The sequence below is a fragment of the Gasterosteus aculeatus genome, chromosome X (assembly GCF_964276395.1).
Source record: "Gasterosteus aculeatus chromosome X, fGasAcu3.hap1.1, whole genome shotgun sequence".
Classification (NCBI taxonomy): Eukaryota; Metazoa; Chordata; class Actinopteri; order Perciformes; family Gasterosteidae; genus Gasterosteus; species Gasterosteus aculeatus.
Window position 1 is genome coordinate 13,539,926 of NC_135698.1, and position 141,922 is coordinate 13,681,847.

General features: G+C 43.9%; 8 protein-coding genes across 24 annotated transcripts in view; 5 read left to right on the plus strand and 3 right to left on the minus strand.

The window, feature by feature from the left end:
* Positions 1-24,585: 24,585 nt before the first annotated feature.
* Positions 24,586-26,440, minus strand: c2cd4a (C2 calcium dependent domain containing 4A). The gene is made up of 2 exons (XM_040164059.2): positions 26,309-26,440; positions 24,586-26,196 (listed from the first exon to the last, which is right to left on the minus strand). Exon 2 carries the CDS (start codon positions 26,166-26,168, stop codon positions 24,816-24,818), a length of 1,353 nt encoding a protein of 450 aa, XP_040019993.2. The 5' UTR covers positions 26,169-26,196; positions 26,309-26,440; the 3' UTR covers positions 24,586-24,815.
* Positions 26,441-28,483: 2,043 nt separating this feature from the next.
* On the plus strand, positions 28,484-90,664 carry LOC120809149 (talin-2-like). 4 transcript variants are annotated; one of them, XM_078082819.1, is made up of 57 exons: positions 28,484-28,615; positions 50,669-50,842; positions 50,932-51,029; positions 51,218-51,347; positions 52,002-52,157; positions 52,531-52,673; positions 56,531-56,658; positions 56,961-57,024; positions 57,190-57,294; positions 59,268-59,423; positions 60,026-60,127; positions 60,214-60,290; positions 61,249-61,432; positions 61,929-62,042; positions 62,437-62,545; positions 63,102-63,310; positions 63,482-63,580; positions 64,078-64,245; positions 64,516-64,810; positions 65,627-65,793; positions 66,365-66,493; positions 67,528-67,641; positions 67,775-67,888; positions 68,010-68,144; positions 68,355-68,483; positions 68,601-68,703; positions 69,608-69,816; positions 70,190-70,309; positions 70,479-70,676; positions 71,416-71,555; positions 72,022-72,115; positions 72,517-72,606; positions 72,712-72,834; positions 73,011-73,154; positions 73,250-73,435; positions 73,559-73,699; positions 74,388-74,569; positions 75,168-75,300; positions 75,415-75,516; positions 75,603-75,773; positions 76,189-76,335; positions 77,254-77,355; positions 77,465-77,584; positions 78,235-78,381; positions 79,343-79,509; positions 79,839-80,022; positions 80,459-80,584; positions 80,913-81,029; positions 82,010-82,195; positions 82,550-82,657; positions 83,515-83,620; positions 84,965-85,089; positions 86,869-86,994; positions 87,086-87,148; positions 87,231-87,413; positions 87,487-87,612; positions 88,455-90,664. In XM_078082819.1, exons 2-57 carry the CDS (start codon positions 50,707-50,709, stop codon positions 88,581-88,583), a joined length of 7,659 nt encoding a protein of 2,552 aa, XP_077938945.1. In that variant the 5' UTR covers positions 28,484-28,615; positions 50,669-50,706; the 3' UTR covers positions 88,584-90,664. The 4 variants fall into 4 exon arrangements, with proteins under 4 accessions (XP_077938945.1, XP_077938946.1, XP_077938943.1 ...); XM_078082820.1 differs by lacking the exon at positions 28,484-28,615 and adding an exon at positions 45,517-45,630; XM_078082817.1 differs by lacking the exon at positions 28,484-28,615 and adding an exon at positions 45,522-45,630 and having other exon boundaries at positions 86,872-86,994.
* A 9,236-nt stretch (positions 90,665-99,900) lies between these two features.
* On the plus strand, positions 99,901-109,910 carry LOC120809031 (tropomyosin alpha-1 chain). 11 transcript variants are annotated; one of them, XM_078082829.1, is made up of 10 exons: positions 99,912-100,285; positions 100,934-101,059; positions 103,784-103,917; positions 104,141-104,258; positions 104,700-104,770; positions 104,994-105,069; positions 105,888-105,950; positions 106,072-106,141; positions 106,711-106,789; positions 107,364-108,146. In XM_078082829.1, exons 1-10 carry the CDS (start codon positions 100,172-100,174, stop codon positions 107,365-107,367), a joined length of 855 nt encoding a protein of 284 aa, XP_077938955.1. In that variant the 5' UTR covers positions 99,912-100,171; the 3' UTR covers positions 107,368-108,146. The 11 variants fall into 11 exon arrangements, with proteins under 11 accessions (XP_077938956.1, XP_077938955.1, XP_077938951.1 ...); XM_078082825.1 differs by lacking the exon at positions 104,994-105,069 and adding an exon at positions 105,633-105,708 and having other exon boundaries at positions 99,974-100,285; positions 107,364-109,910; XM_078082827.1 differs by lacking the exons at positions 100,934-101,059; positions 104,994-105,069 and adding exons at positions 100,625-100,750; positions 105,633-105,708 and having other exon boundaries at positions 100,015-100,285.
* Positions 109,911-110,732: 822 nt separating this feature from the next.
* Positions 110,733-113,273, plus strand: lactb (lactamase, beta). Its single transcript, XM_040162527.2, has 6 exons — positions 110,733-111,185; positions 111,285-111,351; positions 111,547-111,737; positions 111,821-112,112; positions 112,197-112,362; positions 112,504-113,273. Exons 1-6 carry the CDS (start codon positions 110,871-110,873, stop codon positions 113,024-113,026), a joined length of 1,554 nt encoding a protein of 517 aa, XP_040018461.2. The 5' UTR covers positions 110,733-110,870; the 3' UTR covers positions 113,027-113,273.
* A 515-nt stretch (positions 113,274-113,788) lies between these two features.
* Positions 113,789-115,597, minus strand: nrg4 (neuregulin 4). Its single transcript, XM_040162533.2, has 5 exons — positions 115,455-115,597; positions 115,220-115,306; positions 115,038-115,131; positions 114,731-114,883; positions 113,789-114,581 (listed from the first exon to the last, which is right to left on the minus strand). The coding sequence occupies exons 2-5, from the start codon at positions 115,227-115,229 to the stop codon at positions 114,509-114,511; spliced, it is 330 nt and encodes a 109-aa protein (XP_040018467.1). The 5' UTR covers positions 115,230-115,306; positions 115,455-115,597; the 3' UTR covers positions 113,789-114,508.
* Positions 115,598-116,634: 1,037 nt separating this feature from the next.
* Positions 116,635-134,112, plus strand: LOC120809026 (transmembrane protein 266). The gene is made up of 11 exons (XM_040162525.2): positions 116,635-117,375; positions 118,640-118,749; positions 122,051-122,239; positions 128,027-128,181; positions 129,251-129,324; positions 130,198-130,254; positions 130,494-130,632; positions 131,189-131,304; positions 132,062-132,251; positions 132,803-132,865; positions 132,944-134,112. The coding sequence occupies exons 2-11, from the start codon at positions 118,736-118,738 to the stop codon at positions 133,582-133,584; spliced, it is 1,638 nt and encodes a 545-aa protein (XP_040018459.2). The 5' UTR covers positions 116,635-117,375; positions 118,640-118,735; the 3' UTR covers positions 133,585-134,112.
* On the minus strand, positions 134,113-139,751 carry LOC120809029 (electron transfer flavoprotein subunit alpha, mitochondrial). Its single transcript, XM_040162531.2, has 12 exons — positions 139,611-139,751; positions 138,510-138,659; positions 138,269-138,350; positions 137,967-138,049; positions 137,416-137,515; positions 137,092-137,202; positions 136,794-136,895; positions 136,578-136,646; positions 136,402-136,484; positions 135,549-135,614; positions 135,299-135,379; positions 134,113-134,463 (listed from the first exon to the last, which is right to left on the minus strand). Exons 1-12 carry the CDS (start codon positions 139,647-139,649, stop codon positions 134,428-134,430), a joined length of 1,002 nt encoding a protein of 333 aa, XP_040018465.1. The 5' UTR covers positions 139,650-139,751; the 3' UTR covers positions 134,113-134,427.
* Positions 139,752-141,009: 1,258 nt separating this feature from the next.
* Positions 141,010-141,922, plus strand: part of LOC120809028 (insulin gene enhancer protein ISL-2A) — a 4,542-nt gene continuing 3,629 nt past the window's right edge. Inside the window, exons 1-2 of one of the 4 annotated variants that reach the window (XM_040162530.2) lie at positions 141,010-141,405; positions 141,838-141,922. The exon at positions 141,838-141,922 is cut by the window's right edge and continues 105 nt beyond it. In XM_040162530.2, the coding sequence (XP_040018464.1) occupies positions 141,348-141,405; positions 141,838-141,922 (143 nt within the window). In that variant the 5' untranslated portion in view covers positions 141,010-141,347. The remainder of the gene's footprint in view (positions 141,406-141,837) is intronic. The other 3 variants (XM_040162529.2, XM_040162528.2, XM_078082823.1) reach the window with 3 other exon arrangements.

Below are 141,922 nucleotides of genomic sequence, written 5' to 3' on the forward strand. Positions count from 1 at the left end.
AGAACAAACTCATGAGCTCAGAACTTTGCCAAGGAGCAGAAGAAACAATTAATAGTCTACTTATGAATCTACCACTCCGGAAAACTGCTTACCTAATTAAAAAAAATGAGAAGACGGGGTGCTTCCTCTCGCATGGCCCCGCCATTAAACTGTAATGACTGGCACGGGAAAGCGGTTCTCTCAATTTCATCATTCGCTTATTCAGCCTTCATACAGGACGATCATCTACAGTTTGGACTGTCCGGAGCTTTGGTAGTTCCTGTTCTCCAGCTGTTCCATACAAACGCAGATCTCCCACTCATCTACGAAGTGGGCGACGTCGACAGCGAGCTACAGCGCGTGGCTGTGTATGGAACATACTTTTGGCTCAATAATTCATAATCTTGGAGGGATGCTGAATAATTGAAGTGAACTTGGAGGTCTTTCAGCTCAGCGGAGCTTTGCATGTAGCTGATGGATCTGTGGGATTCAATGCACATTACAGGGGGAGAGGGGAAATATAGTGCTAAGCTGTGTTTCTGTTTTCACTGCACACTCATTGATCAATTATTCAGCCGGGCCCTTTGACTGTGACCTACAGTTCCAAGAAGAGGCCCGAGTCTTCTCCCCCAAAGACGGTTCCCTCTCTCATTGTGCAGCATTTCATGCTCCAGCCAGCGTGTTCTCATACAGGGTTTCACATTAAGCACACCCAAAGTCCTCTCTGAAACGCTCATGTTGTTCACTTCAAATATTACAGTAACGGCCTTTCATCTTTTTAAATGAGTCAAAGTGCCGAGGCTGCTTATGAAATGAGCAGCCTCGGCCACTTCAGGCAACGTCGTTCTTTCCTTGTTCTCTAGTCTTGGGAAAGAGGTGAAAAGCGAGGGGGGGGGAGGAAGGGGGCTTTCAGAGAGCTGGGGGGTCCCCCGACCGAGCGTGGCTTTATCTCATAGGCCTTCTCATGAGTGCTGGATCTCTTAATCAAAGACATTATTTCACAGCAAAACCAGCCTCGCAGCCAACATGACAAGGAGGGTCTAATTAACACAGAGGAAAAAAAGTGCTGCGCTCGGGCTAAGTCCCTCAAAACGCCGACCTCCACCACTGCATCCCCACGTCGCCCCAGAACGCTGTTTTTCACAGTCTGGTGGATTCATTCGCGGTTGAGCGTAAGTCATAGCTTCCTGTGCGGACAAAAGAAGTCGTAACCGAGGCTTGTTTTATTGTCATGAACTCCTCTTTTATTTCTTATCGCAAGTGTCCAAAACATTACTATTACGTCCACTTCTGAACTTTCAAATGATGGAGCGGATTCAAACTTCCCAGGTGCGGGTGAAAAGTAGAGAAAGAGCCCTCGGACAAAACTGGGCATTGTTCGCAAGGCAGAATCAGCCCTCTGGGATAAGTCTGCATTGTTCGAAACTCAAATGAAGTAAGTAGACCTATTGAGGCCAAAAGACATGCACACTGAATCAGAATAGCCTGATACGTAGAACCACTTAGAGGTCAAGCTGAGCTTTGTCTGCCGTGATTTATGATCCACTTGCTCGCCTACAGCTGTAGGGGAGAATACATGTCACATAACATTGCTTTGTTGGAAAAACACAGTTTGATACCGTTTTGATAGATGGATTTGAAGTTACCCGGGCTTTCTGACATGAGCCGAGTGTGTTTTGGACAGAGGTGTTTAATCTTCATCCCGACTGGTCGGCTCTTTGCGTCCCCTGAGCTCCTTGTTTTCCTGTATTGATTCAAATCTGCCCTCTCCGCCTTCCTGGCGTAAGAACTCCTTCAAAGGAGGCTCAGTGGGATTATTCACTGAGAAAAACTTACTCCAGTCTTTGTTCTACTGGTTGCTCTACCTTGTTCAAGTCCGTGGGCCAATATTGGTACAGAAAACAACTTGGGTCAGGAACCTCTGTGGCTGCACACCAGGTCATTTATCATAATGCCACGTCAGAAAACTTAACCGAAAAGAGAGAGAGCTAAAAGGTGACCTTCGTGCAGCACGGACTTCCCCCATTATTTTAGTTTGACCCTTGAAGCAGCAAATGAAGCACGGATTGAGGCGAGGGATTAGTTTGGAAACGAGCCCTGCCCCATCTTTAAACCCGGGCGGGCTGAGGACCCGATAGCTTACCTCTTTTCTTCTCTTTTCATCGTTGCCCGAGCTGAGGAAATAATTTGAATGCACACATTCACAGGTCCGTGGGTATGTTCTACAGAGGTACGATGGCAACAACCACTTAATTCGTGATTAGGGCTTTATTCAAAGGCGTGTTTATTCTCCCAGGAATTCATTAGATTCCAGAAGCTGCTTTTTTGGGTTTTTTTTTCCTTTCCTGCGACTCATTCCCCCAGTGAGGTGATTTAATGCTGGTCTCTAGATGATTAAAACTGAAGAGCATGACCACAAATACACTGAATACATTAGCTTTTTTCCCCCTCACAAACACAAGGAAGGGTTAGTCTATCATGCAAATTACCCAGAACACCAGCACATTTCTCCAGCGTCTCGTTCCACAGACATCAAATTATTTTAGGTTTAGTGTCAGGTGACTTACCTGCATTGTTTTGATATTGCCGCTGAAAAAAGGGCTGTTGTTGTGGCAGCTAAAAGTACTTAAAAACAATTCTGCGCCACTAACTTTTCATTTAGGATTAATGTGATATGCTGGGGAGAAATAAATCCATTTCATTTGACGGATGTGGATTAAAATGTTGATATGAGATGTATCTATATTCTTTTTTACTCAAAGAAAAATGTGAGATTCGCACATATGACAGGCAGCTTTGTCAAGAAAATTAACCAGAGCCAATACAAACTTATAAAACTGTGAGGATCTGTATAAAGGACTGAGCCCATCTTTAAATTGGCAATTTGGAAGTTCATTTTAAGCTCAGCAGAATGTCAAAAAAAAAGTAACATCATGCTAATATGCAACTTTCAAAGTCAGTAAGAGTTAACCACAATAACATTAGAACTTAGCATTTTTCTGTTTTATGCCATCATTGCCTTTTTGTTATCATGTTATATCATGATCATCATTGTGTGAATTTACAATTTAGCGGAGTCCAAAAAAACTATTTATGGAGCTTAAATACAATTTGAATCCCAGGGCCCTTCGACCAAGTTTGAATTGCAAAAATAAAAAGCTTTGTGCACTCTGAACCCACAGCTCCACGCCACGCATATCTAGGTATGATTAGTAAACATCCTGTATGTAGTCTATTTCTGTATGAACGTACACACGCATCCAAGCAGAGCATACGGGAAAGCAATTATGTGTCACGCAATGCAATGTCGTACATTTCTACGGTTTAATTACAACGAGGAAGACTGAAGTCAAGGGCAGAATGTTCGGAGCCGTCTTTCCTCCTTTCAGGCCGCATCATTACAGTCTCAAATCATAAGCTGTTATGGGTAAAAGGAATTTGAATCCACCAAACTTAATTTCTCATTTCAAGATCAAAAAGTCAAGTTTAAGAAATAATACACTTACAATAAGACATATACATTTATTATTTATGTCAAAGGGTCCGATCCATTTAAGCATCACATCGGGTGTATTCTTCCACATGTGTTAGAAAAAAGTTACAGACTATACTCTGCAATATTAACATACAGAAAACTTTAGACAGGGGAAAATGAAAAGGTTTATATTGATAAAACCGATAATCCAATCAGAATTTTATAGAGTGCTTTTTTTCTTGCTTTTGGTTTTTAAAAACAAAAGAGATAATTCTAGAATTATTGATACACGTTCTTTGCACCTGTACAGTACGAGAGCCTGTACTTTGGGGGTCGATAAGTGCGCTCTGTTTCCAGACAGCTTTGATTTGAGCTGCAGCGCACCATCTGTAGCGGCCAAAGGGACAACTGTTGCTCATTAAATTAGCCAGTTCCATCATCCTGATGCGTGAGAGGAAGACTTGCAAACTCTGTGACCTTTCTCTCCCCTCCAACCCAGCTCCTTACTTCACTAATATAGATGCAAACTCAAGTAGGTCAAACACCAGGTATAAATCTTCCTTGGCAAGCCGCTGCGACGTTTTTCCAGGTACGCACTGCAGGCTGGCGTGACAGACTGTGAGTGGAGGTGTGGCTCAAGCATGAAGTGGGCCCCGGCGTCGCTGCTGCCAGCAGGCTGGGACCAGCTTGCCGCTGGCCGAAGGGTTTGCCTCCTACACGGGGACCAGTTGGCTGCTACAATGTGTTTCTTAAAAGAGATATTTGTTATCGGAATCAAGCTGACGGTGCATTTGTATAAACAGTCGGGAATCCAGTGGCCAGGTTTTAAGCTTTCAGGAAACTGGAACTCCTAAAACAACAATATGTGTTTGTTGTTTTCCTCCAATGCAGCATTAGAGGGAGTAGGGTCAGGTTCTGATTCAGTATATTTATTCATTTATTGGTCTGGTTTTACAGAATATCAGTGTAACTGGCTGACGTTTTACTGCAGACAGAGAGGTCCCGGCCTAACTGGGTTATAATGTAACATATAATGATAACTTGATTACATAAGCTTATTAAAAATGTAAAGAGAAATGTGAGGTGACTGCTATGTGGGAGGGTCAGGGAGTGATTTTTCTTTGAAAAGTGTCTCTAAAAAATGTGTCTTCATGTCGATTTCCTGTTGTCTCATGTAATTCTCGCTGAAAAACTTGCATTAGTGACGCCTCGATGTGGTCTGTGAGAACTGCCCTCTCCTGCACACACACCATAGGCACTTGTACATTTCCAAACCTCTCTGGGAAAACTCGAGCCTGTGGCTAATTCGTTCTCCCTTCTCCTCTGTTACACTTATGCTAAGGCGCACAACGGGGCCCTTGGTGCTGCTGTATATGGTAATGGCGGCTAAAAAGAAGTGAGCTGTCTTCGACTCAAGCTTACAGACTTTCCTCACTAAGGGAGGGAGTTAAAAACTAAAATTGGTCTTTGCTTCTTATGTGGAAATGCATTGATTTGTATTTTACTTACAGTATTACAAAAAGGTAATAGTGTATGATATTGTGAATAACATTTAAAAATCGTCTGTCATATTTTCATGCATAATTGTCGTGCTGCTGTATAGGAGGCTGTGTCTTAACTACATGAAGCAAGATGGTGACTCGCAAATATAAGGTCATGTAAGAAATACGTTGTTTTCTCGCCTTTGTGTAAACGGTCCTCATTAAGAATATGTTCAAGTCTCATGACAGCCTGTGGATACTGACCAGCTTTTGTAAAAAAAAAAAAAGAAGAAGAAAAAGGCCTTTATAGCGATGTCGAATGGTCCATGTTATCTTTGGCCGGGGGCATTTTGTTTATGGATAACGTTGAGAGTAGAGAACCAAGTCGCTCATCATCCGAGTTTCTCCAGGCTTTGTTGCTGGGCCGGCTTTGAGTGCATGTGAGTGCATGTGAGTGCATGTGCGGGTGACCCCCTTGGCCCGCTCATGGCCACTTATCACACATAGCATATCACATAGCTGATAACACCATCAGGACCGACAGCGCAGCGTTAACCCTCCACTTCCCCCTCTTGTAAACACTGTTAGCTCCATCAGCACTTGTTATTAATAATTAGCTCTGTTCAATTGGAAGATACAAAAATGCCTGCAAAGAGAAATATGAAGTGCTTCTTTAAACAAAATTTAGTATTTCTTAAATGCCTAAAATTTGTCACATATATCAACAGTGCAAACACGCGCAGTAATACACTAACATACATATAAATAAGCCTAATAAATAAATATATCTTCAGAACAATTTCCAAACGAAGCACTGGCGCAGATGAAACGCGTGTGGAGAAGTGCTCCCTGGGCTTCAGAGGTTGAGGAGAGTTGGCAGAGGTTGCTGCGCTCAGCCAGTTTAAAAAAACGACGGCCTGCGTTTGTCGGTTTGTCGGCCCGCAGCTGCAGGCGTCGGTGATAAATCCACCTGTGAGAGAGCTTGTATCAGACGGGCCCAGGCCACTGGCAGATAAATCGACTGCCCCGCGCCCCGACTGGAAGACGGACCCCTGTGGGCTTCCCTGCCGCTGAGAGTTCTATATTTCCAGCTCCGTCCCTCATAGGTCGGAGGAGCGCTTCAGGGTACGAGCGGGCTAAATGAAACACTAATGCACCAAGTTTCCCCATCAGAAATTTCCATAATTCATTTCCACACATTTCCTTGAGAGCACACTGTGGGATTCGAGGGAGGGGCCGGGAATCTAAATGTGCCAGCTGTGTGAAAAGAGGCGTCTGATCAACAGCTCGGTGGCCGGGGCCTTACGGCGAGGGCCGGTCACCTGACTTTACAGGTGTATTTCCTATCTTTCCCACAGGAAGAGGTTTCTGCAGACGGAGTAAGTATATATTCAGAATGTGCTGCGTCTCCTCCCTCCTCTTCTTTGGATTTGGAGTTTATACATTTGAGAGAATTTATTATTTCACGTTGCGCATTTCAAAGAAATCCCCTTTCTCAGCCATTTCATTTTCATCAATAAATAAGCCAGATCCTGCTTGTTCATTCAGCGCTTCAATCCATGTTGAATGATTTGAGGGGCTTAAAACTGCTTCAGTAGTTTTCTTTGTGTTCCAGGTTAAATATTTCCCTCCAGTTTGTTTTTGTTGCTCTTAAACTACTTACTAAACCTATTTGTTCTCTAGAATAATAACTCTCTTTTAGACTGCAGAGCAATAATGATGCTACTTTTGATGTTGTTCTTTCAGACCAACGGCTGTTGTTGTCTATTGGTGTATTGAACCACTAGCCTAAGATAAATAAAACATTCTGCTCAAAAAGTTTAGAATTTATTCAATAGTGCCATTTTCAAACCTTTCAGAACTGTAGCTGCTGCTCACTCTTTGTTCATGGATTATTTCATTTGTATTCAGTCAGAAATACATTTGGATAATGGTGAAACCAAATTACTCTATTTAGAACATATGATTTAATGTACATTTCAAATAACTAATAATATGTTCTTTAACAGTAATATAAAAGATGGGTACAAAATCCTACCAAGAATAATGGAGCCGTAATGAGGCTTTGCAAGCTTTGTTGGATGGAGAACAAATGGTTTGTACCAACAGTGTTTAGAACACAGAAATAGTCTGAACACCAGGTGCTGTAGAACAATATTCCCTGCAGTGTGATGAATTGGTTGACTAAAGAGGGTATTCATCCAAAAGCACCATAGTCTGCAATATGCGATCGCTAAACCTGACACAGTTCAAGAGAAATGGCATGTTCTAACAACTCGCAATACATCAACCGTGTTTCCGAAAGATTATAATGCTTCACGTCTTTGTTTCAAGAGCAAACAAAGTCATGTTTTCATCTCAACCGTACCGTACCAAAAACCAAAGTTGTAGAAATCGTGTAAAGAATGACGGGATGTCATTAAAATGACACGTTTCTTGTGCCTGAGTTGCAAACCTTGAGCTTTGGTGGTAAAATTAAGTGTTCCATTGTCTAGAAAAAAAAAATCCTAATAGTCTTGCGTGGGTACAAAATAAAAAAATAGTAAAAAGAAAAAACAATCCTCCAGGGGAGCTTTTACCCGAGGTAAGACACAGGTGGATGGAGCCCAGAGCGGGGTCACAGTAAAGATTTATACCATGTACAAAGTAAAGAACAGAAGAAAAATGGCTGTTCATGCGGCGTCTCGGTGAAGCGAGTGAAGCAGCTGTTCACGGCGTGAGGAAGTGGTCAGGTAAGACAGGCCTGGAAATAATAATCACAGGCCCATCTGCTGACCTGGGACCGCGTGGCCCCCGGGCTTCCCGGCACAGGCCCTCCGTATGGAGCGCGGCGCAGCCCTCGCCCCAGGAAACCTGGCCACGCCGCACTAGGCTGCTGACACTGCCACATGCTCCCTTTCTGTGGCCTGCGAGCCGGCGCGCTCTGTCACCATGATACACTCAAGTTGAGGTGCCACTGCAGAGACCATCTATAACCAACCGGCTGCCGGTAAATGTACTCGAGGATCCTATTTATACTGTACGTGCACCTCAGGGAGGGTTGTTTAAGCTTAAAGGAACAAAGGATCCCAAACAAACCTCTGTTACGGGTGATGATGATGATGAATGGCTGTTTCATCAGAAGTTCCATTGAAAGAAATGGGGTGCATTAGATATGAGGGAAAAGTTTTAGAGCAAAAGGACCAACAACAGGGGATCAAGGGCCAGTTTTCGTTCCGACTGCCAAACTAGTTCATTCTGATCATTAATTTAGTGACTAATGGCAGTGTGAGATGGCATTTTAATGTAGCGATGGATTAAAACGCATTTATCAAATTAGTGGGTATATCAGTGATTTCCTGGCTGTGCATCCTTGATGGTTTCTCCAGGAACAAATCAATATTGTGCAGTAATTGAGCGATGAGGAGGGTGAGAAGTGTGAACAGACTAATCATAATTAAAGAGCAGGCTGCTCAACACGAGGGTGAGTCGAGGCTCCGGAAAAATGTAACAGTGTCAGCAAGAGACGCTGCAGCAAAATGCAACAACTTTCCTGTGTTGTCTGAACTTACATCACAGACTAAATTATACAGATCCGGGCGGCAATCACCTACTTTGGTAATGCTGAAAACAGAGCTCTGAAGTAGGGAACAAGTTCAGGCTGCAACAAGGACAAACCCGCCATTGAAGGAGCACGTTTAATGGATGAAGACATGGAATCAAAGGGAATTGGTATTTGTGTTATTCACACACTATCACAACCAATCATAATTAGTTCCCATATTCACATAACAGTCTGGAATGTGAGTCAGATCAACTTCAAAACCACTAAAAGAGGCTTCCTCAAATCCTCCTGCTCACACTTAAAGCAAACGCATGCAAACAAGCTGGCACTTAATCACTCTCTCTCTTCCTCTCCGGCTCTCTCACACACACACACACACACATGCATTCTTTGCTCTGTGACACATTGTCAAAGCACGCAGCACAAAAGCACCTTTAATGTATTGGAAGAAAAGTGGTAAACAGATTTGCATCAGTATCCCACATTATCTGCTGACACCCAGAAATGATTTGTTTTATGCACACTTGGCCTTGAAGTTTGCAAGCAGGTTGTCAGTGATGATAGAATTGAGGTAAATGGTGTACGCTGAGAAAACAACAACTTTGCTGAGGTCCTCACTTTGAGCTGGAAGGCAGACTGCTTAACGCAAAAGGCAATTTTAATTGTATCGATTCAGCCATACAAATGTAGAATTCTCTCCTCAAAAGTGTGCAAGTCAGCACAGTTTCCGTCTCCTAATGCAGCCAAAGGGAGCTGGTGTGTTTTGTAAAGCCTTTCAACACAAGTAGACGACACAGAATCAAGCGATTGGGGTTCTAATTTCGCATGATCCAACACAATGCTCAAAAGTTACTTGACAGAATAAAAAGTGCAGATTGTTCAAAGCCCTGTTTAAATATGATCAGCATTGGGAAATGCACTCGGTAAGGTAAATGTGTTTACTGCAAATTTGATGTCATTTGTTAGTTGAAGAATGGAAAAGTGGCCTTTTTTATCAGCAAAAGCGTTATTTTGTTGTGGGACGAATTTATATATTTCAAAGATGTGCTATCAGAAAATAAACTATGCCAGAAAAATGAATGACAAAAGCTGGACATATAACCTATAATAATGACTTCCATCTGAATAATTCCTTGTGCATTACGGAAAATTGTATTTCAAGTTTTCAGCCGTAAAATATGTTAATATATGTTTGAGACTGATTGAAATGCCAATAATGTATTACTTTTATTCCCCATTTTTTTGTCAGATGGTTGGTTGACCTGGAAATAGTTAAACGTTCAGATACAATCATGACCAATGGATTGACCTGGTCCATGTGGCTGCCTGGTAGTTATAAACAATCAACTAACACTCCCAGAATAATCAAATATTATTAACTGCTCCTGCATTTAGATTTTATACTGTACATTGAAAGCAGTAAAAGACATTGTGAATTTTACATTTTTTAATGAGTGAGTTTGTCTTTTAAGAATTTCGGTTCTGATTAAAACATACAGAAATATCTGATTAACAGATTTACTGCCATCAGGCTTTTGAGATCACTTCATTATATTAGATTAAAAATTAACGATTAAATTGAAGGAAAAGTTTTAAGTTGATTGCTTGTACAAATGTAAATGAACACAGTCAAAGTTTATTTATTTGGTAATAATGAAATAATAAACACTGTTATAGCTAACTGTGTTTCATAATATTTCACTAAGAAAAGAAGGTAACACAAGCATTATGCATGATTATTTAATAAAATCCATTTATTTAACAGCTACAAGAAAAAGCCGTAGTAAGGGCATTTCCGAGGTAAACGTGACAGGGACGTACATTCATACTGTAGTGTACAACTTCCAATACATTACATACCATCCAACCGTGTTTATATTTAGTCCGTTGTTTCAAGACCAATGGATATTTACAGAAATATAGTTCATTCTTAAAAGTGTACATTTATAAAATAAAGAAAAACCTGACTGAGACTGTTTTGAATTCATTTTTTCATGTGCACTTGTTCATGAGGGCAAACCAGGTCTGCACCCACACAGCCCCACTGACCATGTGAGGCTGCCTTACAGTGACATGCAGATGACAGACTTGGTCTGATGGGGATGGTCATTTCCCAGGTAGATCTGGGCGTACTATGAGGGATGGGTTCTGTGTGGCTGTCACAAGACATTACCAGACAGCCCGTACGGCACCGTGATGCTGCACACACACCGCAACCCCATGAAGATGATCACATTTGATACACAGATGACATTCTTTCCCTGCTGCGACAACACGGTCTCATTTTTCTGCTCTGACATCCGTTGCTGTGTGGGAGTTATTCAAGTCAAATCAATCATTTTAATGGAGAAGTAGTCAGACCTGAGGATTATTTGAGGGATAAATATATCATCGTCTGTTCGTTTGCTATCGACTGGATGTCATTGGGCGCAGACTAACTCTTTCAAGACGGATGCCTTAAGATGCAGTAAGGCACACAGGTGCAATGGGCTGCACACCATGAAAACATCGAGTGAACACGAGTAGCAAGCTGGGGAAACATTTGCATAGGCTCTGATAACAGGTGCTTTAACATAAGCGAAGAGGGACACTGACCAGGTTAATTATGGTACCCTTAGTGGGTACAAAGCAACAGTATCACCCATCAATTACAAATCCTCAGGACTGCTCTACAGTTTGGAGCCATGAGTGCAACGCACCGCACTGTCCACAGTCATTTTTGTTTTTTTGTAAATGTCTTTAGCACAACAGATCTGAACCCCAGTATACTGGTAACCAGTGCACAGTGGCACAACGCACCATCCCAGCGTACTGCTTAAACCGTGGCCTCTGAAAGCACCACTAATTGCATCTGGGATTTGGTTATCCAATCCCACAGTGCATTGCAGCCGGGCGAGGAGCAGGGGGTTGAATTACAGGCTGGCAGGGTGAAGCTCCTGCTTGCTGAAGCCTTGACAGTGCTTTGTACTGAATGATTGTTCTCCAGACAGCTGACGGAGGTAGCGGCGCGCGCAGAGTTGTTTGAAAGCCCAAAAGGATATGCGGCTGCATCATCAAAGTCCAGCAAGTCTTCCATGTGTCAGGGAGAGATTAAGCTCTTCCAGAGAGGGCAACGCCTCTGATCACTCTATTCAATCGATGGGATTTGAATAAAGGAATAAAAGATCAGGCATTGTGTATCTGGCTGCTGTGCAACCGCTGGATGGGATTATGGCATGTTGCAGCCGTAGTGACAGACGCCATCAATCACAAGTTCCTAACACTAGTTAGCTAAAGTTGATATTAGCCCTAAATAGGACACATCTGTTTGTTGCTGCACACTCTCTGACTTTAATTAATTCTCAAGTCATTTTATTTTTAGACACGGGTTTTTATTTGTTGCTGCTCCTGTACATGTGCACAAAAATGTAAATTGCATCCTTCCTTTGCTCACAGTGTGGGGCGCACGTACACTGTGGTGCTCCAAATGAGCACGCACACACACGTTCACATGCACAGCAGAGCACACAAATAAAACAATATGAAAGTCACTGTGCAAACAAACTTTGGTCTGGTGGTCTGCTTCAGCCTCATTTTCCTGCCTGAGTTCTCTATCATCGCCCAGCGTCTCCTCCACAGGCTGTGTCAGATAATAGCTTCCTTTTTCCACTTTTCAAGAGAGAATGAGTCTATTCCCTGGGAACTAAGTTCAAGGGCAGGTCTGTGTTACCCAGAGAGACAGACTCTTGCCAAGACCTTGGCTTCAGATCCTGGAAATGGCCTAATGCTTTTTATGCCGGATTTCAACGTGTGTGTCGCGCTGCCCGGGAGCCCCGACTCTCCCACATCCAGCCGAGGTGTGTTGATCCAGATCAGGTACTTGGACTGTCCTTGCCATCTTAACCTCCGAGTCTAACCTTCCACTAATTGATCCGACTGTCATCCGCTTGCATCAGAAAAGCCTTGGTTTCTGGAGTTGTGGTGTGTAATACAAACTTTACAAACTTAACTTTCTCGGCCTATCACGGATTCTTTCCTCACCATTGTCTTGTCTCTCGTCGCCCGATCCGCTCCTCTTTCTTTATCCATTATGTCACACAGTGGGACATAATTACTAGAATCCTTTGCCTGGCTATGTTCTCCTATTATTAGCATAGCGTTTAAGCCCTCTCCCTGGTCAGATGGTCAACGCTTGAGGGCAATATGTCACACTACATGGGCACAAAAGGTAGCCAAACAATGCCTATTGAGGACCAGGTGGCATTGCATTAATACCATTTGGCTTCCATTTACTATTGTGTTGCACAGTGCCTGTTGACACAGTGCATCAATTGTTGGTGGATTCAAGCAACCATCTTAATTAATACACCCGTGGACAAGGTGTGTGCACTCAACTGTCCACAGAAGCCATTATGACTGTTCTCTGTATTAGCTAGTTGGCATCCCTGAATGACTCATACAGAGACGCAATGATAGAGAGGAGAATGTGACTCCACCCGTAAAAAGGAACGTGCAGCACCATAGTTGGAGGATCATTACGATGGCTTTTCATCATTATACAGCATGAGAGAAATGGCCATTTTTCCAGAGATTCTTGGCGATTAAGGCAACCTCTTTAATGATGTTTTGTGGCGTAGTGTTCACTGACAATAATACATTTGATTGGAATTTTTGATTCTCAGTCTCCCTTTCTTTTTTAAATGGGTCCGTGAGTATGACTAGCAGCATATAATTATAACGAATCAAAATGTTCTGCGCTTTATTCTGAAACAACAGAATAATTGTTTCTGATGGTACGGAGTTCAAATTGATCCATACAGCAGATATATGAAACAAGTCTATTGGTTTGTTTGTTTGTGAATAATGGGTCAAATATTGTTCGAAATGTTGATTAATCATTAAAAAAACTAATACCACCAGTTTGTGGATTTCTTTCTTGATGGATAGTATTTAACATGAACTGCTACTCACTCCAAACCTTATACCCATATCTGGTTACCGGTGGCGCTTGTGTTAGATTTGTAGACGCACTTCCACTTCATTCATTTAGCGGTCCGTTTCTTGATGCTGTGTATTTGGTTGTGGCCGTGGATTTTGTGATTCCTCCGCGGGCTCTAAAGGTGGAGGTGGAGGTGGGAAAAGGCCTCTCTCGGGTCGGGTCGGGCAGCAAACGCCAGTCTCTTTACTTACAGCCCGCTGGAGCAAGAGGTCGACACACACCTGAACACCCACCCCCCCCTCCTCCTGCCCAATGCCGCGGGGCCCAGCAACACACAGGACAGCTGACCTGCTTTGACCTCTCCTTTGCTCTGGGCCCCTGGGACCCCGGCCAATAAGCTCAGTGAGCCCTCACAACCTTTCTGTTAGCACAGTGTGGCCCCTCGGCACCTCAGCCGGAGAACGCTGCACTAAAACACCCACACGCGCTCAGTAGACAATAGACATAAATAAAGGGACGCAAACATTAAACAGGCATCACGTACGGCCTCGTGCAAACACAATCTGTCACACGCAGCCATGAGCATCTCTCCCTCTCGCCTCTCTGTCTGTTTCATGTAAGGCCAGGTAGGAGATCGCCATTAAACTGGTGAATATCTCCATCTTGTGGACGATATTAGTTGTATTATGAGGGCTGCATGGTGCCGATATTCATCGTGTGTTTAAGTAGCGGTCAGACACGCTGATTCTCTTCATGTTGCTGCCTAACTCAGGTATCACTCCTTGCAGCAAACAACAAAACGGTGGCGGTACATCACTGCACCTGCATGGTTACCCGCCATTCTTTTCTGGACATTAGCAGGACAGCCAATTGTGTCCGTTGTAAACAAGGTACGTTGATGTGTGTGAAATAATTTGTACACTTCCTCAGCCTGTCGGGGTCAGAGAGGCGGCAGGGTGACTTTAACTTGAATGTCACTTTGTTTTTGGTTGGTTAGACAGTACCCTCACTTGGATTGGCTTCTCGGATGAAGGCACAGGTGAGGCCCACAGAGGAGCCGCCCCTCCTCTTCACAGCGTTTCCTCGGCTAAAACAGCCCTACATTTTAATATGCAACATCTGTGCCGGGAGAGCCTTCCAAAATGGCTGCTCCTTGGAGGATGACGGTAGAGTCTGCTCAAACTTGGGGTTGGGGCATTTGGTACGGCAAGGTTCTGCACAGATGTTAGCATTCACAATGTCACTCTGTCCTTTGCTTCGGTGCCCAGGGAGGTCTATTTTAAGGGAGGGTGGTGTGTTTTCTTCCTTAGTTCCCTGAGACCACTTTATCCGCGGCTGTCATTGTAGCCATTCTGCATGGACTGGTTCAACCAAACTGGGGCCGCGGCCTCTGATCACCAAGGTATGAAGGAGCTTTCTGCTTATTAATTCATCATTTGGTGGGGTTCTTCTATGCGGCTGTACTGCAACGAAGGCAGAATGGTGTAAAAGTACAACACAAGACATCGGGCAAAAAAATAAATAAAATAAATAAATAAAATAAAAATGAAAGCCCTCCAAGAGATGAAGGGAATGGTAAAGAATGTCAGAACAAAGCCACTGTGGTCACCCCTGTCTCTCAGCTGGATTTATAGAGGAACATTAGCTCAGTCTCACAGAGCCGGCTTTTGCGCCGTGCTTTCACAAAGAATTGAGAATATTTTCTGAACGGAGATGCTGTGACCTAAAGGCTGCTTGTCGGTCGGATTATTCAAGCGACTCTCAAACGAGACTCCAGACGAGGCTGCGTAGAATCGGGGCGGGAAAAGGGAGAAAACGCGGATCCAAGGAGAGGAACGTGTAGGGTGCCTAATGCACAGCTTGCACAAAGAAGATGTTCATATTTAATGCTCATCATTAAGACAGGGTTTGAGCACGGAAGACGCTTCTGCTATTTTCCCACACCCCTTGAGCCAAGTCCTTGTGACAGCCCTCCGCTGCATCCCGGCAAATTATCCGCATGAGCTGCGGCGAACAAAAACAGCCCAGTGCGGGGGAAGTGAGTGCCGGGCCTCAGCTCCACTCCTGTGATGGGGAGACACGTCACTTCGCATCAGCTCCAGCCGCCCCCCCACCTCCCCCACCAAACGATCATCTGCAAGTGAGGAGAACAAGACCCCCCCCCTCTCTGTGGGGAGAGGACAGTTGAAGAGAACAAGGCAGATAAGAATAAAAGAGATAAGAAGTAATGCTTGGGAGGAGAGAGGAGGGTGGGGAAGAGAGGGGCGCTGAGGCTCTTCCTCTCGGTGAAGTCATGGCGGCTAACTAGCAGCGCCGGGATGCTGGTTTCTTTCGAGTGTTTGGCAAAATGGATTACAATAGCCTTCGGCTGTGAAGCGCATCATGAACATATAATTAAGATTGGCTAGGGGAATACTGAGCTCATCTAAGCATACGCATGTTGTGAGTATGAAAATAAATCAATTGACACACAACTAAAGGCTTGCAGCATTTCAACTGACACATTCATAATACAAATGACATTAAGAATTGCGCTACAGACGTTTGATCCGAACTTGTGAAATCTTTCAGCCAGTGGTTGGTGCTAAACAACCCAGTGCCTGCTGGACATTGCTAAGCTTGTGATATCAAGGTATACAGAGTTGTTTTTTTTTAACTTGCTAAACCGCTTGTTAAATGTTTAGAAAAGCACCTATGAGTATGGCCTCTTTCTCAAGGATATGTCCTGATGGCCAAGGAGACAAGAGAAAAATGGAGTTCCACCAAAATAAACCTGTCTTCCAAGATGCATGTGCTCCAAGTCTAAATTGGCCTATTTAAAGGCATAACCATAGACAGCCTTTGAATAATATTGACTTGCAAACTATGCGGAGGTCAAGGACAGGAGGCTGGAGCACATTAGTTTGCACGAGAGTGATGGAAAGTAAACCAGATCCATTTAGGATCGTTGCAAAGTAAAAGGTCAAGCAGTCCGCTACTTCTACAAACAATGAACGATTGGGTTTCTCGCAAGAAGAAAATAATCTCACAAGAAAAAGCTTATCTTGGTATTTTGTAGCAAAATTCAATTGGTGTTTTGATATGTATTTGCCACATGGAATAATTAATTACATTTCAGATTTAAAGAGAATGCAAGCCTTTTAAACATCTCCATCATTAACCTTTCACTTTCAAGTTGTGGCGATGCTCTCTTTGTGCGCTCTAATGATGGAAGAGGACGATAGAAAATATTGCAGCAAGTTGAAAACCATATTAAAAAAACTGAGGAACCTGCTGTTGTCCTGTGATACTAAATGTAATTTTCATATCTTTAAAAATATAATGACTAAGTAAGTCTATGATTGTTGACACAAGAAAACTAGTAGCTATAATTGCCAGTAAAACTAAAACGATTTCTATTTCTAAAGCAATAGCACATAACATAGTTTGATTAATATGCTTTAAAAGTATGAAATAACATTTTTATTATCCTGTTTTATATTTTTATGAAACAGCACTTTAAAAGACATGATAAGGTTAAAACAATCGTTCGTATTCTATTGTAATAACCTTTATTTCTGAATCCTAGAAAGCCTGAGACTCAAACCCTGGTCCAGTATTTGTTGAACAAACACAGCGTACGTGCAGCCTGTCCGTCTGAATCATTGCTCTGTGGCTGCGGACGACTCCGTACAGCAGAGCACACTATCCATATTCATGTGATTTTTGCCGGAAGGCACTGGTGTCTACTAAAAATAGCGTGGTGAGAGAAAGGGTCTCGCACTGTGTATCCTAACATTCGTAAGCCCGGTCCCCGCCGTTCGGTGTAAACAAATGTCTTTTTGCAGAGATCATACTTCATGTTGTTGAGTAAACCGTTGTAAATAATTGCTGTCTGCCAAAATAAAGAGATATTCGAGGTGCATAGCGTAAATCAACGGAGTCATGTATTCCTCGTGTTCTTTTACTTGTTTTGCACACCTCAATAAATCTCTTGTGGTCGGTGTATTCATATGAAGGGTTGTTGCTGGTACAGATCCATTACCGTCTTTAAGCCTCAGTGCTCTTTGTCTGCGTTGTAAATGTATTGTGCACAGCGTGAAAAATTAGTCCAAGTCTCAGTTAGGATGATTGGTAATAGTCCATTACCTTATTGTATTTGAGGGAAAGAGAAAGTACCTTTGAATCCTCATTGCATGGGCCTGGTCTTCTTGTTTCCCATACATTCGAATGGGCTTCGGTCCAGACTGAGTTGAGTTGGAACCACCAGCAGATGGCGGCACGCATCAATCTGCTGCTGCTGACATCATCACACTGCTACTTCACAGCAGTGAACCGTTTCCTCACATCAAGCCTCAAATACTCAATAACATCGATTTGACTTTTTGAGCTATACATGGCTTTAGGTTTTTGGACAATATTGATCACCTCTCCGTTACCAGAGTTTAGGTGATAAGCTGTTTGCCTCCTCGTGTGAAAGTTATTTTTCTTCCACGTTAAAGGCTAAATAAGGCTTGACTTCAGAACCCCTTTCTTAACTAAACTGTAAACACAAATGCAACAAACAGAGACAGATACGTTAGTGGGCTGAACTGCCGTTTTCGTGGAAATAATAATTCCGAAAGCAGCAAAAAAAAAAAGAAAATGTGAAGAACCAGCTAACATTTTTAATTGGAAATCAAATTGAACTGTGACGGTAATATGATATCAAGTCATATTAAATTTTGGATTTGAAACCCTTAAAAAAGTTCTATAATTAGCTCGGTTCTCATCAAATGTAGTCAGATGTAACAACATTAGCAATTAGCGCTAACAATCTGTAAAGGAAACCATTCCTGCTGGTATTTTGCTATTCTGAGCCAAATCATTTACATGCAGATTGTGTTTGTCTAAAAGGAAAAGGAAATGTGTTCACACCAATGTGGCAAAGAAGCCGGTCATTTCCTCTTCGGAGAAGAGAAAGTTTCCGGAGGCCGTACTCACTAAAACCAGACATGGAAACTGTGACGGTGTTCACGTCGGCCTGGGACAGTAAAGAGGTGGCGGTGTAGATTTGGCTTTTCCCCACAGCTTGTCGCTGAGGGCGGGCACAGTGCTCTGACATCATTCGCAATGCTTGTGGATGTAGTGTGGATTGCAGACACTGTAGCACGGACATGTGTACAGACACATGCGGCCCCACGTGGTGAGAAACAGGTGCCCTGCTGAGATCTGAGCTTCATGGCCTTTGAAATGCTAGCTTTCAACTCGCTGCATGAAGCAAAGGACGTCCAGCTGTGGAAAGCATGCAGCATTGTAGCTCTCTGGACCAACCAGGAGCAATAATTCACCGATTTAATCAATTAAGGTTTTGATCACAGGCAAATTAGGGGTTTATTTATCTTTCAGCACTCCTGCGTTGCTAATCATAACACCGTGTTCAGCAGGGCAGCAGATGCAGCAAATCATCAAACAGCACGTGATAGATATTCGGAGTGGTAGGAAGTGATTCGGCATGGAGGCTTTGTTGTGCTAAACCCGTCCCCAGTCACAGCTGAGTCCTTTGGTTCACTTCTCATGCCAAATCACTGTAATACTCGCTATGAAGACATAACAATTGCAAACAACTACAGGTAAACTTTTCAAATATTCAGGTAACCTCAATGCACGTTCATTTTCAACCGTCTCAAAACATTAGTCTACACGCATTAGTGTAAAATTAGGACCACGAAGATAAGACAAAATGTATGAACTGATGCCTTAATATAAGAACTTCAAATCAGACAACAAGAAAAACTGCTCGGCCAGTAAGCGAACTCATGTGGCACAGATTTCTGATGAAGTGTCCAGAGTTCACGCGTGGCGTCGAGGCTCTGACCTCAAGACAACCAGACTCTGATAACTCACAGAATACTGAGCTCATGTTTATCAGACAGACTGCTCACTGTTTGTGTGCATCCAGGACTGTGAAGATGAGACTGGCACACTTTTGACAGCACTTACTCAATGAGTCCACTCAACGTTGAAAACTTTACAAGATATTTTACTGTAGCATCACCCCTTTGACAAAAAGATCTTAGATAGTTTTATATAGTGTGAAAATGTATTGTAAAGAACATTTTGATGCAATTACAATATTAAGACCTACACACTTTACGGGAGCAAAAGTTTCTTTTACAAAATGGTGGGTCTAGAAAACCCATTGTTATAGTTTCATGATACAGTATAAAGGAAGAAGATGTTATAATTGTATTGGTCCCTTGGCACAATACATAATGCTGAAGCTCTGTGACAAGAGTTCATATTCAAAGATACCTAATTGGAACATAACCTTGATTCAGCTCAACTCAGCTGTCATTTGTATAACTCGCCCCAAGACACCTCTGTGCAGTCAAAACACCAACGACTGAAGGAACACCTTGCACTTAGGGCCCATGTTGGAATTGGGAAGATTATTTACATTTTTATGGAGTATTTTTTAAGGCACTACGGTGCTTTGGATTCAAATTCTATTATATTTTGTTGAACAGCAAGTGCGTCATCTAAATCAGACGTTTATCCCTCTGCCAGGTTCATTGTAACCAAAATGTCCTTCAAGGAATTTGCTGTCGGTGGAACTACCGTGACATTGGATTTCTCCCCTAAAACATGATAATTAAGTTGACAAAGGATAAAGGATGGGATCATGATTTGACTCTCCTCAAATAAACCATTTGCTCTCCAGTCCGCAACTTATAATATCTAAAAAAACAAGGACAAACAAAGTCGAGGCAATCGGGACTGTGGGGGCTCCTCTGTGGTTTGGATGCTGGTCGTATAAGTGGATCACAGAAAGTAGAACAGTTAAAATGACACAGACAGACCCGGAAGGGTCTCACGCCTCATCCTCTGGGAAACCGATAAAGCAACAGACTGTTGTTACACCGCAAAACTATACTGGCCGATAATCATTACACAATGCGAAGAGCTTTGGTGTTAAATAAGATTCCATTGAATGAAAAGAATCATTTCAAATATCAGATTTGAGGACAACAGATGAGTCAAGTCCCTAGTAAACTAAATATTAACAACTCTTGACATTTGGCTATTGGATTTTATTGAATAGAGCTCTTTATATGTATTAAATGAGTAACTTAACTGTAAACATGCTGCATCTACCGAAAAAGTAATTATAACCCTACCCCTTCTAAATATGTTCCTGTTTGTCTCAGAACAGCACAGAACATTCACAAAGAATCATTTTGACTTTTCCTTATTTCCGGACGGATGTGTTGACGTCGGGCTTAGGATGCAAGCAGCAGCATGACTGAAGCTGAGACGCATCTGAATCAAACGGACAGGGAGAGCCTCTATCAACGTATGTTAGAAATAAAAGCATCTCACACATGAAAGGCCGGATCTCCATGGTTTCCCTTGGAGCCGGGCCGCGTTGCCATGGGAGTGCAAGGCGCTATTGCTGGAGGTAATGACACAGAAAGGCAGGCAGGAAGACCTTTCTTTCCATGAACCGTTTATTTAGCCTCGAGTTTAAGTACCCTTGTCATTGTTATCACAGTTGAGCTTTTCAAATAGCAGTAAAAGAAACTAGTTTCTTCATGATACTTGTTTCTGTATTTAATCAACATAAACATATGTTACATGGTCTAAAGTTGGCATTAATAAAACAAATCCAGCTCTTGCCGTGTCCTGCCTATTCCCTCATGACAGACTGTTTGCTTCACTGTTTCATGGCTATTCAGAAAATATTGTGCAAGCCCCATCTTGATTGTACTAATGCATTTAAACATCCCGTCATCACGCGCCTGTTCACGTGACAAAGGGATCAAGTGGGATCAGACAAATCACTGGGGGCAACCGATAAATGAACACACGACTTGTTGTTATTGAGTTATTATTAGCCTCCACCTTTTCAATGCTCAAACAGCTTAGACTGGCGAGCGATTGCTTAACCATCACGCGGAGTTGAGCAAGTTCAAACACCTCTGTTCTGTTTATATAAGTCTGGTCCGATGCGAGGAAGTCAAACCGACAGTATGTTTGGTTGTTATGTACTGAGCAGGTCACGCTTGGACGCGGCTCCATTCAGTGCCTGAGGTGATTGAGTGGGTGGTGCAGCACCGGGCAGGTGCACAGGCTAAGTGATGAGTCTGCTACGTGCAGATACGCCATGGTTTGCTCTCGACCTTATCGGAACTGGGAATTTCTATACAGATGACAATAAGTTGGGCGGTTACATCAGGTTGATGTTGTGTTATTATAACCTGGTGGTCCTCTGATATGTCAATAAGGTGGGATATTTATAGTAATGAAGCCGTAAAACCACTTCATTCGCTACCAAAAGTCTCAGCACATGAGTACTATCTCATTCAATTGTTATCGGCAAAGAATGTCGTTACAAATAACCTTTAACTTCCCTTAATTAAATACTGCAAACTCCAGTGAGTTTAGAGCATCATCCAGCATTGGCAGTATGCGTGTGTGTGTGTGTGTGTGTGTGTGTGTGTGTGTGTGTCTGTTTCGGTGAGGTCTGGTATCATCTTACGTGATGTGTCCTCGACACAGCCTAATGACGCAGCTCAAATACAATGCATAGCGAGCTTGTGACTTCCAGTACTCTGGTGTGAAGCTGAAGATTTAAAGCGGTGTTTACCAATTTAAAGGGTAGGAGCATAAACAGCGATGTCATGACCCTTAAACAAATCACTGCATCACTGCTGACGTCACGGAATATTTAAGACCTCTTTTAATCAGATCATTTGACAAAGTTGTTTAATATTGCAGCCAAAAATTACATTTAGCTTTTGAATCGATATATCTTTATTATATTAGGTAAACATGTCTATTTGTGCAATATTACTAACCATTGGAAGACAAAGACTGCCTCTTTCAAAGGTTAATGCTGCACGCATGCGGTCCATGAGCTCAACCCTTTTCCTCATCAACTTACAAAAGAAGCTTCTTACTGCCAATGTTTGACATGAACTTTATCCTTAAAATGTTACGTCCATGCAACACGCCATTGGAATCTTCACAGGAAACTTGGTTGAGCTGGACAACACATGACAAAAAAGAGCCAACGTCATTCCAGTCTTGAAACCCTGGAAGAACATTGGAAGGTGGGGGTAAAAGACCAAGTGGTGACTAAACATGTTTATAGTAACATTATGTGTGTTGGCACAATATAGAGGCCTGGTAAAACAGAGAATGAGATAAGGAAACTGGTTTGGACACTGGAAGATGGAGCGGGCAAGTGGGATATGGCAGGGGAAGAGGACAGCTCGCATTTCTTGGTATCAAAACATTTTCTTTCCAATCAAAAAAGCAGGGAACCAAATGATAAAACAAAGTTGATGTACATGCAGTTAAACACAACACTGCTAAATGGCTGTTTTGTCAATTCCAGCTCATTACTTTGAAATTGTAAAAGGCATCCAGGTGAATGAAGGTAACCAGGCAACTGTTTTCAGACACTTGAGATCAAGCCGGTGCACTTCCTGTGTTGTGCATTTGCATTTATGACTCACCGCCCCGAGGGACACAAATGTTTCCTGCGGATAATAGGAAATAGATTCTACAAATCAGTAGTAAGTACAAAACACTGCACTCTGCCACAATATTATGTTCCCATTTCTTGGTGTGATGTTATATTTAAATGTCAAACGTGCTCGTTCTATTCAAACTCTGAGTATAAATGACATGAAACCGATGGAATACTTTAATTAAGACTCAATTACCATATTAGTTATGAAGAGAAAGGCATTTTAGAAAAGGAAATGTACAATGTTGCAGCATGAGGTCAAAACCGAAGAGGCACTGCATTTTAGGAAGTAGAAGTCGAGCAGGAATCGAAATTGCTGACAGGTGGTTCTTCGATGCTTTCACTGGATAACTCTGTCGTGTGTGTGTGGCACTAGCTTGGATCCAGGCCCGAGTGCGGCTGTAACAAATGTGCTCCATAAAACCAACACTTCTGCTCGTCTGCAAGGAGATAGATCAGTGGAAATCCCTCCACAATCCTATCAGGGGTTGAGCAGCAAGGGCAATCACGAGTAAATTCTCATTTATTGCAAGGTATTTCACAGCTGAGTCAACACTCAATACAAAAGTGTCCAACAGTTCTCGTCTCCGCACAGCGAGAGGTATTGTTGAAAATTATAGCTTGTCCGTGTGGGACGTTTATGTGTTTCTTTGTCAGAGATGAGATGCTTCTATGTATCACACAAACACAAAACCCTTATTTCCATCAAAACAACTGAGAAGTGATTGCAGGTCTTTGTGGCTGCACTGAATCTGCAGTTCAAAAAGGGCTTTTTTTAGTGGCGCCAATTCCAAAGAGTCAGATTTAGTCATATGTGGGCATCATAAAGCATGCATCATTGCAGACATTATGCTTTTCAAACCAATCTCTCTTGCAGAAATGGGTATTTTTATGTATTTCCTCACACGTATGTTGTTTTGTCGCAGACTGTGTAACCAGCACAACCCTATCAGAGCTCTTCTGCGCCCTGAGAAACCGATTAATCTTTAACTAGCATCGGCAGTGAAAGCCGGTGCTTTTAAGCCTGATCTTTATGGCTGAAAACAGCAGGAAATACGCGCCTGGAGTCTACATTAAGGGCTTCCGCTCTGTTCCGTTGAGTAAACACGCGTGTACTATATTACAGACAGAGTTGCTGTTTTTATCTCTTCAACGTTGAATATGTTTATTTTTGTGCCGTCTGAATCAAAAAGGGCTGTTTGACTTCAGACACAGTTCAATTCTTCATGGTTTATTAAGGCATTTTGTTTGCTAAATTGTTTTTATTTTCATTGAGAGGTGGGGGTAGAATTTTGTAATGCCTACTAATGAATAGAAAACAGTAACGCACCAATGGGGGAAAAAAGTCAATTTCAATAAAAAAGGAAAATGGTTCTGATTAATATCTATCAACAACCTATATATATATATATATACAGGTATATGTATTTTTAACAGCAGACAACTATGTCCTTGTGAAGTAGAACTTCTGTATCATAGCTGGACAAATTGAAATCATGCATACTCAACGGGGAACTTAGGTTTCTGGTTTCTAGTGATATTTTCAATCATTTGAAAGGTCACAAAGGAAACAACGGGTGAAACACGAGACGCTGTTGTCTCTGATGCTGCATTAACACACAACAGGTTTGTAAACGATAGTGTTGTGTATGTGTGCGTTTGTTTGTAGGCAATCACATGGTGCAGATTCACTTGGTGTTCCAGACGTTTTTACTAAATGAACTTCCTAATTGAATTCTGACAAGATGTGATATGAAGAAAACTGAGTTGGCTGATGAAAACAAAAGCTTGTTTGCATTGTCTAGTTTTCAAATGTATTAAAGACAAACACTGTCCATGCTTTCCATAATTTAATCATATACAAAATAATACAAAAACGAAAATAAATAATTCAACACATAAATAAGACTTTAAGGAAGTACTTAGGTCTGTGATGTCACAATGCTAGAAAGAGGCAAATCGCAGTCACCCAGGAGATAATCTCTCTTCAGGGTGGACATTTTATTCACCACTTTAAAGCGAAGTGACAGGTGGCCGATGTCTTCCTCTGATATGCCGTCGAAGAAGAAGTCCTCGTTGAAGATCGGATTACGGCTCTTTCTGATGACTGTGCTGCGCTGCTTTTGGACTTTCCCGGGGACCAGAGAGAGGCTGACGCTGCAGTTGATGATCTTGGGGTCGACGGAGAGCGGATAGAGCCCCTCCGCGCTGATCAGCCGGACCCGTAACCTCTGGTTATCCGTGCAGTACTCGGCTGAGAGTCTCAGGCTGCCATCTTTTCCTATGGGTGCCATTCTCTCCTTCATTACGCTCTCTCTGTGCAGAGTCATGTCCGTGGGGAAAATGTTGGGTGGCGCGAGGCTGCAGCTGCTCGGCGGGCCTTCGGCTAACCCGTCCGACGCCCTCCTCATGACATTGGGGCTATTGTCTGTGGAGCTGCCTTCATCTGTGGACAGGGAATTGTTCCTGGACACCATTGCCTTCCTCATGTTCCTTGACAACAGCAGTTCATGGCTCAGTGCTTTGAAGAGGGAGGACTTGGCAGGGCACCTGGTCAGCAGGGGCGAGCTGAAGGGAGAGGATTCAGCAGAGGAAGTCGTGTCGCTGTCCAGCGCGGCTTGCCAGTTCAGGGTGTATCCTCTTGGGGAAAGCCTGGAGGTCACACTGTTAAGGCTGAATGAGGACGAAGAGGTGGAGGGCGAGTTGGAGTGGGAGACCTTTGAGCACACGCTGGATCGGCTCCTTGGCAGCAGCAGGGGAGAGCAGCCAGGATCCGAGTGGAAGAGCGACTCCTTCCTCCTGGTGTGGGGGCTCTCCAGCAAGGTGCAAAAGCCGTAGCAGGTCTGAGCTTTGGCCATGTGTGGAAGGGACAAGGCGGCCTGGCTTTGGGGATCCGCATTGGTGGTCTCCTCGTCACTGCAGCCGTCGCAGGGGCCGTCATCCACGCTCTCCACCTGGATGATGTGTGGGTTCATGGCCTCGTAATGTGTCACCTCTATTTCTGGGCCAGGCCTCTCGCTGGGAGACCCCTTGATAAGGCGAGCTGCTCGGCTCGGCTCCGGGCTCTTCATCTCCTGCAGGGACGGGAAAGTGGGGGGGATGCAGAACTCTGGGATGTTGTCGGGGGTGATGACATTAGGACAGAGAGAAATCTTTTTGTTTTTTTCCGTTTTTTCTCCAAACATGATGTCACTAATTTTGAAGCTGAGCTCTGCTGACGGGATAGGCAGGTTGGATCTCTCGACCGACACTCGGATCTTCTCCACCACCCACATGGATCCTCCGGTAGAGTTATAGGAAAGTCTGTAAAATGAACAAAATGTCATTTTCTTTTGAATTACACAGAAAATTATACAAAAGAAAACGTCATAATATCTTAAATGGTACATTGTGCAAGACGGTTGTCTTGTCTTACCTTACAGTCTGAAGATATGTAAAATCCACGAGGTTGTCTTGAACGAGATGGACTCACAGCTCCAGTCAAAAGGCTGATCTGCACAAAGAGCTTCTCTCTTGTGACAACCAGCACATGTGTGGCTGTTTGAGGGATGAAGACAGTTTAAACGAAGCAGGAAACAAGTGGCTGTAACACCCGCCCCCCTGTGCTGCATGAACAGTATCCTCCCTCCCGCCTCGGCCACTGGTTCCCATGGAAATATCTAACCACAACATAGCTTACTGAGATAAGCTCACTTCTTTGAAAGTGAACTACTGTATTTAAGCAAATTAAAGGCTTTCCATTCATGTGTATGTATTCCATTTATGCCAATGTGATGCTGTGTATGAACTTCTTCTACAAACATAAATAAGGTGATCTGATAAGATAATAATTCAAAGCAATTTTACAACAGCTTAAGTGCCATTTCCTTAAAGGCAAAAGTTCACAGCATAAAGCTGGACGGGCTTGACTGTCAAACTCAAATTGATAGTGATATTTAAATAAATGTGTCATTGGTTGAACAATCTGGTATTGGAACAATGTATATTTGCTTATTCTAGTACTTCATTCAAGTTTTTATTGCACTCTTTTTGAAAAGAAATGTTAAGATGCTGACAAAATTTTCATTGCCACGTCATTACGTCACATAGAACATTCTACAGAGAATTTCCACGCAAAGGTCCCAGTAGAACAGCCCCATGTGTCTTAAACCTTTATTAAAACATGACCATGTCAGTGCTACCCTCTTGTGGTGGCTCTCAAAGCAGCTGAAATGTTAATTAGCACCAACATGTATGAAAGAAAGCCTTTACTGGAACAGCTGTGACTCGGCAGCTACACAACTGCTCGAAAAAGTTTTTGACACAGACTTAAACATCAATCCATAATTTGTACCGCTTAACCTCAATAAGGTGGCGACTGGAGCCAATCACACTTCAACAGTTCAACTAAAATAATCAAACAACTCTGAATCAGTGAGGATGGTTTTTTGGGGGATATTTTTTTTGTCCCTCGTCTTTGTCCCTCGAAAGTGACAGGAGAAAGTGGAGGGATCCTGTCAAAGAGCGCAACTGTGGCCTGGGCAAGGTTCAAGTGGTGCACCTTGGTTACCTTGCGTTCCCAGGCAATACACTGTGAGCGTGTTCTAACTTGGCGACTTCTCAGAAATGTTTTTCTAAAATGTTCAAGCGACATTAGTTGCGTTAGCTTCTATTCAGCCATATTGTACCTTGCAATGACCTGACAATTATGTGTTGTTAATATCAGGTGAATTTATATATGCAATACATATTGACTCTATTATTGTAGTTATGATTATCAACATTCTTATCTTTACCTATATTATCACACTAACAGGCCTAAGGAAAGGGTTTACTTGTCAAAGGTTTACAATCAAGGTTTTAGAAATAAGAATACCAACGCGGCCCAGGCACGTAGATGACCAATCGTCTTCTGAAAAAGTGAAATAGCTTTTGGTATGAAATATCAACAATGTATATTGATGTAACGTCCATTAACAAACCCTGATTCATTTTCTGAGCATCTGATCTTATTTTTTAACGAGTGCTTAAAGGTGTCCACTAGGGGGCAGTATGTGCCCAGGTATTATATTTAAAACAACTACGGATGGGGGAGGGTGTGTTAGACTGATGGATTATTAGATACTCTTAACAACTATCACAAAGATTAGCAAAAAGACTGCCAACGCTGCTAAGATTTGCCCATCAAATTGCAGTAATCTGCATGGTTGCAGTTTGCTCGAAATACTGTAAAAGAGCCCTATCATCTGATGATGATACCGTATCATCTTATTTCCCGAGTGCAACTATTTCCCCACATTTAATGAACGTTACTTCAAAGTGGGACGCGGACTGTCCGACAGCGGCCCGCTGGAGAGACACAACATTCCCCCCCAAAAAATCATTTCAAATCAAATCCGTGCGGTCATCGCAAAGCGCCGATGCGTGAATAAGCGTGATTCGCGGGGGCGCGAGCGCGCGCCGTCTCAACCAGCTCATAAGCCACCTTGATGCGACTCGCAGGTGCTGATCAGAGCGCCCGCGGCCACACGCAGGAGACCACGGGGGCCTGTGACGCCGCTTCTCTCCTTCCTTTCGGCGCATAGATATCACCCACCCCCCCCCCCCATCTCTCTCACCACTGTACGAGGAGGGGCTTGATGCCGAGGAGGAGGAGGAGGGGGAGGCAGGCAGGCAGGCTCATCTGACCCGCGAGCCCGCATCCGAAGCAGGTCGCATGCGTTAACGAGTGACCGGCGGACAGGTGAGGGTTTGACTTTTTTAATTCCGCTCCTCTCGGTATTTCTTCTGTGCGTTTCTTTTGAACCTCGGCGCTGTTGTTCGCGGTGCCGTTCGTCCCGATATAAAAAAAAGGGGGCTTTAACGCCACGGGGGGAGGCGGACCGCTCGGTGTTGGCTCAGCAGAAAGCGCTGGAAACATTTGATATAAAAAATAAAAACAATTAAAAATAAACAGGCGACCCTTTCCCCACATGATTAAGTGCGGTGTGTTCCGCCTCCTATTGGATTTAAACATCAGCCGACGTGCTGTTTCCCTTCGCCTGACGTGTGACCGCCTGCCTTTGACGTTGCCGGACGAGGTAATAAGACGACAGACGCAACGTTGACCTTATTTGCTTATTCGGGACGCCTTTGGCCGTCGTGCTCGCGGATGCCGGACTACCGACGCTGCCCTCCTCCAGCATCCTCTGCGCTGCGCTGTGCACCGTGACTTGGACTTGACCCGAATGTTATCTGGATCGGCTCGACATCAAAGCCGTGTGAGACCTCGGTGTGCGCGATGTGGGCAGCAGAGGCAGAGGGGGGGGGGATGGGGGTGGGGGGGGGGGGGGTCTGTAATGGTCAGCTTGGTCCAGCTTAAGAGCCTGCCAGCCTTCTAATTCTTTCCCTCGGCGATGACAATCTGCTATTTCGTGGATCCCTGTGGGAGAATGTCTTCTTTTGTTTTGTTGACCTAATTCCTGACCCGGTTACTTGGCCGAGGTCAGAGTGCACGCTCATCTGGCCGTACTCCCTCCAAGAGGGGAGGATGTGCCTCCCCCCAGCCAAGGGCACGACTCCTTAACCGCTAGGCCGCCCAGCTGCCTCTGCAGGTGTGTGTGTGCGTGTGTGTGTGTGTGTGTGGGCTGCTCTCATATCTTTTTCTGAGCAGTGACAGCATTAAACGTTTATGCAGCATGTTTGGCGGCTGCACCGTGCGCAGCACACGTCGGTTGGTTCGTACTGTACATTCGTTCGTGCCGGCGTTGGGGCGGACTCGAAAGGCCGAACCGCCTTTTTCATCTCAGCCTCTTTCAACATTGTAATTACTGAGAAAAGCTTTTGGCGGCTTAGACCGCAACTGTTCACCCCGACCCTCTGTAGTAGAGCAGCGAGGCATCTTGTAATAATAAGGGTCAATTCAAGGATACTCATGCTCTGCGACGGGGGGTCAAACTGATATTGAGGAGTGACATGTCTAGTCGGAGTGATTTAACTAGAAGAGTCAAGCCTTATGATTACTTTATACCGTAAGGCACCACAGAGGCTGCGAGGGGCTAAAAGTGTGCTCACTAGTGGTGGAACGTGTAAGTGCCGGATAGAATCACCCAACAAACTATTTATGGTGAATAATAAATGGACAGCAGCATTGTTGCATTTTGCAAAGTGGATTCGTATGATTTCCTCATACGACAGGAAGTATCAAACAAATGCTTGACAGCTGTATTCTGGTTTGAAATGTTCTGAAAAGATGCAGCGACCAAAAGCATCCGTAGGTTGGACGTTGACAGCTGAATTTTGCTTAGTCACTGAAATCCATTTAATGCCTCGTACAATCGTGGTCTCAGTAAATACAAGTACTAAAATGAAGTAATTGTATTATTACAAATACAGAGAATTGTGCTTAATGATGCCTTATATTTCAGTTCAGTATGTCATATTTTGAAAGGCGGTACATGACGGGATCACGTACGCATCCCCTGTAGCTTGTAGAAAACAAGGTTCGGTAAAATGTGCCAATTGGGAATAATCTCCAGATTACAGTGCTGTGGAGGTTTTATGTGTCCTAAATACCCTCCCTCATAACAGAATGGGGCTGGATTGTCTATAGGATTAATGTATTTATGTTTTTGTATGTCGTGTGTGTGTGTGCGTAGCGTTGCGCATTCAGATGCAACATTTTGTGGGAATACTGAAGCTCCATAAATCTCAGCAGTGGAGCACTGCACCTGTTGGTTCATAGCATCCTAGTTTCGTACAGAGGGCGGACCGTCCCAATCGGAGAAGATCTGCAATGATTACTGCACACTTTCCATCAACAGAGTACACCGATATAATTAGATCACAGCACCGGCAATGTCACAAGTTCACATGCAGCATGCATCCGACAAAAGCTTGCTGTTTCATCAAACGCAACGATAGATACTATTCTCCCAGACCCAGGGTTATAAAAGCCGAGTTTGGATGCATGTGCCAACAGAAAAAAAAACTTGTGAAACTGAAAGTATAGCAAATTCATTCTAAATCTCCTCCTGTCTAATCTTTTGAAATATTACAGACTGCACTTTGTAGTGGTAATTAAACCAAGAACCATTTAAACGCGACCCCTTTCTCACTCATTGCCAGCTATGGAGAAGGCCATTACCATGGTGATTCCGCATTATGGGAAGCTATTAAGGGTATCTCTGCTACAACAACTTTAGTTCCCTCCTTGACTCGGTGCCTAATTCACTGGGAGTCTCAAACATGGTCTTTAAATGCACCGCATGCTCGCTCTCATTAAGTGCTTTTACTCGGCGTTCTTTGAAATTGTGCAACCCAGCGAGAAACATGCAATCTTTTAAGCGTTCCGTAAATAACAAAAGTCATACATTCCCCCGTACGTATTTCGAGAGCAAAGCAATTGTTAAAGACAAAGCCTCGCCTGTACTTCCGTGTTCACTAGAAAGTTTTCCTCTCAGCTGTTGCGGTTTCTCCGTCATCGAGAATACATTCCCCTCCGGAATTCCCCAAGAAATGTTCAGCGGGGGGGAGGAGGGGATTTAAGACTCATTGGAGAACGTGATTGTTGGACCATATTTCATGCATGAGTGTGCAGGAGGTGGAAACTAAAAACACACACCATGCCGTGACCCGGCCTTTGTGTTTGTGGTTCGGGGGGTGAAATGGATCTCTCCTATGTGTTTCCTCTCTGCTGTATCTGAGCGATCACAGCCTCTTTAGGCCCTGGCTCGCCTCCACATCTGTTCCTATGGAGCAGGAGGCCCATGTATGAGCTGGCAGCCATGCTCACTCCTCCACCACAACATACATCTAATGTATTTTCACTCACGCAGGCAATATGTGTTCGTTAACATATGACCACATTTCACGATTTAAAGTCAGGTTGATTTTTACATCAGATTAAATCCCTTGATTGATGATCCCTCGATCACCCTTGATTAATAACGGTTGGTCATTAAATCAATGCACATATGCCAAGTCATTCAATTCTTTATTCTGTCACCGAGGGTTTTGTTATACTGCTTCCAACTTGAAGAATTGTTCCAATCGAAAGCGGGATCAAGTTTGCAGGAATTGAGCATAATGCAAAGATCAAACAATACTCACAGAGATGACGTACTTACTGTACGGGTGGTCTGAACTGCCTCGGCTGTACTCGAGATACTTAAGCAGCAGGAATCAAGAGGCAGGTCATTAAATGCCTGGGTGGCGCGCTTCAGGTCAGGGGCAGCGGGGCAGCCACCGGCACTTCTCACCTGCAGGTCAAATGAGACGCCACTTTGAAGTCATACACGCAGTTCATGGCCGGGAACTGGGTTAAAAGGAAAGCAGCGAGATCCGAGGGTTCCCTGAGCGCCGGCTGTTGGCTTAAATGAAAATCTGCCTACTTACCTTTGGCTGCCTGTCTGCTGCAATGAATCCATTTGACTAAATGTTTCTACATCTTTTTTTTTGTGTGTGGTTAATTAAATAAAAATGCACCTAAGCTCTTGTGTGTTTTGGGGTCGGGCTTTTTTGGTTGAATTTGATTTAGCCGCGAGGTAGCTCTCGGCATAACATTTATCCTTTTTGTTGAAATTCTAAACAGTTATTTGCGGCTGTGCGGTTGGTGTTAATGAACGTATTAGCGCGTTGAGTTGTTCTTGTGACGTGTCAGGCGCTAAGTGTGCAACCGACACTACTTCATTTGGTCGCGTCTGTGTTCTGGTGAACACTCGGATGATTAGGAACATGAGCCGCTCCGCCTGAGGCCAACACGTTTTCCCTGCTAAAGATCATGGGATTTCCCGCCTCCTCTGAGCGGCTGGACTATTGTTGGAGCGAATACAATCCATTTGGCCTTGTAGCGCCTTTCAGTACGAGGAGCGGATGTCCGTTATTCTGTTACGTCGATATGTTTTACCTTCTGTTCTTGAATAGCGATATGCTGCTTTGTGCTTTGACAATCACAGAATCCATAGTGCTTGTTTGGTTATATGGTTGCGTGTGTAACATCAGTGTGCAAAGCCCATCCCGTTTGCTTAGAGCATCTATCTGCCTTTCAATTTACACTCAACAGAGGTTACGCAGCTGTTTTTGTTAATTCACAGGCTCTATCTGTTGGTTATGATGCATAAATGATGAACTTCTCTCCACCGTTCTGAATTCATTGTTGTTGTTTTTTCTCATCATTACTTGTGACCTGCTTCTGGAAGTGTTTGTTGTGGCCAGCATCACAAAGAAAGCACATTGCCGGCCCACTCTGATGGATCCACCACCTTCATCAGCATGCTGGGAGCTAGAGGTCAGTGGCAGTGGGGCAAAGATCCTGGGGAGCCAGGCACTTGCCATCGATCTGCGTTAATGATGCATCACAGCCGAATAAAGCGGACTGGTCCTGCACCACAGCACAGCACGCTTAAGGCAATAATCACTCAATCAGACATCTTTCTTTTTTTTAACACCTATGACACCATTGTTTTCACTTATTGCTAAAAACTCAAAGAGCAGATTTTTGAAGACAGTCATTTTTTCCGCCACGGGAGATTGAAAGGTTGAGAGGCTTACACGGCGCTCAGACAGAGGGAGCAGAGGCTCGCCGCCCCGGGACAGAGGGTGGATGAAGTAAAACCACAATGATGCCGCCCGTTAACACGGCACCGTCGGTCTTGTTTTCGGGAGAATTGAGAGCTCGGTAGCAACACATTGGAGGTGAACTGAGGGCTGTCGGGGCGCGTGTGAACTCACAAGCTGTCAGGCGTTTTCTCAGGACAGCGGGAAAGACTCTCCTGTCAGAACAGCAGCACTGCAATTACCACTTTCCTCTTTCCCCGATCCTCTGCAAGCTGCACGCGTTGCTGACTGAGCAAGAGCTCCATCTCTCTCTCCCTCTCTCTCTCTCTCTCTCTCTCTCTCTCTCTTCACATGTCGTGTCAGCACCATGAGTCTCAAAGCGTAACCGTGGACTTCTCCGTCATCCTGTTGTCAGAATCATTTTACTTTGGCCTGGCGGAAGTGCTTTTAGCGGCTGGATGGAAGTGATTGTGCTACTTTAGCCTTTTCCATCCAGCTCTTCAGCAGGGCAGTGACCTTGTGTTAAGGGCCCAGGGACTCTCTGGTTACCCTCAGTGGAGGTCAATAGCTGGGATTACAATCTTTGCTCCAATTTTGCAGATGGAACGATGAGGTTGAGCCAGGAGACCATGGAACGATTTATGGTCTTCATAAATCTTTCTCTCACAATCACCATTTCGCCTAAACCTGGAGCTAGAAAAGGCCAGATACCGTAGGCCTCTACTAGGTTAGCAAAGAAATATCTGCTCATCCGGAATTGATTGATTCAACCGAAAAATGTATTATGTTGTTTCTGCAGTGCAGATTTTTATTTTTCAAAGTCTAGAACTTCTAAGAGCTGAAATATGTGCATTTCTCTTCTGTGATGACCAATGATAATGAAGTAATTATCCTTAATGTGGACTAATGGTTGTGTTTTACATTAACAGTAGAATAAATGAGCATGGCCAATGTGAAAGAGGTCGCTGTCAATGACAGAGCTGAGAAAAGTGTGTGGGATTAGTTTAAATGCTGAGAATAGTTTCTTCCTTCTTCTTCTCCTTAAAACACCGTGCTGTTATGTAATGTAAACTATCGAGTGTGTTGTTGGTTGTTGTTACTAAACAACATTTCACATGTGGGAACTTTGTCTTCTTTTGAAATGGAAAAAATGAGATTTATGGGAAAGCAGCTCTCAAATGATTGGTTTTAAATTATTTGAAATTATACTAGTGACCAATTACTCACATTTGTTAATCCTATAACTGTCGCATTCATCTGCCCTCATGAATGCGTTGACTCAACCTTTTTGCTCATCCTCTGGGTCGAGTGGGGCACATATTCTAAATTGTCACTTTGGGAATAAGGTCGCCTGACCGGATGCCACAAAATGACTGGAAAAAGAGGACGTTTTAATTCGTTCAATTAAGTATTAATTATACAAAATCCTGATCTTTTCATACTGTATTTGTCGGTACGTTGTTGTTCTGAGAGATTAACAAGAGCTGAATATAGTGTTGTGTTCAATTTCTTATAACCGTGTCAGAAGCCACTGAAGTGAGAGAGATGTCAACATTCTCCTGAATCAAATTTGAATATATATATTTTTTCATCATTGCATTAATTCTGCATCTTTGCCTTTTGGTGATATTGTCTAACGCTGGGTTGGTCTGACATGCTGAGAAGCTGGAATGAACCTTTCTTCATCCTGAATGTCGTGTGATTTTGTGCATAATTACACTGAAAAGAAATCAGTGTACCATTTACAGAAGAAAAATGAGCAGAAGCAGCCATTCATTCACTTCATAATAAGTGTAATATAGGCCTTACTGCATCATGTGACCTCTACAACGGAGGCCAGAAAGAGACTCCAGGACATATGAGCTGAGGATGACGTCACTAATAGCCTATCATATCATGTGTACCTTTCCCATTTGATTGTTTTCCCTCCTAATGTACACTAACTTCCCTGTGGCAATTCTGCTGTTTCACTGGTTCAACCTGCTTGTCAACCTGTGCACTACCAACACAAAATATCAATATTAACGAGAGGAAGCGGTCATTGTGTCGATGATGCCGTGCCATATATATATATATATATATATATATATATGAGCCTATATGACGGCACGGCGTTTTGTTTAAGATGAGACATCTTGACATGCCTGCTCTGTGCATGTGCTCGCATGTTTTTACAGACAGCTTCCCCATCATCTAAGCTGGAAGAATAGCTCCTTTTCCATTTGTGAAAGCAAAATGATCTCGGCTGCTAATAACTGTTTGCAGGATTAGAAACAGTGGCTTTGTGAACTAAGTAATGGCTCAGTAGTTTGGATTTCAAACCCTTAATTCTAAGTTCTGTAGCAGAAAACACCCTGTGTGATAAAAATACAGCTGATGTCAAATCTCTTAAGAATATTCTGTTCATGGTGGTTATATTTTCAGGTTTCGGATTCAGTCAGATTTCTAAACCGCACCATAAAAAATATTGAGGCATTTGTCATGTTTTTTTCAATACAATTGGCATAGGTGAAGGGGGCCGAGGGCACTGTGCGTCACCTGGTTCCTCTACACTCGAGGATGACTTGCAGGCCCAGCACACAGATCCATTATATCTCCATTATATCTCTCCTTCTACCCAAACAGCGTACGTAAAGCTGTGTGTCCGTCTTCTGTTCAGTCTGTGAATGCAACACGAGGGATATAATATGAGGGATATACTGTATTAAAGCATGAAAGATGTTATGCGCAATGTTAATGACAAACCTGAATCACTGAATAAGAATGATCTTGTCTGAGCAATTGTCATTGCTAAGTGGCTCTCGAACTATAAACAGTATTCATTTTCATCAAGCAAACTTGTTCTCTTGATAGATGCGAACACATTTCAAGGGCCTAAAAGAATAAGAAGTGCATCTAATGTCAGAAAAGTTGTGAAGTTGCAAACATGGACCGCTTCCTTGCCCAAATGGAGATGCCATGAATAATTGTAGAGCATGACGGTGTTGATTTCGGGACACCGTCACCATCTGTTCAGTCCACTAGTGACAGCTGTTGGCGTCTCTCTATGTCGAGTCTTTGCTTTCCTCAGACAGGAGATTGATGGAGCCGCAGCCAATAGAGGGTATAGCTGCCCACCCGCAGCGGACATGCTATACTCCCCCGAGATGACATCCTCTCACTCCGCTCTGGCTGTGATGGAGTCATATAACATAGCCAGGTGTGTGCGCCAGCCTCAGTGCAAAGGTCATGCTCGGGCTAATGATCTTCCCTTCATGAGCAGTATGAACTGGCTGATGTACAGAACGGGGCCTCTAATTCTTAAATTCCTCTCATTATCCGCCGTGTCTTATTTGATATCCAGGCATTCTGCCCTTTTTCATCATCTAAAAGCAAAGTTAGTGCTGCCAAAAAATGGGATTATTGATGGCGTTATTTAGTGACTGTCAGAAGCAGGAGGCGAAGAGCTCGCACTGGGAAACACTACTACTGTTTACGGTTTGATTTTTATTTCTCCCTGCTTGGTAAAAGGCTGACGGGAATCTCACGGAGCGAGACGCTGTGAAGCTTTACGAATTCCCCACTGGGAGGAGGGACAACGCCGGCACGGGAGGTCTGTGCTCTGAAAGGCCAGTCTGCATGCATCTTCAGGGGGTTCACAGCCTCCTCGACACACGGCACAGGCTCAGAAGCCTTTGCTAGTGAGGCGGCTCACTCTGCACCGGGATGGCTCCAGCCTGCCCGCCCTCCTCTTCCTCCTCTTGCTGGAGTTAAGGATTGCAAAAGACATTTTAGGAGGAAATGATTGGTGTTGCTAGTGCAGAAGTCTTTTAGTGAGTGAGACCGTCGTTAATTCAAACCAGCAGCACTAATGATGTGCTGCCGATATCTTCTGCGCATGAACCAGACCTGCACATCCTGGATGTCTCAATGAGATGGATCGGTCTGCCTCTCTTTGGTGCAGGACTGGGGGACTAATTGAATTTTCACATCCCCCTCCTTAGCTTCTCGGGCCCCATGGGAGTGCACAACTAACCATTTGGATTCTCTGTTTTTCTGAAATGGGGACTTTTATTTACTTTTACATAACAATGTCCATAGATACCACAAGATTAGATGTCGTCACTCCATAAGTTCCTGACCTTTTGACCTCTAAAGGCTGTGTTCCCACAACAGCTGGTGCCCAGATGTACCACACAGAGTTGCATTACTGGATAATGAAACATAAGAAGCTGGCAGATGACTTTTCCTCAGAAGCTGAAATACTTCAATTGGATGAATGTTAACAATATATGTGGACTCACTTCACCAATGTATTCAACAGATTGGTTAAATATATATTCTTTGGGATGGGCCTGGATAGATTTTACTACTATAACTGAAATATTGTTTGTTTTATAGAGCTCCCCTTGTTGTGAAAGAGAGGTGTGAGTTTAAAGCCTAAAATTAAAAAAATGTCAAATAACATTAGTGTGAAAGAAAGAATACTTAACCCAATTAAACCCGGTTTAATGCATGAGCGATGAAAGCACTGAAAGTCTTAATAGATTTTTAGGTAATGTGTGTTTCATGAATATCACTGAAGGTCGTGCCTACCTGCCTTCGCTGCGAACACTGAATTAATTTGATAAATGCACCACATTGACTCTCGCTATTCAGCTAATAAAAATCAGTTACAAGCTCATATAATCAGACTCTAACGCTTAAACTGTGGCATCGAGGAAAGTAAGCTAAACATTCGCCCTCCGTCAGACATTGGTAAAGCTGCGGTGAAACATCGGGTGTCCCAATCGACTGCTATGATGAATCCCTGCATCAGTCTGTGGTGCTTCCGTGGTCCCATTCATAAATCACATTTACTGCTACATCTGTAGTGCCCATGCTAATGAAGTAACACACAGCGCAGGGACTCAGCATTGATTTCATTTCCTGCCTCTCTGGCTGCTCCCTCGGTAGCTAGATGGAGATTACACGCCGCTGTCATAAAAAAAAGGAGAAGAGATTAAAGAATCGGTATCCAACTGGAGTGTCACAGCTGTGTGCTCTGCCTCACAATTAGATGCAGAAGTTGAAGAGAGCGAGAGGCAGAGATGGCACCCACTAGCACCACGGGCCTCCTCTCTTTTCCTACAGATCTTCGGAGCGTAGCGTTTTGTCTCGTTAACCCTGAGCTGGATGTGGATGTTGGCAGGTTCTTTTCTCTCCCACACATCTCTGCCAATGAGGCCTCTGCCTGTCACAGATCTGCAGAGAGGCAGCTATGAAACGGATGGTTGTCCAGTTATTACAGAACAGAGGAGGGCACAATTCGTTGCCCGCCTGCACGCTCCCTTGCCTTCAAACACATGTGTGCAGCCTGGAGTCGGCCTGCCTGTCTTATGCAGAAACAATTGTTTTTTTGCTTTTTCTAACAATTTGAATTCACCTTATTTTGAACTGTTGAAAAGGCAGTTGGTTAATTGCTTATGTGCAAAGAGCTGGAACATACTTTTTAAGTTTGCTGTGAAATGACTTAAAACTGCAGTTCAGCTTAACATTAAAGACCATAAAAGGTCAATTTCATGGCACGAGTGTGATGTTAATTGACTGCAGTGTGTTGCGGTCCAGTGCTGAAACAAATGTATTGTATCGATGATGGTTGACGGATAATTCATCACAGAACTTACAGGTATTAATTACTTGTTTCAGTAATTTGAGAATAAATAATTCTATGCCTTGCAGCTTCCCAAATGCCCCAAAAAATGTCATACACTAAATGATACGTTTACTAAGTGAAAAATTACTCATTTATTAATCGTTAGGAAATGATTAAGTCTAGGGATTTTCAAATGAAGAAAATCAAATATCACAATATTTTTGATCAAATATGTCGATACTACATGTTAAACTGCATTTTGTTGCCTCAGTACTTGTACCCTGTGCAATGACAATAAAGTTGAATCTAATCTAATCTAAAAATCAATATTGGGACAACATTGTAGTGTTCAATATTGGTGCTTTTACAAAATATCTGCACATTTCATGTGATGATAGATAATCATTTGTAATGTAAAAAGATTAAAAGAAAACTAAATGATAAAAGCAAACAATAGAACAGTCTTTAAACACCATATTGCTCAGATGCTTCATGCAGGCATGTGTGCCACAGGCAGAAAGGTTACACAGTCCTGTGCCCCCCCCCCCCCCCCCCCCCCACTGTTCAAACCGCTGGTTTAAAGCCATAAAAATGCTTTAAGGTTTTTCGTCAGAGATCCCTTTCTGTCTTGAAATCATGTGCTGCTCTATTTTAGAATTGTGGTGTTTTTACTTATGCAGTTTCAACTTCTCACCCGGTAAAGCGCTTCAGTGAGCCTCCGGTCTCACCACGCAGCAGGAATGTCCTCATGATGTCCACCAGGGCTGTCACCATTAGAATAAAACCAGTCAGAAGGAATGAACTGACACACATTTCGATCCGGATCCACGCTGTAGCTGAGGCTTTTCCATTCATCCGCTGTGTCGCCGCTGCCTCACTTGGGTAACAAACCTCAAACCGACTCCTCATATGTGTACGTTATTGTGTTTAACCAATTTGGATAACAGCCTTACCGTTATTCTAATGTAAAAGGATGAAGAATGCAAAATGTTTAGTTATGTCCTCCATTTTGTGCCGATGAAGAGAACGTCAACAGCATAATTTACTGCATGTATTGGATCACAGTGACATGGCGCCATGCAAACCTGTCCCAGTTAAACATTTAAGGAATTGGCTTGTTGCATTTATGAATTTTGATTTCAGACGTATCAGATGCTGAGCGTTGCCCTAGTTCATATCAACTAATAACGTTTTTGACACAAAAGATACACGTAACGATAAATTGATCATGCATAGATTTTCTTCAGAATAGATGAAGAGAAATGCAGATGTTGTGCTTTTCAATGAGGACACTCATTGATACTGATATGAGGATGAATAGCATAACTATATCCACGCTCTCTGTGGCAGATGATTGCCATGTTCTCATCCGTGCTATTGCTGCATTCCTCAATTAACGATAAGTCGCTAAAAGCTGCCGGGGAAAACAACATTTTCTCCTAACAAGCTGTTGATGTAGTTGGTTGATACTGTTGGTGTGTGTTTAGGGCAGATAATGAAATGTTATTGCGGTTAATCAAAAGCAGAAATAATAAGAATTCATATTATCGGCTGAATCAGTGGCCCCCACTTAACTAATTAGAAGTCTGTGTCAGCATTAATGAGCTGTGTGGTATTGCTGCAGAATTCATTGAGGTAATTACTGAATCGCAGCAAGCATGACGCTCCATGAAAAACAGTGACACAGGAGCTGGGGCCTCATAAGTGACGGCAATCAGCCATCTCGCTGCCCCGAGAAGGACCTCTGGAGTTCAGACTGGGACGATCGGACAAATTACAATGTGTAATTTAGCGCAATGCTGAGATATTTGTGTTGTTATGCTGTACAAAGTCACATTGTGAAGTGCGAAGTATGTTTTTCTGCATGTGAAGTGGGAAAATCTGTTCAGACGAGCGAGCAATTAACTTACCGTGGCCAGAAATCACGAGCAGATGAAGAGAATGTGCCATGAAAGAGACTTTTGTAGACTTCTACATCAAAGTCCCGTTCCGCTGTGTGAAGTAGGTGGAACGAGCTGCTCAAGACATTCTGTGCAACCACCAAAGTTCACTATCTGAGAGGATCGCTGTGAAGGAAAAGTATTTTTCTCAAGGAGTTGGTTTTATGCTCTATTGAGTCAAATATGTATATCTGAAGCCAGACTAGTGGAGGATGTAGCCCTTCAGATTGGTTATCTGGGTATAACGTGGGCCGTGTTGATTCGAAACGCTCTTAATAAAACTTGTTTTGGTAGTTTTAGAAGTAGTAGTTTTTGATAATAAACCAAATTATTGGACACATTTTGCTCCAATTAAAGTGTGGTGCTCCATTAAATGAAAAGCCTGGGGGGTCACCAGATTTATTAGGATTCATCATCTGGGGACCATGAATAATAGCCCAATATTTCATGCCGTAACGAAGCGGAGGACCAATCGACCAACCAACACCGCTGTCCCCAGATACTGGTGGTATGTCTAAAAATAGACTACCATAGATTATTTCCAAGTACACGCACACATTGTAAACGTCATCTGGAAAATTCTATAATACAGTATTTCCTTTGTACACCACATATCTACTATACTTGTGTGTGATAAGACCGTTGCTCCTACAGTTTAATCACTTTGCCTCAGTTGCTTTAGTCGGAAAAGGTTCTAACTGACGTGTCGAAACAAGACTTCAAGTGAAGCTGCATGACAATTGTGGCAGGTATCTGTTGCTATTGTTCTATGACAGTAGGATACATATATCTCCAACAGAGAGGATGGTAACTACAGATGTTAGCTCTGTGCTTATTATAGATGCTGGTTTGAAAGTGTATGAAACCGTTTGAGTGGATATTGTGATGAAAAGTGTAATTCGACGGCAAGTCGCGGCTCTTTGTTACCTTCTGCAGTCGAGATGTCAGTGTTAGAATGTTTCTTTGTGCCAACATCATTGCTGGTGCTCCAGAGATCATTTTCACTCCCTCAGGATATATATCGATCACTGAGTGGATTTCGGGTGAATAAACGCACACTCTTGGGCTTGAGTTTCGTTAATATCAGGATGCAAAGCTAAATTCTGAATACAGGCCGAGTTTTTTGTTACATCATGTGTATCTTCATCTGGCGACACCATGGCTGTGTGAATTGTTGTAGTTGAATATATTTTTCTGTCAGCATAGTGTAGCCATACAATTATTTTTTCAAAGAGAGGATTATTTGACAGCTTCTGTCAATTTGAGAAGTGTTCTTACATTCGCCTTGTCCTCAGCAAACGATTTTAACTACGCAGGGAGGAAAATAACTGCCATTATGAAGTATATTTTAGTCACTGAAGCATCTTACTTGAACCATCCAGGTTTCCAGAGGATATCTGTTCATTTTTTAAACTAGTTCTGTACAAGAGTTACTCAGTACTTATTGAGAAAAATCGTTATGCGGTAAAACGTGAGTAAGAATATTATGAAAGTTAAAAACAATGATTAAAGTGGAGCTTTAATCATTGTTTTTTTGCCGATGCAACTAAGGAGTAGGCTTGCAGGCTTGGACTGTGCGATTTTAAAATTTTGACATGAATTATATAAATGCAATAATAAACTCAAAATATAAAGTATGAATTCTAGTTTTCCGGCAAAAGTAAATTTCTCAGTGACAGCTGTTTTCCTTCAAATTCACGAGAGACGCATTTCCACAGCTTTGTCTTCAAATGCACCGTTGAAAAGATGCGTCCTTATTGTTTGTGCAGTTTCATTCATCTTCATTTAAAGCTCTACATATGTTCACTTATGCCATAAAACATTATTGGGTACATCCCAGTTTAGTCCATAAATGTTAAATAAAAAAGGTTTTAATGTCAAAAGTAAAGTCACATATATTCATGTACTTCTTTATGCACACATTTCACCTATTCTTTCACCTTTTGCCTTATGTCCTTAGCATTTGGACCACTTCTGTCTGGGTTTGAGTCTGCCAGGCAAAGTGCACGTAGTGAGTGAGTGCAGCGTGTTTGTCTGCCTCCGCATAAGATGCTGTGCATCCAACGGTCTCTAAGCTCATTACAGTAATCATGTTAAAGAGAGGAGAACTGGGGAGCGTTTGACCCGCGGCATGTTTGCTCTGGACTTCCCCAGCGAGACGGAGAACCTCTCACAGAGGCTCGGGCTGAGCTGCACACTCCTAATGACGGGCTGCTGCTGCTGCTGCCTCTGTTTGTGTGAAACCCACACTGGGCTATTCGACCGGACCCTTGATGTCATAATGACCGGCTTGGAACTGTAAAGCCCTTCTGTCATACTACGAGTCAAACTTGTGTGACTTCTGATCCATTTGTTGTGGTTCACGCTCATTTAGTAAATAGCAGATCCGGCTCTCAGCAAATTGACTCTGTTTCCTCACGGATGAAGTATAAAAAACACATTATACATTACTACAGTTGTCTTCATAAAACTGCAGAGACAGCTGAGTGAAATCGCTGAATAGTGACGGCATTTACAAATGTTGCAAGAGTGTGTACAGGAGAGGTCTTTGTTTGCTTTTGCTGCTTTTGTTTTTATTCTGCTGAGTCACAAACGCAGGAAGCATAGCGTCTCTTTTGCCTCTTGCCACTCCTGTTTGTGGCCTGGTTTTATTTAGTACTTTCAGTTGTAGGACATCTTCTAAAATCAGAATCTATTACTCTACTACTTGTTATAGCCCTCCATCAGTCTCTTTAAACACTGAGTGTGTGTAACCATTAAAGGCATTTAAGTAACCACTAATGGAAGCCATGGACTCGTATCATTCAAGTTGCTTTTCTTTGACGCTGACAGAAGTCACCCACTCGGGAACCAAGACCAGGGTTGCTATGGTAACCGGCAGATGTGGGGCAGGAAATAGTGAGACTGAGTCCTTAAACAGGCACAGCAGCAGCCTCTACAATGTAGAGGGTCACGGGGGAGTGGAGCATGTAGAGTCTATATTACAGTACAGGTCATTTAGCTGACGCTTTTCTCCAAAGCGACTTACATCGCATTTTTAACCCGTGGCTTAGGGGTCAGGGGTCTTGCTCAGGGACACTTCCACATGGGACATGGAGCAGCCGGGGCTCAAACCGCCAACCATGCGCCACCATCGACCCTAGATGCTCCACTCTGCGTCGTGAGGCTCCTCTTCCTCGGTGTGGGTCCAGCTGTAGGACCCGTCCACATCTGTCGCCTCAACTCCGAGCTGGAAACATTCACCAAAAGAATTTAAAGCTGTCAGCGGGATGCTTCTCATCCCTTGACCCTGTTGCACAATATGCTAAGTACGTCCATGTTGACTGTGGTTGACCAGATGTTTATGTAGCGGATTTAGGCCGGAGATGTTATTTTCTTTTCCATCGATCAGAAACACTTAGACGTAGTTTAACGGCGTAAAGAGGGACGTTTTTTGTTTCCCTGGCTTTACTTTATGTTTATGCTATTTTACATTTCCTAAGCAGATACAAGGGGTTCAAAATAAACCTGTTCTGGGATTTTTATGATCATTCAAAATGATCATTTATCATCTTTGAATGGAATCATATCATGATGAAGTCATCAGATATCGTGATGCACATCTTCATCATCTTAACAAGCACATATTAAAAAACAAAAGAAATCTCAAATGGATATCGCTGTAGCAAAGCACTGGTGGGTAAAATGCATTTATCTTATATAGCACTCTTCTCTTCTCTCTTCTCACTTTCCTGCAGTAGAATTTACCCGAAAAACATGTATGTCTTTGAAACATTGTCCATTGGGAGGCCTCAGGCGCACATCCCACTTTTGACAGAAAGCTGTTGTACTTTCCTTCTCCAGCCAATTCAAACATTTGACTCTGCACTGCTTTTAGTCCTCGCTGAGAGAAAAACAAAGCTGCAAAGAGGCGCAAGATGACACTGAGCTTGGAATGTACTCCCAAGTTAACTGAATAATTGTGGGAGGGGGTGTTTGTTTTTGCCTCTCCACTTTTATTGTTCGTTCTAGATGTTGACTAAAAGTTGAGGGAAGAAGTTTGGTTCGTTGCGTGAGGGGAAGATTCATAAGTGCTTCCTCTGCACATTCTCTCTGCCTTTCCTTGTACATATAACTCTTCCTCACTACTCAGTGGGGATCAATGCGGTGCACGATATCACAGACAGCTTCTCCTCCTCACAGCACAATATGTTACAAAATGTTTCTCTGCACAACCGTCAACAAAGCAGTTCAACGGAACCAAAGTCAACACCCTTAATCTCATTTCTGCAGAACATTTCCATGTAATTGTGACAGGATAGAGGCTTTCCGTGTAAAACCCGTGATTCTACAATATAGCAATGTCCTGTATATAAATAAAGCAGCCTTTAACATCTTCGACCTTGTGGGCTCGACATTTAAAAAGCCGACTTTAGTTGAGATCCTGAAGTCAGTGCAGAGTGCCGCCTACATCCAGAGGACCCTGGAAGCCGTTGCAGCCCTTCAGGGCAGAGCAGACATGGCTGCTGCTGCTGCTGTCAAGCCTTATATGTCCAGGAAAAGGTGGGCACAGCAGCAGCCATGGCAACTGTGGGCAGGAGCTGCTGATCTGGAAGCAACGGGCCAATAACATGGCCTCTCCCCGAACCTCCTCTAATGCAACAACATGGTTCCTTTCAGCATCAACAGGTGAGCGGTGCGGTTTTACTTCAACGCGATGGTAAGCGGTAAATCGGATGCCACTCACCAAGCTTCCTGTTTAAGGTTTCTTTGTTCACGGCGTGCCACAGGATACAAAGCGCCGGCGAGCCCATGTGCCTCACGCTTTGGAGAGAAGCCGGGGGACGTTCCGTCCCACCGCTCTTGATACTGTAATCAGCATGCGAGTGGTAGTAAGCAGTTGGCGAGTGAAGTACGAGAGAGGGGCTCAGTGATTTGGAGCCTGCGCCGACCGTAGAATGGGTCGTCGCCTGATAGACAGGACGTGGCTCATCGGGGAGATGAACTGATTGTGGAAACCAGACGTGCGTTCACTACTACTCATGCGTTTTGAATATAAAAAGGAAATTAAACCAGTTTGGTTTGTGTATTTGTGTATGTTTTTAATGAAGTCATTTGCAAAGATTTCAGTCATTAACTCGGACTGCGCTAAATAAGAAAGGATTGTGAATATTAGGACTACTTTTCATGAGGAGAGGCTAGATCAGATTTTGATTTTGAATGCTCTGTGCAGGTTTGGCCTGTGACCTGAGACCTTTTGCAATTGTGATGCAAGGATTTCATGAGGCTCTTTCGTGGTCTCCCTTTTACATATATATTCTTGCTCTAATTAGTGTCAAATCTGCTACGTCTTTGATCCTCTTTCATCTGTCTGTCTGCATTTGTCCGCGGCTGCGTTTAGTACGTCATACTTTCAGGTTGTGTTGTAGAGAAGAGAAGCGGCAGTCTTACTACTTATATTCTCCCTGTAGGTTTAAGCAACACAAATCTGTAGGACACTCTTTTTGATTTAGGGGGTAAGTAAGATTAGACACAGAATCACTGTTCAGAAATGGATATTTGAAGATGAATATAGTGATGCTGGATTAAAAAAAGTCTTTAAATGGAAATTACAGTTACTTGAAGGTCAAATTAATTTTGTTTAATTTTATGTTTTATGCAGATCAGAAGTCACATAATGCTCTGCTGGATTTATGGTTAAATGAAGAGTAAATAATAAATAAATGATTATGGACTGAGGCCTTCGTAGTTTAAAGCAAAATCTGCATTCATCGGTGCGCGTGATAAAATAAAGGTTTGGGCAGCACCTGTCTGAGCCAACAGTAACAATTCCCAATGAGTAGCCCCCCCCCCCCGCATGGACAGACTGACTGAGAGAGACTAGTTCATTGGTGCAGTGACTGCAGCTGCTGGGTGGAGCTCTCCTCCTCTAGTAGCGGTTTCTCCCTCCATCTGCGATGAAGCTTGTTTCTCCCCGTCTCTAAATGAGGGGTGAGGAAGGTACGTAATAAATATCTCTGCGTGCCGTCAGACTTTGTAAAACAGTTTGACAATCTAAACCATTAATACCCCTGATTTAACTGAGACAAGTTCATGTAATGCCCAGTCTTATATTTTCACAACTAATCAAGGGCTTGCCATCTAATCTGCAAGAATTACAATTTAGGAATTGATATAACTTCTTTAATCTTCTGCCGTCGTATGTTTAGTGAGACCAGTTTCTTCATCGAGCAGGAAGAAACTGTTACATCCATTTCACTGCTTCTGCTCTGCACCCGTTTGAAGGATTGGACGCTTTACTTCCCTGGATATTTTTAGCGTTAGAGGAGCTGCTCTCTCCCTCGCCGCGACAAGGCCGAGATTCATAGATTCTGTACCGTTAAAATTGCATTACAGCAGCAGAGTGTGTCGCCCAAAAAAAACAAAACCAGTGTCATTTTTAAATGGGGCTGCAAACTGTGAGTGGCTCTACAATTAGTGAGCATGAGTCCGATGCCTCTCTTATCTGGATTAATAACCACTGCTTGACTAACACTCTATTAAGTGAAATAATACCATGCAAGCCACAGGTGAACACTTGCTTATTGTAATCCTAGTCAGCTATAAAAAGGGCTCCTGTGATAGTTGTGTTGAGCTGGAACGAGGATTTGTGAATGTATGAAACGTGTGGAGGAAGTGATGTCGGCGGAGGCAAAAACCTTTCACTTACGCATTATTTCATTTATGAATTCAGGTTGACTCCAGATTCAGTGGATGTTCTTTGTGAGGAAATGAGCTCAAGGACATTTGATAAAGAGAAGAATAAAGTCTCTGCAAGGCATGAGAAATTGACATTTAGAATTCTAATGCTTAGATTATATATATATATTTATTGTTTTTTTAAATAAAATGTTATAAGAGAGCAGTGCTTTTTTATTTTTACACCTCCCACACCTCGTAAAATAACAATCTAGCTCCATCAATCATGAAAGCGCGGCTTACGAATAGTTGACTTTTCACATCGTTGACCCTTAATCATATCATCCTCCATGTTATTAATGTGGTGAAGGCAGAATCTGACAGAGTAATGTCTCTGTGGCCCCATGTCGCTACTTATATTACAGCCCCTGGCTATAAATATATGTATAATAATTTGCTATATGGTAGTTGTAAATCATGTATCCCTCACAATCGTAATAAAGATGTATTTATGCTGATTTATGATTGATTAAGGCCTACCTCTTGTGCGCATTGATAGTGCTCCGGTTCACCCCCTTCCAATTTAGAAGAGAAACCGTCAAAATTATAATTAGATTTTTCGATTTAGAAACGGCTTTCACATCCGGTGCAAAGGACCCACCTGACCTTGACACATCCGTCTATTGTGCAGATTTACTGACATACGGGCTGCAGTGATATCGGATTTAAATACGCCGATGATCACAACCACAACTCTTGTTTGCTGGGATGTGTCCCTCCCTCGTCTGTGTTCCAGAAAAAACGTGATGGTCTCCAGAGACATTCTACCGTCAGTCGGACGGAGATAATAGAAATAGCTGATGTTAAGCTCAGAGTGTCAGAGCGTTGTGGAGCAGTTTAGCCAGTTGGCCTCTTCTCAACGTACACATGACTTAATCCTGATGTCCTCAACAGTCCTGAGAAACTGCTGAGGTTTGAATTACTCTCAGCCCTCCTTTCGATGCCATCGACACACCACGTGCATCGTTTAAATAGCATAAATAGCCCACCGTTGTGGAGATATTCGGCGTAGTGGCCATTCAGTGAAGGCAGCCGTCGCTGTGAGCTATGTGTTTGCACTGTTTTCATGGATCCTGGTTTGTTAAGAGAGCATGTGTTGTTTTCCACAAAACACATATACATATATTAATCGATTAAAGAGACAATCTCTGACAACATCTGATATTCTGCAGACGGTCTCGCATTGAATGAATGGATGACATTTTGTTCCATAAATAGCGTATTTTTCTTTGAACATATTCTAAGCAGATTTAAAGAGCCTGCCTGTCTCACCGTTTGAAATCATTTCTGAGGATCCAAGCAGCGTATTCACTTCAGAAGAACAATTGATCTTGGCTTTCGTCGTGCTCTGCATGTCTTTGTCTCGTCATCCGCACTGCATGTGAAACACACAATTAATTACTCTGCTTTAATTCTGCAAAAAAATGCAGAATTGAAGCACCCCTGTGCAGCATTGTTTGCATACATTCTCATTCTCAGACACTGTTCTGTTGTTGTATTGGAAGCCTTTGGATGACCGGGGTCGACGCTGAGGAGCCTCCTCGCTTGTTGTGTTGTGGACTCGTTCAGCGGCTGCAGCAGCAAGTGTTATTCTCTCCGGCTCTTCGTCCCTGTTGATATTACAGTCAAATCATTAGAGCTGGATCCTCTCCAGATGGCTCCTGCCTTTCCTGGTCTCTATTGAATTGTCCACATTTGGCTGCTCTTTGGCCATTTTCAAGTCTCAACACTTTTTGGATACTAGAGTTTTGGAGACTGATTCAAAGCAGGACTCTTTCGTGATGGACTTGATGGATTGTCATGGGGAGATGCATGTTTTCAAATGATATTTTCATGACTACCTGGTAATGTAGAAAAGGTAATACAATAGATCAGACAGAGCAGATTCCATGCCGTGAAGCAGAGCTAATGAGGCGCTGGCTGCACTGGAGTGTTTGCACGAGGACCGTAGTGAAAAATGTGCTCTCACACTAGCGTAAGCTCAGGGATTATCATTATCCTCTTGGGTTTCATCATGTGGTTTCTGCAGCGCTTACGCTCTGAAGTGACTGATGCTACTCACAACAGATATTAAAGTGACTGTTGCTTTAGCAGAGTAGACGGACAGTAATGTGTAGCAAGTAGGTAGCCTTGGCCTTTTGGCCCTGATGAAACATACATTACAAACTCGGAGGGGGGGAGAGCTCGTGCAGCGCTGTTAACCATAACTATTTGAATATACCTATTTGGGTGCTGAACTGTTTCTATTTTCTATTTTTTCAATTACTCTATACAGATTAAATAAGAATAATCATTAGTGGCACTGCTATAATCTAGTACTACAATACAGTAAAGTAATTGAGAGGTTGAATCCATACTGATATACCCATCTTCTCCAATATAGCTTGGTTAGCTTTGAATCATTTCTGTTCACAAAGAAAATGTAATAACTAGATTTTTGGTCTATAATTTGGTTAAGAATGAGGCAGAGAGCCCTTTTGAGTATTGATGGCCCTATTCATCAGGTTCATCCCTCCTCCTGTTGGAGCCAAGGTCAAAAAAAGAGGAGAAAAGCTCCACAGTATCGGTTGCTTTCCCTTTTTGCTCAGGGTATCTGAATTGATTCACCGTAATTGCGGTATGTGACAAAACACCCACTGATTTTCTCAGAAGTCAGCTTCTGGGGGCTTCTGGGGGAGAGTGCGATCCGGGAGAAGAGAAAATAATGATGCGGCGGCGGCAATGTCATTTTCTGTGTTTTCACTTGGCTCCTGCTGACGATTAGGGAGATTTGCACAAATGTCCTTTCTTCTGCTGGAAGGTTGGGTTGCTCGCCTTAGTTTAGAAATCCCTAAAACACACACATACACCGCAATCAGGCAGAGGCTGCACTTAACCCTTTGATACGGGCGGGTCAATCGGGAAGAACGAGTACAAGCGTAATGCTGCTGTATTTGGGGTTTTAGCCAGCAGCACGACTTGACGCACACTCTAATTGTGTATTTCCCAGGCGTGTTGGTCGGTGAGGCCGTTGTACTACCTGCCAAGATGGTGGCCCTGTCGCTGAAGATCTGTGTACGTCAGTGCAACGTGGTGAAGACAATGCAGTTTGAACCGTCCACGCCCGTGTACGACGCCTGCAGGATCATCAGAGAGAGAGTCCCTGAAGCGCAGACGGGACAAGGTCAGTGGACGACTCCAGAGAATTCACGTAATACAAACCTAATGCATTCACATCCGCACGCTGTGTTTGACTTTGACCCCTTGTTTCAGCGTCAGATTACGGCCTCTTCCTGTCGGACGACGACCCGAGTAAAGGAATCTGGCTGGAGTCCGGTAGAACCCTGGATTATTACATGCTGCGAAATGGAGTAAGATTAGTCATATAGTTTGGGGTGGAGAACTGTCATTGTCACTTAGCATCTCTTTTAAGTAATGCACATGTTTCATAGGGAACTGAGGCATCTATGCCTGACTGCTTGCTGGGCGGGGCCAATAACAGCCAATGACAGTCCGCAGGGTTTTGGATGTCATCGTGCTTCCTCTCCTGTATCCTCAGGACGTTTTGGAGTACAAGAAGAAACAAAGGCCGCAGAAGATCAAAATGCTGGACGGTGCGGTTAAAACCATCATGGTGGACGACTCGAAAACTGTCGGCGAGCTGCTTGTCACCATCTGCAGTAGAATAGGTCAGTTATAAGTACTGCTACTATATGAATCTTGCCAAGCCAAGCTTGAATTATTCATTTTAATTTTATTTTTAGTCCGAGTGATACAACTCAACTGCATGCTGAGCTGCATTATGTTGCCGCGTTATTGCGTGTTATTGAACTCAAATGCAAGCGGTACTTTGGAGCAGTCATACACGCTTGATAAAGTCCTAATTACTTTTTGTTTAGAGCACGATGGGCATGATTTACCAAGCCATAAAACAAGCTTGTTTCTAATAAAAGTGTTCTTCCTAAGGCCCAGAACGTGCCATCCTTTCCTGTCACAGAGGTGTTCCCTAAGCTGTTTATTTCAATTATAATGGGCCTGCCATCGAGCTCAATTGTGTGAAGAGGAGAGGGATGTGTGCCTGGCAGATAGCTTTATTGCAAAATGTTTGCTTGGAGTGGGTCTTTCTGCTTGGCTTCTCCTCCTCCTCAGCTCCCATTTTAGTTTGTTGGATCAGTGCCAGCATCCCTTCACTTCTGTTTCGAAAGCCGAGAGAAAGAGATACAAAATAAGCGAGCGAAAAAAGAATTGCAGCGGCGCTTCCTCCATCACGGCACTTGTTACCGCGCCAGTTTGAAGCATCTCCTCCTCTGAGAATTTCCCTGGCTCGTTTGCCCCCTTTTCAGGAATCACCAACTACGAGGAGTACTCCCTCATTCAAGAGGTGACGGAGGAGAAGAAGGAGGACGGGATGGGGACCCTGAGGAAAGACAGGACGCTGCTGCTCCGAGACGAGAGGAAGATGGAAAAGCTCAAAGCCAAACTCCACACGGACGATGAGTGTGAGTGTTTGAGCTCGCCAAAGCCTCCAGGACTGAAGCTCGATTGCCTTCATGGCCGATTCTTCTTTTTGCCAACGAGAATCTGACTCAACACCATCGTCTGGACATCTGCTTTATCTCTCGAGTTTAATGTAACGCATGGACATATCAAAGTGTTATCTTTAGCCCAGAGGGCGCATGGAAATACATAAGTCACATTTGAACTTTAGCTGAGAATTAACTTATCTGGGAACAAAAAGCAACTCACCTCCCTGTGATTCACTGGTTGATTGTCCGTACATAAGTCTCACGTTTCCCCCGCGCAGATAGTGAAATCTTTATGAAGTGAATGTTGAGCCCGTGTCGTAACAGAGTGTGTGTATTGATTGGGCAGTGAACTGGCTGGACCACAGCAGGACCTTCAGAGAGCAGGGCCTGGAGGAAAGTGAGACTCTGCTGCTCAGGCGCAAGTTCTTCTACTCGGACCAGAATGTGGACTCCAGGGATCCCGTACAGCTGAACCTCCTCTATGTTCAGGTAAAACAATTACGGACACGTTCACGCTGCTGTAGCAAGAGAAATTGAAATGAGCAAAGAGAAGGCATGAGCTACTTTACGCCCGCAATTATTTTGCTTTCACAGCTCAACTTGGTTTACAGCTTTGAAATATATCACATCTTCTGTCCAGAAGTCTTTTCAGTCATCGCTCGAGGCCAGCCTGACTTATTTGGTGCCCTTAGAAACTTCACAAACCCCACGGCTACTTTAAAGACTCAGGGTTTTAAAATTGAATATGTTTTATAGTATTATAGTTAAGCAATACGGTCCAGGGGGTTTTCAGAGGCAGTGAGTCAGTATCCAAACAGCATGCAGCACAAACCTGTTTGGAGATGTATTCTACATTTGGAGTTAGGTGCGGTTAAGGGGGTGTGGATTCAATGTCTCTCTCTCTCTCTCTCTCTCTCTCTCTCTCTCTCTCTCTCTCTCTCTCTCTCTCTCTCTCTCTCTCTCTCTGTCTCTATCTGTGACCATGTTTTTAAAGGGGGAGCCCCGCTGGCACCAGCCCTCCCACACAAAATCTCTGCACAGACAGCCCGTACTTATATATGCCAGGTCTGTGTAGTCGTATGGATGTGACTCTCTTCATCCTTTCTATCCCTGCTGCGTTTCTGAATATGTTCATAAAAGGGATCCAGCAACCTCCCCCTTCTCCCCTCCCTGCTCTCGTAGCTTCTATCTCTCTCTCCGTTCCTTTTTTTGCCTTTACTTTTCACACCCTGCCTTCCCTTCCCGGTTGTCTGTCTCCCCTCACTCTTCATCTCCCACACATTTTGACATAAGCGCACTCGTCCCCACCTCGTTACCCAGGCAAACATAACAGCGCGGCACATATCATGCTCTCTGCTCAGCACAGACTCATATCTCCTTTCAGATTAACAGCCCCGCCCCTCGCCCCCCACCGCCTCCCTTTTGCCCCTCTGTTACCCTTCCCCATCTATACTCCCTCTCAATCGCTCTCCGATACACACTGGGATGGTTACACGGGCACATCAGAGAGACTGTTCTCACGGCAGCAGCTCTAATTTGTCACTGTGTTAAACGGGGCAAGCAGAGCCGGAGGAGGGATCGTTAGCAGAGTGGAACATTCCACGGATTGTCTCCCACGTCTTCTATTTTTCTTCTTTTCCGTCTTCATTCACAATTCCTGTATTTCTCAGAAGCAGGATGGAGTGATCTAATTCATATTGTGTGGATGATGACATTACTGCTGGCTTTCCCTTTGACAGAACCTCCCTGTGAATCAGCCATGATGTCAAACGTTTATTTGTGATTTGTGGATTTTATCATTTAAAACCAACAGCAACACAGACTGCACATTTACACATTATGGAAAGTCTGAGGGCAATGGACTAATCTCCTTCACTACTCGGCCACTCCCTTTCTCTCATGTATTTGTGCTAAGACCGGGATAAACTCCTACAGCAATAGGCTCCCCCTACATATCCTCCTTTGCTTTTGCTCTGCATCACTTTAGTTGATTCTTAAAGCACACTATATAGTCCAAAGAAGGGAGGGATGAATAATTTGTCTTCAATATAATATTTATCCTGTTGCCTCCTGACATTTCATCATGTTGTCCTCCGTGAATAGTTCTGTAAGCCTGACCCTAACCCTCTTGTGAGGCATTGTGAAAATAAAGGAACCAACGATTAGATTTGATTCAGGCAGGTTCAGGTACGGAGCTGGAGCTTAATGAGTCCCCAGGATGCTCCCGAATAGTCTTTTATTTTTGGATTGGTCTCTGATTAGTCTTCAGTGTATACGTCAGCATTCAGTGTAAGGGCTGCTTTATGCGTGCCGGCCCGTGGTGGACTAGTTGACCTCAGCGTTAGAGCCTGCATCACTTGCATGCAGCCCTGAAATGTAGTAAAACCCCCGTTTTGTTTGCCATATCCGCTTTGAGAAAAAATCAAGGTCTATCCTCACTTTCTTGTCTGTTGATAATAAATCATGATTTTGAAATAACCCAGCAAATGGTTAATTCAATGCTGATCTAAAACTTTATGGATGTGTCAAAGCGAATTTGGATAGCCAGCATCACAATGCTTTGCTCTATATGTGTTCAGTTTTCCTTCGGCTTATTGACCTCAGCTGTTTCCTTCATGCTGTAACCAGCTCATTCCTATCTGTGTGATGATCACCTGACCGGCAACGTCCAATCACATTCAGCAAGTGTCCAAGGCTGCCACCCTGAACTGACTCTTCTCCCCAATACACTTCTACTCCACCTATTATAGAGTTCTTCCCCGTAAAACCACTTGGTGGGATTCCTTCACCTGTGTGGAATAAGACACAAGGAACATAGACGGACTATTTTTGTGCCTCCCCGTCCGTACTTCTAAACATGCTAGAATGCATGCTGATGATCTTCTGTGTGTCGTACCGTTGTTTACCGACCGACGGACGCAGTTTTTATGGTGAGCCCACTCGGTTTCTGAATGCCTAGCCACGGTTGCATTTACCACTCTGCAGGATAAAGCCTCCTGATGCTTTTGCCAGTCATGGAAAAGGAGAGCAACAACTGATTAGATGTATCCTTTGCATTTACGTCACAGGTCATCGTATATTATTATTACGTTTTATTGGCATATGGAAACTGGAGTCGAGGACGCATCTGCGGAAGTGTTTGCATCCAATAGAACAGTAATTTAAACCAGATTTCATGCAAGATACGTCTGCGTTTCTTAAAGCCAGGAAACCATGACCTGGTTTCTGAAACCATATTTATTATGCAAACGCATAGCTACAAAACTCCAAAACCATGATGATTACTAGTTTGCACATTAGTATCTCCAGCAGCTGTGCCGTATCAACGATCAGTTCTTGCTACCATCTCACTTCACGGTCACGCCGTCTACCGACCCGTGTGCAGCAGCGTGAATGGGTGAATGTGTGCGGGCTAATTTTAGAGTCTTGTCTTGTGTTCAATAAGACTGTATTACTGTGTGTACTCCACTGTGAATTGCACTGGGGAAAAGGACTTGATTGTGAGTGGAGGAGATTGTTGTCCTCATTACTGCACTAAGCTTCCGCTTAGTTTTTTGTTGATGTAATAGGACGTAACAATGAGCCAAGTCCACGTTGTGCAGTGATATGCTAATGCTAAAAATCACGGATGGTCTCTCTCTCTCACTGGCGACGAGGCCTTTCAGCTTTTGGAGCCATTAATTTTGCAGCAGAGTACTAGAAAGGGTGAGTGAGAGACGAGCAGACGGCCCCCTGGAGAACACACTGGCAACCATTTGAAAGATGCCTTGAAAGGTTTCTTCCTTTCCATTCACCTAAACGGGGACGTAACACTGACAGCATTGCTGAAGAAGCATTGAAATAGAAGTGATGTCCTAACAGCACCAAAAAAGGCACAAGCCTTCTTCTTTCTTTTCTTTTTTGCTTGGTGGAAAATAGATCGAGTCATTTTATAACACCACATTGAGGGCCATTCCGTAATGCAGATGGAATATCATGGAAGACTGATGTATTTCTATATTGTGTTTTCGTTTTTAATGACACCCAATAAGGCTGCGATGACAAATTGTCAGAGCTGTTACATTTGAAAGCCAACAGAATAGCTTTTATTGACGTGAACAAATCTTATTTGGCTCCACTGTGTGGTTGATTCTCAGTGATGATGTCCCTGCCCTTGAAATACACTTAGTCATTCCCTCCAAAGACATCCTCGCTGAAGCAGCAGCACATTGAAGGCACTCAATATGTGCTCATTACGGGGTGAATTCTGGATAAGTCCCAGGCCTTTGTAGTACTATCCTTTCCTGGATGTGTGTTTTTGCCTCTCACTCACTACCCCTCTCCCTCTCTCATCATGTCTCCTTCAGGCTAGGGATGATATATTGAATGGATCCCACCCTGTCTCCTTTGATAAAGCCTGTGAGTTCGCAGGCATCCAGGCTCAGATCCAGTTTGGACCCCATGTGGAGCTCAAACACAAGCCCGGATTCCTTGAGTAAGCTTTCCTTATCAAAAAGATACGCCAACACCTACGTTCATAACTGCTCTGTTCAGCATGTTGTCCTACTTTCATCCGGTCACTTCGCAGCTGTGCATACACAGCAATTATCTCCTGCTTCAGTACAGGCTTTTGCTTCAGGGATTTCCTCCAGTGGAAAGCTTAGAGGTGATGTCAACTGTTTAGATATGTAGGCTGTGGGGCAAGAATGAGCTCATATGTGGAGGTATGTTAAACGTTAAAAGAAAAGTAAATGTTCGTAGCTCAAAACAGTGTCATGTCATTTATCTCGTCATTAGCCTGAAAGAGTTCCTGCCCAAAGAGTACACCAAGCACAGAGGGTCTGAGAAAAAAATATTCCAGGTATGTACACTACAGGAATGTTGTATTTAAAAAGGAAAATAAAGTGTTTAAAACTGTGTGAGGCCCCTGGGAATTACACTATTTTTCTACGTTTGGATAAATTGACATTACTTAACGTAACATTTATACGTTATATTTGTATATATTTTTTTGTTGTTTGCCCAGGACCATAAAAACTGTGGAGAGATGACAGAGATTGAGGCAAAAGTAAAGTATGTGAAGCTCGCCAGGTCCCTGCTGACATATGGAGTGTCCTTCTTCCTTGTGAAGGTGAGAGCTAAAACCATGCAACTTGCTTACATTACCACAAAATACATAAGCTTTGGAAACTAGTCACCTCTTGCGTTCTGCTCTCCTATCATTGTAAGATACAATGACACGTTTATTGCACGGGATATTGAAGTGCAACAGCATTGGTAGAAAGACGTTAGTCAAGGAATCCACAGGCAGAACTTGTGAGGAAATGAAAACGAAGGGCAATCGTAACACCCACGATCCATAGTGTGCGTCACAGCTTTGATGCTTCTTTTACCACCATAAAAAAGGGATGAGCTTTGTGCTGCTGCTTTGTTTAACTTTGTTGCAGTAAAGTGCCACATTTGCAGGTAAAGTACAATGATATTATAACTGATAACAAGGGCTAAAGATTGAAAAATAAAACCAGGGTTTCCTTTTAGTGATTACTGAGCATTACCAATTGAATGACGCACCTGTTTACAGAAAACAGGTGCGTCGTCCCGCTGTACTAATAAGAGGCAGCTGTGACTAGAAGGCTGCTCTAATATGCACCGCGCTGTCAAACAGGTGCGAAGGCTTATTGAACGACACAAAACCCCATTATCGCAACCAACCACGAGCCTCGGTGTGGGAGCTTGTGCGCTTGCTGTTCAGCGGCACACTCTGTGCCTTCCAACACTTCTGTGACAAAGGCAATTCTGTTCCGTTCTGGTTCGGTACGCGCGAAAGTGGAGTGGAAGTGCAGCATGCGGACGGGATGAAGTCGCGCCAGCAGCCTTTATTAAACGCTTTCTGACAGCAGCCGATTTGATTATGAACCAGGAAAAGAGGGTAGAGATGAAGCGCGCGGCCGTACGCTGGGATCTTAATGGACGATAAACGAAGTGTTTGACCCTGAAGTTGAAGCGGGCTGCTGGGTTCACATTATCTTTACGTGAGAGAGTGTGCGGATGGAAGAGTGCGTGTGCATCACCGCGTACGAGCCGCCGTCCGCATTCGATGAGCGGTGATGAAGATTTCGAGACTGTTAAATAATTCACCCCAGCTGCACTCAGCTTTTGATGTTAGCAGAGGCAAAAGCACGGACCTGGCTTTGTTGAGGCACATCTGAGAGATTAATGTAACCTTCCATTTCTCATCTGTCAGTATTTAATCACTGCAGGTTTTAGACAGACATTCCCTCTGTAGCTGTAATATTACCACATGCGGAAATACTGTAGAGTGCAGTAAATTAGCCTGTACATTTCTGTGTTTGCAGGCATGTACAATATAAAGCCTCCCACTTGTGATTTCTTGCAGATTTCCACCAACAATAAGCAAGGTCAATCTATTTAAAGTAATGTCATACCTCATACCCACTTCAGATAAGAAAATGTAACTTCCTGTTTGAAATCAGCCTTGATAATTATGACGTCCAAGTATCATGTCCTAAAACAATGGAAGTTTTTAATAAACCTTTGTATCAAGATATCATGAATCCCTGGATAATGTTATCTGTCCTTGTGTTTAAGAGCCCTGAAACTAGAAGCCGCTCTATTATTGGCCTTTTGCAAGGTTCTCAGGGCTCTCTGTGATGAAAAGTCTTTCGAAAACCCCCTGTTTCTACAAACTGATCATTTTTGTGCCGTCCTCTGCCCCTCTGGAGGAGAGCCGAGTGTGGGCTCAGTCTCTGAAGTGAGCTGTAATAGATTTCCAGTGGGCAGAGAGTGGAGGACATCGCAGCTTCTGAGGCAGCAAGCTTGTGGAAGCACCACGCTGTTGTGCTGACGGTGACTAAACCCTGTGGAGACTCTGCTCAATAAAGCAGCAGTTAAACAAGGCTGATCTCCGCTGGGTCAGTTCCCAGCTGCCCTCCTCCCCTTCCAATCGGGGCTGTGAGCGTGTATTACAACAGCACAAACGCACAGTGGCACAAGGCTTTTTCGCATCCGCGCCTTGAATGAATCATCATGTGTAGGTGTGAGGCACCGACGTAAATGTGGTCTCATGTTTCTCCTATCTGACAGGAAAAGATGAAGGGTAAAAATAAGCTGGTCCCGCGGCTGCTGGGGATAACCAAAGAGTCAGTGATGCGAGTGGATGAGAAGACGAAGGATGTGGTGCAGGATTGGCCTCTGACAACGGTCAAGAGATGGGCTGCCTCCCCCAAGAGCTTCACCCTGGTACTGTGCGACTCTTTACACGAAGATCTCAGCATTACTCACTGATGTCACATGTTATATAACCTGCGCACATATTCACTTATTCTGTGTGCAGCGTGATTTACAAGGCTCTGCATCCCTTTTCTATCTTCCCTCTTTCCTTTAGCACTTGTCTTTTCCAAATACAAACAGCATTCTAAAAATTGTGGAGACCTTAGACTCCAATATTGATTGTTTTCAGCCAGTAATTTCATCCGAGGTAACAATAGAAGCCAGGGGAAGAATGGGCCGAATATGGATGTATTATTTAATTGGATGTTTTTTTCCAGCTACCGGCAATAGTACTCTCTGCTTTTCTCCCATATTGGAACACTCCATTTAAAGATTAATTGATTATGCAAATTAAAGAAAGAAACACCCAACATTGATTTAAACTGAAAATATTCACCTTAACGTTTCTGTAGAATGCTTAGAAGTTAAAAGTTCAATCAACCACACGCCATTCCGAATCAGTTCTGTGGATAAATTATTATTATTATTATTAGGTTAAGAGTATTTTAGAAATGCCAGATAGGTGGTAAAATATTTACCTGAATCTCTGCTTTCTTTAACACATTACAAAGGATTTTGGAGAGTACCAGGAGAGTTACTACTCCGTCCAGACTACAGAGGGAGAACAGATATCCCAACTTATTGCTGGATACATTGACATCATTCTTAAGAAGGCAAGTAAAAGATTTCATCACTCTTTTCGTTACACATATTCAGCCCATATGGTTAACTGTAATGTATGTTTCCCTTCTTTCTATAGAAGCAGAGTAAGGATCGCTTTGGCCTTGAGGGGGATGAGGAATCCACCATGCTGGAGGAATCGGTGTCCCCTAAGAAGTGAGTGGCGCTCATGTATTATCAAGGAGATCGTTGACCATTCTGATTTAGCAAACACAAGTCTAGTTATTCAAACATCTGTTTTTCATCTGCATTTGATTGCATCTCTGCCAGCGATACCCCCGAGGAGGTTATGTTATTAAACATAAAAAATGTTGTTTGAATAGAAATTAAAAAAGGATTTTTGTTCATGCAGATCTACACCAACACAAAACCTTCCTCAGCCCAAGCCCTAAAATAATCATTCCCCCTTCACCATTGAGAAATTAAAATATTACACTGGTGAAGAAATCACTTCGTTCAAAGCAATTGTATTTATCCATTTATATCTCCCAATTGGATGCCGTCTGATTTCCTGTGCAGCTTCTTAACTGATGGAAATTAATGTAATGCGGACGGACCGGAGCTCTATCACACAGAGCTTGGAAATTTGTTGTCACTGGAAATCCACATGGCTCTTAGCGGAGCCACTTTCTGGCAGAATGGGGCATCATATTCCTGCTGCTTATGTGCCAATTGACTCATGTTGTGGTTCTCAGCACAAAAACATAATTGCTCTCTCAAAACAAGCCATAATTTACCAATGGAGTCACGAGCATCTGTTGAACTGGGAAGGGAAACAGATTTGTTTTTTACAATGCCTACTTACCGTGTTAACAGTTTTTAGCGTAATAATTGTTTTAATTAAAATGTTGTAACAGTTGCGTTGTCGCCTGGGGCAATTATCTACATTTAAAGATACACTCACAAGTAACACAAAGCATCATCTTTAATTCCCATCATAATACATCTACTGCATAGTGTTTAAATGCAGCGTTTCACCTTACTGTATATTACATACACATCCTTTCGGACCCTCGGGTCCTTAGCTTAGCGTCTCTGAAATGATGTCATGATTGAAATGTTTATTTGTAAAAATTCAAAATGCACTCCCAAAACTCTTTTCTTTCTGTTCAAGGTCCACAATTTTGCAGCAGCAGTTCAATCGAGTGGGCCGCGTGGAGCACGGCTCAGTAGCACTTCCAGGAATTATCCGGTCCGGGTCTATTGGCGGTCCTGACACCTTCAATATGGGCACTATGCCCTCTGCCCAGCAGCAGATCACAACAGGGCAGATGCACAGAGGACACATGCCCCCCCTGGTGAGGAAGAGCCTTTACACTTGCAAGCAAAAAGGGCGGAAAAAAGTCGTATTCCTCTGTTTTCCCCATATTTGGAAATTAAATGGAAGCATCCAGCTCGGCCAGTCTCCGAAATTAAAATACTGAGTGAACTACCAAAGACTGGGCCAAAGGAATGAGAAAATAATCTAGCACTGTATCTGTTCTTATTTACTTGATTTTATTATGACACAGTGTCAGGGTATGTCATGTAAAATCATGTAAATATGATATGCAGTTTTTTAAATACCTATTGTGGTCCCTGCTCTCAACAATAGAAGGAGGGCGTTGAGCGAGGCAGGGAATGAAAATCTCTCATATCTCATATTCACACTGAGAGCACATCCGTGTTGATAAACAATATATTTCAGGACCGGGAGTTTCACAGATTTCTCGAAACAAAGTACAACAGACATTGTGTATTTACATTGCTTTTGTCATTTACTCTTTGTGTGTCTCTGTTGCTTCGTGTTGCCAGAGTCTGGCCCAACAGGCCTTAATGGGCACCATAAACAGCAGCATGCAGGCTGTGCAGCAGGCTCAGGCGGACCTGGGATATGTAGATAATCTGCCTCCACTGGGCCGTGATTTGGTGAGTCTCCCGCCCACTTACTACAACGTTTGGAGAAATGCTTACGAGTAGGTGCGGCATGGATAGATATACCGTACTATACTCCTCCGTTTCATCATCATTTACAGAAACCCCTCGAGGTACACACTCACGCCGCAGACTCTGGTTTTCAAAGCAACGGCAGATTAGAACGAATTAAGCATTTGCATCACATCAAAGTCCGTCATATTTGTCCGATATAATTAGGATACCACACCGACTGTAAATATAGAGGCTGTATTTAATGCTTGAGTGTTTCCAGAGCCGTAGGTGTTGAACAACCCTAGTCCTTTAATCCTGCATGAGAAAGTTTATTTGAGCAGAAAATCACCCACTGTGATGAAAGCCAATAGCTCTTCTTCTCCTCCTCCCAAAGGCATCCAGGGTTTGGGTTCAAAACAAAGTGGATGAATCCAAACATGAAATCCACTCTCAGGTGGATGCCATCACTGCTGGAACAGCATCTGTGGTCAATCTCACTGCAGGTGAGTGCGCAGGAGAATACTGAACAGCCTTAGTAATCATCATCAGCTGCCGAATCATGTTTTAGGATGTCTGCACTGGACAATATTGTAAAAATAAAAAAATAATCTTTGAATTATTATCAATGGGTTTGATGACAGCCTTTTAATTTAAAGTGCATTTCCAATGATAGATATTTTGTGAAATAAATCTAAACTTGAATTCTTGAACTGAAGCTCAATTTGCCAGCAGTGTCTCTTTCTGCTCCCCTTGCCGCCGGATACAATGCCAGTGGAGTTGCTGCCTATTGTTGGGTTTTAATCTCACCTCGCCATCTGTTTGCTTGCACTTAAACACCCTCCACTTGCTAATGCAGATTTTTCTCCTCTTCACGGCCACTTGCTTCATCAACGCGCTCATCGCCGCGGAACCATCTCAAATAGGCACTAATTAAGACGCCGACACTAATGCGTGCGTTATAGTATACGACACGCACGCCGCCCCCATGCATTAGTGTGTCGGCAGCACCACAAATTGAGACGCGAAGCAAAAGTGCCCTTTTTTTGTAATGATTCCCAGGTGAGCCCACAGAAACCGACTACACAGCGGTGGGATGCGCCATCACCACCATCTCCTCCAACCTCACGGAAATGTCCAAGGGTGTCAAGCTGCTTGCGGCGTTAATGGGCGACGAGGTGGGCAGCGGACACAAGCTCATGGGCGCTGCCCGTATGCTGGCCGGAGCCGTGTCGGATCTGCTCACCTCTGTCGAGCCCGCGGCAGCCGAGGTGAGACGCTCGCTGATGATCAAAAATAGTGTTCGGTTATGACTTGTATGAAGATGAAGGTAATCTGCGATTGTGTTTGATCCAGCAGTCTGTTTTCGATTATTCATCTAGGCCTGTTTGAGAAACCGGCCAACCCAGAGTAATGGATGTGCTGATGTCATTCTCTCACAGCCCAGACAGACGGTGCTGACTGCAGCAGGAAGCATCGGACAGGCCACCGGGGACTTGCTCCGTCACATGGGGGAGGGCGAGACCGACGAGAAGTTCCAGGTTGGACGCCACCCACTCGCTGTTCCTATGACACTGCCGGCCAAACAGGAAGACACACACATAACCTCAGGCCCCCGTTAGAAATGTTGATACACATTCAAGTAATCACCTCAGACTTTATTATTAGACTGTTACTTTATGTGAATTTTATGACAAAGTGTCACAGAGAGAGTTTTTAGGAGTAAAACAACAGTACAGCATCTCAAACATACTGTAACACAATTATCCTAAAATTCATTCCCCTGCCACATACACATCTTTTGCCTTCTCATGGCCTTGCATAACAGATTATATTTATTATTTACCCTACCTATTATTACCTCTTGTTCAAGATATGTTTACTGCTGCAATTACTTTTGCATTAAATGTTGTATACATTAAATGTACACAGTTTTCAACAAACGAGTTAAAAGCATTTGCTCTCTCCTGGTCCCTCCACTAACATACATGGCAGCTGTAGCCGATTTCAATGAAGGACATTGATTAATATGTTGCAGGACACCCTGATGAATCTGGCCAAAGCAGTGGCCAATGCAGCTGCCATGTTAGTCCTGAAGGCCAAGAACGTGGCCCAGGTGGCCGAGGACACCATATTGCAGAACCGGGTGATCGCAGCTGCCACTCAGTGTGCCTTGTCCACCTCACAGCTGGTTGCTTGCACCAAGGTACTGGTCTAAATCTGGTTCATCTCTGTAGCCAAGTAGGTAAAGGACACACTAAAAGGCAGGAAATCATGAAATGAGGGTGTGTGACACTGGTCATTGAAGTTACAGATGTGCACCAACAAAATAAGTGAATTATTAATTAGATAAATAACAATTTACTTTTTCATTTTCTAAAGGGCTGATTTATTGTAGTTTACGGTGACTCGGTCCGTCTCATATCACAATAAACTCTTGTAATCATCCTCCTGCTAATGACTGTGTGTGGTGCAGGTGGTGAGTCCAACCATCAGCTCCCCGGTGTGCCAAGAGCAGCTTGTCGAGGCGGGAAAGCTGGTAGACCGCTCGGTGGAAACCTGCGTCCAGGCCTGCCGCTCGGCCAGCGGCGACGGCGAGCTGCTGAAGCAAGTCGGGGCGGCAGCCGGCGTGGTGAGCCAGGCGCTCAGCGACCTGCTGCAGCACGTCCGCCACTATGCCAGCTGCGGAGAGCCCATCGGGCGTTACGACCAGGCCACAGACACAATCATGAATGTGACGGAAAATATTTTCACCTCCATGGGGGATGCTGGTGAGTACCAAAATAAGTAGTCAGAGAATGGTGTGGGTAACCTCCAGCTAAAAAGGCTTTTTAGTAAAGTTGTTGTCTAATTAGTTTACTTTTAACAAAATTCAGGTGACAAATTCAGTTCCGCTGACTTACCAGCTTGAACTCGATGCATCACTCAATGTGTTTTGGACAGTTGCTTTGCATTTGTGTGCATGTTAAGTGATCTAAGTATCCTGTGAAATGTTGACAACGCTCAGGCTGTTTGTTATGGTGTGAGGCACAAGGCTGAAAAATGTCCAAACCCAGCCAACTCTCAAGGGGTTGTAAGAAACATGTCAACCAAAACCACTACAGAGCTCTCAATCTGGTCTTAATCAGCAACAGGGAGGCTTTGGAACTTAAAAAGAAACACACGAGGAGGGGCCTTTTTGGAGGGACAAACCTTTGAAAAAAGAGAATATAATGAGGGAAAAAGATTAGTATTCAGTGATGATTTCTACAGAAATTATATTGGATGATAACCAAAGACATTAAAAGCAGGTTGTAAGACACCTAAATATCTTGTCTTTCGCAGTCTTCTCTCGAAGATTTATTTTGAGATATGTTTAAAGCAGATGTGTGGGGAGATGTTACAAATATTACAAAGACTCTGATTTCTGTGAGAGAGGACAAATCACCTTCAGTCACTTATTAAAGTTAAATAAATTGTGAATAAGCAAGAATAGGACACAGAAATGTCTTTATTGGTGCCCAACCTTGTATGAGGCTCAGTGTGCAGGATGTTCCACGTACGGTGCATCTACTACTACATCTACTCACTTACTGTATGTGTGGCAGGTGAGATGGTGCGTCAGGCTAGGGTGTTAGCCCAGGCAACCTCCGACTTGGTCAATGCCATGAGATCTGATGCCGAGGCGGAGATTGATGTTGACAACTCCAAGAAACTGCTGGCGGCAGCCAAACTTTTGGCTGATGCCACAGCCCGGATGGTGGAGGCAGCTAAGGTATCCGTGTTTAACTAGTATTGTAATGTGTAAACTCTTATTACTGTAACTATTCGCTTTCTTCCACTAAAACTTTTCCTTTTCTCTGATCTATATCTAATACAGAATAATTGATAGTTAAGTTAACCCTATAATATCGGTTTGATTCATAAATGTCTGATATATTATTCATTTTATTCAGTTTTTCTCTGTTTGTAGCAGCACTGCCACGGTGTCTTTAATGTCATATCCTGAAGACATGCAAAGATGAACTCAGCTGACTTACTTTCATTTGATGCTGTGTGCAATACTTTTTGCTATCAATGCCGAAAGACCCAGACAATAAAAATGCTGCCTATGGCACAATGGGTGTTTTGGATCAGCTGTGGAACATTAATAACTACATCACTATTATCAAAGAGGAAGTGTGAATCTTGCGCTGATGGTTTCCTTGGTAACAGCCAAAAGCACACAGATCTAAATGCCCATCTGCATCTATTGCACGATGATTAACTGCCATTGCTGAGGTCTGAATAGCTATTGTTATGTGCTGTATTGTATGTGTCACTGTCATGTGTTCATGTGCTCCCAGGGGGCAGCTGCTTACCCAGAGAATGAGGACCAGCAGCAGAGGCTTCGAGAGGCAGCAGAAGGGCTCCGTGTGGCCACGAATGCTGCAGCTCAGAACGCAATAAAGAAAAAACTAGTCAACAGGCTGGAGGTGAGTCATTGTGTTCTGATCTACAGTGTGTTGTTTGCCCTTCAAACACAACACCATTCCTGGTTTGTCAATACCAACAAAGACTTCACATCTTTCTTTCCCACATTTGTTTATATCTTTATTATAAAGATAATATATATATATATATATATATATATATATATATATATATATATATATATATATATATATATATATATATTTTTTTTTTTTTTTTAAATGTCAGTAACAATAATGAAATCAATGGGTTATTTCCCTTTTCCGTCGCAAAGAGCTATGAATCCCATTCGTGCTGTAGCCCCCGGCACCCAGGGTTCAATTTCCTAGGCACACAGACTACATTTAGGTTTGTTCTGTTTGTCTTTTGTTGCTTTTTTATATGGAATCGTGTTGAATAAATGCATTACACAGAACTGGGATTAGCCTGCTATCAGACATATAACTCAGTCCATGCGTCAGATAGTAATGTTGCTAATGGTCGCCTCCATCAAGCAAATGTGTGAGTTTTTGAAGACTAAGGTTACTGTAATCTGCAAGCGTGCATGTAACAATTATCACAGTTACCCCCTAGGACCCGTAGGGGGGAGCCCCTTTAAACTTACCTGTTGTCTCTTGACTGACTTTTATCCAGCTGCTGCGCAGATGTGCATATGCTTTGTATAGAAATTGCTATTCATACCTAGCATGTCACTTCTACATGCAGCTCAGTCTTTTTTTCACCCTTCCTCCTCCTCGCCTCAGCAAGGAATGTCTTCTCCCCCATGTTTTCAATCTTCTCATCACTTCAAGGCTGGTCCCCTGTCTATGAATTAAAGTGAGCTCAGCAATGTGTTTTTTAGTGCTTCAGTTGTGGAAGCATTACACCGGGAAAAGAATGCCGCACATCCCATGAGATAAATATTTAGCGCCGCCCGCCCACCCGTTTCCCTCTCCTCAGCGTAATAGTGCACAGAGCAAAAGGAAATGTTACTCTCGGGCCAGGCACCAATCTCTTGCTTTAGCTGAAATGATTTCCATTTGTATCACCTCAACAGATAGCCGCTAAGCAAGCAGCGGCTGCGGCTACGCAAACCATTGCAGCTGCCCAAAATGCTGCTGCTTCCAATAAAAACACCATCTCACACCAACAGCTAGTTCACAGCTGCAAGGTACGACCACTACAGTTATGTATTCAAAAAATTGAAAATCCTTTCATAGAAGAAGAAGGTAGAATGTATTATATGCAGCTCTTTTAATCATGCCGGGGATATGAAGCATACACTGTTGGTATTTCCGATGCAGGCAGTAGCAGATAGCATTCCACAGTTGGTGCAGGGGATGAGGAGCAGCCAGGCTCAGCCCGAGGAGCTTGGTGCCCAGCTAACCCTCATCATGGCCAGCCAGACGTTCTTACAGGTGAGACCTTTCACCGTGACATAGTCGGCTGCTATCAAACTCTCTGTCGTCAGATTCACACGCAAAAACTGCTTCTCGGGTGCTCATGAAGTTGTGTTGTTGGTTTGTCACCCTGACGCAGCCCGGCAGTAAGATGGTGATATCTGCAAAGTCAACAGTCCCGACTGTGGCGGATCAGGCTGCTGCTATGCAACTGGGACAGTGTGCCAAAAACTTGGCTACCTGCCTTGCCGAGCTCAGGACGGCGACCCTGAAGGTATCTAACTGTTAGAGAAAGCAAGAGGAATCTCGCTGATGTAGGAAATGTGTTGGTGTCCATGGTTGGTTGGTAGGCTCAGATCTTATTTAGAGACACCAAGCACAGCATATAGGCTGACATCCTGTCTGCACTGCACTGCATAATGGATTGCTGCTTGTGAGTAACATTTGCTGTATTTGTGTGTGTTTGTGTACGCATCATTTGAAGGCCCATGAAGCCTGTGGTCCGCTGGAGATCGATTCGGCCCTCAAAACCGTACAGACGCTGAAGAGTGAGCTTCAGGATGCGAAGATGTCCGTCATTGATGGCCAACTCAAACCTCTTCCTGGGGAGTCGGTCGGTAGATAACAGTAGAAACATCTGCTTTGAAGTTCGATAGACATACTTTCCCTATGAGGAGATCACAACTAGGAATCAAATGGTTCACTTGTCTGCATGTTTTTGCCCCAACAGTTGGAGAAATGTGCTCAGGATTTAGGAAGTACGTCTAAGGCTGTGGGTTCCTCCATGGCCCAGTTGCTGACATGTGCTGCTCAGGGAAATGAACATTATACAGGTAAGAAAAGTGCATTCGAGCAGGTCTCAGCAGCTGCCTAATGTGTTTACATCGCCAGAATGGATAGACAGAGTACATATATGTGGATTGCTCACTGTACACAGACGGTATGAATGTGAGGGTAAAGCAGGCAGTGAAATTGTGATTCCTTTATTCGTACAATCACTATTGCCTTTGAATCCATGGTTTGGATGTTTTGTCGTAAATTCTGGCCCAATTGAGGATCTCAGAGGAGGAGAGATTAAGATAGAGAAAATAACTTCTTACAATGAACGCTCCCCCTAGCACTTCATGCTGTGTCCTGTGGTGCTGCTTTCTACTCATTAATCTTTATTTTCACTAGATTTAACATTCCATCAGCAAATGGCTCCACTCGGCTGGTTAATTTGAATGCAATTTTCTGCCTTTCTTCTTGGTTCTGTTCATAATAAATTAATGGCATTTCCGTGTGGAGCCATATTTATTATATTATCTCATTCATTTAAACAGTGAAGGCACATCAGGATCACAGTTTGTTGTCAGTGTGGTACAGATAGGCAGTGACAGCTGATTTGCACAGTGCACAGTACAATTAGAGTTAAGACAGAAAATACAGATAACTCTCAGTGAATATTGCTTAAACAGGACTCCTGCAAAGTAAAACTAATGAGATTTAAGTTCATGTTTAGTAAAACGTCACATTTATACATAAATATTGTGACTTACTCTCACTCAATAACATTATATTTCCTTTATATCTGTTGAGTATTAAACCTTTTTTTTACATGTCATGCACTCAGGCTGTATCATTCATTTCTAGAATTTACTGATACTGTTATATACTGATTTGGGTTTCCCCCTGATATTCCATATTGGGTCCTATGATTAAAACAGCATATAGCATATAATTTAAATATGTTCGCAGGTGTGGCTTCCAGAGAAACAGCACAGGCTTTAAGGACATTGGCTCAAGCTGCCAGAGGTGTGGCAGCCAGCACCAAAGAGCCTCAGGCATCAGCCGCCATGCTCGACTCCGCTCAGTGTGTCATGGAGGGCTCGGCCATGCTGATCCACGAAGCCCATCAGGCCCTGGTTCATCCAGGTGACGCTGAGAGCCAGCAGAGACTGGCACAGGTATTATAGCTCCTAGCCACATGTATGATATTCATGTACCGATCATATTGTTGCTTTCTTTCCCTCTCTCTTCTTTCCATAACAATCAGGCCCCTCTAAGCGTTGCTATTTTCTTCCCTGCCTGTTATTCCTCCTTCAGGAGTGCCAAAGTAAGGCCGATCATTCTGCTGCGGCCCTCTGCGGAACAAACATATTGTTTGGCTTATATCTGTGACAGCAGCATAAATTAGTGACAAGGATTACTGTGCAGTGCAGTGAGCCCAATTTACATTTGAGATGTTTTTCCCCTTATAGCTTTGCTCCGGGAATTTGTGTGTCACATTGTTAGAATGACTGACGGCAGTCCATGACAGAGCGCTGTGCTGTGTTTCAGGTGGCCAAAGCAGTGTCTCACTCCCTGAATAATTGTGTGAATTGCCTGCCCGGCCAGAAGGATGTTGACATGGCCCTCAGGAGCATTGGTGAGGCCAGTAAGAAACTGCTGGTGGACATTGTAAGTCCCATTTCAATTTATCGTTTTTCTTTTAAAGTATTAGCACAAAAACGCATTACAATATCTGCCCCCAACAAAATAAAGTAATTAATATACCACCCTATAACAGAGCAGATTACCTCCATCTGACTTTGACTATGACAATTAATGCGTTCCTATGTCTTTGAAGCTACCGCCCTGCAGTAAGACATTCCAGGAGGCCCAGAGTGATCTGAACCACACAGCAGCTGAACTCAACCACTCTGCAGGCGAGGTCGTCCACTCCTCCCGCGGAACGAGCGGCCAGCTGGCTGCGGCCTCGGGGAAGTTCAGCCAAGACTTTGATGAGTTCCTGGATGCCGGCATTGACATGGCGGGACACACCCAAGTAGGTTTCCTGATCACACTACTGACCCCCTACACACTCAGTTGAAACAGTTGTTTCACCACCAGTGGTGGTCCACTGTCAGCAGGATTTTCCAAACGAAGAAGAGTTTATAAACCCTGAAGGACCAACAGAAGGAAGACTGAAATGCAGTGATCAAAATCATCGCTTTGTGTATTTTCTCAGCTGTTTAAGTCATTTTGTTAATTAGACCTTTTCCACAATCAGATATAATGAGATCTTATGACGTTCTTCTTATTTTGTTCATTAATTTGAAATGATCGTTTGGGATTGGGGTTGATGTAGCATGACACCCAGTTTTAATACATTTTATACAATACTTTATCCTCTGATAGCTGTTGCCGATACCATAAATACTGTAACATCTCGTTGTGTGAAGTGTGTGTTTCCTGTTTTATTTTTGTCCCTAACCTCTCCTGTCAGTTCCTGTCCTTGGTTCCTCCTGAATTCTCATTCACTACACCTGCGTTCAATCCCCTGCTGCTAGTTTCTCCCCCTGCCAAACCAACACAAATATACTCCCCTGCTTCCCCTGTTCTGGTGCCAGATTGTCTGTGTTCTACTCTGTATTTTCATCGTCTTGCAGAATTTTCTCACATGATAGTTCCTTGTGTTTATGAATTTGCTTTGTTGACGTTCTGGGACTCCCTGCCGACTTTGTTTGCCTTTTACTTATTGCCTACGCGTGTATGACTTCCTGGCTTGTTTCTTGCTTTTGCAGAGCAAGGACGACCAGATCCAAGTAATTGGTAATCTGAAGAACATCTCCATGGCGTCCAGTAAGCTGCTGCTGGCTGCCAAGTCTCTGTCCGTTGATCCAGGTGCAGCCAACGCTAAGAATCTTCTAGCTGTGGCAGCAAGGTGGGATCTGATGCAGATAGCACCTGATACATATCCAACATTGTCTTTTCTCAGTGTTTGCTGGCGAACTGAGCCAGATTGAATCTATTATCAAGTTGTGAGCAATTCTGTATACTTGCATTTCACATAAATCCTACCTGCTGTATCTGTACGTCTCTCCCAAGCTGTCTCCGTTTGGCAACGCTAGTTAAAGTATGCAGTGAGAAGCCAACAGCTGGTCCCGCAGGACTCCGGGCCTGACTGACTTCTCTCGGTCTAATTAGGAAGATGGAAGCGTCGGCTAGGGCCTGTCTGTGCTCGACAAAGCTGAACACAAACTCCACTCAATCTCGGCACTCCCGCGTTGGCCTGTTTCATTCGAGAGGCCGGCAGTTCCGTGCTTGAATAGAAGAGCTTGCATCATGTGTGAGAGAAGCCAGGCTGTGGCTGCATGAGGAGGACAAACGTGTGGCCTTGTGTGTTTCAGGGCCGTGACAGAGAGTATTAACCAGCTGATCACACTCTGTACCCAGCAAGCAGCAGGACAAAAGGAGTGTGACAACGCCTTGAGAGAGTTGGAGGTAGCCGCCCTTGCGTACACCGCATACACCAAGTGCCACACGCAGACTTTCCTTCTCTTCAGGACGTTTTTTTTTGTGGCCATGTTTTCAATCAGGGAAACTAGACGCATTTATCATCCTTTCTTTCCATCCACACCCTCACAAAGCCATTAACCTTACATGGACATTAACATTGTAACTGTGGTAAGTGCATTAATGCAGTTGGTTCAACCAAAGCATTTACATACTGAAACATGCATTCAGTTATACTCAAAAAACTGACTGACAATAAGGCATTTTGAAAGCTTGATTATCGTCATTTCCTTTCTCTGAATGAAGCGGCTGATGAAAGTGTAATACCATAGCAGGGGTGTGTCCTGCCTACTGTAGTTTGGGTTCCTATCATCTCTGTCTGTGTACAGGCGGTCAGAGGTCTTCTAAATAATCCAAACGAGCCTGTCAACGAACTCTCCTACTTTGACTGCATCGAGAGCGTCATGGAGAATTCCAAGGTACAGGCTCTTAAAGTAACCGTGGAAACGATATACTTAAACTGTCAGATATCTTACGCGGCGGGCAGGATTTATTTGTACCGTTTTACTCTCCACATGCCTCAGGTTCTAGGAGAGTCAATGGCAGGTATTTCCCAGCACTGTAAGACAGGCGACGTGCTGGCCTTCGGGGAGAGCGTGGCCGTGGCCTCCAAAGCTCTGTGTGGGCTCACGGAGGCTGGAGGACAGGTGAGAACCCCTCACTCTAAATTAACAGGCTTCTGGTTTTATTCGTGTGTTCATCCACTTGTTGACTGTCTGTGGAGGTGGTTAGCTTGTCCGTGTCAACAAGGGAAGTCAAGGAAGACAATAAAGAACCTGTCTTGTGACGATCAATGACCCTCTTCTTCTTTTCTGCCTCGTAGGCCTCTTATCTTGTAGGCGTGTCTGATCCCAATAGTCAGTCAGGCCACGAAGGGCTGGTGGATCCCATCCAGTTTGCAAAGGCACACCAGGCGATCCAGATGGCTTGTCAGAACTTAGTAGACCCTGCTAGTAGTCCCTCACAGGTAAGAAGCTCCGTGTGGGGCGTGAAAAACATTACAGGGCCATTCCCTGCCATATGGCAGTAGACTAAAATCAATGTTTTCCTTCTTTTTGTCAGATCCTGTCTGCAGCGACGATTGTAGCCAAGCACACCTCAGCTCTCTGTAACGCCTGCCGCCTGGCTTCTTCTAAAACCTCCAACCCGGTGGCGCGGAGACAGTTTGTCCAGTCAGCCAAAGAGGTGGCCAACACTACGGCCAACCTTGTCAAAACCATCAAGGTCAACTCCCCAACTGATCAAAACGTTGAGTGTGCATTTGTTTTCAGAATTTCTCCGTCACGTCAAGGAGCCGCGCTTGTAACTCAGCCCGCCTACACAAATATAACTGGAACGGGCAAATATTCATACGGCGTTTCCTTGTTTCAGGCCTCCGATGGGGATTTTTCTGATGACAACAGAAACAGATGCCGCGTTGCGACGGCCCCTCTCCTCGGGGCTGTAGAAAACCTGTCGACCTTTGCCAACAACCCGGAGTTTGCAAGCATCCCAGCTCAAATCAGCAATGAGGTATTCATCCATTCTGTTTGTTTGTAACGTTCCTATTTACAACTTTTTTTTCTGCATTCACTCCACAGTCCCTCCTTATTTGATACGAAAATTGAAACGAAATGAAAGGCAATCTTTCAGCAGTTGTTCAGAAACATCGTACCGAGAATCTTGATGGTTCTCTTGGAGAGGTTTCCTGAGTATGTTTGTGACTTTTTGCACTCAATCCCATTTCAACTGATGCTTTTATATGAGCCAAGACAGAAAGGTTTGTGCAGCGAACACGGGAGGAATTGGATTGAGGTCCAATTGTACCTTTTCTTTTAATGTCAAGTAAAGAGTTGAAAGATGGATTTTCTTTTTTCTTTTTCAATCAGTCGTAGCCCAGTCGTCTAAAAGCTTTATGGCTGTAATCCGTTGGAGGGCAGTGTTTAACGGCGCTCTTTCTCAGCACAGCCGCTCTAATCTTCAGCTTGTTCATCTAATTGTCGAGGGAAGGTTTGGCTTGGATCATAAAGACGGAAGGTGTTTCTCCCTGCATCTGTGTGAAACTGTCTTTCTAATCACATCCCTCTCTTTGATTGCACCTCTGATCTCTTCAAGGTAGTCAAGGCATTTTAACAACTCACACTGAATGTGTCTGGCTATTTGCTAATGAGCTGCTACCTGGGATGTTGTTTCACTTGCCCTAATCTTTTCATTTCCACAGGGCTCAGCTGCTCAGGAGCCGATTGTGCGTTCAGCTCGCTCGATGCTCGACAGCTCCACTTACCTTTTAGAAACAGCCCGCTCGCTCGTCCTAAACCCAAAAGATCCTCCCACATGGTCCATCCTGGCCGGACACTCCAGAACCGTCTCTGACTCCATCAAGAGTCTCATCACCTCCATCAGGTTGGTATTAATTCCACCGACTCCCACATCGGTTCCTGCAGGATTATCCCGACTCAGTGTCCATAATGGTTCGCTCACAATTACAGGAGAACATTTTTTTTTTTCTGAAGACAGAGAGCTAATTCTCAGCTCAGCTGAGCAATAAATTGCCAGTTGTTAATATTTGAGATTCCCTGCTGTAATAGATAAGAGAATAGCAGTGGTGAGATGATGAGCCACAGTGGATCTGCAACACATTTTAGCAAAAGTAGTTCCTGAACCACTTCTATCTTCATTATCATCATCCTCCAGATCAGATACATACGTAGCTGCCTAGTGACCTCATGATGATAATCCCTGCATAACCACAATTTACATCTAAGTAAACAAACAAGTTAAACCAGGTTACGCAGTGTGCGGTCCGTCTGCTTTCAGCCTGTATACTGAGCTAAGCTAATTGCCTGCTGCAGATATGATGGTGGTTTTCAACTTTTGAGTCAAAAGTGGGAAAGAAGTAATTCTTCAAATTTGTCTTAAATAAATGTGGCTTTTTGTTATTAATACTGTCCAATGTATATTTATAGTACAATAATGTATTTTTTAACATTTCTGTTTATAGGGACAAGGCACCCGGACAGAGGGAGTGTGACTACTCCATTGATAACATCAATAAGTGCATCCGGGACATTGAGCAAGCTTCCCTAGCTGCAGTTGGGCAGACATTGCCCTGCAGAGATGATATCTCTATGGAAGTGAGTTCAAGTACCCCATCAGCTCTATCTTGTCCGAGAGAAAGAACATAATGGGATTGCTCGTCTCTCTGTTTGTGACTCATACCGTAATTCTCTGCCGCCGTAACTCATCAGGCACTCCAGGAGCAGCTAACATCTTCTGTGCAGGAGATTGGGCATCTGATTGATCCCGTCTCCACAGCCGCCAGAGGCGAAGCTGCCCAACTCGGACACAAGGTGCTGGTGTGACCGCATATACCTTCATTAACTTGTAATTCATTAAACAATCTCTCTTCATCGCTCTACCTCACTCGTTCTGGCAGGTGAGCCAGCTGGCAAGGTACTTTGATCCACTCATCGTGGCATCGGTGGGCCTGGCCTCTAAGCTGCACGACCACCAGCAGCAGATGACCATCTTAGACCAGAGCAAGACCCTGTCTGAGTCTGCCCTGCAGATGCTCTATGCTGCCAAGGAAGGCGGGGGGAACCCAAAGGTACTGAGCAGTTCTTAAAGCTGCACGTCGTTTAATCTACCATGACTACTATTTCAAGGGGATACTAAGCTACATTTCAGCAGGTCAAGACAGTGATGCCGTTCTGTTGTTCCGGGTCTGAATGCACTTATTGCACGTCGCTTTGAAAAAAATCCGTCAGCTAAATGTAAATGTTTTCCAGAGTTTATCTTTTTTTAAGAGGATCATGAAAAATGCCTTCCTCGAGTATTACCAGGGTATAGCGGGATAACTTTATTACATTTTGGACTTTGAGTAGTACAAGTCTTTATAGCCACAGTAGTCCAGCCACTTGCCAAGTGTCCTCTAGTGAAACACTGCCTACTTACCAGCTGTAGGGACAATCTGTAGCTGAGAAAGTGTCACAGAAACGTCAATTAGCTGACTGTGTCCCCAGGCGTCCCATACCCACGATGCCATCTCCGAAGCGGCCCAGCTGATGAAGGAGGCCGTGGACGACATCATGGTGACGATGAACGAAGCAGCCAGCGAAGGGGGCATGGTCGGCGGTATGGTGGAGTCCATTGCTGAGGCCATGGGCAGGGTGAGTAAGGTTGTGTTGGTCTCATGTTTGTGTCATAATATCTCATGAGAAGTCCGCTCAGGTGGTTTTAAATGGATTGCAGGTTCACACTTGTTCCCCATCTTATTTGTTTGAAGGCAAAATGAGCCTTCGGTGAAAGAGTAAAACCATAGTGAGTGTGTTGAGAGTGTGTCAGTGGCTCTCGTCCAGGAGATGACGAAGTTACAAATCCGCAGCGCACTGGTGAGGTTATCTGTCGTCCACCCTGCCGGGGGACATGTCACCGTGTTGACAGTAATGTTAATAATTGATGATGAACAGCTCACACTCGCACTTGGCTCAAATCTTATGCTTCATTTTTCTTCTCCATTTATTTTACCCTCAGCTTAAACATAACAGAGGAACCATCATTAAAACCCCATTAGCATATATAAATATGGAAGCATTTTAAAAGAATGCCAACATTAAAAGGATTTACATGTTCTCACAAATGTGTTTTTAATTGTAAGAAATTATATTAGTTAACATGTTGACCTATAAAAAACAACGTGGATTGCAAAATGTTGCACATCCAATACTGGTATTGCTGGCATACCTTCATTTAACTTTTAGCTGCCTCTAAATGCATCACCTACATTTGGAATAAACAATAATGTACCTTTTTGAGATGATGGCTATATGGTGTCCGGGTCAATTTATTCATATGTTGATCGGAGTCATTTTTCTTAAATACAAGGGCTCTCCGGCTGAAAAGATTTATAACGGAGACACTGTCAATAAATCATATCTTGGCCATTTCTATACTGCAATGCCTTGCATATAAGCTAGCAAATACAATAAATATAAACTTTACAATAGCTAATATTGGAGTATATACTGGCCCCTTTATGTTATCTATGTGCAATAGTTGGTTAAGTACTGAAAGGCTGCTCTTCACAGCTGGAGGAAGGAACACCACCTGAACCTGAGGGCACCTTCGTGGACTACCAAACCACCATGGTGAAGTTCTCCAAAGCCATTGCTATCACTGCGCAAGAGATGGTAAGATATTCAGACCTGACTTTCTGATTTTTAGAGTGGCAATAGTTGTCAGCAGGGCCACATAAACATCAATCTGCCCCTGCTGATGATGTATTTTCTCTGTTGCCAGATGACTAAGTCAGTAACCTGTCCTGAAGAGCTTGGCGGCCTTGCCTCACAGGTCACAGTAGATTATGGTCAGCTAGCACACCAAGGACGCCTTGCTGCAGCCACTGCAGAGTCAGAGGAGGTGAGAAGACATGCTCTCTGTCCTATGGAGTACATGAGGGAAAAAAAATACTTAAGATCTAACAAAAGCCGTTCATTTTTTTGAAATTCAGCACCTGAAATATCAGTTTACTGCAAATCTTCATTTTTAAACAAAAACTGTTTTTCATATGTATTCACTCACACATTGATCAGAGCAGATGGGTGCTGAGAAATCACGCTCCTTCCTCAAGGCTGCTCTCCGACATCTCTGTGTGAGATAAAACAAAAATGTACCCTTCTTGCATGCATTGCTCTAATCATCCATGTAGTATTTTCTGTGTATTCCGGGATTAAAAAATGTGTGGAAGCATTTTACTAATACGCACGCAGCGCTTACCAATACATTGTGCAAAACAGGCTGCTAGAAACCCTGCTGGTTACCATAGCAACATTATGGCTCCACAAGTCTAAAAGCCTATACTGTAGTGACGCTCATAATGAAGCACCACCCGACCGTGAATCTCAGTCTGTAAATGAAAGGTTCAGTGATAGAATTCCCTCTCTGAAAGGGCTCAAAATCATTTTCATCTACCCCCTTGATACGAGACACGCTAGTTTAGGACATTGCGTACACTGACGCGAATAAAAAGACGGATGCGGTGTAAGTTGATACCCGGGTATTCTTTTTAGGTCGGCTACCAGATCAAGACACGGGTGCAGGAACTGGGCCACGGCTGTATCTACATTGTCCAGAAAGCTGGAGCTCTGCAGCTCAGCCCCACCGACAGCTTCTCCAAGAGGGAGCTCATCGAGTGTGCCCGTGCAGTCACGGAGAAGGTGAGCTGTGTGGACTGAAACTGATACTGTATCTGCAACTGATCATAAGGAAGCTATATATATATATATATATATATAAACAAATATATATATTAAAAATATCTACATTAAAATATATTATATATATATATATATATAATATATTTTACATATATTTTTTGTAATAGTAAACATAGAGGCCTGTGTTCACTGTAAGATTTAAGAATAAGCTGTTTAGCGCTGAATAACTGATTACTATACTGTAGATGAGAGGTAAGCTTTTTATTCTAATTTGTATTCATTATTTGTTGTTAGTTTTAGCTTTAGCCATAATGCTGTAGCAGTAAGGCGTATAGAGTTGGAAGAATATAGGTTTAATGTATGTTATTTTAGGCAGTAACTGGTGCGTTATTATATGGTAGCAGTCACGCGGGTCATGAGAGCACAGCCTCCTGATTACCCTCGCGCTGTGCAGCTAATGACATTACTCATATCTTCCTGCTGCGACCCTGGGAGAAAATAAGCACGCCGCTCACACATTCAAAGTCCTTTCCACTTTGAGTCTGTGATTGATTCAGGGTTCATACCAAAGTTGAACACTTTGTGGTCTTGTGTTTGCTTTCACATACAATCTGTTTGTTCCTCATTTAAATGTACCTCTTTGGGCTTTCCTTTTTATTTAGTATTTAGGATACAAGGATAGGGAGCATTTTACAACGGAGATGCGTGACTTCAGGCACATCAACTTAAATGTGATTTTGACAGTGACTGATTTGATACGTGTTTAACACTTGTATTTGTCTTACTCTAAAAACTTTCCTCGCGGGATTGAAATGTTCTGTTAACACCCATCAAAGAGGAAAAGCTGCTAGTTAATTATTGAAAATGTGCATGGCATACAGAAAGAATTCTGTGCATCTCTGAAAACAGCTTGTTTGAATGACCTCTCTGCATAACTAATGCTACCTTTGACTTGTTCCAGGTGTCCTTGGTTCTGTCAGCACTGCAGGCGGGGAACAAAGGCACGCAGGCCTGTATCACAGCAGCCAGCGCTGTTTCTGGTATCATCGCTGACCTGGACACCACCATCATGTTCGCCTCAGCTGGAACTCTCAGCCCTGAAAATGAAGAGTCTTTTGCAGACCACAGGTGCAATGACTTTGACCAAGACATGTGTTTAAATGAAAACTTCTAATCATCAAAAGGATAACGATTGAGGATGTTGAGAAAGGACTATATGATTCAGTTTGAGCTCAGAGGAAATCTATCTTAATATTTCAGTTATTTTTACACCACAGCTCAATTTTTCAATTTGGTGCAGTTTGCCAAAAATACTCAATTTTCAGATGCTTTTCACATAATAAATGCAAATGGAAAATTGCCTTTCTGTTAGAGAAGCAACAGCATCCTTTCATATTGCTGGTTCTTGATTGTGTGACTCTGGAGCAGATTGTGACACAATGTGTGCCGTCCCTCAGGGAGAGCATCTTGAAGACAGCCAAGGCACTGGTGGAGGATACCAAGCTGCTGGTTGCTGGAGCTGCGTCCAGCCAGGAGAAACTGGCCCAGGCTGCCCAGTCCTCAGCCAAGACCATCACCCAGCTCACTGAGGTGGTTAAACTGGGAGCAACCAGCATGGGCTCTGAGAACCCCGAGACACAGGTGATGAAACATCTTTTCACTGAAGAATATATAATACAACCACAGATGTTTCAGCCATATGCAGTCACAGTCGCACGCCTTTTAATTTCAGAATAACAGAGCTTGGTTATTGCTTTTTAATTTAATGCACAAACCTTTACCACTCTATTATAAGCCATTAACATTTTACTATTCTGTAATATCAGTCCTCTTCAATGAATGTCTCCTATCCGTCTGTACACCCACCTTTTAGATTCTCTGTGTTATTGCAGATTCATCTGACACACTGGGCCTCCTATGTCCTCTGTGTGTCTGCCCTTTAAGTCTGAAGCATCATGACTACAGTAGGAAGGATTGATAAGAGCTGCGATGTTAAATCCTCTCCCCAGGGTGCTGCTGATAAACCTATACTCTCGCCATTGTGCTGTATTCATTCCAGCTCTCGCTGTGTCCTCAGGTGGTTCTAATAAACGCGGTGCGGGATGTGGCGAAGGCTCTGGCTGAACTCATAAGCGCCACCAAATGTGCCGCTGGCAAGCCAGCTGATGACCCGTCTATGTACCAGTTGAAGAGCGCTGCCAAGGTAAAGGAATGGAGAGATTTATTTTACGTCGGAACCAGAAATTTGCTTCTCAAAAAATCTTCTGAAAACGTCCTCATAGTATTTATTTATTGTTGTTATTATTATTACTATTATTGAACTTGCATTTTTTTCATCCTTGGTGTCAGTAAATTGGAAAATACTCTTATTTTAAAATGCATCCTTTTCGACTTCACATGTAGCCAATGCTCACTCTCTACTACTGGAGTCAGTAAGGGAGGCCACCTTTTTAATGCAGCGTTGGCTGTGGAGAAAGAGCGCCCTCTCCTGGTCTGACTGACTATCACCTTCTCTTCCTTCTCTTTGACAGGTCATGGTGACCAATGTGACGTCTCTGTTGAAAACGGTGAAGGCCGTGGAGGATGAAGCGACCCGCGGGACGAGGGCACTAGAAGCCACTATTGAGTGCATCAAACAGGAGCTGACGGTAAGAGCTCCACCCGGGACGGAGCACTTCATGCTTATCTTTTGAAAGTCTGGGGATGAGACACAGCCTCTTTGCAAAAACGCGCTCAAAGAGGGTCAGGGATATCCATGTCTATTATTCTAAACGGAGGAGCTATTTGTTCTCTTTCCTTTATTATCTCTGCAGCTCCGTTCCTCCTCCTTCCCTCTCAGCTCCTGCAGGTTTTTCACAGCTCTTATCGGGGTCTGGCTAGCAGGCGCAGGCAAAGTGAGAAAGGAAGACGATTTTAAGAGCTTGTTTTCCTTTGTAATTTTTTCCTAATCCTTATCGAAAAGGACCCCGAGTCTGAGAGGAGTCTTTGCCAAGAGCCATTTTCAACACAATTTACCCAGCTCGTGATTCTACAGCGAACACTGTTCTGTCTGCTTCGCATGTTCACTTCTCAATTTCTTCTCTCAGGACATTCACATCTATTTTAAAACTACTAGAGAATTTTTTGCTCATTTTCACCGTCCCTGTGGACTAAAGCAGTAGTGTTTGAAAGCACCAGGGCTGCTCCAGAAATACTCTCAATTTACTGCAGCGGGGCCAAATAAGTCATCGTGGATGTGGTTCTCCCGTGCTTTACTTTGGTCCAGCAGGCCAATGCAGCCTGGGCCTCCATCAGCATGCTACTGATGTTGGCTCCCAGCGGGGACAAGCGGAGCAGCAGGGTGCAACTGCAGTTTGGCTGCAGGCCGTGATGGAGTCTGAGCGGAGTTTCTTGCAAACCTATGTCCAGTAAAATGTCACATTTTTGGAAGAAATCGGACTTGCTGATGACTATCAGATGTAGAACTGGCCAATATTCTTGTGGATAGCCTAAATTGAGTAATTGTGCCTCTATATGACTGTTTCATTACCAGTTAACACTTCCCAATTAATAAATTTAACACATCTGATCAACTGTCATGCCTGCTACACATCGAACTACTTGTGTCTTGTGATCGTCATCGTGTTAGGTGTTCCAGTCCAAGGACGTCCCAGACAGGTGCACCACACCTGAGGAGTTCATCCGCATGACAAAGGGCATCACCATAGCAACGGCCAAGGCAGTGGCTGCAGGAAACTCTGCACAGCAGGAGGATGTGATCGCCACCGCCAACCTGAGCCGAAAAGCCATCTACGATATGCTGACATCCTGCAAGGTGCTAATCCACACTCCCATGCCAGAACGAACAGGCCTCACACAGACATCACCGGGCTGCCAGGGAACACGTGAGCCCGGCCTGCTGAGAGCAGATAGGACAGTCTTCTTCATGCGGGCAGTGACGCACTTTTCAAATTCATCACAGCTGCATTTAGGTTGTCCTCAGTGACTGCACTTATAAGACAAAAGCACAGACAAATGCAGCATTCTATGCTGTTGAACATCAAACTAATGCAAATAAGACTATATATATATATATATATATATATATATATATATACAGTATATAATTTTTTCAGGGCATTTTTTGTGTCCTTTTTTAGCTCACAACATTGTTTTCTCACCCTTCTAGCAAGCAGCCTGCCACCCAGAAGTGTGCGAGGAACTGAGGAGCAAAGCCCTGCAGTACGGCTCTGAGTGCACAGCCGGATATATCAACCTTCTGGAGCAAGTCCTGCAGGTTAGAATGAGACAGTCACGTGTTTCATGAATAAAGGATGAAAGTGACTTGCGTTTGTACGTGTGTAGCAACAGTGTGGATGAGTGGATTCTGATATTTACTTTTACGGAGTGAGGTTTCACAGGTCTTATCTGCAGGATTAATCCTCTGATATTTGAAAATGTATTCCTTGCTTCCTGCCAGTTCGTGCTTGTGTTTAATGTAGCATCACTTCAACTGAAAGAAGAAGGCTGGTGATATTCTAATGTTTTGGTTATTCTCAACAAATCCAAAAAGAAAGCCCAAACCAAAAATGAATGTACCTTCCAAACCGAGAAATGATCTGTGTAGCCAAAGCCCGCCGGATCGTAATATTCTGTACCACAGACCTCTATAAATAGGTTACAAAACTGAAAATTTGCTTTATGCCCACTATACACGTATAACCACATTCATCTTAGAAATACCTCTACAGAGATCTGATTTAAATTCTGAGCACGATGTTGCATAAATCTGCATAGAAATCAGCATAACCGTCTTACCTAATAACTCGTGCATTATGTGAAGGACAAGTGTGTTAAAAAAAAGTCTGAAATATTAAGTCAAAAAATGTAAAATGGCATAAAGAAATGTAAAAAAATATTAAGTCAAGTTATTACATGTCATTTAGCTTATAGTTAGTGGTTGAAAAATAGTTGGATGTCTCTATACTCAAGTTAATTATTAGTGTTGCCACAATATTCTTTACATACATTTTGTCAAATTGAAAAGAACATATAAACTGTAAAAGCTTTTTAGCTTTGCACTCTGGCTCGCTTTTACGTCACATTCACACTTGCCTCTTGTTCCTCAGTCGGTGGGCTTTTGTATCTTCTCAGGTGCTGCACAGGCCCATCCCCGAGCAGAAGCAGCAGCTGTCCTTACACTCAAAGCATGTGGCAGCGTGTGTGACGGAGCTCGTCCAGACAGCTGAGGCCATGAAAGGTGAAGCCACACAATGCACACAAACAAAGGTCAGGCTTAACAACCTTTAGTTACTGATGACCTCATTCAGACAGGCCAAATGGCCCATTAGCCACATGGCATCTATGTCGATATAGTATTCCAAGTGTTTCTGCCACCTAATAAAACAGAATAACGGTGTTTCATAAGGAGACAGAATTTTACAGAAGCTTGTGTGCCGTCCAAAAAAGGTTGGCTGATTTTGATTTTAAATGTAGACGTTGTAGCCACCGCAGTGTAAAACAGTCAGCTGGAAGTCAGAGGGGTTTCCATGAGACAAGCAAGTTCATTTCATAAAATGTAAAACAAATACATGACAGGATTGTGAAGCTAAAGGAGTCCTAATCCTCTTGTGCTTGATTGGTACGACGGTGTTATTGAGTCAAGCCACCAAACACGTCTGCATCTGTAATAAAGATCATGACAATTATTTCTGAATTTTAAACTGGCGCGATAGAGTGACTGTCGCGTAAATGAAGCTCTGCAGTTCGTCTTGAAACAGTGTTTCCCATGGAAGCTGCATTGCTATTGCTGCCTCTGACAGGAGTAATAGATTATGTTTGGATGAGAATTTGATTTCAGCGTATAGCCTGAGACCCTGCAGGGCGATCCCCTCCACCTCTCTAATGTCCCCTGTGCTCTCTCTCTCTCTCCCTCTCTCCCATTGCTGCCTCAGATGGAGGTAAGTGGGATGTGGTGTGTTTTGTTCCTCCAGATCACCTTTCACAGAGTCAGAAGGGTGTAGCGGAGTAGATGGCTTGGGGGTTGGGGGTGCGGAACAGATTTCCCCGGAGCTCAACATAATCTATGAAAACATTGTTCCATCTGCTTTACCAAGCTGTTCCCAAACATCTCCGTTTTACCGGCACTTAAAAAACAATAAAAAGAGAGAATGATCCATCAAATGTGCATTTCTTCTAACTTTTAGTTTATCTTGTTTAACTTTGAGGCATTACTGTCACAATGCAAACTAAATTTTCTGCGGCTGATGTTATTATTGAAGCACTACTTTGACCTCTTGTTAAATGAAATAACAAATAATCACCGGGGTCACAGGTTTATTGTGGATTGGTTTGTATGAGTAATTCAACATTTCTCTTCTGTTTTAAAATTCTATTCTTAGATTTGAGTGCCTTAGCTCGTAAGCTAATGTGGTTCTGAATGTATTCATGTAGCCTAACAAAACAGTCATACACGTGTTTAATCTCCTCCTGTTGCAGGAAGTGACGGGAAAAACAAGAATATGAAAATATTTTGCATCAGGTCCTTTTTACCTGTGCTTGTTTATACAAAACCCAATGCCCCGGCATGTGTCGACCCTTTCAGGCTCCGAGTACGTGGACCCAGAGGACCCCACGGTCGTCGCTGAGACCGAGCTGCTTGGAGCAGCGGCGTCCATTGAAGCTGCAGCCAAGAAACTGGAGCAGCTCAAACCCAGAGCCAAGCCCAAGGTAGAGGTGCCCCTCGCAACGCGTTTCACACACAAAGCCCGTGCACAGCGCTTTGCCATTAATCAGCGGGGGGGGTTAGAAGAAGTTAAAAGAAAGGGACACTGACTTTGAAGTGGGTTATGTTTTTCACTGACTGAGTCGGCATCTTGATACCGGAGAGAGTTTCTTTCCTTCCTTTACACTCAGCGTATTGGCTCACAGGCGGGTTTAGTGAGCTCACGTATCAGGCTCGGAAAACGCTCTTCAAAGGCACTTCTGGACATTATTTTGAGTTGTTGCCAGGAGACACAATTACAGTGATGGGTTTTCAAGCGTTTTTTTGGACAGAGTTCAGTTGTGTGATGAACTGTTGTGAACCCTTCCAAAAGAGAAGGCCTCCATCTTATTGAAGATATTTACTCTATTTCACGCTAGTGCTCCTTATTGCTGAATTGAACTGTGAGGGTATTTTGTTATTATTTGTCCCCCTGGGAGACGGTGGGGATAGTGCCTTCTGAAAGTGGCATAACCTTTATATCATTGTGTACGCAATATCGGATTGTGTTTTTTGTGTGTAGTACTGCACGGCTGTGTTTGTTTATTTGTCTCTGGAGACCGGATAGTTGGAACCCATTTGCTCTTCCTCCTTTGCCTGTAGTGCATTCCCCCTTTTCTGTACCTCTTCCTACACACCGTGTGTTTGTTAGTCCACCCCTCTGCACATATAATATATATACAAGTAAAGCCAGGCTACCCCGCTTTTAATTAAACGCATATCATGCTGTGTCTCATACCGTAATTCCACAGCTAGAGATTGCATTCATGAGGACCTCTGTGTTCATGACAACGGATTAGTGAGTTAAAGGCTTTACCTCTTTTTAGCTGTCAGTGTCTCCCTCTAGTGATCTAACAGGAAACGAGCAGTGCTACGACATTTACTTCTTCGTGTGAGAAAATGTATTTACATTACCATCACTTACTATCGGCTATACACAGAGCTAACACATTTTTGGAAGTGTTGAGCCCACTTGAACGTCTCTATTCTCGCCCCTTAGATTGAAACGAGTTATTTTTCTGAAACCGGGTGGATTATCCTTCATCCTCCCCTTCCCTCCCTCTCCTCTGTGCTCCCTTGTCCCATGCACACTTTAAGAAAAGGAGGCCTCCTCTACCTCCAGCATGCCCCCTTGTCCCGCCTCCTCATCCCTCTCCGAGCCCTGGTGTTTACCTGGAAGCCTTCTCTGCAGGGCTCTGTCTGATATGTTTGATATATTAGGTTGTTAATAAGTCCAACTATATATCAAACATATTCCTACAGTGTCCCGCCCTGTCTCCAGCCACATGTGCCTTGTGTGTTTGTGGAGCTCTGTGGTCAAACACATGCTGTCATCTGCTGAGGCAGAGATGTGCTCTCTCTGAACTAATGCACTGGGATCATCATAATGGTGTTGAGTTCAGGTTTGGGAGATAGCATATCATGTTTGATTGTGCTGTAGAACGCGGGTTATTATTGACTCTTGACACTAAAAATGTTATACTCTGTGGATATTTTATAAGCTACTTAATATTCCCAGTAAATAAATTCCACTTCATTTAAGACAATACAACAATTGTTATTGAATCAATATTTCCTTATTCTTGGCAGTTGACAAAAGGCTTTGAAACAGAAATGAAACCATCTTGTCGGGGAGTAAAAACAACAGTCAGATGGTTAATGTCTTTATTTCGTGGTCACGACTCATCATTTTATTGTTTATGAAATGGTCACGGCCCTAGCTGACTGTGTGGTTTTGTCCTCAGCAGGCAGATGAGACGCTGGATTTTGAGGAGCAGATATTGGAAGCAGCCAAGTCCATCGCCGCGGCGACTAGCGCTCTGGTTAAATCGGCATCGGCTGCTCAGAGAGAACTGGTGGCCCAAGGCAAGGTCAGTCAGAACGCGTACTTTACATTCTATACATACACTAATAACACAAAACACGACAAACAATGCGTCTCTCACCCAATGTCCACGTCAGGTGGGATCCAATCTAGCGAATGCAGCGGACGATGGTCAGTGGTCACAGGGTCTGATATCAGCCGTAAGTTGACACATTGCAAATCGCCGTGTGAATGTGCTCAACGTTAACCTGATTGAAGCTAAATGCGTGTCGCTTGCTGTAGGCGCGTCGGGTGGCCACGGCCACCAGCAGCCTGTGTGAGGCAGCAAACGCCTCAGTGCAAGGCCACGCCAGCGAGGAGAAGCTCATCTCTTCAGCCAAGCAGGTCGCAGCCTCCACAGCTCAGCTGCTGGTGGCCTGCAAGGTGAAGGCTGACCAGGATTCAGAAGCCATGAAGAGGCTACAGGTGACTCTTGGAACACAGCCCCGGCACGTCCGCGGCACCGTCGTGTGCTAACGTTGAGATTTCCTGTTTTAAGGCTGCCGGCAACGCGGTGAAGCGAGCTTCAGACAACCTGGTGAAGGCGGCTCAGAAAGCAGCGTTCGACAAGACTGAGGATGACAGCGTGGTGGTGAAGACCAAATTCGTTGGAGGCATAGCTCAGGTATAAGACAAAATCTATAAAAGTGATTCGGCTGGAAGCGAAATCATTTCCGTTGTGTGGTTCGCCCTTTTAACTGTGCGTCTCGCTGATCGTATCGCGTTGTTCAGGATTAACAGCCCATCAGCTTCTTTTCAAAGCTGTTTACTAGACACCCGCTGCAAACATATCTCTGTCTTGTTCTCTGCAACAAATTGAAAGTTACTCCGAGGTGCCTCGGGAAGCTTTATTTTTCATCTTGATGGATTAGGATCCTGTTTCAGCCTCGCTGGGCTTCAATACGGCTCACTGTCTCATTGATTTGGATGATTGTAGCTTTTGTCTTGGTTTTTTTTTAGAAGCATAATTATTAGCTATTGTTAGCTATTGTTTTCTTGTAATCATGACATCTCAGGAATGCCTGGAGGGAATTTGGCATGAACAGAATTTGATGGTCACTGTGACCTCACAATTATTTTGCCATAACCAAATGACCTCAAATCACATCAGTACCTAAAGGATAAAATCATGAAAAATACAGGTGTGACATTTTGGACTTAACTGGTTGGCGGAGACATTGGAGACACTGTCCTACAATAATATAAGCTAATGATGATTAACATTATCATTGACCAGTACTATTATTCATGTTTATTCTGAAAATAAATCCAATTATATCCACTTCAATTTATAGAGACCTTTATGATTATTATTATTAGAAGATGCTTTATTGGCGAATGGGTTGTGTTTGGAGTTCACAAGCTGTAGGAAGTCTGAGCTGATAATCCATTCCAAGCGATCCACAGGAATGGGATCATGATGAGTGGAAGGGACACTTTCCTGTCAGCTGTTCCCGTTTTCCTCAGATCATTGCGGCTCAGGAAGAGATGCTGAGGAAGGAGCGAGAGCTGGAGGAAGCCCGGAAAAAGCTGGCTCAGATCCGACAGCAGCAGTACAAGTTCTTGCCCAGCGAGCTGAGGGAGGACGAGGGCTGACGGGGAAAACGGGCTGTGAGCCGCGCTGACGACACCTTCTGTTCCCGGCGAGATGTTGCCGATGTACAATTGGTTGCTTCGCTCTCATATTTCCGAGGAATATACAGCACTTGAAAAACCGGCCTGTTTAGTGAGAAGAACAAGTGCCCGTGCTCTGTTGTATATGTGTTTATATGTGTGTGTGTGTGTGTGTGTGACGTGTGTATGTATTTGTCAGTGATCAGCATTGGCATTCAGAGTTCATCATGGACATGTTTGTCCCTCCAAGCGAGTGGAGACGGTGGGATGAAGTTGTATGATAAGCGTGTCATCGCTCTGTCAGTGTCGCTGCATAATGAGCGTTGTTGACCGTTAAAATCACCAATCGAAGATGTTGCACATGCTGAAATCCTCTATAATCCCTGAATGTCCTATAATTGTTGAAGGTTTATTGCACATATAAAGAAACTGTTAATATCTATGGCAGAACAAACCTAAAGCTCCATGGCTTGTATTCTAAATGTAAAATAAATCCAGGGGTTCGTAACACAGGCGGGAGGGGGACGCCTCATTTCACCACTGGCTTGCACGTACAACGTTTATAGATTTCAATGAAATTACTAACAAATAGAGAAGGGCAGCGCGGAGAGATGCTTATATTTTACTAATAAGAATGTGAATTTGGGGTTAACTGTTGAAGTAGCAACTCTTTAGAAATAAAAGAATTACGATTGAACTATTTTGTCCCGCTTGACGCCGAACAATGAGGGTTTCTGATTTTAATAAATAAATAAAAATAGAGAATTATACTAGCTATAAAAAGTTATTCTCAGCAGGGTTTTTTCTTAAAAAGCAGACAGGTGTTATTTAGAGAATCTGGACTATATTTGACCAAATATGTTATGCTGCTTAAACATTACATCATTATCATGTGACCCTACCGGTTCTTCCCTTGCATACACGGAGCGATTCAAGGAATACATGTTTACATTACTTGTCATGTTTGTTCTCTCTTGTCTCCATGTTTTAATTCCCCTCATAATGACGTTGGCCAGCGGTGGTTCGGGTGCCCACTGTACACACACCGATAGTTATTCCCCACCAGTCACCGGCCTGTCATGGTAAAGGCATTTCCACTTTAGCGCGACCGTCCATAGCAATGCATTACGTTGACTATCCTGGCGCGCTGATAATGAGTCTGCGCTGGTTGTAAGATTGTTTATGTGCAAGGATGTTTGGCTGTGGGCCCTTGAATGAAGCGAGCGCACATTATGCACTGACGTTGCTCATAAACATATGCACTGAAGACAGCCATTTAAAGCTTCCATTATATTACTTACGTAACTACAAACTAGAAGGAAATCGCTGCGAGCACTGATTGAGGACATTTATTGAATCCTCTTTTTTTCCCCCTTAGTATATTGATTTATATTACATTGAAAATTAGAAATTTGAAGCCGTTCATCTCCTTGGTCTTTCCATGCCAGCGTCTGGGCTGCATTGTGTACTAGTGCCTTACTCGAGTGTGCCCTGCGAGCAGCTGAAGATCAGGCCGGGTGGGAGCCTGAGCCTTGTCCTCTCTGGATCACAACATTATGCCAGTCGAGTCCCCATCGGGGCCTTAAACCGTCACCCAGTCCTTTGCTGTACAACACAATGCCCTGGCTGGTGGCGTACTTACCTACAATATTAAAACATTCTGGTAAAAAGGGGCGGATGTGTGGATTCCTTAGGGCACATGTTAGAAGACTGACACTAGACTACATTCCATCAGCATATGGCAATTTGTGTTTGAAGTACAAGAAATTGTTGAAATAATTATGTGAAGTCTCTTTTAAATGTTTGACTTTCTTTTTTCATTGTCTAACCACTGTTAAAATCTAAAATCTAAATGTATGAATTACCCTGAAATATATTGTCTAACTGATTTGTCCGAGTATAAACGGAAATTAGAAAGATGTACTAGCTGTTATGTTATGAATAGGTGTTGTGCTTTCTTTGACAGGCTGCATTCGTTTTATGATTTGATGCAGTATGTATGATATTCATCTGGTCACAAAAGTATTTTTTGTATTCACCCAAAATAAAGCGTTTCAAACAACCAAGTGCCATTGAGATTATTGTATGTCAACGTATGTGTTTAAGAAAGAAGCGATGCCGTCCCACATTCTTTCCAGCAGGTGTCAGCACTGTCCTTCAGAGGCCAGTGGAAAGGATCAGTGGGTGTTTGGAGAAATACGTTCTAGTGGAAGGATTGGCAAAGTAAGCCAGGCCAAATATGGACATAGTGGATGTGCTTCTTTTCGGTTTTTTTCTCTCCTGGTTCACGGACCAGACCTTGAAGTATGCAGCGATTCCCGTTTGGATCCTTTGGTCATGAGTGAGAGTTCACATCCATTTTTCACTCTGGGGATCCCAGTTCCACGGCTAAAACCTCAGGGCTCTTCAGGAGCAGCCTCGCGTTGACAGGTCGCGGATTTGCTACTGGCGACTGCTCATTACCTACTTTGTGTCAGCAGCATACGATGGTAAAGTCCGTAACGTGGATCTAGAGGATTTCCTAATGAACACCATATTTGGTTGTTTTGAGTGTTTTGGCCACGCGGTGCAGAGGGGAAACTGAAGCCATGTGTTTAGCTGGGATTGCCCATCCACTGCTCACCCTCTCTCTCCCCCTTCAGAACCACAAGAATGTTCCTCGTTTGTGTTGATCCACCAGAACCTCAACAGACGAATGACGTAAAAGTGGACTGGTCCTCTTATTGTCCTGTACGGCATGATTTGAGACTGGTTAATATACCACTTAAAGCTGTAACCAAGTTTACAACAAACGTCCTGCATTTAAGCACTTAACGTAAAAATGTCCGTTTTGCAGAAGAAGCACTGTGATGGTTCAAATAAAAACAATGAATATTTTAGAATTGGATTCAATAGATCAGCCTGTTTCCTAAGCTTTCTCTTTTTTTTCCTTCCCTTTCTCGTTTTTCCATTGGTCGTCATTGACGAGACGTCCCGTCGCATCTTCCTGCTCATGGAAGAAGTTGTGGACCCGCGATGCACTTTGTTGACTCCGTTCTGATGCCTGATTTGTTAAAATGAAGCACGTTTCAAACCTAAAGAGCTTTATCAAGATCCCATCTTTTGCAAAGATCAGTTCATTTTCAGTTTAAAATACAGGTGCAGATGCAAACAAATTGAAATTTGCTTTTTTGCTTTTTTTTTAATGATATTTTACATCTGTTGTGTTGGAACTGGTACTGGTTGTTGCAAATATTCCTTGAATTTTCAGCTTTCATTCATCACTTAAAAAATATTCCTTTTGAGGAGTTACTTACTAAGCTCATCTTACCCGACCCAGTTCTGGTAGGGCTGTGATTTAAAATGGGTTTAGAGGCTATCGTGTTCAGCATGGAGAGAGAGAAACAGTCTGGCCCCGAAGACAGTTTTCTCCACATGAAGAGAAAATGATGAAAGAGGAAGTGAGGTTTGGAAAAATGCACAATGGGAAAAGCTTTAGCTTTGGGCTGGGCCATTTCATGAAAGTATGCTACTGAAACTACTTTCATTTTTTTCACAGACCGCATCAAAATCTTGCAAGTGAAATACCCAAAATGTATTCTATAATAATAGAAGTGCAAAACCTTGCGTCTATGTGATGTTTTCATCTCCATTTCAAGAACTCCGGCTCCCGAAACATTAAAAAAGTTTGTTTTTTAATGTTTCGGTAGTAGGGTTCAGCCGAATAGATCACAGTTTGGCCAAGCTGATAAAACAGTGGAACAGCATTGTTCATCAGTAAACAGCTGTAATTAATGTTTAGCTTTGGTCCATTTGTCATTTGACAAAGTCCAGAGCCAAAGAGAAGACACCACCAGAACCTCGTCATCTGTGTTACCTTGTTTGTAAATTAAGACGGTTGCTTTAATGACTGAACCAACTATTGTGTCTGTATTTTAACGTTTCCTTTAGACTCTGAGGCACTCGATGTTTCAGGGATGCAGACTGTGTTAACATACATGTACATTATGGGCTACGTATTAACATACTTTTACTGGCTGTGCATTTATATGCTCGGGAAAGGCTGAAGAAAAGCAATGGCAGCAACCAGGTTTTATCAAAGGTCATTGTGTGAAATGTGCCGGTGGTTTGGTCCTCTTCACATACCAGGGTTTGCTAACATAAACCTGGAGGACAGCAGCTGATGTGAGAGGCTCATTTACTCAGGTCTAGAGCACATGACTATTTTAGGTCATCAGCATGTTTCTTCTCAACATCATGGCTCCATTACGCATCCACCGTACACCCTTTGATTTATTGAGAATAGTGACTCTGTTTGCAGAGATAACGTCAGTGCTGTCTTAACTTACATGGCAATCGTAATGTTCTGTGACTTTACAGAGTTAAAAGCCAATATGTTGCTGTAACATTGCCCCTAAATGGTTGATTTGCTACCTGACAGATTATGTAACTACTGAAACCAACTGGGGTGGATTGGTTTAGATAAAAAACATGCTTTCCATGTAAAATGACAACCAGGGTTGGTCCACACACTGCTTCTGCTCATCCAAATGTTAAAAAAAAGTAATATCTTGACAAGATTTGTGATTGGAAATTGCAAGAAATGTCTCACATTCCAGGCCTTCGTGTAATAATAAAGCAGGCATGATTCCCCCGCGAGATAACAGGTGGGTGGTGCTTTTATGTGAAGTATGTGAGTCAGTTGCAGTCGCATTCAGGGTGTCCATCCTGCTGAGTGACAGCATTCGCTGTCTCTTTCTCCCATGACGACAGAGCAGCTCCTTTAGCCTTCATGTAAGGAGGGCAGTATTTCTCAGTCAGCAGCGACAGCAGGGCTATATTGGGTAACAGCTGAGACTCGAACCCCGGGTGCTAATTTTGGACGACTCCACAAGTAATATCAGGAATATCTATCCAATAGCATGTGTGTGTCCAACGCCCGGCTCTTCCAAAGTCCGGCTTTTTTTGCGAGTGATTTACAGTGATTTTTTTTTTTTTCTCGGTGTCTTGAGCATTCTGGGAATGAGCTTCACGAACAGGGGGAGCCGCCGGTCTCAGACGGTGCTGCCGACTGGAACTGATCCGCGGTGTTCCTGGGATTTAAGCTGTCGAGAGTGAAATGTAACACTGGTCCTTCCGAACCCTCAATCTTAATAAGGAAACTTTGCTCGACACTCGTTGAGATGACGGGCCACATTTTAGCAGAAAGAGAAGTCCTTGTCTCCTTTTCTTCTCTCAATGCTGCGGCCTCCCCGCCCGGCATCGAAGCTGAATAAACACTCCGCTTAGTGCTCGGCCAGTTTTCCTAAGAAAGGATTTAGTATGGGGACTGCCAAGATGAATATTCAGTAAAACGTTATCCAAACTAATGTGTCCTACATGGACCGTCTGCCCTTCTTGGTGTCAGTTGATTACCTTTGATTGACCGAAAAAGGGTCTTCCCAGTCTCATGGGACTATAGGGAATAGTAATAATAATTGAGGTTTTTTTGCTTTTATTTAATGCAAGGATTGGAGAAAAGGCCAATACGTCAACACATTTCTGTACAAATCAACGGGTTTCTAACCCCTCGGCGGAGGAGGAGGCCTGGAAACCATTTGACTACACTACTGTGTGTCTGGAGATGTTGAAACTAGCACAAAGCCATCCCAGCAAAATGTGTATTATTGGATAACGTCAGATTTAATAATATATCAATTGGTGATTTATATTTACTTTTACTTTACTTTTCCTATTAGAATCGTAAATTCAGTACTATTTTTCATGTTAGTGATTGAGTATGTAAACTCATTTAAATCACCCGAAAACGTCTTCCTTTCTAAATTCTTGTATGGGAGAGATGTGTTCTTTAGGGAGACTAATAGCATAATGACCCTCTTATCTTACTGTGTTATCTCTGACCTGGAGGCCTCGGATGTTGGAGCAGGATTTAACTAAACCACACCCGATGGATTTATTCTTCCTGTCCCTGCACTCAAGCACTTGTTTCACTTCACCAGTGTTGTTTCCGGCCCGCTGACTGTTTGGTGAGTCTAAGCCCGCCTGGAAAACGGCCACGCCATTTGATCAAATGTGGGGCTGCACGCGAGGCGTTTTTAAAAGAACGCAGGTGGCGTTCCTCGCTGCAGAGAGACCGCTGCGACCCAGACATATTGAATGTAGCCCGCAAGCTTTTTAAACCGCCAAAGAAAACCACACTGGAATGTCTCATCGCCGTAGATCCTCAAAACACGCTCCGCACTGTGGCCTTTCTCGACCTGAGCCGAAGTTCATGTGCTCGTGTAGACGCTGCTCTTTCTCACTGAGATTTGTTTTTTTTTTGAGGATTATTACTCTCCCTGAAGGAGAGCTCGGATGGATTTTTGTTGTTAAAAGGGGCCGTGTCACAAAAATAAAGAAAGGCAAAATAACACACTCCCATAGAAGTCCAGCATCCTGCTTCTCTTGCCATTGTTTAGTTGATCTGCAGCGGCGGGTTCTGACAGGCGCGACTGTAACGGTGGCTGAGCTGGAGGTGCATACCAAGAAGTTTTATAGCCCTGTGGAATGGAAAGAAATATCGAGTGAGTCTTTGGACCTCACAAAAAGCCCTCTGCTCTGCTTGCTCTGCCCCGCTAACAGCAGAGGGCCCATATATGGACACATATATCAAAGATTCCCCCTCTGTGTGCAAACACACACACACACACACACACACACACACACACACACACACACACTTGTAGCCCTGTGACATGAGGGGCAAAAGATTGAAGGCAAATATTTAAAGGAGACAATAAACAAGATGCTGAGCAGCTGTGGGAGAGAAAGCAACAACCGTTGTGCTGTTGGAGGAAATCAACAAACACAAAACAGAGGACGGTGAGCATTTAAGTCAACATCTTAAATAGAATTTTTAACATCCTCTGATTCCTTAGAGGAAGAATATGTGAGCAAACTGCTGCGCTGTGGAAGGAATCCGTAATGTGGAACTAGGAGAAGATAAAGCTGCCTGTAAACAAACAGTTACTCCCTTCGTTCCCTTTAGTGTGTACAACAAACACAACAGAAGGGCCAAAAAGGGTAGTTTTCCTAAATCAAAGGCAGATTTGTATTCCAGGATGTCAGAAAGATTTCCATCCAGTATTCCTGCTATGACATCTCTAACCTTTTGGACAGTTTAATTTAACCAAATAATTCTAGCGTAGCTTCTTGCATGAGTCTGAAATGAGTCATGACATTTCCCCCCGAACGCTTTCTCTCCTCCCCTTTTTGAGTGTAAGCTGACGGAGCAGCATCAGATATGCCTCGCATTCCTGCCTCTGTGTGTGTCTCCATCTGTAGAGGAAGAACACAAACAAACAGTCCTGCCGAGGCCACAAATTTTCCTCCATTATGACTTTTTCCCACATTTGTGTTTGCGGAGCTGGAAGCCTTCATTTGGGGTATTTTTTTACACCAAATGCCTTTATTGCTTTCTCTCAGTGAGTCGCAGCTTCTTGCATTGCGCCACTGAGGCTTTTTCTGCAAACTTGGACTAATGCATCTGTAAAAAAAACAATAAGCCCAATCGTGGAGATTTCTAACAATATGAGACAAAGAAATGTTGCGCCCCATTCCTTCAGGATTTGTATCACCGAGATGACTGATCCTTTCATTTAACAGCGGCTACTTGTTCTACGGTTGGATGGAGCACCTGCAACTAAAATATTTGACCTTCATACCTCAGGAGTATGACTAACATTATTAAGCATGTCCACGGTACAAACTGTGAAGTATTTTTGTATGCGCTCTCTCAAATACAGTCTGAACAGAATTACATCTTACTGCGGGATCATTTGTTGCTTGATTTACACCTTTAGTTTATCACCCCGGCGGGATCACGTGACTCAAGAGTTTTGTGGCCTTATTGCAACTCTCCATCAAGTGGAACACTGTGGCGGTTCCTGTATCGTGGTTGTGGATGTATTCCCACCTGTGCACCAGTTTGCGACGTACAAGCAGTATATGTCAGAGGAACATAACTGGGACTAAACCCAGCGACACTGGGCCGTGGACTGGGCTTGGGTTACAGCTCAGGTTGCGCCCTCTCTCTTTGCTTTCGCTATGCTAAATGATCATGCCCCTGCATGGAGCTATCTAATTCCAGGGGTACGTCTGTAAGGGCCAAGGAGTTGTTTCTATATATATATCTGGGCGATGTCTGCAGAAATCCTGGGATGGCATTTGACGGCCAGGCTGTGTGCTGCTCAGAGGCTCGCGGGCCGCTCACAGCGCGGAGGGACCGCCGCCGTCAGAGCTCCTCAGTGTCCGTCACCGTCATTAGAAAGCAGCCTCTAACGTGTCAGAATGCCGCCAGCTCCACATTCGATTATGTCGTTTTAGCAAGGAGCCACCAACACCTAAAAAAAACAACCAATCTGACAGGTATTGTGACAGACACACCGTCTCCATTGTGGTGGCATTTTGGCCTTCAGACAAGGGGTCTCAAAGGGGGACGTCTAATGCAAACACAACAGCCGAGCTCCTCCCTGGGCAGCGAGGTGAACTGGACATTCCTTACGCATAGTGGGTTGTCACTGTCGGCCTAACAGATTAACTATGACAGGGTTACAGTATTAGTATTAAAGCTCTGGGAAAGCCGTTGTGTCACTTCCATTGGCAAAAGGACAAACTGCACCACCACGTCAAGACCACAAGGCAGCAGAGCGGAAAGTCTGTCTCTCACACCTCAGTTGTTGATTCCTCTTAATATCCATGTAAAATTTGGCTGATTTGATTTGCTTATTATATCGCTGTAAGTACTTTCTTCTTAGACTTGAGCTCAGATCGGAATTGTTGTCTGCTTTTACATGAAGTGCACAGCGGGTGATTAATTCCTCGTTCAGTAAGGCGACACTACGTCCTCTCAGCTGTCGCTGCCTCTGTGGATGACCGGCCAGACAATTCTTAGCTTTTTAAATGAGCCGGTGCAAATCTTTTCATGACAGACAGCCTTTTAAAGAGAATAATAATAACACGACATTAAATACTTGGGACAGAGGAAAATACAGAGTTAAATGACAAACATGTACTAGTGCACAACTCCTTCCATATTAGTTTCAGTAAGAGCTCAAATGCTATAACATGCATATGATACAAAGGGTTCCATGTTTTTCAGATGCTTTCATCAGCTCCTCTGGTTGGAGGCTTTGGAGGCCTTGAGCAGCAGATCTTTTTTCAGAGAGCACAAAATTATATGTGTGGAGATTGTTTTCACTTAAGCAGCCACGGAACAGAAACTCCTTGGAACCCGACCACAGCCTGAAATACTGAAGACTTTGTTTCTGCTGTTCTCATTACCTAGAATGTGAGTGAGCAAGATTTCTTTATGTACTTTTGCTCCATCTTAACTTAAAGTGCCTTTTATTTTCCAATATAACTCAGAATGTAGTAGTTTTTCAATAATGTCTGGACCGAGATTTGAGATTACTTTAATCACAGCAAAGGTATTTGAACCTGTGCTATTTGTACTCTGCCACCCGCACGTTAAAGGAAGCATCATAATGGAGCTTATTTTCATTCCCAGAATGCCACAGCAAATCCATGCGCATCGCAAACCTCCCCGGAGTCCCTGACGTGAAAAGGCTGTTTGAGATAACTAAGATCTCATTACGAATCCCGCTTTCTGTCAACAGTGTAAGCACATTGATGAAGACTAGTGATGCTGAAGATGTTTGATGTGACAACAGCATAAAGTACTATATGCACACAGTATCAGATAGAAAGATTCAGAACTATTTAAGGCAGCGTATCTCACATTTAAATGTTTAAAGTACAGTAAACAGCACTCTCGCTACATTAAATGAAGTCAATTACTTATATTGGTAAGCAAGGTATTATCTTGGCATATTCTGAGCCGTTTCTGTGCAGCATCAAGCTACAAGTTCTATACATTTAGAATTTTATTTTCACTCATAGAAAGTTAGAAAGGGAAAAGACCTTGTGATCCAAAAATCACATTCATCCACCAATTTTCTTCCGGGTGAAAGAGAAAAGCTGACAGAAATAAGCCCGATCTGTCAACAGTACTTTTCAATGCTAATTACAATTATTAAATTGACAGTCTATTATAACGCGGGCTGGTCCAAGATGAACTAAATAGTGTTTGTACTAATTAGCGGTTCAATCAATGTCCAAGACAAGGCCGGTGTCTAAATTCAAGCCAATTTAATGAGAAAATTGTAAACACGTTAACTAAAATTGTTTGACTTTTACAACTAAAAGTCAGCCAGACAAATATCAATAGTAATCTGTAAAACAGACCAAAACCTGAAGGAGACAGGGATTATTTTAAGAAACATATGTTTTAGCACTGGACCGTGCCTTCTTGGCACAGAGTCCTGGATCCATATTACAGACGAAGGCAGGTGCAAGAAAGAGAAGGAGATCCTAAATATATCCCTGAGGGTTCTTTAGAAGACTAGAAGACACTTGGTGTGTCCTCAGTCACTGCAGTTGTGTGTTTCATAAGATAAGTGCATTTCTTTAATGTCTTTCAAATTGGCTCATGTTCAAATAGTGAACTATACGTTCAATTACGTATAATATGAACTATACGTTCAATTACGTATAAATTGTAATAATAGAGTATCACATCTGACTATAATGCGACACATGCATTCCCATAAAGATGTAAAACTTCTAATAAATGTGCTACATGTACGCTAAAATATCCCTCCTCTGCACTTTACAGTATACATTTCTGAAATGCCAAGTCAATTAGCGGCTCCGCTGCTGGAATTGAGGTACAAAAGTCCTCCTGGCCGCCGTCAAATAACTCATCAACAGTTTCAGGGAGGATATCTGATACATCATCAGGTAAACACTTCCCAGACTGTGAACAATGCCACTGGGGCTCGCTGGGCTTATCGGAAGCATCTCTTCCCTCTCAAACGGCACACTTGTCTTGTGTTAACACACTTGCCCTCACCCCCCCCCCAAACAAACACACACACTATTTAACAGTGCCTACAAGTTGACAAAAGCCAGGTAAACTGTTCCCACTCAGCCTGGAAGATCATTCACATGAACACCATGTATTATTCCATCGTCCAGTAATTCAGTAGAAATGTCAACACCTCAAAAGTCACTCAACAAAGACAACAAACACCACACGCTGCCTTCAAATGTGTTGCCGCGGTTGGTAAAAAGCAAATATCGCGCAGAGATCTTTATGTTGCGCTCATCTTGTCCCGTGCATTAAACGGCTTCTGCAGCGTTGCATCGGGGAGCCTTTGCGTGGGAGCCGCCTGATTCTCCATCACACCCCATATAAAGGCGTAGCAAAAGTCCAACGCTCGGGAGGCGACCAATCGCAGAGCAGAGCCTTGAAGAAACGCACGGGCACCCGCACACGCCCCCCCTCCAAAAAAGTATTGGATGTCCAAAAGAATGCAGTCACCCCCCCGTTGAAAGTACATATTTGACAGGGCACAGTCAGGCATAGCCTGTACTCCAGCTTAGTGTCCAGTCAGGAGCAGACGCCCCAGCCGCTGTCCCGCTCCCTCCTTGCTTTCTTTTTTACCCCCAATTTGGACGTTTTGTTGGTGCAGAACAGACAATAAGCAGCCATGGACGCCATCAAGAAGAAGATGCAGATGCTCAAGCTCGACAAGGAGAATGCCTTGGACAGAGCTGAGCAGGCTGAGGGAGACAAGAAAGCGGCAGAGGACAGAAGCAAGCAGGTCGGCTGATGGTTTTTTTTTTTTTTGCGCAAAATTCATAAGATCCATAGAAAGTAGCAGGAACAGCAGGAGCAGTTTAAAGCAGCTATGGATCCATTACGTTTAAGGATAATCCCAAATTAGGACCATCGTTAAATTAGGAATAATCGATCCTTCTTGAATTTCTGGATCCTTTAAATCCTCCAACCCGCAACAGTTTTTGGCGGATGCAAACATCTCCCCAAAATGATGTCGCTAATTTATTAGATTGAGATCAAAATAATTCAATAATTGCATGCTAATATTGTTATTGCTTTTTTAACTTCCTGATGTGTGTGTGTTTTTAATGTGCATGTATAGTTAGAGGACGATATAAGAGAGTTGGAAAAGAAATTGCGTGTTTCTGAAGACGAACGAGATAAAGTGTTTGAGGAGTTCCAAACCGCTGAGGAAAAGTTCCTGACCGCTGAAGAAGTCGCCACCAAGGTACACGATGCCGAGATGCATGAGCTTCCCTAAATCTTCTTCTCTCTTCCCTGTCTCCTGTCTTCTGGGTGTCCTGTCCTGTGCGTCCCTCTGTGCGCGCTCTTGTTGCGCCTGTGCGCGTTCACGCATCTGCTCGCTGATCACCTCTGAAACCGCTCGGCCACTGAAACCCCCCCACTTCAGCTGGAGGACGATTTGGTAGCTCTGCAGAAGAAGCTGAAGGGAACTGAGGATGAGTTGGACAAGTACTCCGAGGCTCTTAAGGACGCCCAGGAGAAGCTTGAGCTGGCTGAGAAGAAAGCCGCTGATGTAAGTAAGGAAGGGGGCTTCACGACGGCACCATTCCCACCACACGCTTCTTCACGACTTCACTTTCTTCACCGGGACCCCCCCACACACACACACACCTTGTTGAGCTATTTAAAGGAGCACATGCACAATCACTCACAAGTCTGCCCAAAGAAAGTCAGATTGGCTGTTTTACTGCAACACCTATTGTGCACTTCCCATCCAATGAATCCGTAGTGTGGCTCGGTGGGATCGATACCCATAGTTCGGGTCGTCGTGTGCTCACGGTCTCGGGAGGGTTCTTTCGTGCAGTCTTAAGGAAGAATTGAGTGTTTTTCAGAGTGGACAGGAAGGCGTCCTGAAGCGCGCAGGGAGCCATCGGCCTGGATAAATATAGCCCTACCGCTTTATATGGTCAAGATGGAGCTCATGCTGCGGGCCGCGCGCTCTGCTGACCGCAGGGAGGAGGGGCAGCGCGGGGGGGGGGGGGGGGGCACTCCAAAGGGAAATGCGCGTTTTAAAATACATTCCCTTCGGATTGATACATGAAAACTAAACTATGTCAATGATTTATTGTCACGTGCAAAAGGTCGCCAGAAAACTGTTTTTCACGACCGTTTGGAACCCCGCGAATGCCACATCAGTTATAGTGGCCGCGCGTGCAGCAGATACTTTGGTCACAAGAGTCAATGAGAGGAAATAACTTGGGAGTGTGGTTTAGAAGTGATAAAAAACAAGCCTTTAATTGGATTCCCCGTGGGGAGTTACGCCTTATTGTGACTATTACTGTGACTACTTTACAGTCAGGTGAGTTTTAGCCTCCCATGTCACACTTGATGCCGTATTTAGCACCATGTGTTTCTTTTTTTTTAAAACGAGTGTTTTAAAACCTTGTTTCCTTTCCACTTTAATATTCACGAAGGGCTTTCTGTGGTATTGACCACAGATATTCAGGGACAACTTACTGAACGGCCTGTGGTCGGTGAAAGTATTTTACCGCCACTTGCACCACACACAGTTGACCAGCAGATGGCGCTGCTGCTCCGTTAGACCGAGCGAGCTAATTACATTGGAACTACTGGGTGCGTTCTGGTCCTACAAAATACATCGTTACTTTGCATCAATTAAATTTCCAATTTTTATTTCATAAGGCATAACTGCAGAGGGTCAATCTTTGCACTGGAAGTCATAATAGTTCATTTTCGGGTCCATTTTTATTTTTTTCTTAGCGGTACTTCCTGGACAACTGACGGGCAGCGTCTCGCAGACAGCGTCTCAGAATGCTCTGCACGCGCCTTTCAGCGCAATCAAAGACGTCACCTCGACCCCTTCCCGCGACTCGGAAATTCGCGCTGCGGCTCAGAGCGCAGACTAGAAACCCTTCCTAAGGCAATTCCTTGTAAACAATGGCCGGAGCTACGTCGCTCGAGGCCGTCAAACGAAAGATCAAATTCTTACAAGAGCAGGCGGACGGTGCTGAAGAGAGAGCCGAGGCGCTGCAGAAGGACTTGCTCGCGCAGAGAGCAGCCAGGGAACAAGTAAGCATCCATAGGTTTGTGTCGGCTTTTTTTTTTTGGTTATGCAGACAGAGAGGAGCTGCTTATTAAAACGCCGTATCACACGCTGCTCTTATAGCCCCTTTCTGCGCGGGTTCGTTCCTGCGGAGATATAGCGGGGTTTCTGATGACGCACCGCGGCCCCGCAGGATGCGAGCTTTTTACCCGCTCGGTAGCCTTCTGTTCTCGGCTAATTAAGCGTCTATAATTGGTAACCTTTAGCCCACCCTCCGCAATATTACTTTTCTTTTCTTTTTTAAAACACTGCGTCAGCGCGTTGCCTCATAATCGCTTTCACTTGCGCCTCCTTCGAGGCACTTTGCGCGCCCCGCTCCTCGTTCAACCTGCTCTGCGGGGAATTCCGTCTGTTCGCTTCCGCTGGCGCGCCAGACGCAAGTTACACGTTCGGATAAATCATTTGTCAGCAACCAGGAAGTAGAATAAATACTCCGTGGGCAACATGCAAGGTGCGCTGAGAGTTTGCGCTCTTTGACATGCCCTTATACGGACAATAGGTGTGCACAGGAAGTGTGATCCCCCCCCGCCCGTCTCCGACCCCCCCCACATAGCGGCAGTTACCTCGACGGGAAATACGTCTTACAGCGGTGTGAGCTTGGGCTCCACGTCGATCGTTTGAAGGGAGATGGAAGCATTGCTTCGGGGTTATCGCCACTTCCTCCTTCCTTCGCAACCATCAGATGCACGTTGGCAGAAGTGAAGTTGCAGGTTTGAATGATTGTGGGGGCCCCGTTGGGTCGACATGTGATCGGTGCATTTTAAATGTCCCCTACGGTTGTTGTCTATCCAGGGACCCCCCCCCCCCTGTGTGTTCCCTGAGAGCACTCATATGCAGTTTTAATTGTCTGGCTTTGAGTTGAACCTTAATGTTCTCTCAGGGGTCGAGTAATGACCCCTGAGACGTGGTTGTTCTAGTCAATTAGGAGCACTGGGACAAGGAGGCCCCCCAGCTCCTTCCCAATGCAAGGTTGCCTTCAGAAACACGTTAGCTCCACGGTGATTGCAGTCACCCACCTGGCATGAAACAAAAAAACACAACTCCACCACTTATCCTACCGTCTTTGGGCTCACCTGTTCCTAATTTCCATGCTGTTTGTTGAAGACGCCGCGCCACTAGACGTCCACTCACTCGCTCCTCTTCTCCCCCCCCCCCCCCCCCCCCCCCCCCCAGGCCGAGTCCGATGTCGCCTCCCTTAACAGACGCATCCAGCTGGTTGAGGAGGAGTTGGATCGCGCTCAGGAGCGTCTGGCCACGGCCCTGACCAAGCTGGAGGAGGCTGAGAAGGCCGCTGATGAGAGCGAGAGGTGGGTTTCTTGTGCCGTGTCAGATAGTGACGTCGTCGCTTAACGTCCCCAAATTCAGCATTTCGTCCCATTGTCGCGTCAGGAAACAATGAGTCCTCCACTTGAGAAGGACGTTGTTTGAGATCTAGCAGCCGACACCACTGTGCACTGGACCTTTGTGTCCCTGTTGGCTGTCGGCTCCTGATTCTCTAACGTCCGTCGACACGGTTGCTCCCTCACACAGAGGCATGAAGGTCATTGAGAACAGGGCCATGAAGGACGAGGAGAAGATGGAGCTGCAGGAGATCCAGCTGAAAGAGGCCAAGCACATTGCTGAGGAGGCTGACCGCAAATATGAGGAGGCGAGTTTTTCAGCCATCGGCACATCAGCTTTAATAGGAAATATATAACCATTTAATAAATTCCTTATAAAACACTAATGTAAGTACATAAAATAAATGTATTTACACATTTTCCTACAACTATTAGTCCCACAAGCAAGTGGTGTATGAATACAAAGTGAAACACAATCGTAATCAGTTGTGGAATTTTTCCTAATACATTTACATTTGAGGTACTTATACTTTAATTTAGTATATTCATTTAACATTACTTTCTACTTCAGTTATAGTTGTTGACAAATACTTAGTTATAAAGCATTTATTATATGTTCATCTTATGCGCAGGAAGTCCTAACAATGGGGGCGAAAGCAAAGTGTTACCAAGTGGAGCTTTAAAACCGCATGCTCGTATTGTCACACTCATGTGTTGCGTTGTAACACTTTGTTGTGCTGCACCCAAAGGTCGCCCGTAAGCTGGTCATCATTGAGGGTGATCTTGAGCGTGCAGAGGAGCGCGCTGAGCTGAACGAGGGGTAAGAGGTCCCACCTTTACACGCACTAGAGCTGCACTTCCACGTTTGCATGTGTGCACTAGCATTTCAACAGTTGAGCTCTGAGCGCCGATACGCAAAGCGTACGACTCGGTGTCCATTTGAACAGTGTGCCCTGTGTTCGTACCGTGTGCGCTCATCATTTGCATGCTCTCACTGGTTTGAATGGTTTTGGCTTGCACGCGTCCGCCGCGCCCATAAACAGACGGACTCGGAGAGGGGAAGAAGAGCTAAGGGGTTTGGAGCAAGGCATGAAATCACTAAGCTCCTCCGTCTTAAAGGTACTACAAACAGGAACTAACACAGATCTGTGATGAATAACTCCTCCCGCTGTCATTCATGCTGTTAAGTGTCCCCACTGCTTCACCTGTCTCTTCTTTTCTACTCTATTATATTCAAAGTACTTGGACTCTTTTATGTCTCTAACATGGCAGAGACTGTGCAAGAATAACACCTCACACTCAAGACAGCGCATGATATAAAGCATGATGCACATATATATATATATATATATATATATATATATATATATATATATATATATATATATATATATATAGAGAGAGATGCGGAAATAGCTTTAAACCAAATTAATAATGCCATTACAACCCACTACTTTTCGATTCAAACTTCTATTCTCACAATCCTTCCCGGTTGTTTAAGGTACTCGTTGAATCCCTGTAGTTCTTATTTGTCTTGTTTCCTCCCTCCCCCTTTCTTACTCCCTCTTCCTTCCTCCTGGTTCGTGTCCACCTCTGGTTCTGCCCATCCTCGCTTCCCTCCTTCTTCCTCGACCCCTCCTTCTTATCCATCGCCACTTCATCCCCTCCATCTAAAACACCAGCAAATGCTCTGAGCTCGAGGAAGAGTTGAAAACTGTGACCAACAACCTGAAGTCACTGGAGGCCCAGGCTGAGAAGGTGAGTGCGGCCTCCTGGCTGAGCGCATGCTGTCACACTCCTCAGTCAGAGGGAGCAGAGGAGCTTCTTCCCTTCGCTTTTATTTCATAACCCGTCCATATCCGTAAACATTCATGAAACATGCAGAATCCACGGCCATGTGTTTGACACCTGTCGGTGTTGTTTTTTTTGTCCCACAGTACTCACAGAAGGAGGACAAATACGAGGAGGAGATCAAGGTCCTCACCGACAAGCTGAAGGAGGTAAAGTTTCATAAGGCCCCATCTGCAGGCTGAGCCCCCCCCCCTGAGGAGATACGAGTCCCAGGTGGCGTATCACACTTTGAGTGTCGCACTCACTCCGTGGTTTGTCTCTGTAACACAGGCTGAGACTCGTGCTGAGTTTGCTGAGAGATCAGTAGCCAAGCTTGAGAAGACCATTGATGACTTGGAAGGTAGGATTTTCTCGCCCTCCTCCCTAGAAAGCTACTTTGTTTGTGTTGAAAGGGTTATTGTGTCAGTGATGGTGTCATGGCAAAAAAAAAAATCTCTTAAGCCTCTTGTTTGCTTCGCTCTTACACTGTATTTCTGCTTCCGTCTTAATGGCGTCACGGCTCTTTTCCAGACGCCATCATGTTTATGTGTGGTGACTCTTAGTCTACTAGTGGTTTGTTTTCTACGTCCTATGGTAGGAAAGACTGGCTTTATGTTTATCACAGATATCAGGCTTGAATGTTGACTTGGTGGTCAAGGACTTATGGTCTCTCTTCATGACGCTGAGGAATTTCACCAGACTTTTGCTTTTTGCTTTTCCATTCAGTCATTTTCTGGTGTAACTTTGTTTTCCTTTTTTCCCCCCCCCGCCTTCAATTTTCTTTTCTGTCACCTCTCCCTATCTTTTTCTCTCTCGCCAATGTTCCGGATGCTTCACCCTTCACCTCCGTGCCCTGTGCTCCTTTCACCTTTGCCCCCCCCCCACCCGTCCCCCGTCCCTCCCTCCTGCACCACTCGGGCCCACCAATAGATGAGTTGTATGCCCAGAAACTGAAGTACAAGGCCATCAGCGAGGAGCTGGACCACGCCCTCAACGACATGACCTCCATGTAAATCTCAACCCGCTGCGCCTGCCTTTTTTCGTTATGATACTGAATGCCCTTTGCACTGGACTTGAGTCCTGTTACGCTTTGCCGATTTGGCATTAAAGGCATTTTATACACATTCCTAGATATTTTTAAAAACTATATTTTCACATTCTGGCAATGCATGGGAGTTGAATTGTGTTTTTTTTAATGAGTCGGATTCTAACGCGAGTGTTTTGTCCCTCCTCTTCTACTAACATGGTCTACTTCTGTGCAGAAGTTAGCCCCCCCCCCCCCCCCCCTCCCCTCCTCCCCCCCGAGTGTTTTGCAAGAGCCCCCCTTTAGCGGTTGTACCATTTGACGGTTAACTCACAACGTAGCGTCCCATTAGCAAACCCACCCTCCCCCCAATCTAATCAGAGGAAGGAGTTGGTCCGTCCTCCAGACGGTGTTTGCCAGCATGTGCTGACCTCACGATGTCGTGCCGCCGCGTGTTCCGGCTCCGTAGTGGTTCGGGTGCATTGTGGTGCTCGTCTCCGGTCCGCGTAGGTCCCGCGCCGACCCGCTGGTTCACTGTGCTTCTTCTCTCCCCACTCAGATAAATATTTCACACCTCATCAAAGACGCCTCCTGCCGGCTGAGCGGCATCTGTCTGCTCCCTCCAGCCGTCTCTCAACTTCCCCGTCCCTCTCTTGTCTTTGCTTTCCTTTCCTCCTCATGTTCTCACCCCCAAGTCAAAGTCGATTGCATCCCATCACTTGTACAGACTCCTAGAATCTTTCTGCATTGTGTAAAAAATAAACGTCCTTCCTTCTATGTAAGCTGTATCTCTTTACTCTGTCCCTTTTTTCCTCTTTAATTTATTTATTTTCAAGTGGCTCGAATTAAACTAAGTAGCCCCGATTTTAAGTTATGATCCTCATCTTTTCTGCATCTCAACAAGCCATTCGACGAGTTTCACACGGCTTTTTTTTAATGTTTCTTTTTATTTCATTCAAATATTTTCTGTGAAGCTGAGATATAAGGAATATCACAGTAGTGACGTGAGCACAGAAATCCAGAACAACTGCAGGTACTGGACCGAAAGCTGAGCCAAGTTGTCTTCTCTCTTAGCACCTGATGAATGCAGGCACTTTTCAACATTTAGTAATGACTTGAAAGACTTGAGAATTGTAGGGAATTAGTGTTGGATTGTGGTGAAGTAGGAGAGTAAAGGGTGTAACGGTGGAGTACAGAACAGTGTGTGAGATTTGTTGAGCCTCATGTGGTTGCTGGAGGGGAAAAAAAATGGAGTTAATTGCTATTAGTGATTATGAGACCTGGGCTTTGTATGATACACAGTATCCTGTCATCTATTTGAATAAATAAACAATGACATATACTGAGTGTTTTTATTAAAGTTGTCACCATTACTTTGAAACGTCGTGATTGAAGACGTGATGAATGAGCCTCGTTCTTCTGGTCTATCCTCAGTTTGCAGCCACATCTAAGCAGGTGATGAGATTCATTCGATAGAGAGCAAGATGTCAGATAAACAGTGCACGTAGTTATTGCTTCTGTTTTGTTCCCAAACTATCCTGGTTTATAGGTTTTATTATTAAGCTGCCATTTTATCCTTTGACCTATTGGGATTAAACTTGCTCATTTGCTCGTCCTTTTCACCCAAAACCGCCTCTCAAGATCAAGGACGTCAAAACACAGTTTGATTGTGTTACTTAATGGCTGTTCAGATGGTGTCGGTGTGTTTCATAAATGACTTTAAAACGTTACTTATGGCCTGTTCTGGTAAGGTAAGTGTCAACCGGCTTTTCCTCTTTTCTTCTGACTTCCCGTCTCTCTGTTTCTCTACTTGCTTTCTGACTGCAAAGATCGCCTCCACCATCAACTTCAGAAAAACCGCCTTCTCACTAACGAACTGCGCTTGGCCTTGAACGATGACTAAACTGTGCGGATGTCTCACTTGTGTGTTACGGTTTAATGTGTGCGTGACAATCTCATCCAGAGCCAGATCCAAAGTTCTTCTGTTGGCGTCGTATGATGCTCGCACTGCTTGAAAACTGTGTTGCTGTTTGTGGAAATGTAATCGAAGTTTGGTGAAAATCAGGGACTCAAATATATAATGTATCGTCTTTATTATCTAATACAATAATCTATTTTTTATGGATTTTTTTGTTGTTAACTGTTTGCATGGGGGCTTGCACATCCTAAAACAAGCCGTTTACTCATTATGTGTTTCTCTTGTTCTGTGTCCTCAAAGTGGAGGTTTAGATGTGTTTGGTTATGTAACCTCCTTGATTATTAATGCAAGCTAACCAATAACTACTGCTTGATTGTGTGAGATTATAACTTCTCCATTTGATGTTCTAACAGAAAAACTGTCACAAGCTAAGGAAGAGAACCTCGATATGCACCAGATGCTGGACCAGACTCTAATGGAACTGAATAATTTGTGAAAGCACGGTCCGACCCCACATGCACTTGTGGTTTTGGCTTTTTGTACATGCACCTTGCTAACCATGAACCTCTCTCCTCACACCTTGCCGATGGTAGAGATGAAACGGCTAAATGCATTTGTTATTTCACCGTCCTGCCTTCAGCGGAAGTTGACCAAGGAGCAAAGCTAAGGGGAAGTAAAGCTTAACTATTCCCTTTGATGAGGCCTCAACGGCTATTTTTTCGCAAGCCAGTTTTTAATCTTGTAATGATGTCCGCCTTTTGCAATCCTTGAGAAGAGCTTGGTGGTAACATTTGTAAATTGGTTTTCTATTAAAATGAAGCTAATCTGGTCCGTTCCATGCTACCTAGATTATGCACATACATATAGACAAAGTGTAGAAATGTTGCACATAAATTCTGTAAAACATATTTACATGCCCTCCTCCCAGAAACTTTCTTAACACGTGTTGGTGTAAATTGGCTCTGCCTGTCATCATTTAAACTGGTGCTACTGTATTGTTAAGCAATGCATTACAGTATATTCTGATCCTTTAAAACCATGGTTCAACATTTCTCCATCTTGTCTATGAAGTAGGATTTCATTCATCTGGTTGTGCATTGTATTAATGTAGATGTGTCATGTCATTATCATATCTGACATTTATAAATCATGAAAATAAAAAGGCACGTTTTGAAAGTTTTCTAACTTGTATACTAGCCTTTTTTTCCATCTAGAGGTTACCTACATGAATGGCAAGTGATTGAATCAAACCTGATGCAAAGCCATGGAAACAAAACACTATTTGTCAGAAAAATTAAAAATAATATTAATTTTGTAACCCTAAGAATTAAGCACAAGGTGAAGCTAAGGACGGATGTGTACGATTTATAGAGGTTTGCAGCAGTTATAGGAGTGTTTTTATACCATCGGGATCAGCAGCCAGACATATGCAGCACTTATTGGAAAATGTTATAGGACATTTATGTATAACACATATTTATTAAACTGTGTGGGAAATGGAAAATTCTGCATTTGTTTTTGTATTTTCCCCGTCATTCTGTCCACCTAAAGCCCCACTGCTTATATATGCATTATGGTTAGGGGGTAAATGGGTATATTTTTGATTATTCTGTCAGATGTGCCTGAACATGGAACAAACATCTGAATAAAAATGAATACGTTCAATTTATTTCAGACCACAAATACCAAAAACTGTCAAGCAGCCCAGTATTCATGTGCTAGTAGTAGCAAACCAGTCCATTTCTTTCAGACAAACATAACAGAAACTTACTGCAAAAACCCTTGATTGAGTGTAGAACCCAAGTGCAGCGTCACTAATGTCTGCACAGAAAATAACATCAAATGTTTGGCTCTTAAAACAACTTTAAAAGCAAAACAAAAATGCTGGCGCACCGGTCACCTTCTCGCAGTTACCCCAAAGGCCCACATCATCCCCAAGGTACAATTTACAAAAGACTAATGATGAGCTATAGAGTGAAAGGTTGGACCATTGTACACTTAAATAATAGGAATCATAATCCGAGCCCCACTCCGGAGCAGCAGGGGGCGCCAACGCCTCTTTAAGCTGGACGACACCCGCCGTAAAAAACAGAAGAACAAGTATCAGTTATCTCAAAAATAAGAAAGAAAGGAACCACGCGTCCAACTATGTCCCGGTTGTTTTCGCCGAATGGCGTTTGTGCCAAATGTCCGCAGCTGGCGGCGCGCGCCAAGCTGCTGCGCTGCAGCAGGAGCGCCTTCGCCCGCCAGCAAACGCGCCGCGTCGGGGGGTCAAACACAACGTTCTCTAAACACGCGTCAAAGTCCACGGTGTGGATACGCGGGGCGGCGGCGGCCATCGCTTTGGCCGTGGGGCTGAAATACCGAAAGGACGCGTCCGGCGGCTCCCGTTGCGACGCGCGCAGGACCGAGCGATACGGCGACGCCATAGAAGCGAGCAGGGAGCTTGTGGAGAGGATAAAGGTAAGCGAACAGGTAGGCCCCGCGTGCTGCTTTTCTCTACCCCGCCCCCTCCCGGGTGTCCCGGTGCGTCACGTCGGTGTTTTGTGTCCGGTCCCGCAGGCGGAGGTCGGGGCTCCGGGGCTGGTGGTCGGCGTCTCCGTGGATGGTGCGGAAGTCTGGAGCGAAGGTCGGTGCCTCTGAAGTCCTTTTTTAAAGTCTGTGACCACGAGAAAACAAAGTGTTTGACCTCAAAGTCCTGACATGTATTAAAAATGAACTTATAAGTTGCAGTGCGGCTTTTCGCAATTCATATTTCATGTGTATTCCTGCATAACACTTTCAATCTCTCAATAGGATCATTCAAAATCTCCATGTCCCCCAGGGATCGGTTACGCCGACTTGGAGAACCGCGTGCCGTGCGGCCCGGCGACGGTGATGCGCGTCGCCAGCATCAGCAAGCCCCTCACATCTGCAGCTGCTGCACGACTCTGCGAGGAGGGGAAGCTGGAGCTCGACGTCCCGGTCCAGAAATACGTCCCTGAGTTCCCCCGGAAACGCTTTAACGGACAGGACGTAAGCCACTCGAGTAGCACGGAGCCGGAGGTTTTCTTTTTGACCGGGAATGTTTTGGCTCACGCGCGCGTCATTCGTTGCAGGTCACGATAACCCCTCGCATGCTTCTGTCCCACCTGAGTGGTATACGGCATTATGAGAAGGACGCAAAGAAAGTGATGGAGAGCAGGGAGAAGGCCAAGCGCCTCCTGAAGCCGCCAAAGGAAGAAGATGCAAAGAGTTCCTCTGCAACGGAACCAAACACCAAAGGCACAGAAGCCACTCGGGAGAAGAAAAAAGAGTTTGAGCACGAGGAATACTACTTGAAGGACAACTTTGAAAGTGTCACGGAGGCCCTGGACCTCTTCAAGGACGACCCGCTCATTTTCAAACCCGGTAAAGCACATTACTCGCTTGCCAAATCATTCAGATGTGGTTCAACGTCTTGATGATCTTGAATTTTCTTTTTCTTATGTGCAGGCACCACTTTCCTGTACTCCACCCACGCCTTCACCCTGCTGAGTGCCGCCGTGGAGCGAGCCGCCGGGCAGCACTTCCTGGACGTCATGATGACCATGTTCCGCGAGTTGGGAATGCTCAATACCGTGCCCGACAAGAACGACCCAATCATCTACCACCGCTCACGGTAAAATGAGTGACCAATGTCGAGTGTCACAAACGAGATGTGTAGACATGTTCCATCTTTCCTCGGAAAGACGTCTGATTTGTTTTCACCACGTGAAATGAGACGATTCCCACGCCTGCTGCTGCTGCTCCTCCTCCGCAGATTCTATCGGCTCAACAAGAGCGGGCGCGTCGTCAACTGCCCGTACGTCGACAACTCCTACAAGTGGGCGGGAGGCGGCTTCCTCTCCACGGTGGGCGACTTGCTGCTGTTCGGTAACGCGCTGCTCTACAGCTACCAGCTGGCCCACCTGGAGGACGCCGGGGGCTTCCTCCCCGGCTTCCTCGCGCCCCAAACGGCGATGGACCTTTGGTCGCCGGTTGACAGGACGGAGGCGAGCTGGGACAGGGACGGACGTTACGCCCAAGGGTGGCTGGTGGTGGAGAAGCTGCAGAGGTACGGGCAGTGCAGGAAGCGGAGGCACTACGTGTCGCACACGGGAGGCGCGGTGGGGGCCAGCAGCGTCCTCCTGGTGTTGCCCGGCGAGGAGGCCGAAGGGCGGGACCCCCGCGTCCCCCGGGGAGTGGTCGTCACCATCATCACCAACATGCAGTCGGTTGGACTTAACAGCACAGCGCTGAAAATTGCGCACGAGTTTGACGCTGCCAGGAGCTCGTTGGAGTGAGTCGACCTGGACGACGTGAACGTTGGGTCTAGATGTTTGTCACGTGAACTCCACTCGCTTCCCGCTGCAACACTGACACGCTGACACCAGGTGGAAGCAAGATGCTGTAAATCAACACATAGAAACAAGCCACTGATTCATGGCATCAGTTCGTTGGCTTGTTTCATTCCGTACATTTCACATACGATGGAAAGAAGTTTTTTCTTTTTTTTTTTTAAAGCTGCACAATAAACCTTTTTAACCGTCTCTACACCCCATGAAGTGGCTTTTTGGGTCGTAGCAACATGACGTGCTGAACCAGTACTGTAGTATCCACTGCTGTGCCCACTTCATGCCTCAACGATTTTGATCCAACCGTAGATTGTTGCTTGGTAATTCACATTTAGTTTACACATTGGTGGGGGCACGTGTTCCAAAAGGAAGAGACCCACAAACCTCGGCTATGCAGTCCAACAGGTTTAACTACCCCTCCTCCTCGCTGCATTAAAGCAGATTGGATGCATCTATTTTCAACAGGAATCTGCTGGGAGTTCCTGTTATTAGATTCATCGGGCTGGTGATTGGCTCGCGATCAGCTAATTTTTTTTTTATATATATATATATATATATATATATATATGTAATGTCATCCTGGCCAGTCGTGGCTGCTTCATGTGGTTTCGGCTTAAGATAGGTGAAGAATAGAATAAAGTGATCATGACTAGAGGAAGGACAGGTGTGTGTGTGTGTGTCCCCTACCCACCAGAAAATCAGTCAGTGGGGTTCGTTGGATATATTATCACAAACTTTATTAAATATTTAATAGGATATTGAGCATATTCATCAATTGACACAAGGGGTTATTTCATAACTAAATATTGAGAATAATATTTCCGATGTTACAACCATGCTTCGTACATATCAGCTAAAGCACAGATTGAAATGTGATATGAGTGACACCAGTTCCATCTTTTTAAACCAAAGGTTGTGGACTCAAAAAAATCTCATGAGGTGTTCGTCCTCTCTTGACTTGACAAGATAAACTTGGTATTTTTCAACCGTGACCCTGTTTTTCCCGTGTTTTTGTGTCTCAGCGACTAATGGGGACAACGTTATGTACAACTGATCCAGTATTGAGCAACAACGCTGCAAACGGCAGCTGCCGAACATGCTGTGATGGAATCGTTCTGGGCAACTGCTCACTGTCTTAGTGTGAGTAGAGTTTATGTTTGAGTCCGTCTGAGAACAGAAAGCTCGGCTCTGTGTTATTAAAACGGTTTATTATTCTTAGCTTTGTTTCAACACTGATTTTGGGTTTTCTCAATGACACACGAGAATTACACGCACAATAACCAAAAGAGAGTTTGTTCTCTGCAGTGGAAATAATAACTTTTAGTGGTCGTTAATTGAGTGCGAGGAGTTGCCCCTTACGTTACAGCTGTTTAGTGGCTGCTGTCTGCAGCCGTAACTCCGCAAAAAGAGAAACGCATGGAAATCAGACGATCATACTCTGGGTTTTACTCTCCAGTACTCTGTCGGGTTGTCCTGTTGGCTCTGTTGTCTGGTTTTCAACACCCTACGTGGGAACAAAACAAATGCTTATTGTTTTATTTCCAAGTGTACATTCTGCCTGAGTAGAACAATACCAGCTTAGTATAATGCGTAAAACACTTCCACATAATGTCATTTTTAGACACTTTTCGTGGTAATCCTTAATGTATTTACCTGCGCATGAAGTAGATGACGACTGCCAGCAACGCTAAGATTAGGAGAGCAACGATGACCAGGGCTGCAATCAACCCTGCTTCTGTTGCGTTGCTGGTGGTGCTGAAGAGTTGGAACTGCTCACACCGGCTGCCTTTGTAGCTTTCATTGCATCTGGTTTAAGAACCGAGGAAAACTGCCATGAATATAACATCTCGTGACATCGACAGATATTCCAAAATGAAAAGTAATATGTTCCTAAAGACATTTTTTTCATACCAAGGAAAATCGAGAATGTGATTTTTGAATTTTTTTTTCTTTTACTCACACGCAGGAGAGCGTGTCCATGGAGAGTATTTTATAGCACGTCCCTCCGTTCATGCAGTACGTGGCTTCCTGCCCGTCGCACAGGTCTCCATGGTCTACAGACATAACAATTTCAGGAATTTGAAAATGGCTGAATAATCACTTCTTAAAAAGGATTTATTTTTAGTGTTTTTTTTTTATTACCTGCCATCATTTGGAATGTGGTTCTCTACGTGTTTTCTGCAAACACGTAAGAAACGTTTGCGTTTTGAGAAAAGGAAGAAATCCCCGCTGAGGAAAGCAGAGCACAAGAGTGAGAACAAAGCCGCTGGCTCTATGAAGCGTTTCTTAAATCTGAAACGTGTCCTCGTCTAATGTTGCGTAGAGAGAGGAACATATCATCACCGGGACGGAAAACTCATAAAAACTCTTTGCTTACCAGCTCGCGAAATCCCAGCTTTTGGTTGTTGGAGCAGGTTCCGCGGGCGAGTCGCAGTACCTCGGAACTGCTTTTTGTTTTACCTGAAGACTCTTTCGCGTGGGCGTGTTACTCCCTTTGCTCAAAGAAATGTTGTGATTGCAGTTTGTCCACATTGTGAATGACAAGCTCCACGTCAGGATACCTGGTAGTAAGTTACTCATTATCGTGGGGTGAAAGGTGACATTTAAAAACAGCAGCAGCGCTTTAGACAACGTTGACATCTGACGTCAGACTACAACACAGCGTGTTATATTTAGCTTTTGTTCTCGTGGGATTGGATTGCAGCGGGTGACGAATGAGCAAATCACCTGTTGTGCATGTGAACGCAGCGTGTTTGGGATCGGTGAGAAGAAAAAAAACAAAAAACTGAATGACTGGTATTCAAAGGAAGCATGAATGGCTTCGTGGGAAGTTTTTCATAATCTTATAAACACTATGTTCAGACCGATAATCAATGTTGTACGTTGTTGGTTGTTCACTGCGCTCCAGTGGTGGATAAACAATTCAAATGATTAACTTAAGTTATATCGTAGTATGGGAATACTAAATTCAATTCTTTTAGTATAACCTAAAATCACAAATTTCCATGCTGCTTTTCAATCTTTTTTGAGATCCTCGGCACAGGAAAAACAATATATTGTACTTTAGTAGAATAGCCATGATATCCGAAGCAGTAATATTGTCAGCAATAGATTGAAGGCAGGTACAAGCACGGCCCAGATAACAACGACATCTCCTGCTGGGAGAGAAATCACAAATACTCCAGAAGTGCGTTTGTTAACAATACAGTAAGAGAGAGTCAGCAGAGCCACAGCAGTTTACCAAAAGGAAAGAATACAAGATTTATAACGCAGAAGAGCTACTCCACTTTAAACTAGTATTGAGTCATTATTTAGATAGTAACACTAAATCTTCGTTGTACTGATGTTGTCTTTGTTCAAGGAGGACTTATTAACTACTTTATATTTGGTAGTTTAATCCGTCACAATGGATCACATTTTAACTGACCTTTTATTTTGATTGTTAATTTGATGGGAAGGGACGTGTGTTTATTTACCGTATCACTGAAAAATATACATTATTTTGTATAAATCTATATCTATGCATTTAAATACAGCAGACTTGGTCATGAACACACCACTGAGGTCACTGCAGGAGTGTTGGTGGGGGGTTTTCTTCGTGTTATCGCGAGGAACTCTAAATCTCAAGAGACCAAGTGAAGCGAGAGTTTTTTTTTTTTTTTCTACGTCGACGCTGATGGGCCGACACAGAAAGCGGAGACGTCTGCGGGCTCTTTTGCGGCTCAATTGGAATCTACACCGCTTAAATACGCAATGTCACATCACCGCGTGTGTGGGTCAAACCCGGTTAGCTGCGCGCTGACGGCGCTGCCCGCTGCACATCTGGAACCCCTGCAACCCCCCCTTTCCTTCAGCACCTGGACAGCTCCCCGCTAGTCAACCTCTGCCCGCTGTTTTTATTTTTATTTATTTATTTATTCCGAGCACATGGATTCCCCGTTGTGATTGTGGGGGAAGCCCTGCAAGCGCGTCCTGCCTCTCCCCTCCGAAGATGTCGTCGCCCCCCTGATTGAGAGACGGCCCGTCGTCTCCTCCGCTGAAGGATGCTGCCTCCGGTCCGGAGGAGGTGTTTTCGTCGTGCGCTGTCTTCTGAGAGGCGATACGGTTGCTCGGCCAACGCAAATTTGAGGGGAATCGCAGCCTACACACAGCAAGATCCGAGCTTCTCTCACACCGATCCTCATCCTCATCCTCATCATCATCATCATCATCATCAGCGTGAAGGGAGATATTACCCACATCACTGCGAGCGAGAAGGAGTCACGACCACACTCAACACAATGTAGGAAACGTACGAGGTTAGTGGGTCGTGTGTGTGTGTGTGTGTGTGTGTGTGTGTGTGTGTGTGTGTGTGTGTGTGTGTGTGTGTGTGTGTGTGTGTGTGTGTGTGTGTGTGTGTGTGTGTGTTGATTTCGCGCTGGGTAGTTGAATCGTTTGCGTTGGTTCAGGAATGAGACCGTGCACCATGTACCAGTAAGATGTACCAGCACCATTAACTGTTAATGTAGCTACGACGATGGGAAATGAATGCAAATACATGTTGACGGGGTGAAAAGCAGAAAGCGTGCACAGACATGGCCCCCAGTGCATGCTTTATTTTTGTTGTTGTTGTTAAATGGAATAGTAGAAGTAGCAGCTCAAGACAAATCGTATTTGTTTACTCATGTCCAGCGATACTTTGCATTAAACAACTTGCCCTGCACCTTGTTAAGTGATGGCTGTGTGACTGTTGGCACCGCTTTTTCCTGATTATTATTATTATTATTATACAAAAAAACCATGTTTTTGGGTTCTGCTGTGAAGCGGCGTCGCACTCAGCCCTGGAATGACCCGAGCTGATTTATCCTGAGTAGCAGTTGATCTGCTGTGCTTCACTACGTTACTCTGCTGTGGTCTGCTGCGGCTGTGAATGCTGACTCCTCACCTCGCTGTGGCTCCGTGTGTCACACACGCAAGGATCCGAATGTATAAGCATTGCACTCATGAATTCATCTCTTTTCGAAAGCCGATTGCAGTGTTACTTTTACTTTGCATCGCTGAGAGCTGAGCCCGTTTTCTTTCTCGTGGACATGATGTGGTAAGCGACAGCCATGCGTTTGAGATCGGCATGTCTGTTCCCTGCAAAGCAGCTGGAGAGGGCTTCCACTGGACAAACTTGGACATCAACGGCTCTCTATCCCGCGGCACAAAGGGCTCGCATCCCGCCATACTTGCTATGCAAGAGGTGTGATGTTCCTCAGTGCCCGATTCACGGAGCAGAGCGTATATTGGAGGGGATTTAAAATCCATTATGGTTTAGTGCCCCCCAGGAAAATAGTTGAACAGAACATAGCTACAGCTGGCGTTAGGACAGTTCGCCTTCGGGAACAGCCTAAGCAGCATACGCATTGACACTTCACTCTTCACACATCATTTTGCATGCATTTGTGTTCTACACAACTTTACTATATAAGCTACCAATCACATCTCCCAATTCGCCTTGGCTTATAGAGTTTTCCTGTGATCTGCTGAATGATTTCCTATGTTTGTAGCAATCCCACTGTTCCTTTATGTTTTCTATAGGGGTGGTATGAGCCAGGTCTCTGCAGTGGTGAACTTGCATTTCACACTCTGGGACATTTCGTGTGGACGTCTAATTTGCAGCAACAAGACCTCAACATGAGCAACCACCAGTAAGTATGAAACCGTGTCTGAGACAGTGTGAAATCTTACATCTCCATTTATGAACACGCAGTCTTACGCAAAGGTCAACTCAGCGTGGAAGTGTATGAATAGCAGGATGGGACCTGGATATACACCTGACCCCCCCCCCCCCCAGTGCGAATGGCTTCGGCAGAAACGAGTGGAGCCTCTTGCAGGGCCCACAGCGAGAGACTGGCTGGCCATCTCCAGTCTCCGCTGGCATCTCTTAGCATTCAAGAGGGATGTTCACTTGTCATCTTCTCTTATTAATAATTACTCGTGGTTGTCCAGACAGGCCCTGCATTCTGATGACAGCCACGGTTGGGGCTCGGAAGAAGGAGGAAAAAAAAAGGGAAGGGAGCAGAGGGAAAGGAGCGCAGTGGGAGGAGGTGGAGGAGTGGAGTGAAGGTTGAATGCAAAATGGGCTCAGTCAGCTGCATCCCTTAGTTAAAGGCACAGGATGCTGCTTCCAACCACCTCTTTCCAAGCCTCAAGCCAGCAGATTAGGGCAGTTGATTACATTTAAAGGGGAATTTTGGTGCAACACATCTGTAAGCACATAATATAGAGAATGCAATGAGTAGTTGGTAGTACAAAGTCATTATTTAATGCTGCTGCAATCCCGTGACAGATGGGAAACTCTCATGCAGAGAACGGTCTTTGTAGTTATTTTCACCCCTGCTCTCTTGACTTGATGCTGCTGTAAATCCCCCTTTTCTCTCTCTCTCTGCCGCTTCCTCTCTCCGAAGCCCTGTAGCATCTCTGATGTGGAAACAGTGGGAGGCGAGATGGGGAAATGTATGAGATGCTTAAACAGAAAAAAATGAAGGGATTTATCTTGCATTTTCCTGTGTATTTAAAAAAGTTACATGTCTGTCTGTAGTTTACATTTAAAATACGGTTCGCAAAAAGATATGAGGTAATGTTCTTTCGATTTCTTTCCATTATGTAGCTCTTTGAATTTTAAAACAACCTAACAAAAAGCCCACCCCTTATATTTCAGGCCTTTCTTTCCCTGCCTGTTAATTGAGGTGATACGGAACAAAACGTCAGCCAAAGCATTTTCTCTATTAAAGAAACCTCCAAAGACCAACAAAACACATTCTTTATTGATGCATTGGAATTAGGAACTACTGCAATTTCCCCTAGGACATTGAAAGAGCAGGAATTGCCTAAAATATCATTTGTATTGGAAGCTTTTGTCTGGGTTGCTGCTTTGGGAAATCTGGACGGTACCCATAGAAGTGATTTAGCACGTTGTTTCTGCTTTCCTGATCATATCATCGCAGTGAATTGCTGTGCATCAGGCAGTAACCAAGTGTCGGTATACAGAACGTATTATACCTTTGACCTCTGCACTGAATCAGATTACTTTAACTGCTATTTGTTGTCTATTAACATAATACTATAATAGCCGTGCTGAATAGCTTATTCACTGCAAGTTAGTTTAATTACAGCGTCGCTGTAAGAACAATACCGTGTTAAATAAAGCCAGATCGGCATTTAGTAAACGGCTCATTTTCAAAGCATGTTTTATTTTTATTTATTTATTTATAGTCTTTTGGGCTCCATGATGAGAATAGCTGTTCTGTACGGGTGCAAGATTTCCCCTCAAGACACGCATGCTCTACGCTGACCCTTCCGCCTCCTCTTAGTGTCGCAGAAGTCACATGCCCGCCCATCACATGCCAGCACGCCAGTGGCTGTCCTTGCTTGCATTGTTGAAGTGAGCATAGTGTTCAGGCGTGAAGCCTCCCCTCCGCCCCCACCATGGCACCCAGACACCCCGCTGGGCTCCGCACAGAACGGCTTCTGGCCGCCTCTGCGATGGTCTGGAGATGTGATTTTGATGCACTGCACAGTTTGTGTTTGTCATGACGCATTAGCTTCCTTATTGCATTTGGCCAAAGGTGCCAAGTCCACAGATAACAGTGATGCGCGGGCATTTTGTGGAGGGCATGTAAATATATGACCGTTTGACCCTCAGGCTAAATAACACAAGGTATTTGTGTTGCATCGCCCTTGTTGGGTTTGCGTAAGTGTAACAAAATAACTTTTCACGATAGTCCTTTAAAACAGTAGTAGTCAAGAAATAAGTCAGGAAAATGTTCCGTTCCAGCCGTGCCTGAATCTACATTTTGCAGGAAGGTGGGTCTGCTCAGTAATCTTTACAAACCGTCCCCTCCCACTCCGCTTCACCTCCAGCACAGAGTCGCTGAATTCACCGAGCCAACGGCCTCTGTTCCCTCTGCGTTGTAATCAATGCCTTCCTCCACTGTTATGCACTGGAGTTATTGATGTCTCACACCGGCTGCACTGGGACAGCTGCCAAGCCGTTTGAGACTCTTGTTCCAAGGTGACTTCTCCTTGTCGGCTATTGGCTGAGCTCGAACGGTCATAGTGCTCAGTTTATGTTTGAGGTTTCACGACCTCGATGGCAGATAAAGTGACAAACACGACAATGCGGAAGAAAGTACATTGAATATATCAAAATGGACAAACAAAGCTTTTTCTTGCTGTGCAGAAAGTTTGGGCTAGTTTTGCATATTTTGACTCATACTATATGTTTTTAAATTGATTGATTTTCAGGCAGCCATTGGTTTCAATTAATTTCATAATTCTGTCAAGTAGAAACTTCGGTAAACCATGAATGAAAAGTCAGTCATGTTATTAACATTCAGGAATAACACAATGTTTACAGAAATCCAAATGCTGTAGAATGAATGTTGTGACATCCGTGTTAGTTTAGATGTTGGAGGATCGTTTAAAAAAACCTTTAGAGAGCCGGTAAAAAGGCAAAAATGCCCCAAATTGATCATTATAATATATCATTCTTCTGGGTCTGCCGTTGTGAGGAGAAATCATTTAGTATTCACGGTTCGCTATTTAAGTTGATATATTAGTATTTCCATTTTTGTACAATACCAATTACCATATATACTGTGGCTTGAGACTTCATCTTCTGCCATTTAGAAATGTAAATCAGCTTCTTATTACTTGCCAGGAAATTGTGCCCTTGTTGAGGGTGCCAGTAAACACTGCAAACAAGGACCTTCACACCATGTTTGTGTTTTCATTCATCAACATTAAGCATAGTCCCAGTAGATATTGTCAAACTTCCCTACCTGGAGCACTTGTTAATTGAAACAAACCACACTAACATACAACCTTGCACTTCACTGTCCTTTGCTGAAGAAGTATACAGATTTAAAGGTGACACAAGTCCAGGCTGACGCTGATGCTGCTCTGGTTGTGGTCGTGTGCGAATGTGTGTGTGTGTGTGTACCGCAGTGCTCCTCCCAAGGCCGGAGCCTCGGAGCTGGAGGTGATCTCCATGCAGGTGGAGGAGGACAAGCAGTGCGCGGCCCCCGTCCAGCTGGTCAGCTTTGCCTACAGAGACTTGCCGCTGGCCGCCCTGGACGTTTCCCTCGCTGGATCCCAACTCATCTCCAACCCAGACGAAGAGGACAACAGAGACGGGTACGTCCCAGAAATCCACTCTGTCGCTGCTTGATGGTTTGAACACAGTCGGTAAAACCATCGAAGTGTGAGGGGTTTTGTGTGTGGTCATTTAAAAAGTGTTTGAAGCACATCAAACGGTAAGAGTGAGCTTGAAATAAAATGAGGAGCTTGATTATTAATTACCTTTTTTTTTAATTCATCTATGTACTTAAAAAGCCCAAAAGGTTTGTACATTGTGTTTGATGTTTCTGATCTTGGCCATCACACTAGATAATAGAAACTGGCCCTGGGGATGTTTCGGTAAAGTGCTACGCCCGTAATTACTACCATCTATAATCTACCCGAGCGGAGAAACGCTCTGCCGTCACTCTCCCATTGCTCGTTATTGCAGGTGGTAATTATACCTGGCGTATTGGATCACCCCTCATTTTACATCATAGTCCCGTCGTCGAGGATATTTGGCAATTCATTTATTATTCTCGCCGTGTTAAACGGACAATGGCTCCGCTGATGTGGTCATTCCAGCTCAATGACTTTCTCACCACCAGACGAGCTTCTGTTCACAATGTCCATTTCTGGAAGAAAACAGAGAGTGTTCGAGGACCCCCGTAGCAAGTGTCCATGGCTCTCCCCCTCAGGAAGCGTGACTCACAACCCTTTAGCATGCCGTGACGCTTAGCATCCATGCAGGGAGAGTCGTCAAACACTACACGCTTAATTGCCATTTCGCCATCCAAGCCCCCGGTGTGTCAGCTGACCGGCCTGGTCCGGGCCGATAGCTCCACGGGACACTGGGCAGAGCCAGATGGGTCCTTACCCAAACCCCCACTCTGTCCGCTCACCATGTGGCAATGCCCCCCCGCAGCGGGCGGGATCTGGCATCCCAGCAAAAGCATCATCTCAGTGGGCACTTTCATACAGGACAACATGACACCCTGGTCAACCTGGAATTTGGAGGTTTTTATCAATTCACACAATGCTGTGAATATTCTGTGCGAAAAGTAAGTCGACGTTCATTCTTATCACAGGAACGCCTCAGAGTCCCGGAATAGCCCAGGAGGCAGGCTGGTGAAAACTATGTGCTAACTGACACCCATGTAAATGCTGCAGCTCAATGAGCTTTTCGGATTGGAATTCACGATTTTCGGGTTACAAGCATTCCAAGACAGCGCCAAACACACATGTGTCTGTTTGGAAGAGTTCTTGTAAAAGGCCACGCAGCCAGCTTGTCGCCACAGAATCGGGATGCCTTTGTGACTCATGTGTGTGGCATCAGAGGAATGACACAAAGGGGCTAATGGCGAGGCAATGAACTGGTTTACGTTGCGTCGGAATGTGTCGTCATAGAAACTCCTCTGCACACTGCCGACTAATTTGATCTCTTTTGTAAATGATTGTCTTCGTTTTTTCCTCGGTGACTTTGTGCGTTGATTTTGGTGAAGAGCAAGGTGTGTCTTATTAAGCCACAATAACGTTTGTGAGACGGTTTTTATATTCGGTTATTTGATTTTGTCGACGTCACTCTATCCTGTGTTTGTAGACGTATAAGCAGGTGATCACTCATGTTATCATAAATATGATTTCCGTTTAAGTTTGTATTGAGCTTCTGGGCATTGCTTCGGGGAATGTTGAAAGGAGAAGTATGAAGCTTAAACTAAGCGCTGCAAACCAATGGTCATCGATGGGATAAGTAAGAGATTATAACGCAATCCTTTTTTTTTTTTCGACTGTGGGGCCTTGGTTGGATGTTGTTCCATATGCTTGTGCCGGAGGTGCGCATACAGTCTTGCATGCCAGCTCCTCGTGGCTCTTTATCAGCAGACGTGGGCGATTATGTAGGAGGTGGATGTTCTTGCGGTCTACAAGGGGCACATGCAGTCCTTGCAGATTCTATGCAGTAGTGAGCTAACTGAGAATATTTATAGATTTTGGCAGAACCATCTTCTCCAGAACTTGCTGGAAAGTCCACGATAAGGTTGGTGGGATTTCACATCTACCCTCGTCCCACTAACTAGTGTCTTATTTGTATAATTTAAAAGTTTTTGCAAACTACAGAATATCCAACCAGCCCCTTTACTGGAGGTGAAGGGAGATGAGCGGAATAGAGGACGGCCGACCCGCCTTCACGCTTTCATTCACAAACCTGCAGATCAGAATGCAATGGATCCATTTGCAGGGTTCCCTCTCTGTTCACGTTGGACGGTATTGTGGGATTAACCTGGTTGCACGGTGACGGCCACATTAAGCCGATACAGCGTCTGGTGAAATGTTGGATATTGGTATAATAACAAATCTAGACTCCCGAAAATAGCTGTGACTGACCATTGCCAGAGTCTAGTATGAATCATGGCGGGAACAATAGTTCATGGGGCTTTGAAACCACAGCTATACTACCTGCTCTGTTGGGATGGATGTCAGATAAAAGAACCAGCTTTTCTTCGCCCTGCCCCAAACGACTCTATTTCAAACCCAAAGAAGAACAGTCCTCTCCATCAAATCGGCTATCTTGCCTGGCACCATGTGCAACACAATAGATGACATTTGAGTGCAGGGTATGAGGGTTTGTTAATATTCACAGACATGCAAAGTGTGAGATTGCTTTTTAGGCTGAGAGCGAGAGAGATCAAGTGTTGTGGTGAAAACCAATTTATCAGGGACAGCTTGTCTGCTGCTTTGCACATGAAGCCCCATCTATCTCCATTCACTCAGTGTCTGTGGCCCATTTCTCTGACCAACACCGGCTCGGAGTTCGCTGTGTGTGTGTGTGTGTGTGTGTGTGTGTGTATATACACTAGCAGAGCGAATCTGCCTGTATCTGAAAAAATAAGTCAAAGAAATACAAAAACAAGTTTGCCTGTTACTTAAAGGGAATGCTGAAGCCTACGGTTTGTTTATTGGCATCTTTTAATTGATTAGGCCTTAATTATTAAGAGGCATTGCACAGCGGCGTTTTTCACAGCGAGACTATTTCAGGCTTTCCTTTGGAAACGCTGATGGAGGGGTTGGTATTTGCAGCTGTTCATTGCGTGTGTGTGTGTAAAAATCAATACCTCGGACAAGTCTTTGAGACTCATTACTTGAATAACTGAATTAATTTTTCCCTCTGCGGCCCTTCCGTTTTCTCTTAATTTGTTAACTCACAAACACACAAACAGAGCACCACATTGTATTTGACTTGTACCTGATGACTTTGCATTGTATTTTATCGCGTCCAGTGACAGGAGACCGTGTAATGAAAGAGATGCAGCTTGCCTCCCCACAGTGAGAGTTACTAAACTGGAGCTGGAGCCAAACTCTCCGCAGCGTCGGGTGTGAACGGGCCCCGACAGAGCGACCAGTCGCTCCGGCTGACGTCTCTGTCGGTCCTTTAGAGGAGGCTGCAGGGGACACCGCAGCAGGCGTCATGTACTGCGTGACTTTACTTCCGTCCGTGGCCGCTATTGATCGGGGCTCGAGATCTAATACCCCTGCTGTCAAGACCTCTTCCATCTTCCCTCAGTACTGCGGCCGCTGACCTGCTGGATGTCTTTATGGACCTGTCCACAGGACAAGCCATGTCAAATATTCAAATATTGCTCTGAACGGTTTGTATGTGTGGCTGGGTGTGTGTGTGTGTGGGTCGGTGTGTGTGTGTGTGTGCATGCATGCGATGTTTGCCTGTGTACGGACATATTTGAGTTATTACCAATTTGATCCACCTATGCCGTGACCCGGGCAGGGAGTCGGGTATAAATACTTCATGTCCTCATGTCCATTCCAGGTTTGAAGGGATTTTTCCTCAAATTAAGTTTTCAGATTATAGAGTAATCCATCAGTGCCATTTACTCCCAGACAGCCGTTTTCTTTACACGTTTATTAAATTTAAACCTTTTCTGCCTGGCTTGTGGGAGAGGTCCGAATGAATTATTCCACACAGTTTGAGTTGAATCATGCTTGTCGGTCCCGGAGGGAAGTCGGGTGTCTCTTAGAGCGCGTGATGCTCATTCCGTCTTCTAAATAATAGTCCACACATGTGTGATGACGGTGTATTAAGCGCATCTTTAGGCAAAGGTTTCTTTTTCTTTGTTCTCCTCCACTGGCAGATGGCGTTTGACGTTGTTCCTTTGGAACAAATCGGTGCAGGGAAATGTCTCCGTGGTATCGGCTAACGTTACCCTCCACCACCTCCTGGTCACCCCGGCTGATTGGCTCCTGACCTGTTGGCATTGACTGGTATTAAGGGTTGCTGCATAGAACTCGCACCAATTTGGCTAATCGTTTTACTGTCAAACGTGCGTTTTCTGATATACAGGTGAAACAAGGAGTCAAAACGTCTCTTATTTTTGGCTGCTCAGATATGAGGAGTTGATACTTTCCAAATTTCCTGTTGTCCTACTTCCATGGAAGGGAGTTTATACCCGACCGCTAGTATTTTATGCCCGTTTGCACCTCTTTTCAAACAATGTTGCCACGTTCGCAAATCTTAGCAATTATCATTATTCCTATTGGCAATATGATGATGGCAAAGATCACAAAAAAAGGTTGTACTCGTTAATATACTGGAATTATCATTTAGCTCCATCTGCATCTTTTTCTGGTCATTATTTCTCATTCTTCCTCCTCCTCCAACGTTCCTCCCTGGCGCTCTCTCAAGTTCGGTTTTGGATGATTCCCAATGCTTTTGTACCAGCTGCACCCTGCGTCCTCTCTGCAACCCAACACGCACACGCACTTTCCTTTTTCCGCGTCTGCTCTTGTAAGAGTACGCCTGTCTGTGGAATGCCGAGCTGTGACGGGAAGAGAAAGCCTTCTGTTATCTAAAATCTGTCATTTATTTAGTTTATTGACCATAAATCCACAGGAGTCTGTTTCTGACTGGTGGAACTCGAGGGCGTAATGGATTTAAAGCAGGTGCCACACTTGCATCTCCGAACCCAACGTGACAAGCAGCCAGCGCACGAGGGACAACAGCACATTCCAAATGAATGGAAAATTGATAGCAATTTGGACGAACGTGCTTTAAGCAGTTTCTGCTCAACCAGTTCAGGAATAATTAGTGATGGACAGCAACCAGGTGCAACTGCGCCCTCCAGATGGTGCACATGAAGTTACATCATGCGGTCAGCCAGCAACTAAGCCTTCCAGAGCGTCTACCAGAATATTGAGACCGTCAACTGACTGCCAGCCTGGTTTTTAGCTAAACAGTCGCCCAGATGGGCTTTCCACCATTTGTCGCCCAGTGATGCAACAGGGAGAGGAATTAAACACAGGTCACTCTTATCAGGCCACACTTTATATTAAGGTTTTAAATGACATAACATACAGAAACAAAACTAGAGACTATGACGCCACTGAGTCAGTTCTCACCTCCTCTAGACGTTCCAATAATTCCATCATTAAATGCATTGGTGCTTTATACACACAAGCGTGTTCAGATGGGAAGAAAACAAACGTTTTAATGCTGAGATTTGGGTTACAACAGACGTCACTTAATCCGTTTCCAAAAATAGACGAACAAAAAATGAAAGGTTGTTGACAGTAATTTGACTACATTTGCCTTTTACAAAAGGAGAGCTTTACCTGGAAGTGGAGGGCAAAGATTATAATAAACGTTTTCACATTAGCAAAGGAAGGTAGAAACGAGAATGTGAACTACTTCATACTAATATATATATATATCAACTCTAAACAATTATTTATGCTTCCCATCAAATTTAACAGAGAACATTATCTGAATTTGTATGCAGAACAGGGTCTGCTGCTCCTCTGAGCACATTTCCTTCCCCTCTCTGTCCCTCAACCCCCCCCGTCCTCCCCACCCGTCAGGTCGAACTGGCTGAAGCCGTGCTGTGGGCGAAGGGCAGCGCTGTGGCATGTCTGTCTGCTGTCGGCGGGCTTCAACTGTTTCCTGGTGGCCTGTGTCGTTCTGGTGGTGGTGCTGCTGACGCTGGAGCTGCTCATAGACATCAAGCTGTTGCAGTGTGAGTGCTGGAAATCAAGACAAGCGCAAAACCGCCTGGGATGATCCACACAATGAGGAAGCGGTTTGGGGGACAGTGTAATGCGGATGTGGCCTGTTAAGTCTTATTGCGCCTGGTCCTGGCTTGCAGTGGCACTTTTGAGGAGGGAGAAAAGTGGACTCAGCAAAATTGTGTATTAGTTGCTGTACAAAGGCTCTGAGTCACTGCATCAACTTGAGATCTACAGTACGACAAAGGAGTATGTTTTAATAGAACTTTAATTTGCACAAAAACTGTGATATAACACAGGTAACCTCTGTTAGAATTGTGATGAGGAAAACTTATGAAGGACATGTATCTGAGCATGTGCAAAAGGTCCACGTTTAATTGGATAATGAGTTTGTCACTGATGAGCTGTCCTGGGACCAGAAGCTTTAATCAATCATGATCTATAATCCTCCCATTAGTATTCTGCAGGCGAGACCAAACGTCAGCTAGTCAAAATCCCACTATGACTCCCGTCACCCCAGTATTGGCTCCATTGACACAATCTGATATGGCGGACACCTCCTCCTTTATTATAAGTGGAGGGTTAAGGGTCATACCTGACTAGACTGGCGAGACAAAGGACAAGGAAGACAGATTTGAGAAGGGAGATTAGCGGGTAGAGGAATCAGACAATGCATAGTTGGATGGTGAAGGACTATGGGAAGGACTCGAGGAAGATGAATGGACTAACAGACGGATCACTGAACACAGCAAATGGAGACAGATGGGGGAGCAAAGCGTGAAGAGAAAGGCCTCAGCTGACACCCGAGTGCTGTTTCAGGCTGTCCACCTTTGGCCCGACTAATAGGAAGGAACAGACACATGCACGTACAGTAAATGATTTGCGTGTCTATTTGTGTATTTAAATATGTGTGTGTGTGTGTGCATGAATTTGCTCATTTCTTCGAGTTTACTGTACTTTGTTGGGCGTTACGCAGCAGGTAAAGGCTGTTAGAAACACCAACGAAATAGAAAACATACATTTCTTACCACCTAACTGTCCTTAAAAATAATTTAGTTTTTCCGTGTTTTATTCCTCCAGTTAATAATGCATTCCACATTGCAAGCATCATCCACTGGATCAGCCTGGCTATTCTCTCTGTGTTCTTCGCTGAGGTGAGTCTCTGTCTTCCTCCGGCTCAACACAAACACAGTGTCACTTACGGCTGATGCGGCGACCTGCTGATTAATGCTACGTTATGCAGTATTGAGAGCCGACGAGGTACACTGACACATCCTCATTAGAGTATTAACAGCACTCACCCCCTTAACCCCCTCCCCCGCTTCCCCCTCCCATGTCCTCTGTGCTTGATTACATTTTGATGAGTAAAAGTAAAGTTGTGTGCAACTGAAAAAGAAATGAAATAACTGTAGTTTATGCTGGAACAGTTGTTCCCTCCCGTGCTGTTCAATTGATACACAACACACACACTTGCACATGGAGCGTTTCTGTTCTGCTGGTTTTAAAGCACTTCTAGGCCTCAGGTGCGTCGCATTGATTACCATTTTCTTTACGGTCGCCCACATTTCTCTTACTTTCTTTCACTTGACCACCGCGAAGCCAACTTTCATAGTTTTATTCATCAATAAGCAGCCTTTCCCAGCACCTCCCCGCCTATGGATCCACCAAATGAGTAGAGGCTGCAGGTAGGCCGGTTTCTGCGTAAATGCAAACCATGAGTATCTGAAACAAGGATGGATGCTGGGGGAAGAGGAACTGCAACAAAAGCATTTTGTTTGCTCTCTGCAGCCTAATTGCTGCCACGCTGCCTGTGATTTTCATCAATATGATGTTGTTGATGGTAGTCTCAAGTGCAAATGCATCTTACTGGGACTATCAAGGTTAATTGTTTGTGAATTAGTACCCAGTAAATGCTCAGCGTACACCACCGGGCTCACTCTGTTTAGCTGTCATTGTTTTCTTCCCTCTCACCCTGTGTGTGACCTGCTATCTGTCCCTCTGTCCCTCTGTCTCTCGGACGGTCTCAGACGGTGTTCAGGATTGTGGTGTTGGGGATATGGGACTACATAGAGAACAAAGTAGAGGTAAGCTCCCACGGGTCCCATTAGTCGCGTTACCCCCGCGCTCCTTTCACCGCAGTGTCATTCCCTCAATGTCAGACCCCTGTGGAAGCCACCGAGCCAACAGCTGCTGTGTGTGTGTGTGTGTGTGTGTGTGTGTGTGTGTGTGTGTGTGTGTGTGTGTGTGTGTGTGTGTGTGTGTGTGTGTGTGTGTGTGTGTGTGTGCGTGTGCGTGTGCGTGTGCGTGTGCGCGCTTTTCTCAGGTGTTTGATGGAGCTGTCATCGTCCTGTCTCTGGCCCCCATGGTGGCCTCCACGGTGGCAAACGGCCCCAGCAGCCCCTGGGACGCCATCGGTCTCATCATCACACTGCGCATCTGGAGGGTCAAGAGGATCCTTGATGGTGAGGACCAGGAGCGGCTGATGTCCTTTGCATCCCGTCCTTTACTGTCAGGTCACACGGATACATACTGCAGCGTGCTCGGCTCCATTCAATATTGAGGTTGTTTGCTTGATTATTTGTCTTTTTGTCCTTTTATGTTTCACCAGGAAGTACATTGTCTGTGTAGTGAACCCACAGCTCAAGTCTCAAAGAGCTGTTACATTCAAATACTTTTTATTATATGTTAGAAGGAATGCTTTCTCAACAGCGTGGCTCCCCCATGTGGTTAATACATGTTTAAAACCGTGACACATTGTCAACACAAAGCACTAAAACACCCGCATAAACTATTGCTTTAAAGTTCCCAACATTTAACAGAAGTGTCACAACTTGCTGTTGCATTGTCCACCTTGTGTACAATATGTTAGGGAAGGTCCTTTGTCATGTGCACGTGAATATGATTGACTTGGAGATTTCAATAAAAGTGTTTTGAAGGGGAAATTATTTCAGTTAATGTAGATTTCAGTTGAAATGACTAAATGTCTTTTGAAGACTATAACATACCCTGTTCTTTTAGCCTATGTGTTGCAAGTGAAGGTCGAGATGGAGATGGAGATCCAGCAGTCTGAGAAGGCGAAGGCGATGAGGGAAGAACAGCTGGACCGTCTCACCCAGATCTGCCAGGAGCAGGCAGTACGTCATCTCATCTTTCTCACATGTTTGACCTTACAGCAGAAACGTGGACCGCAGTCACACTGCACACGCTGTGACTTGAGACTTTAATTGGATCTGCCCCTCAAAAAACTGAGCGCTGACTTGGATTTTCCACTTGGAATTGTCAGCATCTCAGGATTTGAGAATCTAGAGGGGAGCTTTTAAGATAATTAAAATATAAACTGTCATTGGTTGGAGATGACCTGTAATAATGATTAAAAATAAACTATATATTTGTATTACCTTGAGGGACATAAGCCTAAACAGATTTGTTTTATTGCATATACCGAAAAAACATAATGGAATGGTAATATTACAATACATGCTATAAATTATTATATATGTATATTATATATGGCAGGTCAGTGTTCTAAGGAGACAAGATGATAAGCAGCGGATGGTGTTTCTGTCTTTGCCATAAGAGGTCCACTATGTGTAGCTGCATGTGATCAGTAGAGGGCAGCAAAGCTCTGTGCAAGAAAATAAGTACTCAAAGGCATAAAAGTGTACAAAAGGTACATTATTTTATCATTAGAGAATACATTTAGAAGTCTTGTGGGTATCAAGCCCTGTGCATTTCCTAGTCCACAAATTGATGTTTTAATATTATTTACTTTGACTTCATAAGTGTGACTGAAAGTGTATCTACTAAATTGGAAAATAGTAAACAAGGTTTTAGTGAGTAGAATATGAGTTTTTCGGTGTTTTTATAAGATTCATCTTTTCTTTGTTCCAGTTCGAGATTCGGCAGCTGAGAGCCCACCTGGCCCAGCAGGACCTGGATCTGGTAGCGGAGCGGGAAGCAGCCATGCAGATCCACCACATGTGGGGCAAACAGAGCAGTTTCCAGGAGGTGGACGGGTTGGCCTCCGGGACCTCCGACCACCACGGGCCAGTCATTGCAAGAAAGCCCGGGGGGGCTGCAGGTAATCATATGAAACCCCCAACGTCATTGCATCAGTGAGCTCTCTGCATCATCAGGGAGGATCTAAGCTTTAGTACATCATGTCCACTATTGTTGAATAAGACACACTCCTCAGTCTCTTGAGCTTTCAAAGATCAGGCAGCGATGATTATTTAAATGAACTAAAACAAAAATATGAATTAACTGCATGTCTAAAATAAGGTTGCAAGACGTCCCCTCTATGGCAATTTTAAGAAGTAGACAAAAACAATTGTTTAATACAACATTCTGAATAGTTGTAGTCAGAACCTTTCTAAGATAGAGAATTTGTCATTAATTATCTCTCCCATGACATTCTATATCACCAGTGTTATACTATTATTGTGTTTACAACTCAACCCCCACTTATGGAGGAGATATAATTATTAACTAAAGTATATTGTGTAAAATAATGTAAGTAAATACACTAAAAGAAGTAATGTTTCCCCTTTTTTTTTTCTTGTGTATCTTGTCAAACATTGGACTCGCCTCTGAGACAAATAACGGCGCATGTCCCCTTCTTTAACTCTTCAGTTCACCACGGTCAGGACGACATGAACAACTACATCAGCCAGTACTACAGTGAGCCGAGCAGCGGTGAGCATATAGACGCCGCCCCCCCCTTTCCCACGGCGCGCTGCCATAGTCTCACAGCACTGTGCTCTGCTCTTGTAGACATGGGGATCCCAGACCCCGCGCGAGTCCTCATCACCACAGCGGCCATAGACGTGCACCTGCCCAACAACTCCAGCCAGCTTCCCTCCTCCCTGGTGAGCGCGGACGCAGTGTCGTGCGGTCGCTTGCGGCGCACCGGCAGCTCCGTCAGCGAGGCGTCCGCCGCGCCGGCGTCCCGCAGCAGCTTCAGCGTCCGGCAGCACAGCATCAGCAGCCACACGCTGGGCTCCACCACGGACTGCAGCTCCACGGTGCGCGAGGCCTCCACCTCCACGGACTACAGCGACCAGCGGTGCTACCCGCCGCCGTACAGCAGCCCGCTGGCGCTGGGCAGCGCTCAGGCCCAGCGGGGGGGGCCCTGCGCCGTGATGCAGGAGCTGCTGTCCACGCTTTCCGAGAATACCCACCTCGCCCAGAAGGGCCTGGACCCGGTCAACCTAAAGCCGCCGAGCCCGGCGGGTTCGGCCAAGGCCAGCCCAGAGCACCGGGTGAACATCTTCAACAAGAGGAACCAGGAGAGCAGGGTCGGGCTGCACTCCAAGCCGCTCATCCACCTGCAGGGCGAAGAACCCCTCCTGGAGGAGAAGTACAGGATGATGGAGCCCGTCGACGTCCCGGTCAACCGGCTGGCAGAGACGTAGAAGACGTGGACGTCCCAGGACTTACTCTTAAGATGGACGATCTTCTACGAAGCTCTGGTGTTGTCGGGAACCGCCGGCACATGAGCGCGAGAGGATGAACTTGCCAGAGCAGCACAAACGCAGAGACTTGAGAAAGCTAATTTGTTATTAGGAATTGACACTTTTTCTGAAACATTTTACCAAAAGAAACTAAACTCACAATAACGGTCCTTCCCGATGGGACTGCAGCAGGGTACATTGGATCAGTCGCAACTTATTTCCAATCTTTGTCTTTCTATATAAGCAATGTTACATTTTGTATCTGTAGAGTGTGGCAGACTTTATCCAGGTGCAATGACTGGAATGGTTTAAGATTTTGCTAAATGACGTCCCACGCATACTGAATTTAACTAAAATGTTAAAGTAAAATATAGCATGAACATTCAAGATTTTCCCCGTTTGTTGTCCCATTGACAGACATTTTCCATCTTGATTGTGGAAAGAGGGCATTGCGAAATTAATCTAATAAAAAAAAAAAACATGGTCAAATGAGAGTCATTAGTTTTTTAATCTAATACATATTTTTCTGAGTATAGTGCGAACTTGGTGGTATAAAGGTGCAACATATTACAATCAACCAGGTCAGAGACCAGTCAGGCCTTCAGAGATGCCTGAAAATTCAATACAAATTCCCACACGGCTAAAGAAATAAAACACCGCCACCAGGTACGTACAAATGTACATGTATTAGAGAAACTGGCATAGATCTTCCATTTCCAGTCAGAATATGTAGGTTATTAGTTCTGCATGCACACAGCTTCAGGTATTTGTTGAGGCAGCGGCTGAGGGACCCGGTGGTCTCTATCACTTGTCCAGTGCTTTGGTCATCTCGGGAACCGCCTGAGGAGAACACAATATTTACATTTTATACCATCACGCATGCTGGTTTGTTTAAATGAGAATGTTGACTGATGCAGAGCAAGATTTTAAAAGGAGAGGCATCAAGACCATAAACACACTGGTAATGCCAGTGTGTGTAGTTTTGAAGAAGATATATTATAAGTCTTTCAGATGGCAATCCTTGGGGGCCCAGCCACTTCAGAACTGAATCATCAGTCACTGCCCAAATTTGTCCTGAGGTATCAATTGTCCCTTCTGGGGTAAAGTAGAAAGCCCATCCATTTAATCAGCTATCCGAGGACTCATCACATGTAAGGTGATCTCACCCTGCGGGTCACAACTCTATTGCCACTAGCTATTATTACTACTCGTTTTTTTAGGACACCTGGGCTGCTCAGAAGGAGCTAAATAAAACATGTGAAACTATAATCTACTAGCCTGGACTGCAGTGAGAGTTGTGCCAACAGTCCTGGCTCGCACTCCTCAAGTACCAGCTTCAGATACAAGAAAGCAACTAAGCGTGTAAGAAGCTAGATACAAGAAAGCTACTAGGCGTGTAAGAATCCTGGCAAGTAGAAGGTCTATACAAGAGTGAAGCCACTTTCGAGTGACCCGTAATCACTTTTTATGTGCTATTGTGCTTCTTTCTTCACGGCAAGCTCAGCCACAACTGTCCTTTGATTAATTTAAGCACTTAATAATTCAACAGGCATCTTGCAAAATGTATCAGTGAGAGAGCAGATGTTTGACTCCGACTGACTCAACCCAGCAGATGGTGAACGATGGTTGTTTCCTAATTTACGGCCGTGGTGACATAACATTACCAACCACCTACCTTAAACAGATCAGCGACCAGGCCGTAGTCAGCCACCTGGAAAATCGGAGCCTCCGGGTCCTTGTTGATAGCAACGATAACCTGAATAGAAAAATAGAAAATGAGGAGGACCAATGAACAAACCGTAAAAGACGATTGACTGCCAGTGTCTTTTGCTTAAAACTATGATCATTCAATCAACACAAAAACAATTATGCATACATGCAAAACATCAATGACATGGTACAATTTAGGACACTGATGACTTTACCTTGCTATCTTTCATTCCAGCCAGGTGCTGAATAGCTCCAGAGATGCCAACAGCAATGTACAGCTCCTGAGGGCACGAACAGAAGACGACCGGACAAAGAGTTACTCAACTGTCAATGTAGAATCTCAGGCCTTCGGAGGGCGTGTACCTACGAGCAGACCGCAGACTTGTCTTTTTTTTTACAAAATAAACCTCTGAAAAGATTTGCATGTCTGTGGAAAGTCAATAAATTCATATCTGAATCATCACTCTACTAGTGAACATGGTAAGTGACCAGCATTTTAGAACGACACCCATTCTGATGTTTCCACTACATTTGGAAACGATAAATAGAAAATAAATCAGCAGACAAGAATATCTTACATGTATACATACTAAATATTTTATTTTAAATCAATACACAACATAATAAAAATATATCTCATATTTAATCAACTTAGCCAAATTCAACGAGCTAGTCATAACATTTGGAAAATCTAATTTGGACCATCAGTCCGGACCGGCCGGACGCGATGCCCAGACATCAAGTGCACTCGGCTTTAATGGAACAGCTAAATCATTTAGGCCCCAAATGTGCCATCGAGTACATTTTACCGAGGCTAATGTGTGGATAATTACAGCTGAGGTAACCCGGCCGAATCCCATAATGGGAAGTTAACCTTTTTAGAAACGGCCGAGCAGCTAACCGTATCATACTGGATTGCAACCATTCTGTGTAATCGTAAACAGGTATTTGTCAAACGTGACAGACCTGTCCACTCTGATCCGAGTCAAAGTGTTTCCTGCCATTAAACAATGCTTTTTTAAAAAATGTTTCATTAGTCATTCACTTCAGAAAAACAAATAAACTTACAGGTGCTACTATCTTGCCTGTCTGTCCAACCTGCATGTCATTGGGGACATAACCAGCATCCACTGCTGCTCTGGATGCACCAACTACAAAAATAATACATGCAATTTGAACTCTTCATGAGTATAAATACAAATTAAAAATAGATTAATGAAAAAGAAAATGAAATTCCATTTTACCTGCAGCATTCATCTTGTCTGCAAGGTCATAAAGCAGCTGGAAGTTGTCTCCGCTCTTCAAGCCTCTTCCTACGAAGAGAAAACACCATTATACCACCTAGCAAAGGAGAACTGACAGAGCACACAAAATAATTCACAACAAAAGACAACAACACACATGAAAGGTAGCATTGTGTTGGCCTCAAGTTGTAATTCAGAAGACGAAAAAGGTCTCACCTCCTGACACCACGACCTTAGCGCTGGTCAGATCTGGGCGGTCGCTCTTTGTCAGACTCTGTTCCAGCCACTCAGACACTCCAGCAGGAGAAGAAGAAGCAACTACAGCCAAGTAATGAGGACCACCAAACAACAAGGATGATCATTGCATTAAAATGAAGAAAAAATAACTTTTGTGGTTGTTTTTTGTTAAATGTATATTGATCTTTTTTGTTATGATAAAAAACAACAACAATAATACATTTCATTTCTTTGCATACACTGTGAGCTTTCTGGATGAATCTGTAAGCTATCGTACCGTCTTCTGATGCAGCACTTCCTCCCTCGGTGGCAGCCGCCTCAAAGGACGTGCCTCTGACCGTGAAGATCTTGACCGACTCGTTACATTTCACAGTGCTGAGAGCATTTCCTACACAATCAAAATATGATTAACTTGTCATATTTGAAAAGGAGAGAAATGATTACTATAAACTTCCCAGCAGACATTCCAGTTGCAAAAAATCTGCTGTGTTTATCTGCACCACATCAAAGTTGTACTTTATTCAGGTACCATGATTTAAGACGTCTTCTGACGTAAAGGTTGGCTACTTTACTTTATCATTAGGGGGAAAAAAACGCTTACCAGCATAGATTGTTCTGACAAAAGTGTCCGGAGACTTTATCTCAATAATATCTGAAACTGGAGATACATCCAACTTGGCAGCCACTCTGGGAAGCAGGTTCTGGGGGAATTAAAAATGCAAAGATTAACCTTAATTTAAAAACAAAAACACTTATCTTGCAGAGGCTGTGACAAAATTAATTCATATTTTATTTATGTCAGGATACTATACTATGACTTTTTATGTGTTACAATGACTTGACATACTATAACTTTTTATACTACACTATGAAATATTGTCAGAGTATTATTACTTTATATGACATACTATACTGTGACTGAGGGTGTGGCAACATAAAGGATACTGACAATAATTCTGCTATCAGCAAATTGAATATTGGTATCATGTAAATACACAAATAAGATGCTAAATAATCTGCAATCTCTTAAATAGTTACAAAAGTCAAAATGCACTATAAAACAAGGTATTGCCAAGATAATTATGTAGTGAAAACATAAGGTTGTAATTCCAACATCTACAATTTGTGCAGGACTCCCTCTCTATTACCTACCTTTCCAAAGGCAGATGCACCAGCACAGATGTGGGTGAATTTGAATTGCTTTTGAGTTTCCAGGATAAGTGGAGTCAGCTCCTCTGAGGCAAACAATAAAAATTTTTTAAAAAAAGTCATGCATGGTTTTTGCTAAGCTAGTTCTAGACAACTTGAACACAGTACACAAACAAACCGCCAATGCTTCCTTGAGCACTACATGAACCAGCTGTGAAAATATGTGGGACTGTGCAAATATACAGTTCCTTGTTGCTAGTTAAGTTCAATTACAAAAGGCGTCAATTATCTTGAGTGTCACATACCTGGCAGGGAACCTTTGTAAGAATCATGTTGAGCAACCAGAACCTTATTCACACCTTGTACTTTTCTGATTTGCTCTACAACCTGAGAAGACAAAAACAACGGATGTTCTTCTATTAGACATATTGCTCCAACATTAAGAATGCATTGTATACATTCATACGGTGTTTTTATTTATCTATATTAGCTATATGCAGTACAAGATTGACAAAATAACAGTTGAATCTAAAAAGCTCTGCCTACCTGTGCACAGTTTGTTCCAGCAACAAGACAGGACACATCTCCACCCAGCTTACTGGCAGCAGTGATGGCATTGAGTGTAATAGGGGTCAACTTTTCATTGTTGTGCTCTGCAACCACCAAGGTGCTTTGAAACCTTTGGAGGACACCAGTCTGTAGGAGGAGATGTCCACATCTCAGTATCAAATAGACTTATGGACCAGTAAAACCAACAATCTGGTGATTTTTAACCCTTGTGTCAGATTATGACAATTCTTATAACATTCAAAGTTGTATAAATTGGCAGGAAGACCAGAGCTTGTCACGGTATCACTCACTGCCATCGCGTTTTTCTTAAATTAGTTTTTGCTAATTTGAAAATATCATTAAAAAATAAATAAATTACGAAGAAAATGTATATTTCCCCGTCATTACTGCGTCATTTTTTCAATGATGTGTGAGCAGTGCCTCTATTTGTTTGTATTGCAATATGTCCCAAGTGTGTACAGTGTTTTTTCTAGGATTTAGAGAGTTAGGTTGGTCCAAATCCTCATTGCTCGAGGGCAACAGCAGGCTACGACCTTTGGTCAGAGGGAAACAGCTTCATCTGGACAGCACTGGACCACGGCACTTTTTGAAGGTCGTTTCAATCCAGTCAAACAAACAACAGCAGATTTCACACGCTACGTTACTTGATGAGTTATTGGATCCTATAACGTCACTGCTACACGTCCCACGGGAGAAGCGGTGCGTCGGGGAATATTTTAGTATCATCCGCTGCGTCAATGAGTTTCGTAACTGCCGTTTAACGTTGGTTGCATAAATGCTAGGCTAGCTGTGCTAACACCAGCAAGCTCGAACGAAAGACAAACGCAGACCTAACCATATTCTTGCAACATGACAATATGTATACAAGTGTTGGTCGACGTAATTCACAAAACGCCGTCGCGGAGGAATTCATAAAACGACACTACGGCTCGCCAGACGAGCACGCATCTAAGTTAACGTTAGCTAGCAAGCTAGCAGCTGCAGCTAAAACAAACAAACCACCGAGCTAACGTTGCGCGAGGACGCATCAGTGCAACATCTGTCTGCGCTGTCGAGTTGTAACTGTCACGCTCTTACCAGCTGTTTCAGACTTGTTTTGTTGAAAGCTCTGTTCATCTTGGACCCTTCTGGCTGCGTGCTTCTCAGGTGCAGAAACAAATCTATGTCAAAGGTAACGTGACGTAGCCTTTGAGTTCTCGCGAGGTGGAAGGTGACGACTTCCGGTCACTCTCCCTTATCTCTCAAACAGCTGCAACGCTTCTTTTTTTAAACAATAGAGTTGACATTTTATTATAACAAGTTAAACACATGGGCGCATTCACGATACGTGAGAATCGTAACATGGTCTATAGGATTAATATTTGGTTCGATTTCACCCTAAATAATGTATTGACAATTATGCATCTTGAACCAGCAAGGTAACGCGTACAAACCAACGATAATACATTTGATAAATCATGTTGAATAGTATAACCCTGCAATTAGTTGCAAATGCTTACAGCAACAATCCAATATGGGATAATATTTTTTACTATTTTAAGATACAATTTTGCTGAATTTACAATGATTATCTCAACGTAGTCAAGCACACGCCAATAGCTGCCCTAAGCTATTTAATCAAATAAAATATTTAATGTAACATTTTTTAATGTTTTTTTTTCTACAACACAAAACAAAAATGACATATTAATTTTTTCTGGTCTGTTTAATCTAGACTTCCGTCATTTTTTCAATTGCTTTAATAGCAGGCATTAAAAACGTTGTGTTTTCAGGCTGTGACTTCTCACTGCTTCCCTGTCTTTTTATTATATTGAAGTTGAACAGCTAGTATAGCTATTAAGTGTGTGTGATGGTAGAGGAACTGATCTGGCTCCTGCTCCTTTACATTTACAGTCTTTCATTATTGTGGCCAGGGCTCTCCATTAAAAAAAGAAAAGAAAATATTTCCAGTTCTCAAATAGTGTGGAGTTTATTGACCGCTGGGGGGATCTGTGTGAGATATTTTATCCAGTAGAGGGCTCTCTACAGTAGCCGAGACTGTTGGTTATTCAATTTAAACAGCATTAAGTTAAATTCATAAAAAATCGTATTAAAACAAAATACTTACTAAATTGTTTTAGACAAACCAATCAGTCTGTAATAACAACCATTGTTCACCAATGTCACCAATAAGAGTTATTATTATTATAGCAGAAATAATAGTATAGTATAATTTTCATACTTCATGACTTCATTTTATGTAACAAAATCATGAACGGCAATACCAAACATTGTACATGTTCAACTCTGCATTTTGCTTGGAATCCAACAATATATTATTGTTTACAAAAAAGAAACAAAAACACATAATACCCCGTAATAAGACTATTGACACGGCTAAGCTTATGCTAAACAATATAAGCCCATAGGTAAATATTATTATATGGGATACCAAAATAAATAACAACGGCAAAACTGACTCAGAATAGCTTCCCAATCACTCTACATGTTAACAGAGAAATGGCTTTCATATACGGAAATAGAGACAGCAGCGCTGTGGAACAAAAAAAAAACAATTAAGAAAAAAAAAATCCCAGAGCCAATCCAAAGTAAAAAAAAAAAAAAAAAAGAAGCAGGGGTCCAAGAGATTTGCATGGCTCCCTCTCCCCCGGACCAACAGAGGTCCAGGTCTGCAGACGTCACTGGTCGAGGATCTTTGTTTTCTCTCCCTCTCGGTGGAGGAATACAAGTTTATCATCGAGCCAGGGACGGGACGGTCTCCTCTAGCGCTCCTCTCCTTCCATCTATCGGCTTGCACCGGGCTACTCCTCCTGCATGGTGGATATCCTGCTCAATTCTTCTTTCTTGGATGATATGGGGGATCATTCCAAAAGTGAGTTCTTTCTCTCTTTGCTACTTTTTTTTGTCATTCCGGGGTTTGTTGAGAGGTTTTCATTTCCTTTTATGTACTCGGTGTGTAGCCTCTAGCAATTGGTGATTCATTGCTCGATTCGTTTTTTTTAATCCCTACAATACCTACGGTGTGATCAACTGTCCCACGAAGAGTTCACTACTATATAAATATTCTAATATCCCTTTTGAATGTGTTGCATCTGTGATGCGATTGTCGTGGGTTTCCTTTTTTTTAATCTCCCGTAGCCTCTTTCTAACAGGTTTGTAATATTCTTGGAAGAACCCATTATGTTTGTTGTAAGATGTTCTCTCCTCGAGGTGGAGGGGCGAATGGGGGGGTTTAACGGGGATGTCATGGGGGATTAAAAGACCGCGCGCAGTGTTGCATTAATGCATTCCACTCCTCACGCAGAGAAGTCGGGATTCGCGATGTGTGTGGGCTGTGGAAGTCAGATACACGACCAGTACATCCTGAGAGTCTCCCCGGACCTGGAATG

What these genes read in the sequence shown, in the direction of transcription:
- c2cd4a (XM_040164059.2), bottom strand. Translation starts at nt 26,168, where the DNA reads ATGTGGGTGGTGGAGAAGATCCGAGTGTCGGTCGAGAGATCCAACCTG.
- LOC120809149 (XM_078082820.1), top strand. Translation starts at nt 45,573, where the DNA reads ATGGCCTCTCCCCGAACCTCCTCTAATGCAACAACATGGTTCCTTTCA. An exon ending in AGACCGACGAGAAGTTCCAG is followed by an intron (nt 63,581 to 64,077) that starts GTTGGACGCCAC and finishes AATATGTTGCAG; the next exon opens with GACACCCTGATGAATCTGGC. An exon ending in GGATGGTGGAGGCAGCTAAG is followed by an intron (nt 65,794 to 66,364) that starts GTATCCGTGTTT and finishes ATGTGCTCCCAG; the next exon opens with GGGGCAGCTGCTTACCCAGA.
- LOC120809031 (XM_078082830.1), top strand. Translation starts at nt 100,172, where the DNA reads ATGGACGCCATCAAGAAGAAGATGCAGATGCTCAAGCTCGACAAGGAG. An exon ending in CAGAGGACAGAAGCAAGCAG is followed by an intron (nt 100,286 to 100,624) that starts GTCGGCTGATGG and finishes GTGCATGTATAG; the next exon opens with TTAGAGGACGATATAAGAGA. An exon ending in CGCGCTGAGCTGAACGAGGG is followed by an intron (nt 104,771 to 105,632) that starts GTAAGAGGTCCC and finishes CTAAAACACCAG; the next exon opens with CAAATGCTCTGAGCTCGAGG.
- lactb (XM_040162527.2), top strand. Translation starts at nt 110,871, where the DNA reads ATGTCCCGGTTGTTTTCGCCGAATGGCGTTTGTGCCAAATGTCCGCAG. An exon ending in AGCTTGTGGAGAGGATAAAG is followed by an intron (nt 111,186 to 111,284) that starts GTAAGCGAACAG and finishes CCGGTCCCGCAG; the next exon opens with GCGGAGGTCGGGGCTCCGGG. An exon ending in AACGCTTTAACGGACAGGAC is followed by an intron (nt 111,738 to 111,820) that starts GTAAGCCACTCG and finishes CATTCGTTGCAG; the next exon opens with GTCACGATAACCCCTCGCAT.
- nrg4 (XM_040162533.2), bottom strand. An exon ending in ATGGACACGCTCTCCTGCGT is followed by an intron (nt 114,884 to 115,037) that starts GTGAGTAAAAGA and finishes TTCTTAAACCAG; the next exon opens with ATGCAATGAAAGCTACAAAG. An exon ending in GTCATCTACTTCATGCGCAG is followed by an intron (nt 114,582 to 114,730) that starts GTAAATACATTA and finishes GTTCCCACGTAG; the next exon opens with GGTGTTGAAAACCAGACAAC.
- LOC120809026 (XM_040162525.2), top strand. An exon ending in GAAGAGGACAACAGAGACGG is followed by an intron (nt 122,240 to 128,026) that starts GTACGTCCCAGA and finishes CCCACCCGTCAG; the next exon opens with GTCGAACTGGCTGAAGCCGT. An exon ending in AGATCTGCCAGGAGCAGGCA is followed by an intron (nt 131,305 to 132,061) that starts GTACGTCATCTC and finishes TCTTTGTTCCAG; the next exon opens with TTCGAGATTCGGCAGCTGAG.
- LOC120809029 (XM_040162531.2), bottom strand. Translation starts at nt 139,649, where the DNA reads ATGAACAGAGCTTTCAACAAAACAAGTCTGAAACAGCTG. An exon ending in TTACAAAGGTTCCCTGCCAG is followed by an intron (nt 138,050 to 138,268) that starts GTATGTGACACT and finishes TGTTTGCCTCAG; the next exon opens with AGGAGCTGACTCCACTTATC. An exon ending in CTGGAATGAAAGATAGCAAG is followed by an intron (nt 135,380 to 135,548) that starts GTAAAGTCATCA and finishes TTTTCTATTCAG; the next exon opens with GTTATCGTTGCTATCAACAA.